General features: G+C 38.7%; 1 protein-coding gene across 1 annotated transcript; it reads left to right on the top strand.

Moving 5' to 3' along the window:
• The first annotated feature begins 9,416 nt into the window (after positions 1 to 9,416).
• LOC119653917 lies at positions 9,417 to 95,530 on the top strand. The gene is made up of 3 exons (XM_038059073.1): positions 9,417 to 9,925; positions 92,102 to 93,978; positions 94,090 to 95,530. The coding sequence occupies exons 2-3, from the start codon at positions 92,115 to 92,117 to the stop codon at positions 94,239 to 94,241; spliced, it is 2,016 nt and encodes a 671-aa protein (XP_037915001.1). The 5' UTR covers positions 9,417 to 9,925; positions 92,102 to 92,114; the 3' UTR covers positions 94,242 to 95,530.
• The last annotated feature ends 11,710 nt before the right edge of the window (positions 95,531 to 107,240 follow it).

The following is a 107,240-nucleotide window of genomic DNA, read 5'->3' as shown; positions in this document are numbered from 1 at the left end:
GTGTGGGGTATCAAATAAAAGGCCTCAATTAGTACTTTTCAATACTGGTTCCATATTTGATATTGGGTGAAACATAGGGGAGCGAGTGCTTAAAATATGACCCACAAAAAGTATAACTCGTTCTCAGAACCTATCTAACCGAAAAATCTGAAAAAAAAAACAACGTGAAAAATACATCCGGTTCCGATATCTGCGCAAATAAAGTTAAAAATAGTACATTCCCACATTTTGGAAATTTACTCAGAAGTACAAAATTTGGCATCGGTGTCAGGGATAACATAATGCACAATTTGGCCAAGTGTGAAGAAAAGCCAACTTTTTATAACTATTATTAACAAAATTATAGGGGATGAAACTTTGCCATTTTTTGTGAATTTTGTGCATTCTACAACCTGAATGACGTTATCATCACCTATCAATTCGTCAATACCACAACGAAATGAGTTCTTATGAATGGGGTTGCAAAGAATTATCTTGTTTTAGTTTTTTAGTCATTTGTATATGAATATCAATTACTCCAACCAGACATGCGTGTATATTGGTATATAGTGTATGCGAACTGTCTCTTGTGTTTAGCAAGAACTTTGTTGAGATCATCCATGTTGAGTTCCGCATGGCAATAGGTGGCATAAGGTGTTGTATTTAGGGGTACAGATGTTTTGTCATAGTTACCTTCTATTTCAGTGAGAAATTTTTGTTACTTGTCTTTATCCCATGATGTACGTTGTCAAGACTCTTCCTGAAAGTTTTTGAACCCCCTGATCTTCAACCGGCGTTACAGTGATGTTGAGTTTAAGATTTAGTGTTTCCGCAATCAGTATTTCATGTTCAGTCTCAGAATTGAGTTTTCTCAAGGTTATTCCGTTTCGAAAGGCGAGCGCTACTCCGCCATATTCATCATCTCTCAATCTGGACACTAAACATTATCCTGTTATCATATAACCTTGGAAACCGCAGAAAAGTGTATATCATCGGTTTCTTCCAGGGACATCGATGTTGTTTACATTGTAAAATCTTGCAGTCTCGTTCTTGCAGGTAATTGTGTTTTGTGCGGTATGTTGTAAGAGCCTTCCCTTGGGATTTTCCATGAATAGCACGTCGCAAGTTGAAAGTTGTAACGGGTTCCTTTTTCTTCATAGCCATATTGTACTTTTCTTGGCCCTGGGGGTGTTGCATCCGATGTCATTGTCGATCGGTTTGTACTAATTCCTGATTGTGTTGGACGCGTTATGCTGATATTTTTTATGACGGCAATCTTAATTGCTTTTCCCATCATTATGTTTCAGGCTTCCACATAATAATAATGATCGCTGACGCAGCAAGCCAATTGGATCAGGGTCCTGAAGTGTGTTAGAGCACTTTATTCAAGACCGTAACAATACACTTCAGGATTACAGTACCCTATAAGAGGCAATGTGGTCAGCTTTGCCCTCGCTCGAGATTACTAATCAGATTTGGCTCAGGTACTCATTCACAGCTGACTCGACTGGTATCTGACATCAAATCACGATACAAATCCCACTGCCACCAGTGAGAATTGAACAGCGACCTTCCGTACGACATTTTTTTGTGCAGGCTGCGTCGTCTTAATCTTCCGACGAGCCACATTTTAAGCGTTTGCTTTTGGATGCTTCACATACCTGAACAATATGTCCTAAGTGCGCACAGTTGTAAGACTGTTTTTCCGATATTTCAAAAGAATCTACTTTGAAATAGGTTTCCCAATTATAACTGACACCAGCAGCGATTCTCCCAGAAAGGTTCATTTTACAGTGCCCGTAGGTATTTTGACCTCCTTGTTTTCACTGTCAGTACTTGTGAATCTCTGGCAATAGACTACTTTTATGTTGGACTCTGAGGCTTGAATGATTCTCTCTCCCGTCAAATTAACTGATACACCTTTAATGATGGCATAGCGGCATGTTGCACTAAAGGGTATGGAGGACATAAGGCCGAGCTCTTTGGCATGTGGATCTATTATGAAAGTTGCTAACCGTTGTTACGCCGTTTTGAAAAATACCGAAACTCTCATGAAACTCTCACGTTTGATGTTGACAATGTCTTTTCTGTAGTTAAGGGTTTTTGCGTCCGTGTATGGGTCTAACAAATCCATGCGCTTCCTTTTGTACTGATTTATCTAGATCCGGTTAATTAAAACCGAATATTGTTTGTATTTGGTGTTTTTCTCGTAGAGATTCTTTTCCGGGGTCTTTGCTGTCTCCGCTGGAGAGGTGAAGGTATTTTAGCCGAGTTACCTACAGGAAAGGAAGCCTTGGCTACCTCAGACATATTTTCAGTTAGGTTGATTATCTTGACATTGAGGGGTTCACCTTGTTGTCATGCAGGGTGCTCTTTCATTTGAGCCATTTTGCGCACTCTGTTTTTAGAACGAGGAGCCGGAGACATTCGCGCATTTTAAAGCGATCTCTTTTCTCTTCTTACTATTAGTCTGTCCGTTGAAAAACTTAAAATTTTCGCTGTCGCCATGTATAGCATCCGACACGCCCGTTACTGCACTACATATTTGTGGTTTGTTCTCGGCTATCAAAAACTTGTCAGGGGGTACCGTTACATCCCGTTACATGTGCAGCTCAAGATCTCGCGTCACCTGTTCGATCTGGATGGAGGGTTGAGTTGTTCCTCCCATAATGTCAATATCGTCAGGGCAGTACTTGGGTGGACTTAAAGAGGATGATGACTCTCGCATTTACGTCTGCATCGCGAATCACTTTCTCCAGGGCCAGGTTGAAGAGGACGCATTCTCCATGCCGAATTCTCTCATGGGCGTGTACAGTTTTACCTTGACTATAGGTGGCTTTAAAGTCGATGAAGAGATAGTAAAACCGATGTCCTTATTCCAACAGTTTTTCCATCACTTGCCGCAAAGAGAAAATCTGATCTGTTGCTGATTTGTCAGGAGTGAAGGTTTTCGGTCAATAACAATGTGTTTGAATAAATTGTTCCAGATATAATAGTAGTTTTCCTCGTAATCACTGTACATGGACAATGGAATACTGCAGCTGGTAAGCCCAAAATAAAGTACCTGTTTGGACCAGAATTGAAAGAATTTATCCGTTTTATCACATATCGATCAGACCACTTCACCATATAATCAGTATAATCAAAAACAACTAACTTCCTTTTGAACATGTATAACTCTTGGAGGACCCTTAATAGTGTTTTGAGGGCAACTTAATTTGATTTATAATAAATAGGGGTGCCCGAACGGTTCAAGTGGTTAGAGCGCTGGGCTGTTGTAGCAGAAGATCGCGGCTCAAACCTGGTGGCAGAGGAATTTGTTATCGTAACTGGATGGCGAATACCAGCCGACTCAGTTGTAAATGAGTATCTGGGGTAAATCAGGGTAATAATCTCGGAGCTCAATGCTGACGACATTGCCTCCTACAGTGTACTGTAGTGTACCGTTACGGTCTTGAATGAAATGCGAATCGTTGTTGCCCCAAAGATTTGTATAATAGATAGGGAATAGCGCGAAAATCATAAAACCTCACTAAAGTTGGGAGCCAATGAGCTACTTACCTAGTAGTGCAGCCTACTTTTTCGGTCAAAATTCAGTTGCACACGCACTCTCACTTCCCCATAGCGAAGGAGTGCTAAGTGTGAGAAATAATGAAGAAAAGCTGCATAATAGAAAATGCACTCTCTAGTCAGGTTGCTACTGGGCAAGGCGAATGAAATGTTGCACTTGTCGCTAAGCCGCGAACAGTGCAGAAGTGAAAGATTTTGTTAAATAAAACGAAAGTGTCTTCATAACTTTCTCACTCCATACGTTGCCAGCGGCATGTACCTTTATATATAAATAATTTTTTTATATATTTGTCCTATCCTAGGGCATATGTCTATGTGTCATAATTAAACATTATGCTCATTCTAAACAAACTAACCCTTTACCATTTTGCGTACGCATCTAAATATTTACGCTTTATCTCGAACGCAAAATCGTATATACTGGCATATACCAGGTGTTTCAAAACGGCTGGACAAGATTAAGATATTAAGTTATTTTTTTCGGTTTCCGAATCCCGAAACTGCTAAAGGAATTTCACCTTCTGGTGCTAAAATGGTATTAGCTTAAGGGCGGAGTACACTGTAGAAGGGTCAAAATAAGGTCTATTTTCGAAAGTAAATCAAAGCTAAAATTGGCAAATTAGGTGTTTATTGATTAAATAACCTTATTGACCACATTTGTGGCTTCAATTTATAAAAAAGGCTTTCCTAACCCCTCCCGAGCTGCCTCTGCGTGGCGGACACGATTGCAGCCTTCGGTAGGTCTGAAACACAAAAACCAAAATCTTTTGCACTCAGGGCACTTGTAATTATCGCGTGAATCTCCCATTTAAGTCCCCGGCTTTAAAAAAAAATGTGAAAAACAACTATTAAAAATTTTTGATTTTGAAGTTTTAAAAAAAATATTTCTGAGTTGACAGACTAACGTCAGAGGTTCATAAGAAAATGTCATGTGTTCGCTGGTATTTTCCGCAAATCGCATTAAATTGTTTTTATTTTTACGCCCCGAGAAGCGTCTGTCGCTTCAAAAAACAGCATTTTGTAAAAAAAGCGATTTAAAAAAAGAGAATTCTGCATGAACACTTGAATAAAACGATTCTTACCAGTCTGAAACAATTCCTGGGCCGTATATTACTTCATCCTCTTCGATGGCTTCCTCCTTGGCTCTTCTTTTGTTGCAGCTTCGAATTTTGCAATCATTTTTGCACTTTTCTTTTCCATTGCACTGAAACACCTAACTCTTCCTTGATCTTCATCAGAGTGAAGTGCCCTCCATTGAACAGACAGACAGCAATATTGCAAGCAGTGTCAACTACGACTTTGCCATTGAATAGTGTCTTTGGTGCATTTTGCCAAGTCATGCCGTTGAAACTTTCATTTGCATTTTGATTAGAAGCTCCTACACATCTTGTCAGCAACTCCTCTGTTGTTAAATCCTTATAGATTGGTTCCATTGCATCTATAACTTTATAGGGAAGGACATCCTGGTGCTTGTATTCTTCATTTTTTTCCATAGCCCACTGTCAGTCACACCATGAAGTTTCACCTTGTGGGCAGTAAAAGTGCTGAGGGTTATTGTCAGTTGAGGTACGGTTTCTTCTATCTCTAACGGGTTGCTTCTAATTGTATTTCAATAATATTTGGACAACTTCTCTATCTGCGCTCCAGTCAATTGCCTTTCCTTCTCAAAGAAGGGTGAAGTTTTACTAAGTTCCTAAATCTAGAGCCCATTCTTTTGCTAACATGGTTAACATATTCTTTTTTTAACAGGATGCTCTTCTCCATATGATTTAGCCTCAGAGATTGCTTTATGATTTTTGTGTCACCATCTGCTGTATAGTCCATTGACTTTTAAAAACGTCGAGAATGCAACTTTTGCATTCAGCACACACATTCCTACAGCAGCTACAACACCAAATAAAGAAGAAAATCCTCCCTTCATCCATGATCCATCAATTGAAATTTGGCCTGAGTACAATTTTCTCGTTTTCCTTTGCAGCAGCTTTGTTCATACAATAATCTGCAACTACACTAGAAGCTTCTTGTATCTTTTTAGTTAGCTCATAGAAGTAACTTTTGACGACTGGCGTGTGCATGTCCATAATTCCACAAAACAAGGTGGCTCTAGCATGACCTATTCCAAGCAACCTCATAGCGAAACAGAGCCTTAGAAACAGTGTCTCTTTATCATAGAAGAAGATGTATGCCTGTACTAGCCAAATTAACATAGGTATTTTCAAAATCTGATGAATTACCTCTGCCCTGAAGGATACCGTACGAACCACAGTCAGGCTGACAAAAGAGAGCTGAGAGCTGAGACAACGTCTAATGAGTTACTTCTGAGCTGGATGAAACCACAAATCATTTATTAAATATATATATGTACCTAGATAAAATCCGTATTTTCTAAAACAACAACTTTTATGCCAGGTGAAGAGAAAACCTATCCAGGTTATAAAGCCAGCAAGGGTCGATGGATCTGTAAACCGTTAAAAAATAAATTTAAAGCTGGTTTTCGATAAATCTGGGTGAGAAAAGTGATGCTAGCAAGTGAGTAGTAAGTGAGTAGTAATTCCCACCTATGTGTGATACCTGTCATCAAACACAACCAACGCTCCATCACTATCAACAAAGGTTACCGAACGAGACAATAATTTCCGGATCTACATTAAACTAAGAGACGATGCAAAAAGCTTTTTGTATAGGATTTCTGGAAGCAATTCCACATTTAACTGGCGTAAGGATTATTGGAAATTAAGTAAATTGCATAAAAAAATTTAAATAGTGCCTGGAAAAACCCTTGCCCTCTTTCACCAATTGATGATGACATTGAAGAAGTATTCGATGTTGCCAGACAATTAAATTTTTAACTGGACGGGATACCGTTCAAGAAACATAAGCTTAGCAATGTCAAATTGATTTTTTAGACTTAGAGAAAAGAGAAGAGGGACTCAGTTTAATCAGAAAAGAGATTAGAGAGATTAGAGAGAAAGGGTTGCAAATTTTAGAAAAAAAAAGGATTCCTATTAAAAGATGAGGAATAAAGAAGATATTGTCGTGCTGCTCGAAAACTTAGCGTGAGTAGCAAAAATTTAACTCGACTGACGACAAAAAATAACTTGTATTTTCTATAACAATGTAAATTATTCTATTATCTTGGATTTTATTGAACATTTTTCTTCCATGTTATTGGGTTTAGACACTGGTCCCAATTAAACATCATTTGTATTTAAACGGGACTTTACACATTCACTGCGTATCACTGGTTTTAAAAGTTTTGTGCAAAACAAAACCTTATTAAAATCGATTTACTGTCTCTCTGTCTGTCCGTCACAAGTATTTTTCTCGCAGACTGTAATAGCTATTGACACCAAATTTAGTGGAAAGGTTGGAAACTGTGAACGCTCACGCATACAGTGAGTTACTTCCTTTTACGTACAATTTAAGGGGAGGTCCCCATACATGCAAAAGGGGGGTGTACATTTTTTTTTCACCAAATATGGTCATGTCGGGTAGTAAATGAAAGGTCCCGGTTAGTACTTTCCAAAGCTTGCCTTATTTTTCACATTTGTTTAAAAGGCGGGGAGTTCGTAAGGTCGGAAGTGATCATTTATTTAAAGGGGCCATTCTTAGAATCTACCGAACCGAAAAATGTGGAAAAGTTCAAGTGGCTATATACCTACCTATCAAGTTTGGTGGAGTTATAATAGGTCAAGTTGTCACTTCTTTAGAAATTCAAGGCTTTGAATGTCAATATCACCCGAAAGTGAATATTCTCACATAATATATGCGTATATTACGTGTTACATACTAATGGCACAAATTCTTTCATACCTGAAGCGTCCAGCTTCCGGTTTCCCGACTTGATTGTTTATCTTCTTATGTGATACCTCCGAGAAAAAATTATAATATGGAAATTTATCCTTTTTCGCCAATTTATTTTTAATTTACTTCAAAAGCGAAAACATTTTTTGTTTCATTGGAATAGCACATTAGGCCTTGCATTTGCTCAGAATACGATAATTACTTGTTACTTCCAGTATTTTAAATACACTTTGTTTATTAGAAATAATAATGGATCGTGGTAAAGCTTTAACCAACGAAGCACAAATAAAAATGAAAAGCTGTAGAGACTGACATTTCTTGGACTGAAATAAATATGAAATATGAATTGGAAGAAATAGAAAAGTTATTTATAATTATTTATAAAATTGTGAAAAAAAATATAAAATATGAAAATTTGAAGGATGTTTATTTCGAGAGAGTCTTGGAGTTCATATGACCCTTTTGATAAGATCAGGTCAAAAGTTGGTGACAATACAAGCAAAACAACTGTATGTACAACTGTATGAAATCACTGCTAAATCATGCTCGTAAAAAAGCTCGGTTGACTTTTAGCCGGGCTAACATATCATGGACCAAAGTGTACACCGCATTGTTTTCTCTGACAAAAACAAAAGAATTTCGAAGGACTCGACGGCTATAACTATTATTTTCATGATTTGAGGAAGGAGACTCACTGGATGGATCCTTTCCACCGTCGAGTTGGCGGCGTTCTGATTTAGGGAGCCATATCTCACTACAGCACTTGTGAGCTCCAATTTTTGAAGACAACTATAAATTCTAAATTGCATCAAGGTGATCTAGAAAAAGCCTTTCCGTTATTGTAAACTCTATTAGGATTATTACCGTGGATTTTCCCAAAACGGTTGTATGCGTTAATATATACTACACGTAGAGTCATTTATTGAGTGCAAAAATGATACTTTTTTGAATTGGCTACCATACTCACCGGACCTAAACATAATAAAAATTCTTTGCGAATGGTTGGGCAGAGTCTAGTAAACAGCTGTCTACAAAAACTGAACTAACTAAAACCATTCACCGATCGTGGGCTACCATTTCCCTTGATTACATCAGAAATTTGTATGATTCGCGGCCTAACAGGATCTATGAAATTATTTCAAAGAGAGGATGATCAAATCAAATTCATTTAAAATTTCATTTTAAACAATAATAAATTTCCTCCAATGTATAAAAATTTAACTAATGTGAGTTAAAAGAAAAGTGTGTTATTCAAGTGTAACAAAATTCATGTGCTATTTCTTTACTATTTTACTTTCTGAAACTGTCATTCAAATATTTCTGAGCGAATTCAAGTATTTTTTTTGTTTCAAATTAGAGATTCTTAATCATACTTCAAATAAAAACTACAAAATATCTATTAGCTTAATTTTTTTAAGGATACTGAGAAAAGAAATTTAATGATGAGGGTGTGCTATTCAAGTGAAAAGCAGTGTATTATCAAAAGTCGAAAAATGTTAGCATCAAATAGTTTTTTTTCAATTGCAGCAACCCTTCAATTCAAAGCCCAGTATTTATTTTCCAGATTACTATATGTTAACCATAAAGATACCGTTCGTTATTGGAATCTTTGAAATTGTTATATGCATAGTGTAAGTCCTATCATAGACATTTTTTAATTATTCCTTCAAGAAAACTATAGATTTCTACCAATACCATGGAGTTTTTAGTATTTATTTAGATCATTATTATAACATATGAATGTATTTAAAAGCCATTATATCAGCTAGATGATTTGATGGAATATAAAGGGTGCTACTAGCGACCAAGCTCTGAAAGAAAGATTTAACTAGGATATTCCAATAAAGGGACAATAATGTACTCTTTCTAGCTAGCTATCCGCATCTTAAAGCCTTCTCCTTCGGTTTTTGGTCACCAAATCCAGATTCATCATTCTCCAACTTTTGCCGCTTTTTCGGTCCCCTTAAACGCGCCAATCTCGCGCACACTATCGCAAAATGATAGTACGCTCTATGTAGCAGATATTAGATGCTAACGCACTGAAATCGTAGCCACATCGATTCTATTTCGTACGCAGCAGAAGGCCGTTTCGGTTCCGGTTAGTAGCGCCGGCTGGTTTGAGTCTCGAGTTTCTGCGTCCGGCTAATCAGAAGTGGCGCAGCGTCTTTCAGTCACTTTGAGTTGTTCATTCGAAAAGGTTCGGGTTCGAGTGGTCGGTCTACCGACTATTCAAAATTGTTCAAATTGCTGGTTTGGACTTAACTTGGAAAGGCCGCGATCGTGAATTTAAAACAAAATTGAACTCTCGGAAAAGGCGATCGCAGTACACTGAGAAGGAATTTTCCCACAACCCTACCCGGTTTGCTTATTCCGGAAGATCCTGATCCGTTTCCAAACGATTTAAGTTGAGAAAAAATTGCATCCCTAATTCTAAAGTGTTAAAGTGTAGTGTGTTCCTTAAACTGTTTGGCTCGCAATCTTTCATTCATTGCACCCTTTATCAGTTGGATTAATCTGGAGTGGATAACCCTTTTGCGGATACTGACCTTTTGCAACCACTTTGAGTAAATAGGTAAGTACGAGTCGTAGTTATTCTCCGCATTTTCTTTGCACTTACAATGCATTCTCTATTTCTTGGTTGGGTCATTATGATGATAACCCAATTAATTGACTGATAATTATTTCATTAGAAAAGTAGGCGCGCGGTTCACACAGCTTCTGTGAAAATTACGGGGTGTAGACAGAATTTGGTGGCTGTCGATTGAGGAGCAATAAGTTCTAGATAATTACTCGATAGTTTGCCGGAGAGTGTAGTATGATATTTTCGCAGAGTTTGCCATGTGGAGGAACAGACCTCGCAGCAGACACAGACTAAAAACCACATGGTGCGAGCCGCTTTAACACTTTGGAGGCCGAAAAGTTTTGCAGTTTTTTTTCATTAAACCCATGTACTTAGAAAAAAAATATAAATATGTAACACTTGCTTCGGTACCGCCTTTTGTTATAGAACAAGGAGCAACGATATTTCGAATGTTATCAATTAGGTTCATAATTATCTATGTAGTCGCAAATTAAATATATTTAGTTGCAAGTAAAAGCAATACCACTCCTCTGCCTACTATTTTTCTCGTACATGTTTGTTTTCGGAACCTATGCGTTCCTTAATCTCAAAATTAGAATGAACTTATTTCCAATTTTACTAGACGACATTCACGCTCCAGCAGTTGAGTTAAAAAATCATATTTTCTAGTTCCACTAAGCGGATTTGAATCCAAAGTTACATAGATCAGATATATCATGCAGAATCCAAACACGCTTTTTATTAAATTTTCTCAATGAACTGGACTGTACGCAATATCGATTAGTGGAGCTTACAATACGATTATAATTCAAGCGTGGCAATTTTTTTTATACTTTTGCTGTCGAAACCTGTCGAAGGTCTACACGCTCTGTAGATGACGAGGTTATTTGTTTATTTAAAACCTTTTATGTTTTTTTCACGAAATCCATGGTAGATTCATTAAAATGTTGCTCAGAATTTTACAGAGGTAATGTTTTTTCAAATCTGAGAATTAAAATTGCTGGGTTTTCCGACAACATTTCTTTTTGTGCTAACTAGCTTGTTCTAAATTTTCAGTATTGCTCCGGGGTGTTGGTAATAAGAGGAGTTACTCTATGACTCGCTTCTATAAACAATGGGAAAAATTATCCGAAGAGTTTGAACAAACGAAATAACTGAATTATAAATTTTAGTAAGTTTTTCTAAGGAACAGTTTTGAGAGTGTCTTCAATATTACGCAGTGTCTTACATTATTAATTTTTCCTGATTTTTTTAAGGTTGATGTAATTCAAATTTATTTATTTATTTATTTGCCACTGCTGCTGACACTTGAATTGCTGGTTCCCTTGCGATCTTGGGAGAAATTGAATCCTTTTTTGCTAACGCATCCGAGATTTTATTTGCCTCTACGCTACAGTGATCAGGTACCCAAAGTAGCCCCACGATATTAAATCTAGATATTGATTTCAAACGCTATATTCCTGCACTATTTTTGTGGAGACCAAGGAATTGTTTCACCCTCTCAAGGCTGCTTGACCAATTTGAATGTATATTATACCATTTCTTACTCATCCTGATATACCTTCAGATATATTCTGAAATAATCCAGCAAAGCTTATTAGAAACTAATTTAAAATCCAAAGTTTCATCACTTTATCCAGCATTTCAAGTCGAATATGCATCAATTGAAATTGATGCAATTATTTTCTATAAATATTGCTGAATCTGATCTGATTTCATGTATACAATACTGCAATTTATCCTTTCCGCTTTACACAAACTTTCAAGTATTTCGTTTCTAATCTAGCATAGAGTGATCCTGGTTTGCCTAAACCTTTCGCAAAATATATCACGTGCGGTTTCGTCCAGGGCAGAGGCAACTCATCAGACGCTGCCTCACCTCCGTCCTGGGAGCAGAGTGACCGAAGTGGTTACAAGTAGCCATGTGCTCCCTTATATTAACCGACCGATGCTAAATCAAAATTTTGTTTCTGTCTGATGAGTTGCTTCTGCTCTGGATGAAACCGCAAGTCATATATTTTGCAAGGATGAGGGTTCCGTGGACCAGAACCCAGAACGTACGTTGCTCTCCAACTGGTCCAGTTCGCCATTACGTGGATGACGAACTTAGGAATCCCTGGATTTTTAAAAAAAAACTTTACTTTACTTTGGCGGAAGTTTCAAGGATGGTCCGGCGGAGGCTCGGTTCGTCGTAGAGTGAGTGCTGACTCAGGACTCCTTCAATTTTCAAACAAAGTTATTTTTACTATGCCGGCTTAGACCTAAATCAGGCGCCTTGATTACAACACAACCACTCATGGTCCCTCTATTCTCAGTGGCTTCTGCTTTTGCCGTAATCATCAGTTATCGATTTATTATCCCACTACTTTGCTATCTTAGAATTCAGTCTTTGAAACTAGGATGAGAATCTAGCTTCAGCCACCTTTTTCTGCTTCCCAATTGAGAACCATGAAATTAAATTTCAACGGTGACGGTTTTTGATCCACGCTCGCCTGATACTTACCTAAAATTGTAATCTACGGTCCTGAATCTGCATAGCCAGTTCTCTGCAATCTAAAACGCTGAAACTTTAAGACAAAATAGAGGCGCTTTCATGCGCTGCTTTGCGTCTCGATTGAATGAAGTAATAATACTATATGGTTCCATTTTAGAAATTCGCACGAAAATCTTCCTGAAGTTCCTCCTGTACATAAATATAGTAATAACATGTCATACAATACTTCAAAATTTGGTACAATTCCTAGTATTATTAACAAAGTTATAGGGGACAAATTTCTGCTCTATGCAGATGGTTTTTTAGTAACGTCTCACAACAAAGGTTACCTCGAGCAACTTGTCCAAAAGCGGTGTGATCACCTCATGCATCAGCGCACTGCAGTGTCATCCGCTCTGCCGCTCTTTACGGGTTTGAGTGTTAGCCGACTATCAAATAGAATGAAGGGCGTCTCGTAATAATGGAAACAAACATTTTGCGTTCGATCAACGTAAAACGGTATGATTACATACTGTGAATGAGTGAGTTATGTTTTCGTCTGAGTTTACTGTGATTATCACACTAAAACAGTTGTCGGGACAACATAAGGAATAAGGAGAAGGATCTAATGTTTGTAGCTTCCAGTCTCCGACTTATTGAAATCATATGTCTAAGTAACAAACCTCGCATTATGTAGATTGTACCGGCAAATCGTTGTTTTCTATTTTCGTTGATGCTTTAAGCTGTATTCATTTTCTCATATTTGCTATAAACCGCATCATCAGATAAAGCATATTCAAAGGTTGTTAACAACGGGAAGATTATTAGAAATTCTCCCTAGTGGAAAAAAACTTCTTGAAACCATTAGTGGGATCGCCAGCCATAGTTTCTCATTGAGTAAATGTTAAAAATTTGCAAATTTGGTGGTAAATATACATATCTATAAATATATCCAAAATGTGAAGAATGTATTTAAATATTTAATGACCAACTCGGAATACCTGAGTTCACATTTCCAGTCGAAAAAATGGCAACAAACACAAAAATATTGACCTTGGCAGTTTATTCACATGTCGGAAATTCGAAAAGCATTCTCACTTCGGTAAGAGTTAAAATATTTACTATGGTAATTGCAAATGAATACTCGGTAATATTTGGGAAATATGAGCTTGAATTGACCGGAAAAAAACCCATACTTTAATTTGAAAGGGTGGATATGCCCGAAAATGTAAAATATTTTTCCCAGAATTAGAATTTGTTTTTATAGTAAATCAATTTCGCTTTCGAAGCAAGTCTAATTTCCAGAGCTCTTATCTTAGTTTACTTAATTTTCTAATGAAGAAGGGGTAAGATCACAATATATTTATTTCCAACAGTTTTGACGGTTAATTTTACCATTAGTTAGCAAATTGCCTCTCCCAGATTTTCCAGGAAGGCCAAGGTGGCTTTTTGCTCCTTTGAGGGACATTTCGATTTGATAATAGCCCTTATCATTGACGCTAGATTCAAAAATAAGCTTTTTCAAGCATACGCTCACAAAACCCCAGGAACTTCGACTAAGTATTTCCAAGATCATAGAGAATGCACTATAGAACGCCACTGCGATGATCCCAAAATAATTGAAAGCGGGGTTTTAAAATACACTCCATATCGAAACCCGTCATTATTTCGAAATTACCATAATCTGCATTCACGCCGGATGCAGAAAGCTGTGCTTACAGTAAAGGACAACTATTACCATCTTACTAGACTCTACCAACTTCATGCTCGACTGTTTAATTTCACTGCAGAAAGTGCTTTAGTGTTTTTTTTAATGGTTGTCAACCTTGTCCCTTTTCCGTTTTTTTGTTGTAGGATCCACCGTCACTTCTATTTTCCTCATTTTCCCTTGCTTGAAGTTTCCCCAACAGGCTGTGTGTCTTTGCAGTTGAACTTTGATACTCTGGTTTACCGAGGATCCATTAATCAGTTGACACTAAACGTCGACAAATGCCACTCTATGGTCTACAGTCTTAAATTTTCTTTTATTTTATTTCCCTAATGCCTTGGTGGCCAATTAGATAAATAAATATGGTATTGGAAATGCAGCCGAAAATAGTCTAGTTGCGCCAGAAATTCAGAAAACAGGCAAAAGTTGTAAAGCTTGATTTACAGAACCTCCAGCTGATAGTATTACAAGATCTACAATCACAACATCTTGAAAGTTGAATTTCTTTGATTTCCAGAGCTAGTCGCGTGGATCCTTCATGCTCATGTAGGTATAACATTCAAATGAATCACCTTATGTACAGAATTGTGCCTTTCGGTCTATTATACCATTTTATGAAATATAATAGAAGCCTCTAAAGGCTTTTCACCATTTCCTATAAAATGCTAATATATGTCCCATTCTCGGCAAAGAACATAAAAAAAATCATTATAGAAGGACGGTATCACACTGGTGTATAAGATGCAATTTAAAGTCAGCTACACGGTTCTCTCGTGAGAATACAAACCATTGGTAGTCGCGTAGAGTAATGGGATCCCTACGAAAGGGGGTTACACTTTTGTATTATGTTATATTCGGCCATTTTCTCAATTTCATGCAAACGAACTATAAAAAAATAGATCGCATCTTTTAGTGACGTGAATCTGAAAAAGCCCTGTAGTCAGTTTCTTAGTCTCTTGCCTCAGACGTACACTTTTCGCTTTCCGTTTTGCAAATCCTGTTGGATACTTTCAAATCATTCATCAAATCGTTATTATATACGAGTACGTAACCAGACGACCTTCCAGTTATTTTTCTTTCATTAAAAGCACTTTCTGGATAAAAATTTATTGTATTTGATAAAAAATTAACGAAGCGTTTCTTCGGAAATTTCAGTTGAAACAATATTTTCCAGACTAAATTAATCTACAATGAGTTAGAAACAATTAAGGGAGCTTAATAAGGCTACATATCCATCAGAATTAACACCTTTCGGACAGCTCTTACAACTGCAATGAATCACAATCTTTACTTTGGGATTAGTATCTATCAAATTCCATTTCATTGTAATATACTGATTACTAAAATCTGTTATCGGGTTCATACGAAAATTTGTTATCAAGGTTCACATAAAAACCTGTCATGATGGTTGATATATGTGTACATAATTAGAGTAGTGTGCCTACCCTACGGTATGTACTATGTGTGAAAGCAATTAGCCCCATCAGCTGCTGGCTCACAACTTTCGGGGGATGATAAATAAAGAATTCACAAACAGAATCTGGAAGCCTTATATTGTAAATTAAGAAGAAATAACAAATTGTAATGTTTTGTGATTACACTAGAAGTGATTCCAAATCAATATAAGTATTACGCAGTGCCGTTGTAATTTAATACAAATGTACTGTATTTTTTCCATTACAATGTAGGTTACTCGTATATTATGAATAAATTATATTTATATTTGTATTTTGTAGTATGTATAATAGATCGTTTATAAAGTTACTGCCATGTTGTTTTTCGATTTAATTTTTTCAGGATTTCGTATTTATTTTTAAAATGTTTTCCTTTATTGGATAAACAAGTCTTTCAAAGAGCTGAATCTGACTTATTGAAGATATATTATAATTAAAACTGAAATGAATATTGAAACTTGTTTTTTCATTCATTTTCATTTAGAATCTTTATTTTTTTCTGATATTGAATAACAACAAATGGAATACCATTTGACCTTTGTGGTTTGTTGACACTATCATTTATAAACATACCAAATCACTAAGAAACTGCCAAATTTTTCCATATTGCTGTTCCAGTGAAATCTTGGTTGAGTTTATTTCCAGAAAAAAAAATTGCTGGAGTAATGCCAAGGTCCAAAACTACACATTCAGTGGAACTAACATTATCAACATAAACGGAAATACCGCGTTTGTGTTGACATATTTCTGTCGCCAAATTTTTTGTTGGGAATTTTTCTCGAAACATGCTTAGAAATATAAGGTATTTTAAAAATGCAATACGTTAATAACAGTTGATCGATTTCATATTTATTTCATCCGATTAAGGAGGAGACTTTATTTGATGTCAGTAGCAACGTGAGCCAGTACTCTATTAAAACTATCCGTGACTAATGGCTCGAATGAATACCACTTATCAATAAGAAAGAAAATATTACATTTCAGTAATGATTGATCTTGCGTGAAACAAAACTTTATTAGAGTCGATTCAATATCGGTCTGTCTGTCGCCCAATTTACTCTGAAAGGGCTGAAACTATTTTCACGAAATCTGGTGAGAACATGTGGGCTGTGGCTGCTAAGTACTGAAGAAGCGAGTTAGTAGCACCAAAATATGTACTTATTTGCAAAAATAAAAATTTGCTTGTAAAGGAGCATCCTTTTGTGTTGGGATTAAGGGGGCAGGGGCTCCCCATACATGCGAATGGGGGATGTGATTTTTTTCACAGAATGTGGTCATGCGGGGTCTCAAATGAAAGGGCTCGATTAGTATTTTTCGCAATTATCGTATTTCTAATAGTAAATGAAAGGGAGTGAGGGGTCAAATTGTGTGCCTCAAAAAGTGTAACAGGTCTCATTCTCAGAACCTAGCCCAGCATATTACCATATTTTAGAAATTTATTTTTAATATAATACACAATTTTAGAAAATTTGAAGGAAATCCAGCGTTTATCAACAGTTCGATTTTATGTGAATTTATCGCACTCTAAAATGTGCATGACGTAACCATCATATAAAATGAACTCATATGAGCGGTGGAATTGGGGTTTGGAAATGTATTAATATTAGCATCATTAACGGCGCAACAACCGGTATCCGGTCTAGGCCTGCCTTAATAAGGAACTCCAGACACTCCGGTTTTGCGTCGAGGTCCACCAATTCGATATCCCTAAAAGCTGTCTGGCGACCTGGCCTACGCCATCGTTCCATCTCAGGCAGGGTCAGCCTCATTTTCTTTTTCTACTATAGATATTGCCCTTATAGACTTTTCTGGATCATCCTCATCCATACGGATTAAGTGACGCGCCCACCTCAACCTGTTGAGCCGGATTTTATCCACAATCAGACGGTCATGGTATAACTCATAGATGTCATCGTTATGTAGGCTTCGGTAATATATAAACATATTAAAGAATACTTTAATTTTTAGTTATGTACGAATGGAAAGGTGTGGATAGAAAACTTGTCATACAAGGCGAATACAAAGCCTTTATTTCGACTTGTTTACTACGGTACTCAGCCTAGATGTTACAAATAACTTCATGTATTCCTTCATTCCTTGAAAAAGTTGATGAACCTCCGTCTCCCATTTAACATATTTCGGTAAGGATGCTTTTCAGAGCTGCTTATGAAAGTCTCCGGATTGCTCAAGTGGTTAGAGCACTAGGTTGTCGTAGCAGAAGGTCGCGGTTCAAATTTCGTTGAGGACAGAGGGATTTGCTATCGTGACTGGATGTCGGATACCAATGTATGAGTATCTAAGATAAATCAGGGTAATAATCTCGAGCGAGCGCAATGCTGACCACATTGTCTCCCACATTGTAGTGTGGTATACCGTGCCGGTCTTGAATGAAGTACTCTAACACACTTCGGGGCCCTGATCCAATATGGATTGTTGCCCAACCGTTTATTATTATTATTATTATGAAAGTGTATACTATAATATATATGTAACATATATATATATTTCTTTATGTTCTCCAGAAATATTTAAAATTCCATCCAACCATCTAACCTGAATTTAATTAATCAAAAAAGGAGTTTTTTCCATCTTGAATAATAGATCAAGAGCTTTCTAATAACAAAAATCGAAAAATATAGTAAATTAAAATAAATGTTGCTAATTTGGGAACTTATTTGAGTTAAACAGCAGAAGACAATTTTACAATTACTAATGCATTGTGGTCATACGGTTAGAGGGTCATATAGTGTGAAGGCATTAAATTAAATTTTTGGGATAAAAGCCGTAACTTTTCAACGGCTTTGAATTTCAAAAAATGCCTTTACCTACTTCTACACCTGTTTTATAGGTGATTTATGAAAGACAAAAAAATTAATTTTTTTTCATTTGATACACCAAACGACCCCTTTAAGCATATAACAAATTACCTTTACTAAATAGTGCAAAACCTCAGAAATTGTTTTGAATTGAAATGTGTGTAGGAGCCCGAAATTTCTAACCGCTACTCTCTGTAAATTTGTAACTTAAGTTCCCCATTTTTGGACGTCTTTGACGAGAGCCTTTGACAGCGAAACCTACTCGCCCCGATTGGTTGCGCCATTTTTCTGGGTCATAGGTCTAATTTACGTGTAGTCAAAAAGCTCTTAAAATCACCATCTTTGGGTCGTTCCTTATCGATAGCAAACCCTTTGTCTAAGAACTGTCCATCAGGAAAATCAAGACAAACATTCGATTTGGATAATAATTATTTAGCCATATGTATGGTACTTGTCTTGGAATATTTTTTATTGTTTTGATTTCAATTATTCCGTTTCTGACAGGAAGGATATGTTTGCATTTACTATTGATAGTGGCGTTTCTGTGGTGATATGGAAGATATTGTTTTCATATTTTTATGGCTGCATAGGTGAAGTCCCAGTTATCATGTGACCGAAAAATTACAAATCCGTACAAATCCTCAACAGTTTTAACAGTTTCATGAATTGCCGCCATCATCCTTCTATGACCATAGTATTTTGTAGTTATTTATAATACACTCTTAGAAGACCTAAGCATTACTAAGAGTATTTTGCCAGGGAAGAGGTGGAGATGCTTAAATTTCCGAATAACGATTTGAGATTTATCATATTTTCTTTCATCTTGGGTAAGGAACTACTGCGTCGACTCGACTATGAAATTATCCGGGATGGATGTAGTTTCAAACGAGAACAGGCAACCGGGTCTGCTTTTATGGGTGGAGCTTTGAATTGAATTGAAAACCAATGAAAGATTATTAGGCAACGAAAATCAAGAAGATAATCAAAAATCGTTGATTAATAAAAGGAAAGAATGAGAGAACTTTGAATCTTTGTCAGAAGGGAATAGTCTCGAGTCTGGCCAAAAGACCTAGAGTGCAGGCCCTGGCGAACTCTTTAAAAATATTCAGATAAAAACTCTTTTCGAATATGGAGGTTCAAACAGTTTTGTCGAAGCCTAGCTGAAAAAAGTGCAAAGCGTTTAAAGGCAATGGGTGACCTGCCAAAAAGTTTGAAAACTTTTTGAGTCCGATCCCTTTTAATGAACAGTTAGAGGCATGAACTTAAAGCGAATGTGGCAGTAATAGAAAAAGTATAAATACCTCTACTCTGCAGTACATACATCCCTATTTTTCATTGGTAAACGCCATAGAAGTCCTAGTAAAACTGTTGTCCTCTAGAAAGCAAAAGCCATTTCTACCTTGACGGTTGGTATTGACCATTGTTCCTCTTGAAATGGAAGTGCAATTGTTACCCATTGTGGTAGGAATCACGTTCAGTCAACAATTTATGCCCTCTGGAGTAAACCGATTTACCTTCCTAAAAATTATCGAGACTAGACTGATCTTATGATGTTCGATGATTGGGGGGAATTCAAAGCTGGAAAATAGTGCAATTCCCTGTATCTTTCCTTCTCAGGATGAGGAATGGCAATTATATTTAGAACGCTTAAGTGGGGCTATCTATCTATTTATATGCTGATAAGCTGAACGAGTTGGTTAAATATTAGCCTCCCCACCTTATTGCCATAAGTTCGATCCGTCATCGACTTTTGCTTTTCTTTTTGTTGTTTCACTACTGTATGCTGTGTGAAAGTGATGCATAGTTTCACTGAAAATCATGAGAAGAAATAGTACTCCCAAAAGAAGTGAATAGGTAACATACATCCATTATTTATATGTGAATGAAAAAAAAACAAGAAGTGCATAGTAGAAAAATATCTAAACAACTCTATATTGTAGTTATTCGAATAATGCAAATAATGCAAGATGATTACAGAAGAGAACAATTATTTGGAATTGGAAAATTTTGTCGAGAAAATAGAGAGTATGAGGCTGGAAGGTCTAGATAATAATAATAATAATTACTGGCGGTATAATCTTGGCCGTGAACCTTATCAGGGCACTTCTTTCAAAACCGTTACAGAATACTAAGAGGTAACATGGTCAGCATTGCGGCCATCCTGGTGTGTGATATCTAGTCACGATACAAATCGCGACCTTCTACTGCACTAATTCATCCGGGCCCACAATTTGGCTAGTCCAATTACTTAGTCTTCGAATATTCCTCTTGCTGTCACCGAGTAAGCCGTTCAATGGAAGTAAGATTTCCTTCTTCTTTTCTTCTTTTTCTTTAGCGTTTGTCCCGTCCACAAGCGGGGTCAGCTCATCGTGATCGGTTGTGCAATTTTGTTCTATCAAAAGCCTGATGTGAATGCCATTGCGAGGCTTTCCCCACCCAGGGTATCAAGCCACCGTTGTTTCGGCCGGTCTTTTGGTCGCTTGACATCCACTTCGTTGTTCAGACCAATCTTGGTTAGCGCAAATTACGTGACCATACCATTGCCTCTCTCGCAATTTTTCCACGACAGTTCCATTCTATATGGATGAGTGACGTGTTTTAGAATCTCATCATTAGTTTAGTATTTTTAATTCTGGTTTAAAGAACGTATGCTTGCTGAAATCTTGTTGTCTTTAAATAATAACTTTATTAAATAATAACACATAATGGATTTTTTCTTTTATTTTATTTTCGACATTTTATTGATTCTAAAAATGGAATTAGATTAATGAATTTTGTTTTCGTGTCCCTCATTATTTCGAAATTAAAATTTTTCATTCTCGTTTTTATTTCTATGAATTCCTCGCTGAATATTGGTAAGGATATATGTAATTCCTTCCAGTGTGTTATTCTGCTGCTTCTTATTTCAGAAGTGTAAAAATTGCTTGTTTACATATATGGCATCCCAGTCATTAGTTTGGTCTAAAACTTTTTCACTCGATCTTTGAAGTGCTTGCAATAGCCGATATTAATTTGAAAATTGGGGCTATTTGGGTTAACAGTAAGAACTTTAATTATTTTTCCAACCAGTTTCAGCTTATAATGTGATTCCCAACGCTTGTCAGCTGACAGGTGATCTAATTCCTAAACAACACCAAATCAATGGACGGCTGTGTCTGGGCGATTCACCCAGAGTCTCTCTCATCTGGGTATCTGCGCCCAAGAGTATAGAGAAGAGCGTGCTGCTGTTTCGTGTTGGCACTCGGTACCTATGGGGCATCTCGAGAAATTGCCAAATAGAGAGCTTATAAGCTAGGCAGGCACGAATGCCTACAGGATGACAAGGATCTGCTCGAAGAACGGGTCAATAGACAACCGTTTATCTGGTTGTATAATACAATTACAATCCCTCATTTGCCAAGTGAGTGCTGAATCCCTTTTCGCATTACACGTATCTACCAAAGGATGTCTGGATGGCTTCGTAGTAAGAGCTGCCGCAACGGAATATCACGGTTCAAATCTTACTAGTGGCAGAAGGATTTCTATCGTGACTGGAAGCCGCGGACCAGCCGATTTAGCTGGGAATATGTATTTGAGCCAAATCAGGGTAATAATCCCGAGCAAACGTAGTGCTTACCACATTGCCTCCTAATGTCTATTACGGGTTTGCAATGAAGTGCTCTAAGACGCTTTTAGGTCTTGATCCAAATTGGATTGTGGTGGGCCATCGACTATCATTATTATATTTAGTAAAAAGCGAATACGGCTATGGTAATCAGGGGAGCATTTTTCAGACATCAAGGATTGAAAGTGAAATAAAAGTGTAATGAAAAATAAGCTTCCGAATATCTCCTTACTTATGGATAAGTTTGGAACGAATGTATTAACATTATTTCTCTTTTGCCATAATGCCTCCACTTCGTCTTGGAATTAGAATGTATCCTAGCTTTGTGCTGCAAGAAGGTGAATAGAATTTGCACACAGTATATTTGCAGTGAATCCGCCTCCAATGATCAATCTAAAATTTATGGGTAATAAATATCATGCAATCCTTTGAAAGCGATTTAGAATTAAATGTATTAATACGATATAGTGAGCTTTTAAATACTATGGTTGACTCATTCTATAATTCGATACAACTGTAGATTTATTAAATAGTAAAATCTATAGTGAACCTAATTCTAGATAAGACTAATTCTTTATTCTCAATTTAGGCCGTTTATTTTGTTCTTACCATGGTGATGCCTGAATCCACTTTACTTGAAAGGTAATCTGACTATAATCAACCAAGATGAATAAAAATAGCGTTCCAATAGCTATGACCGGCGCCAATTCATTTTTGTGAGTGCGCAAGCCCAAAATCGACACGTTTCGATTTTAAAAATAGATTCGCGCATGTTGACCATCATGGGGGGTCAACAGGTTGACATACAAATCCCCTGAGCTGCAAGAACCCAATCTTCAACCATTTGACCATGTAGCACCGCCACTAGTCTGCACCAAGAAGTAAGCGATGAACTCAGCGCTAATAACGCCGTCTTCAACTTCGTGGTTTAGCCGCGGGGTACAGTGGGGCCCAGCTGCCACCAGTAGTATAGTATGATGCCGACGTTGGCTGCCGCTGTCGATGGCGATAGCTATGTTACGTTTTCAGACGAGCCTCCAGCCGCCATTCTGATTGTCGCGTAGATATTTTATGTTTGGAGCTAGCCTTTTAATTTCGCACGTTGTCGCTAAAGTTAGCATTGAGTGCGAGTGCTAACGGCTACAGAAAAGTCTATGGAATTTAGTCTTTCTGAACAGAGTTGATTTTAGAGCGTCTACTGCGAGGCCTGAAAGTCTCAAGAGATCGTACGCTAAAGTAATCTGCGTGCTAAGTGTCGACATTACTTTATATTCATTGCGTAAACCTGGTTCACATGTCCAATTGGTTTCAACCAGTAATCCATAGCAGCTTAAAGCGCCAACAGCAGTCCAAATTCCTGACGTCAATGCATCAAATTAGTTGAAAAATTTCGATAGCTTACCTACCGATATTTCTGCGTAAGCGCAGTTACCTGCTTAATACAGGTACAGGGAAAAGCTGCTTTGCATACGATAACGTGATTGCTTCATTTTGAAAAAAGATTGACCCAGACACTTTTTAAAAGTTTATAAAATAGTAGCACTATCTACGGTATTTCCATCCAGCCACAAAGTTTCATCAAAGGCTTAGGTGTGATCAGCCCAAGGTTTAATACAAACTTTATGGTCGAAGTTGAATTGAATTGTGGCATATTCCAGGCAACGTCAAATTGAGAGATCTTCTGTGTAGAAAGAATTTTAGAACATAAGGCAACATGGATAGCCACTTATTTGATACAGGGCTTTATAGAAAATTACTGTTGCAATAGTTCAAAAACTATTTACAGTTTTAATGCCATTTTGAAGAAGGGAGGTTGTTAATTAACTGTGTAAGTTCTAGAAAACGTGAAAACCAAAAAAAAGTACAATAGTTTAGGTTTATTTGATACATTTTCAAATTAATGTTAAATACAACATGTGTGCTAATAATTATTATTTAGTTTGATATCCTGTCACTTTAATAACAGCCTGAAGCCTATTTGGCATTGATTTTGTGGAAAATCAAGATGTTTTACTCAAAAAGTGTGAAAGCTTTTGACCATGAAGATGGCTGTAATAAATATGGTAGGCTGAGAGCTGAAATTGGGAAATCTACCTAGAACATCGGCCTTGTATGCCGTAAACATGTATTGAATATGTACTTACACATCTAAATCTCCTAGTTTCGATATTACAGTAATGTTAAATTAAAAGCAGTGACCCCGAATGCGCTGCGACATTGATCCGGCCTCAACCCGGATGATTCTTTTTTTCCGACTTTTGCATCCTCTGTATAGTCTGGGACGTTCGGTTTGTTCAACCAACGTTTTTCCGGTTCTGGACGTGTAATTTCACGAAATGCAGATATCAATTGACCTCCAAGGTGTCATGTGCGGTTTTAGAAAGTCGAAGCAACAAGACAACAATTAACAATCTTAAGGCCAACGTTCCACTTTCAATTCGTGAAATAACTCTAGCAATATGTCGAAAATTCATTGAAAATTTCGCTATTTGGATTGGTGTCCGCCAGCGCATTCTGTGTTGCCCTTTGAGTAATATTCTATCCTCAGGAAAATTGCTCTCAATTATGTTTCAATCGAAAAAATAGCTTAAAAAAATGCAAATTGGTTGACTACTAACAAAAAACATGTAGGCTCATTTTTGGTTGACATGGTTGGTTTATGAGCAACTTCAGACAGTCTGTTTTTCATCAGTTTGCCAAAAGTCAATTCATTAAAAATTGACTGATGAGAAACTGACGAGTTTATGTACGTCCAATTAAATATCGGAACTACTCGGAAGTCATCTTTCGACTAAAAGGTTCATCAGTAAAAATAAAATGCTAAGATCAGGGAAACAGATAAATATAATATAGTTGGAGTTGTTCCACTAAACTAAATCCTACCTGATCTCTCTTGGTGACAGGACCCGTGACAGGCCAAACCAGAAAATGCATACAATGTCGTTACAAACATGATGATCGGATTGTGTCTGTTGGTGTTCATCAAGGAAGTGCCCTCTCACCACTCCTCTTCGTTCTTGTTATGGACACCGTCACATGGGATATGATTTTTTCCTAGCATCTGATAGCAAAAGTGACCTCGAGCAACTTGTCCAAAAATGGAAACGACTAAAAGGCAGGTGGCTTGATACGCTGGATGGAGATTTAAAAGCCTCGGGATTGCACCCAGATCAGGCATTCGATTAAACCAAATGGGGAAACCGATCACGACGAGCCGAGCTTGTAAACGGGACAAAGGCTGAAGAAAAAGAATGGGTTCATTAGTCCATCAGTCATTGCCATTAACGATCAGTTTACCATAATTTGGCCATTCTGATTAATACCAGACTTGTAAGGTTGCTCTATACAATGATGCCAATAACAAGACATAATTGCTCTTCTTTACTTTTTTTTACAAATTTCTGTTCACGTTTTTTTTGACAGCCTCCTATACTTTCTAACTGGAAAAACTTTATTCCTTCTGTGTTTTTATTGGTGAGTGAACCGCATTATTGCATATTCCATATTGGAATCTCTAGTCACGTATGTACATATGTATGTAAAATTACCATTTGTTGCCAAAACGCAAATTTTGTTGGGGTATCTACTTATCAGCTATAAAGTCGACATACTCCACCAAATTGCGCGCGAAGTAGAAAAATGTCGCCCTGCCTCCATTACTAAGCTAGCTATATTCTACCCACAAATACATGTAGACGTTGTATACACATTTCAGTGTATGCTATACGATAAGAAACAAAATCATAACTGATAATGGGACATTTGGATTTTATTATTAAACATTTTCGTTGTTATTTGCTCGTGCTAACGATACGAAAACCATACTGAAAGTATCTTTGTGACGGGCCCCAAAAAAGTCACGCGTTGTCGAAAAATTTTCCGTTCATATGCAGATCGAAATCAGCTAAATTGTATATGCATATCTGGGAATTTACCAATTATAAAGCCTTCAATTACAGATGTATTCTAATCAACGGTAAATATAATTTAATTTCTAAGAAAATTCGCATATTTCTAAATAGAAATTCGAGAAAAAAATGAGAACGCAATATAGAGAGCGGAAGGTGTGTAATTATAATTACTGGCAGCTTTCGCAAATACATTGTTTTTAACTGCCCAGGGTGTTTATGGGCTGTAGCGTTACATTTTCGAAGCCACGCTAGGATAATCCTTGTTGTTTAACAATCGCAATTTAGCGAAAGCGATTCATCGTTAGCGAAACGGCTAATTGTCGAAGGAAACATCACTACTTTCCGTAATTTAAAAAAACAACTATTCAACTATATACATTTTATTATTGATCAAAATTTTATTAGTGAAAAGAAGGGGAAAGAATAGGAAGAAGAGAAGATGAAGTTTGAAACAGCCGCTAACCTTTATTCCATAAATAACAACAAAGCATGGCAATTTCTTGGGGCGAAATAAAAAAATAAAGACAATTTTGACCTACTATAACTTTTTTAAAAATAGTAGGGTTTTCATCAAACATTCTACTTTGATCCATTATATTGTGGTCTGTATTACTACGGTGATATAGGGTACGGTACTTGCAAGTTTGGTTACTTTTATTAATAAGTTATATTAGATCAAATTTTTCTTATCTGAATTTACTGTACTCTAGTGTATCATGTATAGCTTAACATAGCAAAGTCAAAGTGTGCATAGAGGTTATTCTCGTTAGCTACAAACAATCACTCATTATCCACAATATCCACGATACAGAAACATCTATGAACTCATCATTTAAAACGTTCCTGAAGAATAATGCACAATTAAATAATATTTTTAATTCTTTCCAAATGTTATACGGAGGTCCGATCATCATCACCAATCATCATTAGGAGCCGACATTCCGTGTTTGATATAGACCTATCGCAATACCAGGTTCCAGGCATCTCCGTTGCACGCTAAGTTTGGTCAGTTTGTTATCTTCAACAAATTTTTGATATTGCCCTTATACCTTCTGTAGACCTAACGTCCAGAATCTCCTGGTTCATTAGGTTCTTTTTGATTCTAAATTTATCAATGATTGTATCTATCAGCGATAGATTTGGCCTTTATATAGGCTAGAGATTCGTCCATCGTCACGTAGAGAACGGACAATTTCTGAAGAACCTTTATCCCGATCGCGGCTGAGACCTTGCTATTACATAAGGACTGACAGGATCATGGGTTTGGAACAGTAAATTTTTCTCCTAGAGAAATGCGCAGAAGGATTTTGGTATACTAAACTCCTTATGCTGCAAATAAGCATGCGCAGGTTTCCTCCTTTATATAGCAACCAGCTATTACTTTTGACTTTAACTAGTATAATAGTTTCGGTTCTGATGCTGCTACCATAAATTTGGAATGTATTTCTGTTGATTTACAATCTCAACTATTGTGAAGCACGTTCCTACGCATTTCCAACATTTCTACGCCGTTCTAATGGAATGGTTTGTCCTGCTCTTGAAAGAAATTCTTCGGTACAAGGATTGCTTCAGAATTTTATTAAAGTAGTAGTAGGGGTATTGTTTTGCATCGGCTTCAAACCGAATACATGCAAGAGGGAGTGTAATTAATCTCATGTGGGGTATATGAACTGAGCAACAGTATTTTCTTTGTTTTCCCTATTTCATTCGTTTGATTGCCTTCTCAGCTTGGTATGGCGTCGACAAACGGAACTGTTCCAAATATCGCCAATGCTTGCGAAGCGTTGAGTAAATTGTTCTGTTGAAATTTGCTTCAGGTATTCTATAATAGCTATCTGACCATCGTGGTTCGATGGTTGGTAAGTAACACAACGTACCGTATCGGACGAACACACGAAGCGGTTTTGATATACACGTCACGCTTCGCACTTTACTTTTGAGATCATGGTAGAGCAATTTAACAGCAACCGGATCGGACGGTAATTTCAAAATTCTGATGGATTGTTTTTCTTTTTCCACTTTGGAACGGAGTTGCTTTCTTGTCAGTCAGATGGCGTTCTGTCTTCCTCAATAACACGATTGAATAATTCACTGAACCACTGTGTTGGGTCTCAACACTCCACTCTCAGAGCTCATTCGTCTTACAGCTTCCTCGATTTCAGTGGCGCCGACAGGTGGAATTGCTCCAAATGTTGGCAGTGCTTGTGGGAGTGAACTATAAACAAATTCTTCCGTCTGCTCGAAATATTCTCGCCATCTATCCGTCGCGGCTCGTCGGTCGATAAGCAAAGGACTGTTCTTGTTATTAACGCAACAGAAGTGTTCAATATGCTGTGTATATTCGTGTCCGCTTTTGGCCTATCGGTACAGATTTCTTTCGCCATCCCGAGTGTCCAGTTTATCATAAAGATCTTTGTAATGGACCGCTCGCGTTTCTTTTCACGGGCCTTCATTTGAACAGCGTCATTCCCTGGCTTGGTGACGTCAAGGGTTGCGTAGGCCGCTTTGTGGATCGTGTCTTTAACTTGGCTCCACCATTCTTCCACATTCGTAACGGTTTGTAGTCACGTAAGTGAGATCATTTTTAAGGTTTTGTGTAAAACAAATAAAAGGTCTCGGTTAATACTTTTCGAAGCCGGTCTTAGTTTTGACATTTGTTGGAAAGGTAGGGAATGCGAGGGGTTGAAATTGATCACTTCTTTCTCAGAAACTACCCAAATTTGAAAAAATCAGGAGGCTGCCACTATGTGGTGCCTGGGCTCCGAAATACCTTCCACATCGGTATCCCTTCAAGTAAAGTTAATAGTATATTACTATAATTTTTCGTAATTGGCTGCAAATCCCCCCTTAAGTTCATCCTAGCACCACGCAGTAATGTAGGCTATTATATAGAGCATGATCTTCCCAAGCTTGGTGGAAATCCCACAATTAATAGCAAAGCTATAATACGTCAAAGTTGTTACTTCTTTTAAAATTCAAGACTATGAATGTGAATCTTACCCGAATATGGATACTCTCATGTAATATATTACGTGCTACGTACTAAGGTATACACAAAACCTTTCGTACCTGAAGCGTCCAGCTTCCGTTTTCCCGACTTGTTTCTCTCTTCTCACGAAATCGCCATCGTTTAATGCACGGCGAGCCAGTGCGGTCCTGTGGTTTGATTTGCAAGACGGCAATCAACGATGGACGTTGAGAGGTACGACAGTCTTATAGGGGATGGCTTTACACCAGTGACAGTAATAAAATGTCGGCGCCCTATGAGGATATTGTCAATTTGCGTTTTACTATTCCCACTATAAAATGCCAAGGTCATGAGTGTCAACGCTCGCCACCCTCATTACGTGCTCCGTTTCCCGGATGGCAACTGCTGCCGTCTGTCTTTTCATCCCCATTAAAGTCGCCGGCGATGATGATATAGTCATATAGACTATACTAGTTTGGTGGAAGTCGCATTATTGCTGACAAAGTTATCGTGTGTCCGGATAGCTGAGTGGTTAGGACATAAGGCTGTCGTATGGAAGGTCGCGGTTCAAATCTCACTGGTGGCAGTGGAATTTGTATTGTGATTTGACGTCGGATACCAGCTTTGAATGAGTACCTGGGTCAAATCAGGGTATTAATCTCGGGCGAGCGCAATGCTGACCACATTGCCTCCTACAGGATTCTGTAAGCCTTGTACGGTTTTGGATGAGGTGCTCTAGCACACTTCAAGGCCCCGATCCAATTGGATTGTCGCGCCAACGATTATTATTATTAAAGTTATCATAAGTCAACGAATGAATGTCAATATCACACTAAAGTGAATAGTTTAACATAATATATGCATATACGTTACGAGCTAGGTACAAATGTCCACTCAAATATACTTTTATAAGAAATATGCAAAACCCTTTCATAGCTGAAGCAACCAGCTTCCGGTTTCCCGAACTTGTTAAACTGAAATGATTTTTCCGTGGCTACGAGAGATGGAAGAGTCATTCAGAAACTATGCGGTAGGGGCTTCTCAGTAAGTCCTTCGAGGAACGTCTATGAAGCTATTGATAATTCCTTTTGATTGGGAAATCCGGTGAAAAATTATACATAAATGGTATATACTCGTATGTGCATGTGGGGCCGAACTGCTAGACATTATTTTATTATTTCTTGGGCTCTTTGTAAGATGGAGTTTGGTAAATAATGTAGACAACCAGCTCTGTTATCATTATCAGTAAGAGAGACAGAAACCTTAATTTAAATCAATCATAGGGTGATATTAATGGCTATACGATAGAAAGCTTTAAAGCTGGAATATATGTATGTAAGTGGGGAAGCAGATAATATTAAAATAGGTACACTTTTGAAAATTCCTCTAGATCAGTTTTTTATAGAATCCATCTAAAGCTTCACCACCATTCGGAATTCATTATTGATTAAATGCTTCATTCGCCGATGGCTATTGTTATTGCTCCACCTAACAATTCTTCCCAACGCGCTTGACTAGCGTGGAACTTTGATTTCTTGGTACTCAATGGCTGAATGCGCAAAACGACGTGCCAAGTTAGTGGAAACGAAGCTATGATTCGCGCCATTGACGATGATGATGATGGCGCAGAACCTGCGGTTTATGTGATGAGCTGGCTGAGCCGTGTGCAGACAAGGCAGCAAGAAGGTTGATCCTCTCAAAGAATTATTTGATTTCGCGAGGTGCGGCTTGGGGCATGTTTGGCCATCATTCGATTAAAAATTATGCGATCAGTTGTGTGAATTGAATATTTAATGGAAGGAATTTTTTATTATGTTTTTATTTTTGTTCTTGTTTGCTGGATATTTGTGTAAGCTTACATATGTACGTACATATGAGAAAGACGCTATTTTTGTATATAAATACGTATCATTTTTAGCGACTCTGATTTGTCGAGAGTTGTTTTCTTCTGCTTGCCAAAGCTTACATATTTTTATAAAAAAAATCCACAAAGGTCATTCTTCTAAATGGGGCATTGGACTGACTACCTCCGAATAAAAAATGTGCAAATCGGGATAGATCTGCTTTTCGGTGTGCACGAGCATCTTGTGTTTACTGCAACGTAGAGATCAGTTTCAATGAAGAGATTTTTGCGTCAGGTTTGAAGAAATGTTTTAGATAGGTCAATGATTTCTTGTAGCTTATGAAAACTAAAGTTAGAGAAAAGTGAACAGAAGCATGAATAGGTTAATATGTTTGACCATGATTGTGGATGAACATTATCGAATCATCGGAAGAATGAGGGAATCTGGATATACAAATACAAGGCGACTATTGTACATTAATGTGTCAATTAATCTCTTTTTAGTCTTTTCTTAATTTTATTAAATTACCAAGATTGTATCTTTTGTGGATGGTTCTGTGATTAGAACGCTAAGCTGCCGTTCGGAAGGTCGGGGTTCAATGTCATTGGTGGCAGTGGGATTTCTATCGTCAGTGGATGTCGGATACCAGTCGACTCAGCTGTGATCAAATCAGAGTAATAATCACGGGCTTAAAGCTGCCGGCACTGCCCCCTACAGGGTACTGTAATCCTGTAGTGAATAAAGTGCTCTAACACACTTCAAGGCCCAGATCCAATTCGATTGTCGCGTCAACGATTATTGTTATATTAAGATTGCATTTTGCATAAATACGCACAAATGGTATTTGCTGCTTGTTCAGTAAATTCCTCAATGAAGCCAAATATAGTCGCATAATATATAACCGCACGACTTTTAATGAATTTGTCCATTTCCGAAATTGTAGGTAGTTTATCGAAGTAAACAATTTAATTATGCATCGCAAGTCAGACTATTGATACTTGCATGCTGCAGTTATAAAGTTGAAAATATGATTCGATGTTCTGAACAGTGTCGGGAAACGTTGCATTTACAATATATTCGAACGGATGTTGCCAATTCGATCAATTGACAACAGTTATTTGTACTCAATTATATCTAAATAGTCACTTTTTAGTAGGCCACAATGTTGTCAAAAAGACAATATTTTATATCGATTCGCTGCGGTATGAAAATCTCACCAACTCCCAGGACTTTTTATCCGTCTCGTATTATAAACTATATTCCTAAATACACCGATCAGATTTTCCCACAGAACGGTTCCGCTGGGTTTTCCATAAAAATTTGCTGCTATTTACACTCTTGTGCATGTACATTGGCTGCAATTAAAATTTACGATGTTGTTGCATGCGAACACGACATCCCAAAAAGGATAAAAAGACGCCGCCACGAAGATTTTATGTTGTCCCGTGCAAGAAACAGTCAACAGTCGCAACAACAACTCGGAGGAATTCGCTGAAGAGTTCCTGAGTGCACAGTTGATGTACTTCTTATGCTATATATGTGCATTAAATGTTCGCCTGTTGCTGTTGCTACTATGGTTGCAATCCATCTATCCCAGTACTTTTCCACAATGTGACTTTTTCCAACTTGGATGGTTGTTGTTGGTGGATGATAATTTTATTTTTGGTCGGAAGGGAACAGGACCGATTGCTCGTACGCGACATCATCCATGTACTCCGCTGAAGTCAGCGCAGAAAATCACTAAGCGGGGTTGTCGGTTACGATCGAATAAGCAGCTTTTCAATAAACTAAAGATTATTTGTCGGCGTTTAGAAAATGTGGATGACATTCAAGAAAACGTATTATGCATAGGTTAGCAATGATAGCTTACAGGTCAATATACTATCGATCCTGGCACCTGGATTGGTCGGAATCGTCTGGATGCAATTCAAATCGCTCAATCCTCTGATAATGCAGCCTTGGCTAACGTAAAAATTTCACATTCCGACACCGTACTGCATAACAATACATCTATGAAAAATCGAGAGACGACGTTATGTAACAAACTGAATTAAGCGTGAATGTTATTGACTTCAGTTTGTTAGTGACGAGGGCATAGTGGGAAATAATGACGGTATAGATTAGCTCTCGGATGACTGCTCCTAACCACTATATTTAAATGGCACCCAACGTGGGGTCCGAGATTCGGAAAATCATATTCTTCTAAGTTAATTGGGTTTCAAAAGCGATTTGGCAACGAATTCCTAATTTTATCAGAGTTTCGATAGTCAGGCCTATCCCTTGGAGGAACCCAGAGGCAACGGCTTGAATGGGAAGTACTAAAATCACTTAGGCATGAACGAATTCCTAGCTGAGGAAAGTCAACCATGTCAATTACAAAGGTTGTTATAATCGATTCGAGGATCCTCAAAACACGCATTTTAAATACATCAACCGTTTTTCGTTGTGTCGAAAATGCTTTATTAAGAAATTTATTCCTTATCTCCATCACTCAATATCTCAAATATTAAGTTGAGATGGGGTGGCCCCGCTGACATTTTCTGGCTATTTCTGAAAACACTTCTGAGAAAAATGGTTTCAAATTCAAAATTGACCATTAACCTTCGGCTTTCTTAACAATGAAAGTCCTATCAAGGTTTACATTGTGATCTTTAGCAATTGTATGTATTGCTTCCACCGAAGAATACATTTTTGACTTATTAATGGCTAATTGTTGAGACTCAACTCGTCGTTCTGGAACATTTTCCTGATCAGTTCTAACATTTTGAAAATGCTCTTCTTTTTTTCTGTGGAAATTATGAAGAAAAGCTGAATGATTTGGTCTGTTTACACCAAAGGTAGGTAGTGCTTGCACAAATTTACCATTTTCTTGATTTCTTTGGTAAGCTTAATATTTTTAGTAGCCACAATTAAAGAGTTGTCACTTTGCCAAATGAAGAACATATCTTATCATCCCCTTACTGCACTATAATCCTGTATTGCACCGCTACGGTGTTCTAACACACTTCAAGACCCTGATTGAATTGGATTGTTGCGCCAACGATTATTATTATTTTTCTACTCTTACATAAGTATATTGTCTGAGTGCAAGTTTACTTCACCAAAATTTCTGCTTACCCAACTTTTCGACTGTCGTCTGTCATTGCTCTTTTTCTTGTTATATAATGTTGTGCCTGAAGTTTTGTTAATGTTTACATTAGCAGTAGTTGCTTCGTCTTATGCCATTAATCATTGCCTCTTTTGTATACCTTCAGTGCTGTAGTTCGTTGAACTGAGGCTATCCATTAAGGAGGTCATCCCGCGTCTCGGATCCGCGGAATCGAATCTTTTTTGCCATCAATTGTATCTAGATATAGTGTAGAATATATGGGCAAAGTTGTTTTTCGATATTCGGTTCTTCACAAAAAATTTCTAAAAGAAGCCAAAAAACGGCCTTCTTACGGGATGACGCCCTTAAGTTTGTAAGCATGCGTAAGATGGTATTCGCCACCTCTACAAGGAGTCTTCCTTTACTTTGTGTGATGTCCCATAAATGAACTATAGCGGGAAAAGCGGCTGCTTGTCTGCTTTTCTTTGCTGCTTGCCTTCACCTTGGTTTTGACTTGACACCTAGATGCTGATCTGGAGATTTACCTCTGCCAGTGTATTCTTTTTGTTCGGAGTAGTAGTAGACTTCCTTACATTTATATTTGTAGAACTTCGTCCTAGTTAACGTTTCAGTATACAGGATTCAAGATTGATTGTTAGGTTGTTCTTGACGTGATCTGCAATGTCCTGTTAACATCGGCTACCATCGTTCTATCCTCGAGATAGCTTTTTAATATCTTCGCAAAATACTAAGGCACTCTGAACCAGTTAGATTGAGCAACAATACTGTCACACTATTTAACGCCATTAAATGCATTTAAAACGTCCAGTGTTGCATGAAGCACTAGATGGGATAAATGATTCAACCAGCCAATTTTTACACTTTGTTTGCTTTAATCCTCATGGCCTACAACACCAAGATTTGTGGGTGGGTACTAGCGATAGTTTTTGGCATTTCCAATGGGATTCTATCAAGTTGTGTGACTTTGTTTGTTTAGGAATTTTGCCTTTTTTGTGTTTAAGAATGCTTACAGCTTATTGAAATTCTTCTTGAGAGAGCGGCTATGGTGGCTCGTTTCGATGGCGAGCCGTTGTCCTCACCTGAAGTTTCCTGGGTTGAAAAGGGAGTGACGAAGAAACCCTTTTGACTTATTTCCACTATAAACTGAGAGTACTTTAATTTGTGTTGTGTTTTGTTAATTAGGTGTCTTATATGAAAATCGATATGATGTTTCCCTACAAACTTTTTCTATATTTAATCACTAAAGTGCATTTTGAGGGCGTGTTTTTAAATTTTAACTGAAGTGAGCGTGTTGCTTTTTTAATTTTATCTGATATTTTTTTCCCCTGCTTCATTCAATTTCCGTCAAAATCGTTCTTTTTAACCTGGCCTCGACTTTGGAAATGTTTTGTTGCTCTCCAGGCTTTCTTCTTTATCGATTCGCCCCTTTCACAAGTTTGATTTCAGCTCACGTTTAATGTTCGTATTTGATGAAACAGCGGAGGCATTAGCAAAAAGATAGATGAGGAATAGTATATAGTATTCCCATGCTTTGTTAACAAGCAAAGTTAAATCATGAAATACGGATTTCTAATTCAAAAAGTTTGCGATAATTTTTATGTGGTTATTATCAAGATTGTTGGTGCATTCAACTTCACTTGTCTATAATCCTCCTTACCTTTGCATTGTACGTGCTAGATAACAAATTTATTTCCTAAAGCGACTATTTGCTCACATAACATATCATTTACGATTCCGCCATAATTTCCCTACCATGAAAGTAGTATTAAAAGTAATAGATTCATATTTAGATGGGACATTATTTGGGTTTCCAAAATTTCCTACTGTACATTTGATTCCCACGTACTCGAGGAGGGCGATCAGACCCGAGTCTGCAAGGGACCCATCTGAAGTGGCTCTGCCACGAAGCCTCACCTCACCTATCTGGTATCATGGGAACCGGGATGGCCCTCTGAGTGCATATGCGCCAGGAGAATTCCTGGAGGATGTGTTCTCGGCCCGGTTATTTGCGGTTGGCCCCCTAGTGGGAGTTTCATGGTGGTTGTGGTTATGCCCACATCGCGGGCAGAGCTCCTCGGAGCTCAAGCGTGGAGTTGCGCTGTACAACTCGGGTGCCGTACTCCTTAGTTGCGGCAGAGGTGTTAGATAGGCCTCGCATCCACTGGCATGAATACTGAGCCTGCACTCAGTATAAACCAGGACCGCTGTGCTTGCATGGCGGGGTCTGATTGTGGTCCCAAAATCAATCCGTGTCCGAAGTGGACCGTGGGATTATGCCTTCACGGCAAGTACTCACGTTAAATCCCGCCAGGACTTTCATGTACGTTTGATTCATTTGAATGGCGGGGTAAAACGCCACTCCGGGATAAACTATTTTTTTGCAACAATGATGGATTATACATACTAATAATATTCAGGTAATACATATTCACAAACATGTTTTGGCTGTTCATTGATATTATTTTTATGGAAGTTATCCTAGTAACAGTAGTAAATGAGGGTGGGGTTTGTAGTTTTTCAGTTTTAGATTTGGCACTTGGCGTTGGGAGTTCTCTGTCTATTTTTCTCCTGGTTCCATAGTTATTTTTTGCTGTTTTGATAGCGTTTACATATCACTGATAACTGCGTTCTCCTCGATTAATAATTTTAAACTCAGCAACACTGTTGTGGCCCAGTGAAAAAATGTGCCTTTCGTGAGCCAAACACCCAAGTCTATTCTAAGAAACTGCGCACGTTCACGTGGTTCACATCGTGTAGGCCTATATGGGCAAGCATGTCGTATGCTCTTATCTTCACATTATACAGCACACCCTGGCTGCATTCCTGAGCACCCAGTACTTTTCCACTGGTTCGCGATGGTGAATGGACGCTGCATGCAATGCAAGAACAAGTGGAACCTGACAACTTCTTTCCCTCTGGCCATGTTGCTGCAGCGAGATGTTGCTGTTTCTGTTGCAGTTGCATTGCTCAGTGCAACGCTATATGTATTGTGCTAACCATCGCCGTGGGAAATACGCACCTCATTCATGCGACCATGTGCGGGGTATGAATAACACATAGAAGCGTGTCTTGCGAAAGCCACATGTGGCATCAAATTGCCAAAACAAATACAAGGTAAATTACACAGCATTTATTGAGCTTACGGGAACATTCAAGCGCATGGAAAATAGGAGCAATTGTGGCGGTTTTTGCATTACTCTGGTGGGTTGCACATGCCGTTGGGTTGAACTTCCTTCCTTCATAAAAAATATTTATTTTATGACAACAATACAGTGATGTTCTAGGAATTTCATTTCTGAAGGATCCTTTCCCACTCTTTATATTCCACTTCTCCAATTCAGTTGACTTGACCGTAACTCACGAAGGATAACTCGTTTCCACTTTTTCTGAATGACCTTCATCGATTGCACTTAAAACATGGCATACAAATTGAGATGCGAGAGTCTTCAGCAAAATGTGGAGCTCCTCCAGGCCTTTCCCCAAATTCTCGAGGTCGACCCTTAAGCCGTTGTAGACTATGTCTCAATCAACACTGAGTAGTTGAGCATTCCAATGAGGTAACATTCTAATGTTTACAAACAATTTGGGTCATTATACGAATGTTCGACTACGTGCGTAAGTACATAATTATATATGTATCTGCGTATCTGCTGCCAGTTCGTTAGCTGTTTCTTTTTTATTTTCATGAGCGCCTAGCGCACTTATTTTCTATTTTCACAACACTACATTATACCCAAATAAACTTGATCCCGGCCTCTTTATGCCTCGGTTCAACGAATATTTCTATCCTCCCCTCATCAGAAGATTTCAGATGTCTGCCAAAAAGTGAACTTTTTTTAAAATATTCCACATTTTGGCTGCAACATGTGGCGTCGAGCCAAAAATCAAAGTTGCATAAAGTTTTGCATAATTGTGTATTTCTATGCGCACTTCGAGGTGAATGAACTGAACACACAGATACATTTTGAAGTAGATATATTTTCAGCAGACTGTTTAAACCTGCCGTGGTTAAACGCAGAATAAGCAATAAGAGAAACGTCTCAAATTAAAAATAACATTACCTAGGGTAACTTTGTTAGAAAGTTTTCGCTCATAATAATATGTATGAATGTACGTTTGTAAGAGATTCGATTTTAATAATTTGGAAGCAGCACGAGTGGATTATTTCGAAAATAAACTCATTAGCGTGAACTATATTAGATTTTAACGCTCTCAAAAAGCATCCATAAATTAAAGTTATATCGAGCGTTAAAATTATGACCAGTTATTATACTCAAATTTTCACTGGTTAAGTAAACAGTTATAATATTTCTGCTCCTGCTTGATAAACTGATAAGACAGTGGAAATATGTACACCATATTGGGCAGACATTACACTGACCATTATGGCCAATAGAAAGGGTTACCGTCGATTTATTTACTCATACAGTTGGTCCTTACATTAGATTCTTTCAAGGATCGCATGTACTACGTTTCTCATGTAATCTAAGCGCATTAATGAGGGATAGTTGTCCACGTCCTGTTCCTAATGCTCAGGTTCAGATATTTCCTTTCCTTTCGTAATGCTATAGACTCCCACTGCCTCTTTAATTTTTACCACCAAAACTGAGGTTTATTTGGAGCAAGACCACTCGAACTTGCAGTCAGTTGGTTCCTCACATATTTGGGGAAAACAATTTTGCATGAATTTCTGAACAAATTATGGGACACGGGCAGACAAATAGTCAGACAGGCATGTGGACAATAAACTAATCTTAGTAATATTTGGTTTCACACGCAACTTTAAAAAAAAACACTATTTGCAGTTCCTCATCTTCTTACAGGCAAATTGCGAAATGGCAACAATCAAGGTTTCTCAATAGATTTTCATATTTTACGTTAAACAAGGTCTACATTTTAATTCCTGACTATGTTATACAATGAAATACTATATCACAAGATACAGAATTTTTGGGCGTCCAAGATCTATGTAGCATGCAGTACATTAGAGGAAGAGTTCAGGCTCCTCAGAAAGTCATGAGGACTGGAGCATATTGTGAGAAACTGGTAAGGATTGTGTTCAGGTGCGGATAAAGTTTTATGGCTCATATAGGGGGTCGCAGAGTGAAAATCATGCCGGCTCCTGCAACATCGCAAACGCTACTTAATTGTGTGTTAATGTTTCTCTATTGGGAGGGAAAGGTGAAACTGGTTCCCGAAGTAGATTATTTGCGAGATAAAAGATAAGAAATTGTGCTTTGAAGCGATTAAATGCTCCTTGTCTATCAAGCCAAATAAATCTATTTTTATATTCTGTAGAGCCAACTGCTTTGCAATACTAAGTGGGATAAACAAACAAAAATGGACTTTTTTTCCTCCATCATCACTTTTAGTAAATGAGGGTACCTTTGTGTTTATATTGCTTCTCTAAAATAGAAAAGTGGTATGGATCCTCATCTTCCACTATGAAGTACATAGTCCGAATTGCATCTCTGATACTTTCCTGTGTACCGGTACCTTTCAATGACGTCGATGTCAGTTAGCTTGCCTCCACCACTAAAGGTCTTGCCATCCAAAAGGTTTGCATGTTTGCAACTTTTTTATGGTTATATCATCACTACATGGTTTGCTCTCAATAACCTTAAGGAGTCCCATCTCCCAAGTAATGTGTATATTTAAAATGAAGCGGATATTGTAGTTATGTATTCCTTCATGCTGCTCTTATTAGTTACCAGGAAAGCTTGCTTAGGCTGCCTGACGCGTTGAAATAAATTGCAATCTTTTGGAAGAATTCCTATGTCCACTACCCACGCAGCAGGTATTCTGCTACCATTTAATATTTCTTTGTCCTAAACTCCTGAATTGCGAAATAATAATAATAATCGTTGGCGCAACAAACCAATCGGATCAGGGCCTTGAAGTGTTTTAGAGCACTTCATTCAAGAGCGTAACGGTACACTACAGGATTATAGTACCCTATAGGAGGCAATGTGGTCAGCATTGCGCTCGTAACTGTAATGCCCGAAAAGGGCGATAACTTTATTGTGAGTTATGCAATGCAAATCATTATGCCGTTATGGCTGGCAAGAGTAAAAGTATAAACTGTTCGAAACCTTATGGAGACAGTTGAAGCACGTTGCCAAAAACCGACAGCGATGCTGGGTGGGTGTGGTTGACGCGTCATGCCCCGCACTGGGGCTTATCGCAACCATTAATATTAATTTTCTACTGCGTTATTTACAAAAACTACTGTAGGCTTCCTTCCTGCTATCGCTAATGCATATACGGGCAATTTTCTAAAAAAGAAAATATATTATATTTGAAGTGTTATTTGACCATCTGATGTGAGTGAAAGTGCTTTACGGATGAGGCTATATTATGTCACGGAATAAATTATCTGGTCCTAGGCTCTTACCCATGTGTCACATAGCAGAAAGTTCTTTTGGAATTTTTGGAAGTTTCGCTATTTATTCATGATTAATTTTAGCAGCCTACTCTATCGACCCTTTTTGAAATGAGGTTCTAAATTCATTTATCACAATTTGCTATATTACCCAAAGATGCAATGCGAGTTTCTTTGTTGAAGAGAAGACAGGGGTTTATTTACAATTAGTACTTTTTGAACTATGGTTTGGCTTAGATTCTAAAAATTATTGACCTAACCAAGTACTTTTTCCTTTGATTTTTCCACCACCACATACCTAAGCATTTTAGGCAAAAATACTGTTCAAGTCTAAATTCGGCCGAGCAAGTTAATTCGTTCAAATATTGACTCTCCTGAGTACGAACCCATCCGACGATGGATTGGACCAGTTAAATAGAAACTCCCTCCTACTTTTTCTGGTACTTAATTTCCTCTTCTTGAAGTAAGCACATAGTTCTCTGGAAAGTGCAGTAGTGGTCTTTCTAGGCACAATTATCACTGCCAGAAAAGAGGGATTCATAGACCCAAGCAAAAGGGGAAGAAAACTTTTTAATTGGTCCGGTCTATCAATAAGTAGTTGAGGAGTCAAAAAATTTCCTTCAGCCAAGTTTAAGTTTAAACAAAGCTGAACATGAACTATATTTATAAATTTCTAAGTTAGGTATTTCAACGGTTTCTTTGATTGCATGACTATTAGAGGCACCTATTTGCAGTTTTTCTGTCTTGTGCATTGAATACAAGCTGTAGATGTCCCTGTAGAGAAAGGTGGTGTTGTGCCAAGCAAATCGCTAGTCGCTTTCATCACTTATTTTGCCAAAAATATACTGCCCACTGAGAAACGGAAAAACGAACTGAAGTGGTTTTTTATATATATATTTATCATAGGAGAATAAAGAATAGATGGGAAAGGGTACAGTTGTTTCAGAGATCCATAAGGTTAGCAAACTCATTGAGAAAAATGAGACAAGTTCAAGCAAAACTAGCTAAAGCGTTCCAAAGGGTAATCAATTCACTTAACTGATACTTTTTTATTAACTAATACTTATATAGCAAAATGAACACTACCCACTATTTTCTAGAAAATATTAACCGCTTAGGGCTGGTCCTCATATATGCAAAAGGAGGGTGTACAATTTTCACTACTTGTAGTTATGTTGGGTATCAAAAGAAAGGTCTCGATTAGTCCTTTTCGAAGCCAGTGTTAGTTTTGACATTTGCTGGAAAAGCGGGGATTGATGATTTCTTTAATGGACCCATTCTTAGAAACTATTCAACCGAAAGAAGCTACCTCTATACGGTACCCAGGCCTCAAAATACTCTGCATATGGATATCTAAATTAAGTTAATAAGAGTATATTTCTATGTTTTTGGGAAATTCAACCTGAAACCCCCTTAAATCTACCCTAGAGATATAAAAATTGCAATAATATAGCATGAAGCGTAGTACCCCAAGTTTGATCAAAATCGCACGTTTACTGATAAAGTTACAATGGTTCAAAATTGTCTTTCCGTGTAAATTTACTCCAACCCAAAATACTAAATATCAATATCACACTAAAGTGAATAATTTGCCATCCTTAATATATATATACATTTTCTTTTCCACAGAATATGGTCATGTCGGGTATCAAATGAAAGGCCTTAATTGGCACTTTTCCAAAATGACCTTCTTTCTTATATTTAGTGAAACATAGGGGAGTGAGGACTCAAAAAGTGGAACAGGCTTCATTTTTAGAACCCATCCAACTGGAAAATCGGAGAAAAATCACAATGAAAAATCTATATAAACTATAGCTCATTGCCTTGCGATATCTGCTCGAATAAAATTGATAATAGCATATTACATACATATTTTCGAAATTTACCCGAAACCCCGCCTTAAATTCATTCTAGAAGTACAAAATTTAACATAAGTGATATTATTATACATAATTATGAAATTTGAAGGCAATCCAACTATTATTAACAAACTTATAGAAGGTTTAAGTTTTATATTTGACTTGAAACTATTGCAGTGTAAGACGTGCATCATATAAAGTGAACACATGTGAACGGCGGAGTTGGATATATCAAGGAATTTTTTTGAATTTTTAGCTATGTATGAATGGAAAAACTTGCATAGGAAATTTTTCACACAATCCGAAGCTGCAGCTGCAGCTGCATCTTCGGATTTATAATATAATATTATATTATATATAATATAATATTTATACATATATATTCGGATTTATAATATAATATTTATACAATTTCTTCTATGATAATATAACCAAAATGTTACCTTTAAGTAACTGGGTATAAATGCTTTTTTTCGTTAACGGACAGTTATTTTTTTATTCTGCATATTTCGATATTTCGTGAGGCAAATGCCCTGTTCTTAAGTGTGTTGACTAGCTAGCTATGCTTTTAAATGTAAAAAATGTACTTCCCAAATCGAGTAAACCAGTTCCAGAGACTTCAAATAATGTAATTAACTTTGCTTTTGGAAACTCAGTTTATAAGGAAATGCATTCTTGATTGATGGTGTACTTTTTGCTACCCTGATGATCCTCATGCATTGTATTACTTTTGTGATTCTTATTTTTCGACCTTCAAAGTGCTAAAGTTTTAATATCATATTGGTGTTTACTTATCTGGCATTAATTTATTGGTATTTATCTGAAGATTGAAATCATTCACATATTTCTGACTCAGACTTAAATCTTAGTGTGAAATTTGCTTAATTATTACTTCTCTATTAAAAATATATATTGCACTGCTGCAAACACTTTATTCCATAACTAAGCTGCAGCAATGAGTTGATTTAGCTCACAAAAAGTTTTATGAATATTTAATAAAAAATTCAGATTTAATGTCCTCTAAATGATAAAGTACAAAGAAAGCATCCTGATTTAAACGGAAGTGTTGCGAACAAATACTTGCTTTCCCCTTCATTAAATTATAAATCAAATTCCCAATTTGGTAGGATAACGTCTGTAATTATAAACTATTCAATCTTGTGTCAAATCACCACAAAGTCAACATTAATTTTCTGATGTCAACATGTCGAAGTGCATTCTTAAACAGTCAACTTGTTGGTGATCACCTGCCAGTTTCATTCTCAAATAATGTCTTTATTATGATCAGCGAATCAATTCGTGATGAGTTTCTGCTTCAGCAAAGTTCACGTAATCATTTCTGTGTTTTCCTCTAGATAAACTAAGGCCGCATTCATTTCTGTAATTAACAAGAAAGTTGTTAACTTTGAAGCAGCTGATACGCTTGCTACGGTTATCCGATTTGCGCTTTGCTTTGTGGCACATTTCTGTTGGACTTTTCTCCTTGATGGTAAAGTAAACTGTTTGTGACTTGCTTACTAGTAACATGACACTGAAAATTTCCGATTATGGTGAATCTATTAAGTGGTTACTAGTAATATGAAGAGAGTTCCGGTGAATCGAGCCTTACATTGATACATTGATTAAGGCTTTATGGTTATTATAATTTGTAATTGATAATCGACAGAGTTAGATAAAACTGGTCCGTAACTATGGTCAATCGGAGTGAAGTTTTTCTCTTTAATTTGCTAGTGACATTCCAAATAGGAGCTTTGAAATATATCAAACAAACGTTCGAATGATGCCTCTATGGAACAACGATTCAATGATATCTGTCTGGCATATGCAAGTTACTCGATCACAATTGAATCAATCGTAATGCTAAAATTGAGCCTCCAAATATATGCAGACACCTTGATATTAATGTGAAGGAACTTCCGAATACTCCTTGTACAATTTTGAGTTGATTTTAATTGAAAGTCTTCGATATGAACTGGGAAACAGAGCAATACGTAGTGCGTTTATAGAAAAATCAGATATAAAATAGAAGGAGGCATTCGTATGGATTGCATAAATGTAGTCCAGCATAAATGTTTCAATAATTATAATCATAAATTAAACTTAACTCGGATACGTGATGGGATGATCTTTGTTTTAATGATCACGATCAGACCACATGAAACCTACAACAAAATTGTCTGTACGTCTTTGCAAGTCAATTTTTGGATGAGTGAAATAGAAAGCCGCCAGCATTGAAAGTTGCACAAGTCCCAAGTTTTATAGACGTGGAGTTTTGTCGTCCTCTAATAAGTTCGTGGCCTAAGGTACTGAATGAATGAAAAGCATGGTTTTATATTTTTTATTTTTCAATATAATTCTTTTCAAGTGAAATACACTTTTTACATTGTAAACATAACAGATAACATAACAGATTTCTGTTCAAAATGGTTTTCTAAGGCTGCCTTCCTCTCACTGTGGACCGAAAATCCTCGCTTTTGCAAATCGGGAGTCATACCACATGCCTGACCCAGTGAACTAGCTTCCATTGTAGTCTCTTTAGCTAAGTAATCAATTAACAAAAGTTCTTTGCTATCCCAGAAGTCATCATCTTAAACGCCGACTTCTCCGTTTTGAATTTCTGTGGTGGCTTTTCTCCCCTTTTCATCTACTGGATCGACTCTTGCTTGAACTCCGAATTATACTGACGAGCCCTGGTTTCACCAACTGTCACAATGCTAATTACATCCAAAACACTCTGATCAAACCCACAATCAGTTCCAATTTGTTGTTTGCGAATCTTCATCAATTTGTTTACCACTGTATATAAAGGTGTAGTATCCTTAGAGCTGATGAGTTCGTTTCAGCATATTTCCTTTCCTAACAAGTAACTTAATGTTCCAAATGATGAGGTCACACCCGTCCTGGATTGCGATGAATTCCCGAGAAATACAAAATGTTGACCTTCTATAGTTTTGTTAATTATGGTTGCATTTCCTTAAAATTATGTTTTATATCATTACTTTTAATGGTATCAAATTTTGTACTTCTAGGATGAACTTAAGGGGGGTTTCGGGTAAATTTCTAAAATATGGAAATATACTATTATTAACTTTATTCGAGCAGATATCGGATTGGGATGCATTTTAAGGTCTAGATTTTGTGTAGGCCCACCCAATGTTTTCAGATTTTTCGGTTGGATAGATTTTGAGAACGGCGCCTGTTACACTTTTCGAGGCATACAAAGTTTCGTTCACGGCAATTACCCATTAAAAAAATCTGGAAATTATTGTAATTATGACTCTATGCATCATCTAGGCCTCAAAGTAACCCCCATATCATCTGCCCAAATAAAGTTAATAATATTAAACTACTATATTTTGAAAATGTATTAGAAATTCTTCTCGTGCTAGAGTCGTACCATTTTTGGAGTAATACAGGTTACAGTAAAAGACGAGCCGACCCCGCTTGTGAACGGGAGGCAAAGGCAGAAGAAAAAGAAGAAGTAACAGATTAATAGCAGATCAAAATTGGCTCTTTTGTGTAAATTTGCTACGTTCCAAAACACCATATTTATGTCAGTATCACAATATTGTTCGTACACCGAACCGCCACATCTATATTTCCTTACATAAAAAATCCACAAATATTATAAATATGTACATATACCTGAAGAGAGGGCTTCTGGATTTCGATTCTGTGTAGTTTCGCTCTTCGTGGAAAAAATTTTGGATGTTTCCCATAAATTTACTGCGCTAATTCAAGTAAGATTTCTTGAAAACAGAAGCCATTCAAAATAATCGAATAATGTAAAGACTATTAAAATGTTGAGGAGAAACAACTGACCAGCTGAGCTCGTATCATACCAATGATTCCTCTGTGTTATTATATGCAAGCAAAATGTCGACAATTCTATTACACGCGTGTATTATTCGAATGTTCTAACTACAAAAACTGCTTTTTAAATGATAAGTGAATTATAAGCTGGAAAAATGTCAAATGTCTCGAGAGAATTGGTAACGGAGTGCACCAGTCACACAAGTTTAGTTGCAAAAGGTGCGAGCCCAGAGGTACTATCTGGTCAGTCCTATATTACAGTAGTATTATTACCACTGGAGAGGGTTTACCTGTTCACTTAAGTTCTCAAAACTGCCAAATAAGAGCAACTGCTGAACGTGAGACCTTTTCGTCTAACAATAATCTCCCCATATACCAATGCAATCTACTTTACCGTACATTTGGTTTATTGTCTTGGAAAAGTCTAAACTCCTACTGAATGAAATGTCAACCCTAAATAAAACACATTTCCATATTTTACAATGAAGTCCGTTATTCTATGTTACATTTCCTCTAGGAGCTAGGTTAGTATGGCACTATTTTTCATCTAGGGGCTCAGATCTACCATAGATATGTTGTTTGTAGTTATGTTATGCAGTATATTCTCATCCTCATGCATTTCGACAATCAGTTTTCTAATTTTTCTATCCATTAGAAAAACCTAGAACGGCGACCTTCCACTTGTTTGTTTTCTCCAATACCTAATCTGATATCTAATCCCATCTAGAGGGTTTTTTTGAAGGTTTTTTTGGAGTACCTCGTTCCGCAACTTTAGGGCCAAGTTAATTATTTAGTTTCGCCCGATTCTCATCTACTTCCTCTGTTTATCTGATTCGCATTTAGATGTGAGATAGAGGAAGTCGTGAAAGTCTAACATGAGTTGTTGCCATTTTCATGCATTGCATAACCTCGTCCCCGGCTTATAATTCATGCCAAACCCACGTTCGATATAATAGTAATGCAATAATAAGAAATCAGTTTGAGAAAGCACTTTAATTCTGATCTAATGCCATGAGTCACATGCATTTCCATAATTTCGCTATTGTACAGTCAAATCCACCCACCGTCGTTAATCCACAATAGTTTGTTACTTAATAGGACGGTGGCATGGGGTAAGAGTATTTGAAGATCGTTGCTCGTGTTTGCTGAATTGAATTATTCGCATTCGAATGCAGTATTTTTCTGCAGAAAAGAAATTTCTCTGAAGGCCATAATAAGCAGTGTCTGGAACTGTTAAAACTGTCTTAAACGATCATGTGATTTCGTTGAATGGTAAGGTAAGACATTCGCTGGCTAACCACGTTACGGTGTTGAGCGGTGTTGTCGAGCTTTGCTTGGCTGGAAATATCCAAATTGCCAATCTTTCTGGATACGTAATTAATTGGATTGGTCTGCTGAATTATTCATTAGACCTTCAAGCTCTACGAAGAATTTGAATCCTGTCTCTCGAAAATAGACCCCGCTACAAGTTTTCGGTTGGCGGCTTGTTTCTGTTCACGGGGCCGGCTCTTTTGGTCTAAGTTTCACTAAAGATGCTCAAGTCATTTTCTTTCGAATTTAAAAGTGTCGGACCAATGCTTATCTTGCGCGGAAAGTTTTGTCACTACTACCACCAGGCAGGTAACACAGACTCCATAGCAATGCTACCGGCAAAGGCTTACCTGCTAGCTTTTCGTTTCTCTCCTCTCCCAGATTATTTAAAAACCGAATTGCAAACTTTGCAATGCAAACGAGTCTGGTTCGATCACCTTTTTCAGTGTCAAACTGAACATGGGGAAAAACCTTTAATGGTGCCGACAATCAAGTTACTACTTCGCCATGCGCCATGACATTGGTATGGTGCAGCATAATGGGCATACCATTTGGTCGCATGGCGTCTTATGGTGGATTTGGTCAAAGGTTAATTATACAATATTTGCATGTGATCAGAGACCCTACTTGTTGGTAAGAACATTGCAGTAAGAAGTACTTTGAGTAAGTACACAACTCACTTTTAATGGCCGAAGAGTCCGGCGGGAGTTGAAAGACTTGCATGCAGCAGGCGAGGAATGCAGTTCGATATGCATTGGAATTTTTCTCAAAATTAATATTCATTAGTGCCAGTAGTATTTTCGCATTATAGATTTGCATACCAAGAAATATTATAGAAATTAAATCTGCTGAACTGCATAACCGGTGACATGAGGGGGGGAGCATTGGAATTGATTGATTTTTGGAGCAGCTATCAAAAGGATGTCGATAGTGCCATGAACTTTATGAAACTTTCTTTTCCATGGTCTTAATGGAGTGTTCTAATAATGTTATTTGCTTATTATGAATAGAGAATATATTAGTATGCTTGTAAATAATACCTTAACACGTGCCTGTGGCAATGTACCAATAAACTTTCTTCATCCAGAACGTAGCTATACATAGTCCAAATTTCGTGAAATAGAAAATATCGCCAATTTTAAACTCACTAACCATTTTATCGTCTTCTCTTTGCAGGTGTGTATCCACAAACTCTACATGCATAGTTAACCATGAGTTTCCATCGACAAACCAAGCCAGAATATACATAAAAAGTGGTAATTTGGATTTTTTAAAAAAACTCGCCCAGATTGTCATTAGTTCTAGAGCAAAAAATTAGCGGCAACAATTTGAATTACGATATAATCTTTATCTTATATGTAAAGTTAATTGGATTGATATTGTTTTAAATGAGGGTTTCTATCTCGTTTGCGAATGATCATTATTTTTTATTTAGGATATAAGTTTCAAAGTTTAATGGTTTGGATTTCCGGAGTGAATCAATGGTTAACACAACACAACTTTTTGAAATCTTGGGTTGACTAGATTTTCGCAGTTATTACAGGATTTCACGGCTGTTACAGGATTTCATGACTGTTTATGCGTATAAACACATATGTATATACAAAAATTTTGCTAATTTGCTGGCGAATGTGATAATCTAAAAATTCCACTTCTGCTTTCTTACTTCGTTAGTTTAGTGTGTCTAGTTGGGGGAACTTTGTTTTTGTAAGTCTTCCAGAGACAAAGAATGTGAAAGTGTAGTAATTAACAGTGTCCCGTTAAAAATCTTACTTCTCATGCCCCCCTTTCCACTCTAACCCCGGTTTTTTTCACAAAGATTTTTGCCTGCCGGCATGAATTCCCTTTCCTCCGTTCGGTGCGTTGCTATTTCACCCATTAGAGTAGACGTGGATTACCCCTGCCTGACTGTCCAAACAGATTCGAAGGGAGCTTCTGCTGCCAATAAAATGACATACACTATCGGACAAAATAAAGTGCAAAGCAAAGCAAGAAGTATGCTCGCCAGGCAAACTCAAAAACCGAAGCATTTCCTTTTCAAAGTCGAACTCTTCTTTATTTCATAACAGTATATAATTAATAAAAACGATATTATTCAATCTTCAAAGTTTTATAAAAAAAACAATAAATGGTGTGGACCCTGTATTTCAACGTGGACAAACTAAAGTGCAAATTAAGAAAGAATTTTAAGAATTACTTCAAACAAAAAAAGTGTCAAAAAACGTCATAGTAAATATCTGGTATGTGCTGGCTTATTTTTTTCACCTCTGCTAGTCTTTTTGAAATACTGCTAATTAAATTTTTTAAGGGTATCTCTAGGTTGTTTTATCCACTCTTCTTGCATGTTTCTTTAGAAGCAGTCACTCAATCAGATTCAAATCTCGCGATTGAGCCGACCACTTGATTTGTTCAATACCGCTTTCGATAAAAAACTGTTTTGAAATTTCACTCGTGTGCTTCGGACCATTATCTTGTTGGTTTTTGGTAAGGTATTGCGGATGTGTGGCGGTTAAATCATATAGGATAGTATGAGAAAAATACGGGCTCCCAGCATCCCTGTTGATATCAAGGAAATTAGAAAAAATGTCGACTATAAAATAAACATTTATAAAACTTTGGAACTAAGTTCCTTTATATATTATGTTGAACGCAAATATTTATTTTGACTAATCGGGGTTAGCTAGATTCGCCCCAGTATACATTATGACGGTTTAACGGCAAGCGAGTTAGGGGTTAAAAATTTCACACATTTGAATCTACCAAATTTTTTCTAAAGCAAAAGAAAAGATCAATCGCAAACGCTTATCTTTCGCGGAATACTCCAGTACATTGTTGGAATGAAACATCGATATTTACAGTCAATAAGTCATTTTTGCTTAACAAAAACTTCCGCACGACGCTCAGGGATATTTGGACCGGTTTTTTGTAAGGATTACTACAATACAAAAAAACGGTCAAACATTGTTAGGATCATTTTATTTATTATCTTTTCAGTTTAAGAGACGATTAAATACCCTTCATGTTCCATAAACAATTTGCGAGAATTCCAAGAGTCCCATGATGCTGGCCACTGAGTCGAGAGTTATATTAAGTTTGCAATCAAGGATGTCTCCCTCGTTCTTATTAGGGGATACTTAATTTTACGGACGGTATAATTTAGCTGGAAAAAAACGAAATAGTAAATGATGAATTATTATATTTTTATTATTTACCATCGTAAATAAACAGTAGCACTGATGTCAACCTGTATTTTTTCGAGAGGCATTATGTGTAAATTATTACTCAATTAGCAGTGTCACACGGAATGGTTGTTGGAAGTACCTGGTTTGCGCAGAAAGCGATCCACAAACATATGTAGACCTCTCCAGACGGGACTACTTTCAACCAAATTGACCACGTGTTGATCGAACGCCACCACCTCTCAGCTTTGATGAATGCCAGAACATATAAGGGGACCAATATAGACTCGGATCGCTATCACGTTAGTATGGCGCTTCGAACTTGAATAACAACACCACCCAAAATTCCCTCTGACAATCACGTGAGAGTTAATACTGAAGCCATCCAAGACACAGCCCTCCGCAACACCTATAAGAGGGAAATGGATGCCTCAATAACCGTAGTCAACAGAGATCCTGGAGATGAAGAATCAACAAATGATCTTCACAATCACCCGAAGAACGTTATCATAAATACGGCCACAGTCGCAAAAAGAGTTGGAACCGTGGTTTGACGATGAATGTAAGCTAGCAACGGAATACCTACCTAGTAATGTTGCATTCTCAAAGGAGTCGGGACTTATCACAAACTCCGGTGAGCGGAGAAGCAACTTCACAGACGGAAAAGGAAGCCTGGGGGAACTAACAGGTCTGTGAACTAGAAAAGCGCAGGGAGCAACCGCACCAGGCGCGGAAGTTTTACCAACAAGTCAGCAGGATGAAGCCTTATACACCTCGATGTTCATCCTGCCGAGAGGGCAAATTGATTTCCGACAGAATGGGAATATTGGAGCGATGGGTTGAGTACTTTGATGAACTACTGAAAAATCAGAACATTGGCGAGTTGGAGGTGCCGCCACCTGAAGACGACGGACAAATACTGCCCTGACCAAGTATAGAAGAAACAGTCCGTGCAATTCATCGGCTTAAAAATCATAAGTCGCCAGGAGCCGATGGAATTACAGCCGAATTGGTTAAATATGGAGCCGACCAATTACACCAAGTGGTTCATCAAGTTGTGCTCAAGGTGTGGGACAGCGAATTAATGCCTGACGACTGGTAAAGAGGCATTATCTGTCTCATACATAAAAAGGGAGATATCAAACAGTGCAGCAATTATAGAGGTATCACGTTGCTGAGTACCATCTATAAGATATTCTCCGGTATCGTGCTAGGTCAGATAGCCCTACATGCTCATCATCATCATTGGCCCATACGAAAGAGGTTTCACTGTAGGCAATTTAGCAACAGATCAGATTTTCTCTGCGCAGCAAGCGATGGAAAAACGGTTGGAATATGAACATCAGTTGCACCATCTTTTCATCGACTTTGCATTGCCAGGGTAAAATAAAAGTAGTAGGATCACTTTCAAGACTATTCGACGTCAATAACGGTCCGCGACAAGGGGATGCCCTACTATGCGTCCTCTTTAATCTGGCCCTGAAGAATGTGATCCGTAATGCTGAGGTAAATGCAAGAGGTACGATCCTCTTTAAGTCCACCCAACTGCTGGCTTATGCTGACGATATCGACATCATGGGAAGAACGACCCGAGACGTACAAAGTGCCTCCATCCAGATCGAGCAGGTGGCGCCAGATCTTGGGCTGCACATCAATGAAGGCAAGATAAAATATATGGTGGCAACGTCAGCACGGAAAATCAACCAGCCAACAACATCAAACCGCACTGGTCAAACGGGAAGAGCACACTACAACTTTGAGACCGTGTATATTTTTTCCTATATAAGGTCGAAAATCACAACCAGTAATAGCTACGAGGATGAAATTCGCGCACGGTTGTTGGTAGCCAACACAGCCTATTTCAGCTTATAAAAACTGTTTCGCTCGAAACCTCCCACCATAGGGTCAGAGCTCTTACTGTACAAGACTATGATCTTGCCAGTCCTCATGTATTCCTCGGAGACTTTGGTTCTTAGCAAGAAAAATTGCGAATTCTTGGCTGCGTTTGAAAGAAGAATGCTCTGAAGAATTTTTGACCCCCTACATGAGGATGGACGATTCCGTAGCCTACATAACGACGAAATCTATGAGCGATACCATGACCGTCAGGTTGGGGATAAAATCCGGCTCAATAGGTTACGGTGGGCGGGTCACTTAATCCGTATGGACGAGGATCATCCAGCCCGGAAAGTCTATTAGGGCAAAATCTATGGTAGAAAAAGAAGACGAGACAGACCCTGCCTGAGATGGAACGATGGTGTAGGTCAGGACGCCAGAAAGCTTTTAGGGATATCGAATTGGTGGACTTCTGGAGTTCCTTATTAAGGCAGGCCTACACCGGATACCGGTTGTTGTGCCATTGATGATGATGATTATGTGCAAATGGATACCAAAAATCCACTACACTTAACTATAGGTATATACAACTATGTACCGACGAAAAGTTGCTAGGATTCTCGCTGCTGTGTGACGGTTCAATATATCATATCTGTATGTAAAAAGCTATGTTGATACTCTCACGATTGAATTTCAAATCTAACGTTTCTATGGTGGAGGAACTGAACACTTTGTTCTGTATTGAATGCGCAGCAAGTAAACCGTTCGGAAGATTTCCCTTCTAAAGTATGACGAACGCTAGTTTCATAACAATGGAAGTAGATAGCACCCTTATCTGAGTGAGGCATCACGCAACACTTTCAATTTCATCACGATATTTCTGCCTTGCGCATGTCGCTACAGAACTTTATAAAGCTTATCTTTTTTGTCAGAATACTGTGTACATAGCTACTCGGTCATGCTTGGCATTTCTTAGATAAAGATTCACACTTTAATCATGTGCAGCATGTGACTACGATAAATATTGGTTCTACTCTGGTTAAAGCAGATATCGCTACTTACCTCCCATATAGGTCATCTTTGTGTCATATTGTTTATCGGAATAAACGGCACAAAAGTGCGCTAAACATAATACACTAATACGTCCTAATTTGCGTAAACTCCAGCGGAGATTGTAGTTTGAAATATGGCACAATTGCCTGTACGGGTTTTCATATCAATGGACTATAGCAGTGGAAGAAGGAGCTGCACATTTCAGCTTTTTCTTCGTATAAAAATACTAAACAAAGAATTGCCAACAAAACATTTTATTTTTAACTTTTCGGACAGATTCATTAATAAATTGAGATTTTTAAAATGCGTGAAATTTTATCTTACTAAATTGTGGGCGGGTGAAATAAAGAGAAATATAAAAATATTCTGCATTTGCCGGAAGCAAGGTGAACTTTTCTTCGCTCCCGTCGAATTAAATACGATGTTGGTTGCATGTTCGCCATTTTCATGTTTCGAGTATTTTTTGTTATTTTCCCTAATGTGTTGGACTGTGGCAGATGCTTTACTCCAAAAATAACAAATTTAATATGAGATCGAGAGCAAATTATTTGTACGGCTTCGCAATCGAACTAGAGATATGTCGTCAGATATTCCATTCTTTGTGGAGTGGAGCGGCAAGTGTTTTTTTCTAATTTTCCTAACGAGTTGAGGGGGGCGGGTGCGGAAATAGGAAAAGCGTGATTCCTTCTGAAATTAGTTTCAGATGACGCATGGTCTGTGGAATTGTCAGCACCTTGTGATATATTATGCTCTCATTCAAGAGACAAAGATAGTGGTAGCTAGTATTTGCCATTTACAGGTATGGAAAATGTGCAGCTCTTCTACCGTATGGCGGTGATCAGAAGAGAAGTTTTTCTTATGTATTTTATAGGGTTATACCTTTAGAGAATATCTTTCTTTCATTTTCACCGTTACGACGTTTTCCACTTGACACTTATTGGAGAACAAAATGTGGAATGAAATATGAGTAGAGAGTTCTAGTGTATCTAGCCAGTGTTGTTTCGGTCGGCCTTTTGGGTCGTTTAGTACATCTTCATCAGCCCGAATTTTATGATCATACCCTGGTAAACGCTTTTCTCGCAATTTGTTAACGAAGTCCTCATTTCGGACGTCATTATAGCGTATTGTGCCACTGATCTAAAACAACGTCGGGCTTTGTCTCAAGGCGCTCGTTAATGTGTCGATCGCAAAGGGCAAAATTGTGGGATCTTACTTCACCCTCATTACTGATGCATAAAATAATTTCGTAATGCAGTTTATCTTCCGCTAAGCCAATCGTCCAATACTTGGCATATCGTTATCACTGATGCCTGTTTCATTGGGGTCATCGATAAAAACGCTATTTTATTTCGGTTCAGTCGCAGATCGTACTGTATTAGACGATGATTCCACTTTTTGACGAGTTGCTTAAGATTAGCTTTGTTGTGAAACGCCAGAAAAATATAATCTATTATGAGCGGGGACTTTGGATGTCCCACATCACCGTGTTTATTAAAAAAGACGGGTGAGAGGTTGCTGCCTTAATGTATACTAACCATTCGAGCATCCTGCTTCTTCGCCTCCATGTTGGACCAGTTGTGCTTTCTTCTTAATCAAACGGTCTTCTATCCTTTTCATTATTGCAGCTAGGAAACTCACTGAGCCAAAGTGTTTGGTCTCGCTTCGCTTCAGAGCTTATTTGTAATGTCGTTTGGTCCTGTTTTTTTCCCCGATTTCATTCTTTACATTACCTTTTCAACTCCTGTCGCACAGACTGTAATGGTGGATTAGAAAATTATTTTGTTGAAGTTTGTTTGAAATATTCCTGCTATCTGACCATCGAAGCTTGTCGGTCGGTAAACAAAGTACCATCCTAGTTATTACAACAAAAGTGTTCTTTATCCTGTGTGCCTTGGTGCCCGCTTTGGACAAGTCGCTACAGATCTTGTCTTATTTAGTATTCAGTTTATTGTTAAGATCTTTCTCTTGGGCAACACGGCAAACAATCCCCTATCGAATTCTTGTAAATTTACCTAGTAGTCTGCGTTATATCGACGAGAAATTCATGATAAAGGCGTTTATTCTCATGGACCTCCACTAGGATATCGTCATTCCAAGTATTCCAGGCATCTCAATTGATGAACCGTATGCTTTGTGGATTTTGTTTTTAGCTCGATTCCACGTTTCTTTCATGTCTGGTTGGCAGTCACGTAAGTGAGACGATTTCTTGTCTCTTCTCACAAAGGATACCCTTTAATTCGCGGTGGGCCTGTGCGCACTTCACACTGTTTTAACGGTGGCTTGACTTCAAAGTGAGATAAGAATTGTAGAGCTCCCACTCTCCCTTGGCACCTTGGGCCTATAATTTGATGGGATGCCTCTAATGTATGTGCTCTGGTGGAAGTTAGAAAAAATGGAAAGTAGAGGGTCCTCATTTCATTCTTTTCGTCTTGAATTTATGTTGAACCATTTCAAGAAAAACTTATGAATACAATTGTTACGTTGAAAGTTTGGCTTGTAGTTCTTCAATTTAAGCCTTACTAGCTATTTAAATATTCGCGAAATTGACTAGTACTGAAACTTCTGTTGATTTATTAAATTATTTAGGAAACAGAAAAGGCATTCAATTTTTTGATAATAGACTCGGTACGTTTAACCCAACTTCCGCGTAAGGTTTACTACTAACTGCATGTAACTTAGGCATGACACTATTTTTCATAGTTTGAGGAATTTAATGTAAGTTAGAAATTGCTCCTATAAATATAGGATTCCAAAGAAGTTCACCTGTTTTGAATGTGACAACTGAAGGAGCATTTGTTCTCTGTCGTCACAAAGATAATAATTAAAATAATCTTGGGACGCGTCAAAAAACATCTTGGGAACATCGAAGTCGTCGATCAGTTTATACTATATATATTACTGGATGTCGTTCGATGCATTAGCAGCGCTAGATCCGCTTTCGCTGCTCTATCTAAAACCTGGAATTGCAGGGAACTCAACATGAGGATCAAGTTTGGACTGTTTTGCGCTAATATTCTTTCTGTGTTGCTATATGGGAGTAGCGCGTTGAAAGTGATCACACGCAAAGTCAAACCCTCGTGAACACCTGCCTAGGATGTATTATTGAAGTACGCCCGCCTGACACTCTTTCGAATAAAGAACGCGACCACCCGGCGCATAGGCAGGTCAAAAATGAGGACTATCTGTTTCGTCCAGGGTGGAGTCAACTTAGGCGTTACCTAATCTCTATCCATCTCTGAAAACAAACGCATTGGTTTTAATCCTGAATATGATTCGCTATTGCCAAGAGTGATATGAGACTGTGTCTGATATGTCGCATTTGCTCTGTACGAAATTGTTATGCCCTACTTCTAAGAAGTTAGTTTACGTCTTTAGTGTTAGACAATTGTAATCCATTATTGGAAACAAGGATAAAATTAAAATTGTTTCAGTTAGACTTATTTTTTTTTGGAAAGGTGGAAATGTCCAAAAAACTAAACCCTGTGACCCTTGGCAACCCTGAGAGTCTGTCATTTTTATCAACTCAAACCGCCACTGGCCAATGTGCGGTTGAGATTCCCCCATCCAGCGCGGAAAAAATAACAGTGCCATCCGCAAATGTCGCTATTTGGGTTTCATCACTGCAATGTCATTTGTGCATAACGGAAACAGTGTTAAGCCCAAACACTGCCCTGGAGAAAACCAGCTGCAATTTTTCTTCAATTCAGAGTATGTCCCTTGGTGTTTTACTCTGAAAAGACGCTTGGATACATAAGATTTTAGGATCTCAAGAATTGTTCTGGGAGTTTCCTATGCCCCTTATTCAGCAGACCTTGATGTCACAGTTTATGAAGCGCCTGGGATATCAAGAAAAATGGCTGGGAAAATCTGGTTTTTCCGTTGCATTCAATCAACTCTGTGATCTTTCCCACCTTTTGAATTGTGGGATGGTTATCACGGAAGCCAAATTGGTAAGCTAGGTTTCTTACGGAGAAGGATTTCAAATAACTTGGCGGTAATTGGGAGTAGCTCCTTCCGTGAATTGGGATCATTATAACTTTTACTACTTTCTATTGCTGATTTGAACCCTGCATTGATTAATTGTAGAAACTTACCTAGATCCTTTTATAGCATTTCTTCCAGTATTCTCCCCGGTTAGGCTTGGAGACGCTTGTGCATCTGGGGTTTGGAAGGCACATTCTAGGTGCTCCTTCACAGAACCATTTCTGTTTTCCTGATTCCTCGAGATTCCCTCCGTTCCATAGAAATCATTGACATCTGGCATTTTTGTCATCTCAGTGGAAGTTACATTTTTCTTCTCGTCCCGCTGCAAATAATGTTCTGCCTCCGAATGTTGTTAGCCTGGGTACTCTTCTTTGTATTCTTTGTGTTAAAGTCACCCCTAAAATGAAGGAGCTTTAAAAAAGCCTGAGGAGCCGAGCGAAGTCTTCTTTTCCTACACTGAATCGGAGTGGACATTATATTGTCATCTTTGTTAAATAGTTGTCTAAAAGTATCTTCCATTTTCATTCCTCCTTTAAGCTAGAGTAAGAATAAAAATCTTTGTTAAAGAAAATAACAAACAATTTTCTTTACCAACGATTTTCCTACCCTAGCTTGCTGGTTGTCACCGATTTTAGCGTTGTTGCATAAGATAACGTCTTGGGACCTCTATGTTCTCAGTATGAAGTAAGATTTCCAACCAGTATAGGTGCCATTGGGTTTGTCATTATGTTTTGTATCTTTATTTTATACTTTTTGATTTTATTAAAAATTTGTTTGTTAACTATCTACTGTTCAGCTTTTCAAGTCTTTTAATTAAAATGTTAAGTCTGTCTAGAGCTCAGGTTTTTCTTTCGGGAGTTGTTATCCGCGGTACCGATATTCCTTTACGTCTTAGCTTTTGTAATTTTTTCGCTACTTCACAGCCTCTGAAATTTGTCGGGTGTAATCCTGAATAGTGGAAATCCTCACTTGTAGAATATTGTTTCTCCCTTTTTGTTAGAATTTTTTTCTTTTTTCAGTATAGGATCTTAACACCTTTCTCTTTAGGAGTTTTACAATGTCGTCTTTTTGGGGGTGCCGACAGTAGGTTTTTAACTATCAGCGGATAGGATAATTGGCGGAGTAAATTTCACTTTCAGTTTCGCTTTATCGATTTTTACGGGACTTTGCTTAGTAGTTTCTAATGACGATTCCGCCTAGCTTTTCTTAGATGCTCTTCTTGTTTGCAAGATTCAGGCACTTTCTCCAACCAATTCTCACCTGGATAGCCTTTTGGCTCATTTAGTCGTGTGAAAAGCTCTCTTCAGAATTTCGTTTCTTTCCTTTTTTTTAGTTTGGGTGCTAAGTGAAAAAAAGTAAGTTTTTCTATCCTGTTAAGCTTTTCTGGAAGTTACTCATTTTAATTTTTCTGGGATATTTTTGCTATATTAATTATTGGTTTTATAGCTTGGGCTAGCGTTTTTGATTGATGATGGTGGTCTCAGATGGAATAAGAGGTCCTCCCCACAAACCATAGGATAAGTTTTCTAGCACAACTGGTCTGTCAGCTGGGGTATTTAATTCATTGTTTTGTTTCATTGCATGTGGGTGAGTACCTCTTGTCAGGTTCAGTGGTCTTTGTCTGTGCTGGGACGCCGCTCATGTTAGTTCACTACATGATGGTTGTCAAGTGGTAGCGGGACCACTGGGATGTGTCAATCGACTCGGTTCAAGTATGGACGAGAGTTGTTACTGGCCTTTGCCGAGTTAAAGGTGGCTGGGAGCTTATGGTTGAATCTGTTCACCCCAAGAAACAGCAGAAATATTTTGGTGACGCCAGGTTTTCACACGCTGGTGAACCAATAAACAATGAATCAATTTTCTAACAGGCCAATAACCTTAAACCTATTGCAAAAACAGTTAAAAATTGAGTTGTAAACTAAAAATTTTACCCTCGCTCTTGTGGTCAATCGGCTTGAATTCCATTGCTAATTTGTCGAAGAAAATCGGCAAAAGGTTACTACTGGTAAAAAATATCGGTAATGACCGGATCTTTGGGTGGTTTTGATTCGACGGACTCTGTAGATATTATCTAATATTTTCCCTGAATTTTTCGTTTAAAAGAATGATAACTGAGTGCTGATTGTTAAAGTGAGGATATCTGTACGGCTAATGTGATTATCATCGAAGTCTACTCAGTGTACAACAATTATGCAAGATAATAGTAAGCCACAACTTATTTATGTAAATTCGTATGATGGTATATGAAATGTCTTTCATTTTACGTTTTCACTACGATAAGTGCGATCGTGTCGTTTTGGCAAAAATACAGACACAATTCTGTAAAAAATTACTGAACTATGAATTAAGTGGAACACTACCCATCGGGAACTTTAGATTAATAATACACACTTTTCTAATAGAATGGTCAACATGTTTTTCTCGCATGTATATTTTCTCATGCTATTAGCATCTTATCAATAACATCTAAATTTTTCCCAAGTAGTCACATGACACATAATGGCAATGCCCAATAACTCTCTTTCATTTCCAATGACTAAACCGAATTTCTGGCAACAGATAAAGTTAGTTTCTAAAGAAATCACCTCAAATCAAGTCTCGTATTTGATGATCATATGACATAAATTGACTTTCTGAATAGAAATGAATGAAACTGGTTGCCGCCAACCTGAACAATTATTTACAGTATCAGTTAGTGGTATAGTTTGTCGATAAAATACGGTCCGAAATTAAAAGTTTTTGTCTCCAAGGTCATGATATAAACGGAATACATATTAAACAGGCATATTCCGAGTCGTACAAGAAAACTCGAGAAAATGTATTAAAAGAAGGCGTGTGAAACCAGTTTTTTATATGGTATGCTAAGAAAGCTGAACAAAAAAATAATTTAAATATATACATTACATATTCATTGTACCGGAAGACTCCATTGTCTGGCGATCTGCCCGAAATATCAATTCGACTGCATTCGTATGGACCGTATGCTAGTCTAGATATCCATGTGGAGAAACCCGATTAACTCCTACTAGAAGCTAGTCGAGTTTAAGGTAAGCGAACACAAAAGCTAATGCCCACTGAAAATTGCAACATTTAAACCCAAATTCTGAAATTTAATGGAAACAGGCTGTGGATGACGGAATTTTTCGGGACTTGTTTATGATATCTATGTCAAAAATGGCTCGAGGTCGTAAAGTTCTCATTTCTGCCAGATAATCCATTCACGATCTGACAGTAAGAATTTTTTTGGAAATCTCGATAGTAATGCGGAGCTTCAGGTTGACTCAAGAATAAGATACCCCGGGTAGGATTGCATCAGCAAAGATTTGTTGTGACCTTTGGTGGTACGTTTGTCATTGACGTTCTTACTGCGAACTCTCAAAAGTTGGGCGATACTGTCGCGTCATCCAAACGACCTTTTCTTCCTTTTACGTCATTCAAAACTCTTTTACGTCATCCAAAATATTCTTTATTAATATTTTGTAGACAGGACGATTTTTTTAAGTATCCAAAAGTAACACCAGTTCAGTATTGCCATAAACATGTTTGCAATATAGCCTTTGCTATGTATCACTGCAGCTACTATGCTACAAAATCAATATTCTGACTGTTTCTACCTATCTTGTTGGTTATCCTACTTGCTGCATTTGCCTGAGTTTCACTTTCGCTTACATGGTATTTTGTCCTGCACCCCGCTATCTATCCCATTCAAGGTTCTTGCATGCGTGGTTCCCCGAAGTATTCATTCCCAATCACGTGAAGTGTTACTGAAGAGTCTCGTTTACCAATGGCAATAAAAATCGTTACACGTAAAGCGCGGAATGACTGTCTGTCTTTATTCATTCTGCACTTGAGTGGCTTGAATTAATTTTCATGAATAAATATCAAAATAATCCCAACTTTATTTAATATACAACATGCTAACTTACATTAGCCCTTGGCCCAAAAATGTCTTATAATAAGTCGGCCATTAAAATGAAGTGAGAGAAATATTATAAGGTAAACAATGAGCATGGAGTGATTCACTATAATGATATCTGACTTGCCTTTTATTAGTTTGGGATACCGGATATTACCGAATTTGAATCAAAGTACAGATGTCGATCAATTTATGTTATTACTGATAACACTCGTGAATGGGAGTGTACTCGTGGAATTATTCGCCCACAACGAATATTAAGTAGCATTAGGTAAAAATGCGACGAAAACGAAAAAAAATATTTCATTCATTGTACATTCATAGTCGAGGATGTTTTATTCAGTGAACCTAATGTAACGGAAGTGATAAGATAGTAAGAACACAGTTTGCTAAAAAACCATTACAATGTGCAGAGCGAATTCTTTTGCGACTTAACATTTCTGGGGGTTTTCCAGTCATGATTGAAAGGCTTGGATTTTTTTGCATCTTATCAGTTCTAAGTCTAGAAGATTTAATTACTGTTTTTTTTCGAAATAGCCAATCGATAAGGTTTGCATCCTTGCGGGATATATGAATGAAATGCCGCTTCTAAACGCAAATTGGAATAAGGTAATTGCATTCATAGCAATTTAGTCCGCTCTCTTTTTTCAAATTTCCTTTCGATATGTCCAACCGTTGGTGAATAAATTGCATATAGACTTCTTCATTTGGGAAATTGGCCAAATTCGAACTGTTTGAATTATGGCCATAATTTGGCGCTTATGCTGATGGGCCTACATACGAGTAGGTAATTTTCGCAACTTTTCTAGTTGTAAGAGTTGCTAGCTTTTGGGCACATTATAGTACCAAAAGTATGTTATTATGGGGGCGTTGATAGAACTGCGTTTTCTCTCTAATTTTACTATTGACTTCATCTCCTCTTTCATAATAAAGTATGCATTATGAAAGAAGAGGTTCGAAAGGCGAACTAAATTAGCATTCTTAGTAAAACAAAATTTATTCTAAGAGAACATTTTTTATTTTTGAAACTAAATTTTTGAAGATTTGTTGAAGCATCTTATATAACTTACATATGGCAATTACATATATGTACTCTATGTAGAAATAAAATATGGGAAAGCAACGGTTCTAAGATTTAAATATCTCGAATCAATTCTACCAGCCAATGGTGAACTGCTTTATCAAATTGCTTCACGAATTAGCGCAACCTGGATGAAGTGGCATTCCACAGCAGGCGTTCTTTGTAATCGGCGTATCAACGAACGTCTCAAATCCACAATACACTTGTTGGCCGACTATAAAAGACAATGAAGGGCGCCTCGCGGTAATTGGGACGGAAATGTTGTGTTATATATATGGTATCACTTGTGAAAAGTAGCAATAGCATATACATGTATATATATATTTAGATATGTAGTCAAGTCTAATTGAGAATTTCCCAAACTAATTTCAGAAATTTGAAAACTGACTTCAGACTTTTCCAAGTCAATTTTAGAATTTTCCATTTAAAATTCCGACTTCTGTAACAACCTTTTACCACTGAATCAGGATGGAGTTGGGGTTCTGTGGAAAAAATCTGAGCAGCTCAACAATTTTCGATCATTATTTGTTTTAATGGACCATTTGATCTGAGAAAAATATAATTCCCTCAGGTTGCTATTTTGTTCATGATATCTAGATGTAAAGTCCTGCACTGACTGCAATTAATTCCGCTGACTTCTGTAGAATCTCATTAATATTCACTGACAACCGAGAAGATTTCCTAAGTATTAAGAAATTTAAATTCTGACGTTGCTATTAATTTCAGACACTTACCTGACCCGACTCCCCTAGAGGACGTTATTGGCATTATATTTTCAATTCATTAAAGCAAATAATGATATAAAATTTTCAAAGAATTCCAGCTCCATCTTCATCCGGCGGTAAAAAGCTGGTATAAAATTTTATACAGTAAAATCGTGACAATTGGTATCGTCAAGTGACTCACGATTTAGTACGAAATATCGGGATTACCCATTATCGGGAGTGCAAAATAAAGGAAATTAATTCTAGGGATCGGCGGATTTGTACGGATTAGCCGAAAATACGAATTATCGATGTACAATCATCGGGATTCCACTGTAGTAAAATATTGGAAAAATACTGAATTGGAAGATTCTGAATTTCTGAAATTAGTTTGGAAAATTTTGAATGCATGGTATCCAATGCTCTTCCCAGCGTTCTAGCCTCCCTTTGGTTTATCTGAGGTAAGTCAACTAACGCCTGAATTTCCTTTTCTATTAAGGCCCGACGATTACTGTACCTTCGGTCAAGAAGAACCCATGCTTGTTGGTAATTCTCTCCGTATATCCCTAAATGGTCGATTACACGTTTTGCATCGCCTCTTAACTTGCTCTGAAGCATCATTAAGCGCTCCGCAAAACCGATTTCAGAACCATCGTATACAGAGTTAAATAGGCTTTTGAATGGTTCGTATTGACTGATGTCCCCACTGAATATTGGAATATCTGGGATGGGTGGGGCGGGTCTAAAACGATATCCTGAGTTCCAAGGGGAAAAATGGCTCGAAGGACCAAAATGGTTTGGCCGGGTTTGGCTGGGATCCAAGAAGGATTCTGAGCGGTTTGGTCCAGGAGTCCGCAAATATTCTGGGCGGGGCTGACTAGGGTCTAATAAATAGTCCGGTCGTAGATGGGTGGGGAAGGGCCCAAGATTAGATGTACGCGGTTCGTCTCTCCACGTTGGATAATTTTGTCTATCCTTATCACAGGCCCCCCATGCCCCTCCAAATGCAACTTCACACCTGCTTGAACTCCTGGGCAGATCCCTAGCTGTCGCTTCACCTTGGAGTCTGTCGTTGACGTCTATGCCCAAGTCTCGTTCTAATAACCCTGTTTCAACTTGTCTTGGGACGGCCCCCCTACTCGAACTTCCTTCACCGGGATCTACATAATTTTGAGTCACTGGCGGGAGTTTAGGGACTTGCTCCCTAACTGGTCCCAAAGTTAACGGGTCGACCTCTGTTTGTCTCTCCTCAGGGATAAGAGAGGGATGAACTCTCTCAACGAACTCCTTTGTTTTCAAATAAACTGATTGCATGAGTCCCAGCTTATTCTCTCGAAAATATATTAAATCTGCCGAGGGATTCAATAATAGAAGCCGTTTATGTTCTGCAATGAACTCTAAATAGATCTGCCGGACCTCACTCCACGCGGTTTCAAAGCGTTCCTTAGTTCGCTTTTCCTGCTGCAGTTTGCATAGCGTCTCGCGAACCTCTTCAACTTTCAAAACCCGCTTTTGCTGAGCTTCAATGATCTCCTGGATCTCCATTTTTGGTTCTATTTCAACTGGTTGTCACTTAATTGAATTAAATATTTCCGTTTGGTACGGACAGTGTATATGAACGACACACAAAATACGTGGGAGGCGCAACACTATAAGGATCTTTCCTTTGGTCTGAACGCGCCCACGTAACAACAACAATAATAAAAATACACACCAACGATGTTAGAGTGTCGTTTGAGAAACGTGGGAGGCGCAACACTATAAGGACTTTGCCTTGGGTTTGAACGCGCCCACGGATCAACAACACCACAAAAATTCACACCAACGATGATAGAGTGTCGTTAGAGAAACGTGGGAGGCGCAACACTAAAAGGACTTTGCCTTGGGTTTGAACGCGCCCACGGATCAACAACACCACAAAAATTCACACCAACGATGATAGAATGTCGTTAGAGAAACGTGGGAGGCGCAACACTAAAAGGACTTTGCCTTGGGTTTGAACGCGCCCACGGATCAACAACACTACAAAAAATCACACCAACGTTGATAGAGTGTCGTTAGAGAAACGTGGGAGGCGCAACACTATAAGGACTTTGCCTTGGGTTTGAACGCGCCCACGAATCAACAACACTACAAAAATTCACACTAACGATGATAGAGTGTCGTTCGAGAAACGTGGGAGGCGCAACACTATAAGGACTTTGCCTTGGGTTGAACGCGCCCACGAATCAACAACACTACAAAAATTCACACTAACGATGATAGAGTGTCGTTAGAGAAACGTGGGAGGCGCAACGCTATAAGGAACTTTGCCTTGGGTTTGAACGCGCCCACGGATCAACAACACCACAAAAATTCACACCAACGATGATAGAATGTCGTTAGAGAAACGTGGGAGGCGCAACGCTATAAGGAACTTTGCCTTGGGTTTGAACGCGCCCACGGATCAACAACACAAAAAACAATGCACACCAACGTTGACGTTCAAGTAGTGTTTTATGTTGTGTAAACGAAACACAATCACTATAATTTCCCGCACTTTATATATATTTTTTCACAAGAGAAATTATTTTTATAATAGTAATTTTTATTTAAAAACTTACTTTGGATCGTAATCCGGCTCGACGGACCAGCTTTTTCAGCATTCTCCTAAACGGCCTCTTCCAGTGAACTACCCGTTGAACAGCGCCTCGGGGCAATGGAGACGAAGTGATTGCATTGGTTTAATGACATAAAACGCTATGATCACATGCAAAATAAGGTGGAAGAGAATTGGTGCCTCTGAGCATTCAGATAGTAGTGGCTTATTGTTCTCGACTCTCCGTCTAACGGAACATCTCAGATCCCAGATCTATTTATCATAGTATGTCTGTTAGTGGATGTGATACTACCCGCTGCGACTGGAGCAAATCAGCACTAAAAATCTGATGTTTCATGCGCTCATATGCGAGACACTCCCAAAGGAAATGCTCTAGTAATTCCGCTTCCTCATTGTAGGATAGACAGGTGTCTACTTGTAGAATTCCCATTTTGAACAGCTGAACATAGTCTTCTTGCTTGTATAAATGTGTGTTTTTGGCATCTAAGGCATCTGAGATGAGGGGGATGGGATGCAGTTGGTCTGTCGGTTTTGACTGATCAGGCGACCAATGATGGAATGAAAAATGATTCGGCCATTCAGCCAGATATGATTTCGGAACTTCGAAAGTTTTTCCACTGTCTCGTGGAAGGTGCCCTTCGGTGGCTCTGCGGTTTTCTCTATAGGCGCAAGGACGTTTACGGAGCTGATGTTTAGAAATTTGCCTCGCCAGCGCAGATTTCACCGGTGTTCGCTTGTTTTGACAACCGATCCAACTTTGAAAACATCATTTACCGCAACGTAGGTATTATATGTGGGATAGTCGCTTTTCTGCAGGAGTATTGTTGTAGTCCGGCACATTTCTTGTAGTATATTAATATCAGCTGCTGCTCCTCACATAGAGCGCATGTTTGGGTCCAGGTTAAAGTGCTTTTAGTTTTTTCGTGGCGTCAGTCCAACAGTATTCCCCAACCTGAAGAATCACATGCCACAATTTTCCCTGATTTTAGCAGCCGGAGATTCACCTTCAGTCACTTCTATCTGCAGTCTGCCATTAAGAAAGAGCTCTTAGCAACTACCATCTGGAAGAGTAGGTAAAACTTGGTAACAGAGCTGTTAATTCAGCAGACATTTACCAGATTTTGCGCTCTAATGTGGTTATCAATCCGCGCTTTCTGGTTGGAAATATAAACAATACACGGATTGTACCAAAAAACTCTCTAGTGACATAAGATCATGAGTTGTATCGTATGAATATGAATATTTTAAGCGACGTGGAGTTTAGAAGGAAATTACAATTAACAATCGGAAGAGACTCTTTCTTTACTTTGTTGAATTTTTGGCCTACTACATAGTGAAAGCCATCATGCGTATTGGTATATGTATGTATGTACATTATAAACTTAGCATTAACGCTGACTTGGAGTCTGACAATCAACGGGAAAGGACAACCTTTTTAAGGATAAACATCCGCAACGGATCGCTGATCACGGACCACTGCTACTGCAATTCAGTGTTACCCTCTTTCGCAGTTTTCTTTTGCTCTTCAAATTCAAAGCAGACATATAATTAGTTGTCTCCTTTGAAGTTGAAGAGCAAAACATAAACATATAAAAAGAGAAATCCAAGCGGTAATTGTGAGGAAGATATCAACGAGCACATCACATCTGCACACAAGATGCTAACCAGTGGTCCTCCAACCGACCTAAGTTTGTTTGATCGATTTCTCATTAAAACCTGTTCTATGATTTAGCGGTCAACTGCCATCGTTATTATAATCATACTCTGGAGGCGACCAACTACACCAAGTGGTTCATCGACTGATGCTCAAGGTGTGGGACAGCGAATCAATGCCTTACGACTGGCAACGAGGCATTATCTGTCCCGTACATAAAAAGGGGGATATCGCGAAGTGCAGCAATTATAGAGGTTTCTCGTTGCTGTGTACCATCTATAAGATATTCTCCGCTATGCTGCTAGGCTGGATAGCCACAGTCCAGAACATCATTGGCCCATACGAAAGAGGCTTCACTCCAGGCAATTCAGCAACAGATCAGATTTTCTCTGTGCATCAGTTGCACCACCTTTTCATCGACTTTAACGCCGGCTATGACAGCATAGCCAGGGTGAAACTGTACACGGTCATGAGAGAATTCGGTATCCCAATGAAATTAATAAGACTGACTAGGCTAACCCTGACCAATGCGCGAGGCCAGATAAAAGCTGCAGGATCACTCTCGAGACCATTCAACATCAACAACGGTCTAAGATAAGATGATGCCCTATCATGCGTCCTCGAATTGAACTGGTCAAACGAGAACAGTAAAGATAGGAGACTACAACATTCAGATCGTTGATAATTTCTCCTATCTAAGGTCGAAAATCGCAACCGATAATAGCTATGACGGGGGAATCCATGTACGGTTGTTGGCTGTCAACAGAGCCTATTTCAGTTTACAAAATCTGTTTCGTACGAAACGTTTCACCATAGGGTCAAAGCTAACACTTCAAGGAGAGAATCATCCAACGAATTTTTGGGCCCCTACATGAGGATGGACGATTCCGTAGCCTATATAATGACGAAATCTGTGAGCGATTGGATAAAATCCGGCTCAATAGGTTATGATGGGCGGGTCACTTAATCGGTATGGATGAGGATGATCCAGCCCGGAAAGTAGAAATGCTGATAGAAAAAGAAGATGAGGCAGACCCTGCCTGAGATGGAGCGATGGCATAGGTCAGGACGCGAGACAGCTTTTAGGAATATTGAGTTGGTGGACCTCGGGGCAAAATCGTCTCCAGTTCCTTATTAAGGCAGGCCTAAACCGGATACCGGTTGTTGCGCCGTTGATGATGATGATGATACGACGAATTCTGTAGAAAAATCGAGTGAGTTGATCACAATAGACCCGATGTAGTTTTGCTTTACAAGGAGGAACGATTGTGTTTCATCATCGATATAACCGTACCGTAGTAGCAAAGTAATAACAAACTAGTTTGGAAGCTGAAATGTGGACCCTTCGGCCTTTTGGTGGACAATATGACGAAGGCATTGGCCTTCCATAAGCCAATGCCTTCTTCAAGTAGTCTTAGGTACTCAGCGACGGCGTTAGTCCGAACATCCGTCATCCTTGTGTTATAATCCAAAGATTCGGGTTCAGTGACCTAATAGCTTTGACTTTCAATTTGTACTGTTTTAGTTCCCGTTTGTCTTTGCAGTTGTGAACTGTCGATAATTGGGGATGTTTCCATAAATTTTCGCATGGTTGCATACATTTTGCAATGAAATGCATTATCGCTGTGATACGGGTTTTGGAGGTTGCCTTCAGCCCATCCGGTGATTGAACCGCCGGATCAGATAAAGGCTGATTATTGCTTCCATTAGTAAAAATCTAAGCCTAAAAGTCTAAATGTTTATCAACAACAACCATGTTAACCGAACTTATGAACAGGTGATTAATCGAATTTTTAAAATTTCGAAGGAGTAGATTTCCTCTGGATTCTCTTTCTCGATACCATTCTAGTGTTTCATCTGAAAACAGATCTGTTTGCCGAATTCTGCAAATGCATGTCTGTATGCACATACCCGCGAAAAATCTAATGGAAGTCTAAATATTGCCTTATATATAGCATCAACTCAATATTATGTTAGAAATGTTTATCAGCTGCATTTGTTGCAGATAAGCAACCATTCAATAACCCAATTAACCAATGCCAAGGCTAGCAAATGACGTAAAGAATGTTTTTATTCCAATATCAAGTTTCCAAAAATAACACACTAAATATGGTTTGAGGTGAAACGTGTTGGTATTTGTTTAGTGGTGACAAAAAAAAGTGTATTTTTTAGTGATAATATTCACATAAAGCATGCCGAATAAATGTAGGTATATGCGTTTGGTCGCAAAGTAGGGAAAAAAATTTCTGCTTCGATAAAAATTAATTTATTACTAGAATTGCAAAAAATTTGAAGGGTCCAGATATTAATCTTTGTTTTTTTTGGCTCATCAGAAAAAAAATTCTGTTTGTCTGTAATTAACTGATATGAAGAAAGCTATATAAAAATGTATATATATTTTATACGCATGTGGATTGGCGGTAGAAGGATATTAAAATAAGTTGGAATACCGGAAGCTCGCGCTTCGGGTATAGAAGTTTTGTGTTCATCTTATGTAAGAAACTTCAACGCACATTTTTCTATCCGTATATAGCTACAAATCCAACATAATCCTTCAAATTTTTCCAAACTACGAGATATGCGTACATATTACAGCCATAGATATTAGCCTCACCTCAAACAAACAAACTGCCTATTTCCGAATACTGTACACATATATGCACGTATGTAAATTGATTGTACCCATATTTCCAATTTACTTCGTGCACAAAAGCATACATGTACATATATAGTACATATATAGTACGTATATTACATACGGCTGGTTTAATGTGCAAATCGTGGTTTGTAGCATTATCATACGTTATTATTATTATTCTGTTAAGGGAAAGTCGCACCGCGTCCTTGAAGAACTATTGTGACCCTTTTACTGGTTATAGTGTACTTATTGATCATAGTATCTCAAGCAGGCCTATAACCGTAGTATGTTACCTACTTCTAGATCTTTCAGCCTTGCATCTGGTAGTAAGTGTTCTCCCAGATGCCTCGACCTACTTTGCACAAGTGCCGGACACTGTCCCAGGACGTGTATAGAGGTTTCGTCCTCCTCTTCACAAAACCTGCAGGCAGTGTCCGTAGATATCCCTAGCTTCTCTAGGTGATAGTTCAGCCGACAATGACCAGTGAGAATTCCCACTTTGATTTGGAGGTTCTTTTTGGTGAGGTTTAAGCAATCCTTTGTGCGCATGGGTTCGTATCCCTCAATAAGCACACTGGACTGCTCCATCCCTGGTAGGCCCGTCCAGTATAATTCCCTCAACCGTTCCTCTTCATTTCTTAGATTCATAGCCATGAAACCGTTTCCGATTCCACAGAAGGGTTTTGGCCCGTGTAAAGGCGTCCCTGATCCCTTCTTGGCTAGTTCGTCCGGTGCCTCGTTGCCTTCCAACCCAGCATGGTCTGGAACCCAAAGTATCCAGACCTTGTTGGACGAGCCGAGTGTATTCAGTCTCTCAAGGCATTCCCTAAGTGCCTTGATCGCTGCTTGACTATCGGTGAGAATAGCTATGTTCTGCCCCCTGTAGTTCCTTTGCAGATTAAAGGAATCACATTTGTCTATGGTGTATATTTCCGCTTGGAATATGCTAGTGTACCTGCCCATTGGCTCAAAGTACATTTTCCTTGGACCAATGACATCGGGACCCGCTCCCTCTGCTATGAGGGATCCGTCAGTGTACCAAGTAATCAGTTGCTGGTTTAAGCCGTATGTCGCAGCCACGTTCTCTTATCGAAGTGAAACATCGTTGTCATGTTATCCCTTAGTATCAGTAATTCGGGATACCGCCTAGAAAGGATATCAATCTTCCTTCGATTTAGGCAGCTCCCCGTCTCACTCATACTACCGGCCATCCTGAATATTGATCTTCTTGCCTGCATCTGTATGTGCAGAAGGACCTCCAGGGATGCCGTTGGGCATGTCCTATCTGAATTAGACAGCAAACTTCATTAGCACGCATATAGTATGTACCTACATACACACATATCTCTTTTGAGTCATTGATATTCATAAATAAATGACTAAAATACTAAAACAAAATAATTCTTTGCGACCCCATTCAAATGAACTCACTTCGTTGTCATATTGACGAATCGATATGTAATGATGACGTCATACACATTGTAGACTGCACGGAATTCATGAAAAATAGCAAAGTTTCACCCCCTATAAGTTTGTTAATAATAGTTGGATTTCGTTCAAACTTGACCAAATTTTGCGCTATGGTATTTCTTCCAGCCATGCAAAATTTTGTGTTCCTAGGATGTACATAAGGGGGCTTGCCGGGTAAATTACTAAAATGTGCAAATATACTCTTATGACCTTAATTTGTGCAGATATCGGAATGGGATGTATTTTGCGGCCTAGATTTCGTAGAGATGCACTACTGTGATTTTTTTCGGATTTTTCGTTTAGATGGGTTCTGAAACGAGACCTATTATACTTTTTGGTGGTCATATTTTGAGCCCTCACTCCCCTATGTGTCACTCAATTTCAAATATGGGACCAGTTTCGGAAAGTACTATTTGAGCTTTTTCATTTGATATCCCATATGATCACATTTTATAAAAAAAAAGTTGCACTCTCCATTCACATATATGGGGAGCTCCACCGCCCCTACTCTAAACTTAACACAAAATGGCGCCACATGCTGGATGTAAAGGGAAAAATAGATCACACGCTCTTACCAGTTTTCGTGACAATCGGTCTAGCCGTTTCCGAATAAATCGGGTGTGCCAGACAGACAGACAAACACCGACTCGATTCTAATAAGGTTTTGTGTTTACTCACTTATCCGAATTTATTGGTTTGTATCAATCATCAAATCTTTAGCGTTGATTACAAGGAGTTGATGTTGTCAAGAATTGAAACACCATTTTTCAATCAACATCCCATAGGTTTGGTAGAATTGATCTTAGTAGCGGTCTATACCAATAGTCTGGCAACAAATCCAATATAGATCACGTTCCCAAAATACAGGCAGGCACAGAGTAACAACAAAGTTTTGCTACTTACTGCAATTACAAATTATTACCCCCTTAGGGATAAAATGTCAGTACCATATCCAATTGAAAATCGGGTATAATAACCTATATGCGCTACGAATTACATATAAACGGAACCATTGTGTACCCAAATAGTCTTACACAAAACATCAACAAACCCTTTCATACCTGAAGCGCCGAGTTTCCGGTTTCCGACTTGTTAATTTTTAGTCACATTAGTTGAAAAGCTGTTATTTTGGAATTTATATCTCCAGCCTTTATTCTAACTGCAAGTCATAAGGGTCACGGTAAACGTCATAGGCCCTTTTGGGAGCCAAATTGGACATTATCTACTTCTAATTACCACGTAAATGCTTTTGTTTATTCAGTTCGGAAACTGCTGAAACGAATTCAATCGAGGAGAGATTTGGAAAGGTTGCTGGGGTAGATACTATAAGATTGATTGAGGAAAATTGCCAAACTTTCAACGATTATTGCATACGAGCATCTTTTTAGTTTTCGATGGATACTTGAAACTAACTTATTGATATGTATTTCTACCTTTAATAGTTGAAAGTGTAAAACATCCATAAATTGGTTTGTTAGCTTCTTATAATATTGATATATGCCGTTTGCAAATATAATTTGAACAAATGGAGAGAAGCCTAGCGTTTCAGCTATGTAAGCAATTGGGCATTTGTTATGTATGATTATTTAGATAAACGATGGTTCTATCTGTATGTAGGGGTAATGTTTATATTAAAACCACACAAAACGGACAATTCTGTTTTACCATAACTTGATTAATAATGGCAGGATTTCCACCAAACTTACCAGTATTGTTCTCCCTATTTGAGTCTAGGTTATTGCAGCATTTTATGAAGGATGAATATATAGGGACAGCTTCATATATTTTTTTTAAATTTGCTGGTTGGTTAGTTTCTGAGAATGAGGCTGAGATTCATAATACACATACTCTCCTTTAATCAATTCTAAAACTTTGACGAGTATCATTTAGTACTAATCGACACGTTGCGTTTTACAAGCCATCCAAAGAGCATGGGAAAGGTAGGTTGAGTTGTTGGCAATTATCAAATCAGTAATTTGATCATACTTATAGGGCCCTCATATCCATTGCCTACATTTTAAGGTGTTCTGGACAGCGCTTCATCAATGCAAGTGCATACTTGGCAGTCCAACAGGTCTAAGGTCTAAGTGTAGGAATAGAAATCAGTCCACCCCCAGCAATGGATGCATAGAACTTTCTCTCCAGGTGGGTGCAGTGCAGCAATTATGGAAATTTTTCGTCCACATTTTTTCAAACCTTCTAATCAAACCGTGGAAATGTTCCTCGATGCCTAGTGCGGCAGCAAATAGAAATTATCCACTTATCACACATACAATAAACCTTTCCTTAAAAAAATGCATTGCGAATCGTGCTTTGCACTTTTTGAGCATCCATCTTATTCTCCATATCTATCCCCCAGTGGTTTGCCTCGGGCAAAGATATTTGGAGGAAATAGAAAGGCTTTTTGATGGACACAGAATGTGAAAGATGAGCCACATTTTATAGATCGCTCTTGGGAGACTATGTAGGCAAATTAGATATTTAATTTCACTGTTATAAATGTCATAATAATAATAACCGTTGGCACAGCAATCCATATTGGATCAGGGCCTTGAAGTGTGTTAGAGCACTTCATTCAAGACCGTAACGGTACGCTACAGAACACTGTAGGATGCAATGTGGTCACCATTACGCTCGCCCGAGATTACTACCCTGATTTGACTCAGGTACTCATTCACAGGTGAGTGCTCTAACCACTCAGCTATCCGGACAAATGTCATATAATCACGTTTGTCGTAACTTATATAAAACAAGTCGGAATACTGGGAGCTGAACGTTTAGGGTATAAAGATTTTGTGTTCACTTTGTGTGAGAAATTTTCTATGCACGTTTTCTCAGTCGTACTAAGCTAAAAATTGAAAATATTCATTGATATATACCTTATGATGATGACATCGTACACGATTTAGAATGCGACAAATTCACGTGAAATACAAAATGTTGACCTTCTGTAACTTTGTTAATAATAGTTGTATTTCCTTCAAATTTTCCAAAATTGCATATTATTGATTGTAGCAGTACCAACCAACCATTTTGTACCGCTCAGATGAACATCAGGGTTTTTTAAATGTGGTAATATACAATTGTTAACTTTCTTTGAGCAGGTATCAAAATGGGATGTATTTTAAGGCCTAGATTTTGTATAGGTGCACCATTGTGTTTTTTTTCACATTTTTGGTTGGATGGGTTCTGAGAACGGGATCTGTTACACTTTTCGGGGCATACATTTTGATCCCTCACTTCCCTACGTTTTATGCAATATCAGAAATAATTTCAGTTTCTAAAAGTATCCCTTATATTCTGTGAAATAAACATTTTACACTCTCTTGTTGCATACCCGCTATTTGCTTGCACAAAATTTTGTGATAGGTTCAGCCGTTTCCGAATAAATAGGATGTGACACACAGACAGACAGGCATCGAATCGATTCTAATAACCTTTGGTTTCACACAAAACCTAAAAAATATTGACTTCCACTGGTCGTTCTAAACTTTATTTTGATAGAAATATAAGAGCTGTTGAATTCCATTGATGAATTCTGATGGCTTACAATGCAATTTATAGACTTGATTATTATAGATAAGGATGTCAACTCTTCTCCTCTCTTCGAGGTTATTAACTAATATTGTCTAGGACTGGCCCTAATTGGAGCTACAATGCGTGTTATAGTGGATACAAAGTTTTGCAGCGAAAAGTTCTGGTTAGACTGTTATGTACTTACGGTACATATTTTCGTGGACAAAATCCAGGTACTCAGAGCCTAACAGATAACTAAAGTGGAAAGTGGATTGTAAAAGAATTCTGTTCTTCTCAATACAAGTGAATTCCGATATGCTGCCTGTTGTTGGTCCATTTAGTCTCTTATTCGGCGAGTTTATTTTAGGACTGATCTGTTGAAGTAGACTGGATAGTTGACTGTTAAGAGAATAGTTACGAAGGATATTTCAAGGAAATTTTTTTTTTTAAAAAGGGGGTAGTCCATACTCATTTAAAAAGGCAAGTTTACTTTTATTTATATTTATCTGGAGGCGACAGCAAACAGAATCTTTGCAAATGGTTCCTGAAAGTTGCGATTTATGTTGAATGCCATACCAACACGTATGTTTTTACCCTTTTCAGCGTTAATTACCAGCTACAATGCCCCGCCCCAAAATTATTTGCTATTAAATTGTGCAATATTGCCTCTTGAACCGTGAAATTAACTTTCTTGTTTTGTCTGAATGCGGTTTTTTCGTTGTTTGTTGCTATAATTTTTTTAATTAACCGTTAATGTATCTTCGAAATTAAATTGAATTCAGTGTAATAAAGCTTCTCAGTTGATAAAATATTGCACATAAACAGCCGCGTTGATCGATACACGTGTGTAATTCATGTGTTTTGTATACAAACCTGTGCTTCTTTATTTCTGGAATATTCGCTCAAGTTAATCAAACATACATACCTAGCGAATATAAATAACTTATTCTCCAGAAATGTTTTAACCGGTTTTTTGCAGACATGACTACCTTTAACTACAACTGTTGGTATGCAGCTAGTGAATAGCAAAAGTATTATCTTTTGGACAAGATTTTGATGCGAAAGTTGAAAAAAATTAGAAAATCCGGTATCAGGTTTTGATGCCAAACATCTGAAGTTCTTTTGAAGACATCCACTTGGGTTTTGTATAGTTTCGTTTGTATACTTTCTAGTTTTTCTTTCTACACAAAGACACATTTTTTTTAGTTTATTGTTATTTTGGCGACGGATTGGTTACGCGTTCACTTCTTGAACTCGCGCCCTGGAATCGAATACCGTGTGTTACGGAGGCTTGGGCTTTTCTTTGCACTCGCGGCTGCCTGTAGGTTCACCCTGTACAGCGCTAAATTTGAAGATTGATGAAAACTATATGGGAGAAATTACGGCTAAGCAGAAAGACTGTTTGGATGCTCAATGGCGGAGTTAAGGACTCCAGACTCCGTCTGGAATAGTCGTTGCGTTAGCTTGAATCTAGTCATCATCATCATCAACGGCGCAACAGCCGGTATCCGGTCTAGGCCTACCCTAATAAGAAACTCCAGACATCTCGGTTTTACGCCGGGGTCCACAAATTCGGTATCCCTAAAAGCTGTCTCGCGTCCTGACCTACGTCATCGCTCCATCTCAGACAGGGTCTGCCTCGTCTTCTTTTTCTACCTAGATATTGCCCTTATAGACTTTCCGAGCTGGATTATCCTCATCCATACGGATTAAGCGACCCGCCCACCGTAACCTATTGAGCCAGATTTTATCCACAACCTGACGGTCACGGTATCGCTCATAGATTTCGTCATTGTGTAGGCTACGGAATCGTCCATCCTCATGTAGGGGGGCCAAAAATTCTTCGGAGGATTCTTCTCTCGAACGCGGCCAAGAATTCGCAATTCTTTTTGCTAAGAACCCAAGTCTCCGAGGAATACATGAGGACAGGTAAGATCATTGTCTTGTACAGTAAGAGCTTTGACCCCATGGTGAGACGTTTTGAGCGGAACAGTTTTTGTAAGCTGAAATAGGCTCTGTTGGCAGACAACAACCGTGCGTGGATTTCATCATCGTAGCTGTTATCGGTTGTGATTTTCGACCTTAGATAGTAGAAATTATCAACGGTCTCAAAGTTGTATTCTCCTATCTTTATTCTTCCCGTCCGGTTTGATGTTGTTGGTTGGTTGGTTTATTTGTTCGTTATCGCTTTCGAGAACCTGTTCCATTGGTTGACAGTACATTGCATAACTTACTCCTTGAAAGGATTTGTAGTAAACAGTTTTTTTTTCATAAAAAAATTTGTAAAAAAAAACTGATGATTATGAATTAGTCTTATTATTACACCCGTCTACCTTTGTGAACAGCCGTTGTGCGTGCTTTTATAACATCATGAAGAGAAAAGGCGGAATTTAGTTCAATTTGCACAGGTGCGCGTTTATTTTTTCCAATGATCAGGTGGTAACAGAAAGGGGAGTACTTAAAAAAATAAGTTAAAATTGTCAGTTTTAAATCGGTCTGTTACAGTTGCGACTTTTGATAAGGAAATTGTCAGAGCATACTCCTTTAGGAGTTCTGACAGAGAATATGTCGAGACAGAATGAGGCGAGACGAAAGTTGGATATATCTTTTCTCATTCAGTAGAACTTGCCTTATATCTATTATGGTTATTATGGTTAAAAACCATTTAAGTTTGATAGTGCTCGCGGATTCGGCGATCGTGAAGAAAATGGCATTTCAAGTTCTGTTTTGTTTTCTGAAATTGTTTTATTTGCAAAACGATTGTATTGAGGAGCACAAACTTAGACATTTTAAACAGGATGCAGCAATCTTTGCCGATGTACGCGAAAAAACTCTTGAATAGTGATTGGCTGCTTGAAGGCTAACTTCCTCTGACACCAAGCAAAGTTTTTCTTCCGATCGTTAAACACTTTTCACAAGATGTATAGAATTGGTTGTGCTCTGATCGACAGTTTGCGGTTTTTTCAGGGCAGTGTGTACTCTTCAGACCCTGCATCACTTCTGCCTTGGGATCAACGTGACTGAAGTGATTACCAGGTCTTGTTTGGCCTCCTTGGGCCTAATTGGTCCGATCAGTCTTCAAGTGAATGGCGGACTCAGGAGTCCCTCAATTCTTAAACGAAAAATTTAGATCTGCCTCTGTCGACTTAGGCCCGAATTTGACTAGGCGGCTGTTTTTGTCATATAAAATTCGTGATTCTAACTTATACGAGGGCGGGGTTATAAGGAAAAGAGTTTTTTTGAGTTTTTTTCTTCATTTGATTTTTCGAATGTAGTGTTTTGTGTAAAACGGAACCTTATTAAAATCGGTTTACTGTCTGTTCGTCTGTCTGTCTGTCTTCCATACGCATTTTTCTCGGAAACGGTTATAGCGATTGACACCAAATTTGGTGAAAAGGTGGAAACTGTGAACGCTCAGCATGCAGTGAGTTACATCATTCTACATCGAATTCAAGGAGAGGTCCCCATACATTTAAAGGTTTTGATTTTTTTTCACCAAATATAGTCATGTTGGCTATCAAATGAAAGGTCTCAGTTAGTACTTTTCAAAGTCGGTTTTAGTTTTTACATTTGTTGCAAAGGTGGGGAATACCGGGGTCGAAAATGATCCTTTCTTTCACGGACCCATTCTCAGAAACTACCCAACCCTACTATATGATGCTATGAAATACCCTCCATACCGATATCTGTTCAAATTAAGTTAATAATAGTATTTTACTATAAATTTTAGTAATTGACTGTGAAACTTCCTTAAGTTCATCCTATAATCATCAATATAGGCTATAATATAGAGCATGATCCTACTAAGTTTGGTGTAAATCGCACTATTATTAGCCAAGTTATAGTAGGCCAATTGTCGCTCTTGTTCAAGACTTTGAATGTCAGTATCACGCGAAAGTGTATATTCTCACATAACATATGAATATATTACGGGCTAGATTTTAGTGGAATAAATGTTCAGTCAAATGTTTTTATAAAAGAAATGCACAAAACCTTTCATACTTGAAGTGTTCAGCTTCCGGTTTCCCGGCTTGTTAAAGTTCATCAAAGTACACATTCGCAGCATTGATAGTTTCCTCGATGTCTCCAAATTTTTTACTTCCAATCCATTTTTTGTGGTTAGGAAATAAATGATAGTCGCTAAATGTAGTGAATATGCTGGATGGGAGAACAATTTGAAGTTCAGCTTGGTAAATTTAGCTGTTGCGTGTCATGGTGAAACAAGATTTTGCGGTCGTTTTTTTGTACTGCATGCTTCAAACTTTGCAATAACTCTGCGTAGTATTTACCAGTGACGGTTTTACGCTTCTGATGGTAATCAATTGAGATAATTTCCTTTGTATCCATAGTCTTATTCGCCGAAAAAATATTTCATTTATCATAATTTAATTTTTTCTTTGATTTGAACAGTGGGCCTTTCAAAAAAGTATTTGATGATAGCACGGTTCTCTGTTTCCTCCACTTAGACATTTACAACCGAGGCGTCTTCTTCAATAAGCTCCTTAACCTGTGTTAATCAACCTAAAAGCAGGTGTGCAAGCTAAAAAAACAATACATTTGTATGTGCATTTTCTACTGTTATTATTAATTTTATTTTAAACAGAAAAATACCGATAAAAAAATGAGCCTTTTGCGCAGCCAAAAGAAAATTTGGACACTTCAAATTTGCCGTAAAGAGAACAAATTTATGATAACAGTTGATTAGATTAACATCCATAAACTTTTAAGAATGCAAGAGGTCTTCTTTTCATTGATCTACAAGACTTTCGGCGACTTCTTCAGGAATAGACTTTTAGATATGCTTTATGTGATTCTTCAAGTTGCTTTGGCTTTTCATCTCTCTTTCGGGTAGCTCCTTTTCAACGTGTGCTCAAAAGTGTTCTACCAGATTTAAATCCAAGCTCCGACGAAGCTGAGCCCTTTTGACATTATAGAGGATCCATTTCTTAACGAGTCTGGTTGTTTTTTTTCGTTCATTGTAGTTTTCTAACACTATATCAGATGACAAGCCCAATGCAGCAACTGCAATCTATTTTAGTGACGTTTTCTTAGATTAATATGCAGTAATTCTGGTCCTTTTGACGCCATAGCACATGAAGATGCGCCCACATGAAAATGCTGCCACCACCGTGCTTAACTGTTATTAAGAACTTCTAAAGCAGTGACCACCTTTTTCCAAACCAATTGCAGGCCATTGGAACCAAAAATGTTGAGTTTAGACTCGTTAGTCATAAAAAATAACGGTTTTTCAAAGCCCTTCTGTCTTATTAACAAGGTCCTGAGCATATTCAACTCAATTTTTCAATATGTATTGGGAAAACGATAGATTCTTCTTTGGGATATAGGCCCATAGAGGGATTATTATGAGAAGAAAATTGTGAACGGTGTTAGAAAAACCTGTTACTATATCTTTGTGCCAAAATTCTTGGAGTAGATATTGCGATTGTCTTGGAGTTGTCTTTTATGTTTCGCAAAATCTGTCGTTTTGTTTGCTCTGATTAGATTTTCACGGTTTGACCACCACCTGTTTTGTGAGAAACGGATCCACTTTCTTAAAAAAATTTTATTGCGTGATGAACAGTAAATGCTGGTTTTTTTGCTCTTTAGATATTTTCTTAATACTTTTATAATATTTAATGATGAGCTCATTGGAGTCGCAGAACAGCTGCTCATTATTCATTTTCGGCCCTTTAACGCGCGATACTAGCAACAAATTAATCGTTGCTCTATACGTCTGGGAGCCCAGAAGTTCTAAAAACAACAAGAAATATAACGGTATCTCCTTTTGAGCAGCAATATATACGATATACACTTCAAGTTGTCATAACTTTCAGTGTCCAAGTTTTTCGGCTGCGATAAACGCTGACTTTTTGTTTTTCTCTAATGTTTCTGTGAAAGGTAGAATTAAAAAAATAATAATTACGGTAGAAAATAAGGTTTCTTCTTTCATAACTCATTTACAAACATTATATGGTTTTCGAGATATTTGACCTCAAATTGTACTGCAATAACTATCCAGTTTTTTAATTGGATGACTGTATATATGAAAGGTAATTTTCTGTCAGAAAAAAATACCACGATTTTTCACTAAAGACTGGAAAACGCGCCATTTGTGTAAATAATCAACCCTCAAAAAGGCATGACGCATAAAATGGGGTCCTCAGTCACCACCTCTCGGTCTACACTGGATGGCAACTTTCCACTTATTTGACAAAAGTGTTTGCTTTCATTTATCTGTGAGCAGTGCTTTTATCTCACTACAAAATAATATTTTGGTTGTTTCCGTTTCTTAAAAATGGTTTAAGAGTATCACGATCCCCGAAAGTAAATTGGAAAGAAGCAAGAACGGGCAGGTTTCCAATGCCAAAGCTTAACTCTAACTTCTATTTGCATTTGTTTGTACATATATATGTGTGGTAAATAAGGCGAGTATGTAAATATATTAATGCTGCATCTACTCAGCATACAACGCCCAGTCATTAACCAAACCCCAAATTGCACCATAAAACCAGAAAGTAGAAGAAAAGAAAACAAAACCAAAACTAAAAGTCGTTAAACTTGAACTAGAGCTGCCAAAACGAGAGGTCAAATTCTACTTTTTTTATTAAAAACATTTACCAAATCTGTACAAGCTGCCAAAAAAATCTATGAAACTAGTTGTATCTCACATTTTAATTCGAGATTTTTGTTTTGAAGGAAGGAAAACGTTTAGTAAGTGAATCAGCGGAAATTTATTTTGCAAAGTGAATATGCAGATATTTGAATGATGTAATGGTCGACTATGTTAGGTAATGGGCAGTTGCGGAGGTGCCTTGGTCCCAGAGAAAGCGTCATAACTGTCACCATTCAAGAATGTGTCTAAATAAGCTATGGTCAGTTTATTGCTCGCTTCATATGTCACTACATTTTAATTTATAGAGTTTGAAGTTAAAAAGATATTATGCTTTATATTTTTTCTAAATTTTCTTTTTGTTTCTATATAACATTTATTGTTTAATACAAAATTGCTTTTAGTTTTTTGGTCGAATTGGTGGAATAATCCAATTGGACATTTGCCGGTGGACTAAATTCTCCATCTTCTTGTCCAGAAGTTGAAACGAGAAGTGATTAGTGATTAACTGCTTATTGCAGAAAATTTATTTATTTTGTTATAGTGGAGTAAAATGCACTTGGGCACTTGGTTCATTAGAGTCCCCAAGGTTGACTGCAATTTTTGCTGTGAAGGATTATTGTCGGATGCCTTAAGGGGGTTAAGCCAAATTTTCATTGGGTATCGATAGAACGCGTCCAAATACAAACTCAGACGAACTACATAGTACGCACATTGTGCCTGTTGTCGCGGTATAGTAGGCGGGATGTAGTCTAGAGATGCACAAAATAACCACTTGATAGGTGGTGTGAAATCACATCCCTTTTAGAGAAAAATGATACATGTTACAAAGCAATACATATTACAAATTTTTATCCCAACACTAATAGTTTCACAAGCGAGTCAATAGCTGCCTTCGTAACGTTTTTCACTGAATATAGTCAGTAAATGTCTTGATTAGTACTTTTTGAAGCCAGCCTTAGTTTTGACATTTGTTGGAAAGGCGGGGAGTGCGGGAGGTCGAAAGTGATGACTTCTTTAGCGGACTCATTCTCAGAAACTAGACAACCGATAAATCTCAAAAAAATCACGAAGTTGCCTCTGTATGGTGTTCAGGCCTCAAAATACTCTCCACATCGATATCTGTTCAAATTAACTTAATAATAGTAGTTTACTATATTTTTGGGGAGATCGACTAAAAAGCCCCCTTAAGTTTATCCTAGAGTTAAACAAATTTGCAATAAAATAGATTATGTTATGAAGTATGTGGTCCCCCTAATTTGATCAAAATTATGCGATTACTAACGAAAACTTTACCGTGTAAATTTACTGCAATGCAAAGTACTAAATATCAATATCACAATAAAGTGAGTAGTCTGACATACTAAATGTATCTCTTTTACGGGCTACGTACAAATAGAGATAGTTATACTCACACAAGAAATAAACAAAGCCTTTTATACCTGAAACGCCGAGCGTCGGGTTTTGGACTTGTTTTATTTTAACTGTTTGATACTTCTCCCATTTTAATGCTTTTATGGAGATGATATCGGATTGGTGAATCGCACAATGACAGACTGACTATTGCGGTTTGCTTCCGCATCCTAGAAGTTAATACCCGAATATTGGACATTCCAACACCACAATGTCTCCTAAGATGGTAAAAGAGTGGTTAGTGCTATGTAGGATTTGCACTCATAAATAGCCGACTCTACTGTCAAGCTTGATTTTAATGGATCATCTGTGAGAGGCCTTGAAGAAATCGGTATCTGGCAAAACCTAAAAACAAAAGTTCAGATAAGTTGTCAGGGGAGGGGAATTTGTAAGGGATTAGCAGAAAATAGCATGAACAAAGAAATCTGGTTTTACCATCAAAAAAGTGATCAACTTTTATTATTTTCCCAACGTTTTGCGCGAAATACATTCTTTATAGGTCCCATTTTTACACTCATTTAGAATCTTTATTACATCGGAAGTTAGTTATGAAATTAATTTGTCTATATGTGCTCACTTACACAATTCATTTGGCTTAAATTTGGATAGACATATTTGTTGTAAACACTTTTATGAACTAAGTTTTGGAATAGTGTTACTTTGCCTGGATTTTGGTGTCGCAACTTCACCCCGTATATTCAGAAAATAAATTTCGAGGAAAGTTCATACTGATTAATTTAACTTGGATTAAAGTCAATGGAGTATGTAATTTATACTTTTGTATAGGAGCAATAATATATTAATAGAGATTAAGACCTAATTTACTGGGTAACGGCGTATAAGTAGCATTAATTTCTGAGGTAATCCATAGTTTTTTTCGATTCGATAACTGGTCTACCAAGCTTTTATTTTTTTTTATTATGACGTCCATTGTTAAAATACGTTAAAGTTAAATATTTTGAAAGAAAGGATGTTAAAACTTTTGTTTGGAGTCTCAACATAATTTTCCAAGAAATTTAATCGATATTTCTTTTCTTTTCAGGTAAGCATAATACGGTTCTACTGCGGAAGAAAGGGTCATACACAGGTAACATAGCATAATGGGGAGCACCTGCTGTTTCTAATTTAATGGTCAAATTAAGAATCGCAAAAAGACTTTTAGCAAAAAGGTAAAGGTATTTTGCGGCCTGGACACCGTATAGGTGCAGCTTCCGTGTTTTTCCAGATTTTGACCTTCTATGACTTAGTTACCAATAGAAGGGTTTCCATCAAATTCTCCAGGATGATCTCTATACTGTGATCTATATATCGGTATGGGGGTTATTTTGAGGCCTCGGTGTCCCCAAACTTTTTATGTTTGAAGTGTCGACTTTCTGGTTTCAGATTTCTTTATATTTTTTTCGAGGCTTTCGAGTTGGCAATGTCAGGAAACTAAACTTAGTTCACAGATAAAGCGTGATTTTCAAACAATAGTTTGTTTCGAGTAGCTTCCTCCCTTTTTGGACTGTTTTCAAATCAGCGTTACACGCTGCTAACGCCCAAATGAATGGTTTTTTTGGTTTGAATGTCTAGCTTATACTAGCAATTCGCTATCAATGTAGTGCCGATTGGCCCTTAGAAAGCGTTATGTAGTTAGCAAGTATATGGCTTGTTATTATCTTTATGAAGCTTTTGAGCAAAATAGTAGAAGATTGGTTTCAATTGTTAGGCTCCCTAATTTAAGCTATTAAATATTTTCATTTTATCCTTTTCTTTGTTATCGTCTAATAGTCTGTGCTAATATATTCAGTTATTGCGTCATTGAAGCAGCAACAGATAAAGTTGATCCACTTCTTTGAGATCTACAGGAAGAATTTCTCTTTACCGCCTCCTACTTGAAACTTTTAAAAAGTCAGACAAGAAATCAGACCGTATGACCATGCAGAATAATTGGGCTCGATGCCAATCATGCTACAGGTGGTGAAAGTAAAACTGAACCATTTCACTTTCAAAATGTGGATTTCATATTTTAGAATTGGTTATAGTATCGGCAATTTCTACGGAGTAGTCCTACTCGGAATGGATAGTAAACGTAACGGAAAAATTTGAGTGGCCTTTTCATCCATTATTCTTTGTTTCGGGGTAGAATTTTGTGGCCGTACTTTCTCTTCACATGATGTTATTTGCTCTCAGTCCTCTAGATAAAGCGCTTTCTTTGAATAAAATCAAAATATGTCTTTGTGATTATTTATAGCAAGTTTTTCATTTAGCAACCAAATATTTCTAGAGCATTTATTTTGAAAAGATAGGTGAAAGCCACCGCCAAGGACATTTTTTGCAAAATACATATATAATACCATTTATCTTAAAGCCGTTTGAGTTAGCACGCGAAAAGTAGGTTTTTACATATATCATTTGCAACTAGTCACATTTGATAATGTTTCTTTGAAGACTTGGTTTTAGTATGTCTCAGGCAAGATTGTTTTGGTTAACAGAGTCTCTTTCTCTTTCATTAATAGCAGGGTTGCAAGCAGAGAAATAGTTAGATATCATGTACTATTTTCGAAATGGAATTAGTTTCTAGGGGAGAAATCAATTTTTTGCACTTTGTGAATGCGGGAGTATAAACTTCTGCTCTTTAAACCAGTTTTGTTTGAAGGATCAATTGAGCTTCTCAGGGATAAAACTCCGCTGTAGTCATGATAATTCTAAATAATTCCGAGATAAGAATGAAACGTTTAGGTGAAAATAGTCTAGCTTTCTTTTAAGAACTTTTCCTTAACCTGCAGAGTAGAGTAGAGTAAACTTAACAGCGCCAAAAGCCGGCTCTCGTTCCACCATTATAAATCTCTCGAACCACCTCTTTGACGGAGATTGGAATGATCCCACTCCACCAGTTTTGTCGTATATATTCTTTTGTTGAATTAAAAGATCGTATTTTCCACCTGTAGCAAGGTTGTCATGCTTTCGTGGCGCTGGACAAGTTTACGAATTGGATTTCCTGCAAACACTTCTCGGTCTGACCCACGGACTATGTGGCATCCCCCACGGACTATATCACACGCAAGCTGAACTTCACGAGAAACTTTGCTGTGGACCTTCCAACCAAGGCAAAGTGGAGGATCAGCGGCATGTTGACTATGACACAGTATTCTTTACGGACGGATCAAACATGGCCTATGGAGTCGGCGCAGGGGTTTTCTCGAATACACACGGTGTATCCAAGTCGTATGGTCTCCCAGGTTTCGCCAGTGTATTCCAGGCGGAAGTACTGGCAATTTTGGAAGTCTGTTGATGGCTGGAGAGTGATTCGAGCCCCAAGCGTAACATAGCCATTCTGACCGACAGCCAAGCGGCCCTCAAGGCCTTGTACTCAACGACGACATCTTCCCGGCTGGTGGGGCAGTGCAGAGACGCGCCCAACCGTCTGGGCGGCATGCTCAAGGTCACTCTCCTCTGGGTTCCCGGGCATAGGAACATAGAGGGAATGAGCGGGTTGACGGATTGGCCATTCAAGGGTCTGCTCTTGGCAGTCCCTCGACAAACACAGTCGGTGTTCCGCTGGCGGCTGTCGGGGGCCGAGTCTACCCGCACTGCTTAGCAGCCGCGGGCCTGAGATGTCGAAGGCTTACAAGCTGTGCCAAGTCAAGGAGGAGTTGGTCCGCTTATAACATAGCCCGATCACTAGAGCTCCTGTCCCAGATGCGTGCAAATGCATTCAATATTACGGCGGTCTGCACGGGGCACTGGCCCATAGGGGACCATGCCGCTAGGCTCGGCATACCCTACAACTCGCATTGCCGAAGCTGCGGAGAAGGAAGGGAAACCCTCATGCACTTTCTCTGCGATTGCCCAGCTCTGGCTAGAGTCAGGATGTGGACACTGGGTAAACCATTCTTTGGGAACCTCAGAGAGATTTCTAGCTGAGGGTTTGAGAGCTGCTTTTCTTCGTGAATGCTACGGGCTGGCTCTGAAGATCCGAGCCGGCTGGACTCTGCCTCCCTGCTCCCATAACAACAGTCACGGTCTTAGGAGTTTGTGGCATCAAAACGGCGCACCAAAACGGAGCGGCCACTGATACCTACCCTACCTACACCTGGCCCTTTTTCAAGTGCTAACCCGTTGGTGAAGATTGATATGCACGTAAAGGAACCGTGATCTTTTGGCAATAAGGACAGATTGGATTGATTTAAGGATCGATCTGGAAATCATGATCCATAGACATCAGGGGCGTATAGGGATTCCAAATGGATGCGTGGCCCTACAATTGTTCGTACCAATGACAGTAAGCCAGTATGCCGTCAGCTGTTTTCCATTTCAGTTTCAAGTAAATCAATCGAACCTGCATCAGTGGCAACATCCTGCTGCTCTTAGCAAAGTTTAACTTTTAAGGGGGGTTTGAACAGCCATATAACATCAAAGCAATCTGGAGAACTTCGCATATTGTTCCCAAATATAGTATTTCCCCAGAGTTGAAATGCAATCCATAATACTTCACTGTTTTTGTGCCCACAAAGTGAATATATATAGAATATAGTCGATCTATTTACCGCGGATGTAGTCCGATCTTTCCAGCACTCAATGAAAGTTCGTTTTGCAGGCAATACTTGTGGATCATATGTAGAACTTGCCGAAAATTACTACATCCAGGTAGTCCGCGAATATTTTCGCAAAGACTCGTTCGTCACTTGGAAGTCACAGCAAGGTGTCTATTAATAAGTGTAATAGACAGTGAGAGAGAATGTTTAATACATCTTACGTCTGTCAACTCCTTTCGAGATAAATGTTTATTTTTCTTTACTTTTGCATGTAAAATACCCCATCTGATAACAGTGGCAGGGTATCGCATGTAAGCATGACTGTAAATGACATTGCTAGCTGTCCTTTTTTATGCTGTTTGGATTCACGCGTTAGGATCGCGGTTTCGGTTTAACCATTGCTGCATATATTTCACTACCTTTAGTACAATCCGGGGTGGCCTGAAATTGTTTTGTCGGAGCCGATTTAGGCTTGAGAGCGTGTAAATAAGGTTTCGGGCTCAATAGGCAGCGTCAATTGAAGCTTTGTATTATTAGTACTGTAGACTGAGCCTGCTTCTGTTAACTCGTTAAAGATTTGGTTTCCGTGGAATAGCGGAGAATCTGATTCTCCATTAATGAGCTTAGGCCTGCCTCTTTCTGGGTGGGGTCGTCATGACCGAAGTTTGATTTTTGTATATGCTTTCATTTTCATAATTGGTTGCCGTAGCTTTATTTTTGTCGAATAAAGTACGTCGGTTTCAAGAGAGGCCTTTTTGTCAAGACATGGCCAGTTGAAACTTGATAATTGTTCCTGATGCAAGATTACCGCTCTGCAGTTTATAAGGAATTGTTGCGCATCCTTGATTTCTCCTAGTATGGGTGATAGGCCTATCTAGGACTTAGGGGCTGTCATCAATTACACCACCACTTCATTAAATATATCTGTTCGCATCCAGTACTTTTATATTTGACTATCCACTAGGATCATTTAGTAGCTGGAAAAGAAGGCTTAATGAATCTCTCCAACATTTCCTTTTCCATATATGGATCTGAGTTAGTTTCTCAAAGTGAGTATTCTTAACAAATTAGATATGGAAGTAATTTATCGTTTGTGATGAATATTTAATTATCTTGGTCAATAGATACAACAGAAACAATATTTACACAGTTGTAGCAGTCCAACAAGGTCACATGACAACTAAATCTAATAGAGAAGCGGGAACATACGGTATTTTAGTACCTATATAAACTCTAAATAAAAACTTTAAGAAAATTATGGAGTATCTAATTTTATTAGCTCAGTTCTAATTCATCGATTTTATGCCAAATATTGTCTATTGTATATTGTTACTAAAATCAAAACGTTAAAAGAAATAATTTTGTAATGAAGTTATTGGCTTTGTCACAATGTCTTTGTCTGAACGTCTCTGTTTTTCTGTTTTTCCCCGAGGGTCTATGGAAAACTTGCTCTTTAAGACGGTTTTTGAAACAGGCTATTGTAAACTAATTTGCAATCCTAGGTCATATAAGTACAGTGGCAATAATCAATAGGTCATCGTATTTCTGCTTAATAGTCGTGGAAATACCGATAACCTTAAGCATCACTTCTGTAAAATAAAGTGCCATGCCGCTATCTCGGGTATAACTTTTAAGCATGTTACCGGAGAGAAGGTTCGACGAGCCGTAGATAGTTCGAAGGATCAGTGATCTGGGTCGGGTGCATAGTTTCTAGTATAAGAACCTCAATGTTAGTCGGCCGAAAGAATTTCCACCCTTTTTCACACGCGGGGATTCTTCCTAAAAAAAATATAGTTCAGACGAAAGATAAATCGTATCGCATAGATCCGAAACTAGTAAAGTTTTTAGCGACAGTCATGGAAGGGAGATATAACACCTTCTCAGTGCTTTCATTTGTGGGTAATAACACCTCAGAGAATATCTATGTACGAAGAAGCAGTTTTCAAAAAGTCCCCTTTGGTTTTGTATGGTACTGAAATTGAATCCACAAAAGTCATCACGCCGGACATAGCATTGTTGACCTTCAGATCCAAGCTATGATATACCGAGGTAGACTATAAGTACATAGGTATTCAGCAAGAAACAAATGCTTGAGTTGGTGATTTGAAGGATGCTCTGCTATCCGAGTTCCTGCGACATATGAAGTTGGTGCAATCATTCATCTTTCGGTGAAGAACAAAGTAATATTCTAGCATTACCCAATTCTGTCGTGGAACGTATGAACTTGTCATTACACCAAGGCCAAGTCAACTCGCTGTGTAAGAAGCAGGCGAGTCCTTTGCACGTGGCTAATTGCGAGGCTGGTTGCGAGCAGACTCCACTCAACTTGAAGGACGGATCTTTCAATTCTCTAAGTGGGCTAAAGTCGGACCAGGAAGGAGGATCGATGATTGGAAGCTGAAAGCATTGCGCGGGAAACCTGTGAATTACTTATCGCCACTGTTTGCTGATCTCCATTTGTCGAACAGATGGCTTCGCGTATATTATTGATGTTGCGACCCCTCACAATAGCATTGGCTTGGAAAATCATTTCGAGAGATTAGATGGTGTTTATATAATATTGTCATTGTTACATATATTGTATCTAAGTCAGTCATGACTTCCCTGAGGCTCTTGTGCCGTCTGCTTTAAATCGTTCTGCAATAGAATAGATGTTGTGAGGGTTCTCTGCAGATCTTTCCATTAATGTACCATTTTAAGGTACGAACGCCGGAATCTAAATGGTTTATTGTGGTAACTCGGAAGTAAAAAAAGTGAAAAATATGCAACTTATCAGTGATGAGAATATACACTTTCTCCAGAAAAATACGCAATTACTGGTGAAATAATCAATTATCTGATGTATTCCTGGGCCAGAGGAGCAGCTCGGAGAGTAGTACATAATAGGAGCGAGATTCAGATGAGATATATCATTGACGGTAGGACGGGTGCAATGACTAAGGGATGGCAAGAATTGGCGGAAATCTCCAACAGGATTACTATTCGAAAAGTGTCAAAACTCCACAGTATAGCATATACGATCCTTTAACTAGCTATGAAGTCTAAGCCGGACATATCATTTAGGGTTGGACGATCCTACTTATGTACTTAAAAGATAAAGGTTCCTGGTGATGGTGACCGGTGGTAGGCTAACGGAAGAATCCGTCGTGAACTCCCTGCAACATGGAGCAGAATGCAGAATGGTGTATTCCTGCATAGTTTGAATCAAACTGTGTGACAGTTCCAAGAAGCCAATCATGAGAGTGTGTAGTAGAGGTGTAAGGTGTAAGTAGAGGTGATGACAACGGCCAGGCTAAACTTAACACAGAACCTGAAACACGCTTCCGTTAAGACATCTAATAGCCACATGGTCCTGATAAGGATGATTCTAAATATAGGAAGCGCGTGAATCATTTGTGGTCTGCTTATAGCGATTTTTTAAGGTCCATATTACTCTACGTGGTTTCAGTTTGGACTGCCCTAAAAGTGTATCGCTTTTAGCGCTATCACCAATGTCGTGTGGCACGCCCGTGTGGAAAAAATGGCGATTTAGAATGCAATCATCTGCACGGTACCATCATGGTGTAATGTTTTGCGTTATGGGGAAACTCCTTCGTCTCCACGTGGTGGGCTGACTCCAAAGCATGCAAAGACTCAACAGTCGGATGGCAAGGCTATGGCACCAGTATTTTGGGATGCGCATGGTATAATATTCTTCAACTAACTCGAGAAGGAAAGAATCATCAAACGCGACTATTACATCGCGTTATTGAACCTTTTGAAGGATGTAATCGTGAAAAACAGCACCGGGCCACAAATCAATGAAAACGATGGTAAAATTGTATGAATTGGGCTTCTAATTGGTCCCTAATCCACCGTTTTCTCTCGATCTGGTACCCAGCGATTTTTTCATGTTCTCAGACCTCAAGAGAATGCTTGCTGGAAAGAAATTTAGTACCGATGAAGAGGTTATTTAGGCGAACTCTCTAGGTTGTAGAAGATCAGTTGTAGCGCAGATTTATATTCCATATTTAGCGCCCTTGTGCTAACTGGGACGATCATTTAGGCTATTTTCTTTCCTGGTAGATAAATGTTTGTAAATTAACTTACCTAAACAAGTTTCGGGTTGAACTTAGTTGCTTTGTGTTCGTCCACTAAAGTTATCTATCTGGCTCAGAACCCAGTCAGTTGCTGTTTGCAAGCAGCTGCCAAACCACGATATTCTTATATAAATATATACGATTGCCATTAATCTCTATGAGGGGCATAGCACGTCCGTTACATCCGCATTTCATTATTGTCAGTCGCTGACATTTTGATTAAGCTCCTATCAAACTGTTCAAGAAGCGCAGAGCAAACATTTACGTGGAACAGCCGGATCCTGCTGTCTAGATTTTGATCAGAAAACTTTCAATTACAATACTTTGTCATTTACTAAGTCTCAACTGAACTAAAATCGATACAATAACTCTAAGCTACTTTATGTGTTTCCATATTCTTAAGAATATATCCACACGACTACCGGCTTTTTCGGAAGCGGATAGGTTAGCAAACAGTAAGAGAAATGGGATAAGTTTTGAATTTACTTTAAAAAAATCGAGAAGGGAATTGTAACAAGTCCTTTCAAAACAAAGTTTCTTTAATAACATTTGGGATAATTTAGAATAATAATCATTGGTCAGTTTTCTTTGGGCATTATATTTATTATTTAGTTTTTACTTTCATCTAATCATAGCTCTAAATACGACTATTTTTTCGATTTTTAGATAAAAGAAAACAATGCCTCCGCAAACAACATCGGATACTCTCAACACACCACCCCATCAAAATGGGAAACAAGAAGTCACAAAGTTTGAAACGGAAAAAAGCAAAGAAGATCCAGCTGAAGAGTTAGCAGATACTGCGGCCATTATAGTGCCCCCAGACGGTGGATGGGGATGGGTTGTGATGGTTGCATCGTTTTTCTGCTGCACAATTCTTGACGGTATCGTATTCAGTTCAGGTTTGTTCCAACCTGCCATGGCGGAAGATTTCGGAGTATCAAAAGGATATATTGCTTTGGTCAGTTCACTGCTCAGCGGCTTTTATCTGATTGCCGGTCCATTTGCCAGCGCTTTAGCGAATCGTTACGGATTCAGGCCGGTTACAATTGTAGGAAGTATAATTGGAGGTGTGGCATTTGCTTTGTCGTACTACGCGACGAGTGTGGAGTTCCTTTTCATAACGTATGGGTTGATTGGTGGCATAGGATTTTGCCTCGTATATATTCCAGCTGTTATCACGATTGGATATTATTTCGAAAAATGGCGCGCTTTAGCGACTGGTATCGCTCTAAGTGGGTCAGGAGTGGGTACTTTCATTTTTGCGCCACTCAGCAACTATTTAATTGAGCAAGTGGGATGGAGGTATTCGTTGGTGATCCAAGGAGGAATTGTACTGTTTTGCATTGTCTGCGGAGCTGCGTTTCGTCCAATTAAGCCAATTCGTGTGCCAATTAATGAGGTCGAGAATGAAAGCAATAATGCACTTATTGAGAAAAGGTTGCCCAGCAGTCAAACAAAACCACTGCCCGAAGGAAGGTTTGCATACTCAGTGCCAAACAGTGCTCACAATACATATATGGGAGCCCCACCGAATCTCCACTATCCAACTGCGGCCGAAGTTTTTAAGGGTAGTGCAGCCAATTTGGAGCGCCGTTTATCAGCTGCATCGGGTGGTCATATCACGCCGGGTGGAAAAGATCACCATAAAGGCCAACGTAAATCGCAACCAACCACCCCAAGTGGCGAATTGGCTCAACCAACTTTCAATCTACACAAGGAACTCACAACTGTAGGAGAAAACGAGGAAGAAGCTGAAAGCCAGAACTTGTTAGAAGAATCGGAAGTTAAACCAGTCGTAGTTACTGCTAGGCGTCATACAATCTCGGGTCGTCGGCCAAACGAACTTCGTCGTTCTAGTGTTAAAACTGAAACTGAAAACCCTGATCGTCCAATGTATCGTGATGATATTTTCTTCACAGGCTCATTAGTTCGAATTCCACAATATACTTCACAAACATCATTGGGTTATCATATGTCAGTTACACGTTTGGCAACCAAACAGGATATCAAGGAAGAAAGGGACCATACTTGCAAACTCTGTCCTGAGGCTGTACGTCGGACACTATCAACTATGTTGGACGTGAGCCTGTTGAAGTCACCTTCCTTCATGCTTCTCTCAACCAGTGGTTTCTTGACAATGATGGGCTTCTTCATCCCCTTTATTTTCATTACTCCGCGTGCTGAGGCAGCCGGAATGGATAAGGGCACTGCTTTGTTTGTGGTATCGGCTATTGGAATCGTGAACACGGTTGCTAGGATCGTTTGTGGTCTATTGACTTCTTTCAAAGGGATAAATGCTCTGCACTTGAACAATGTCGCTATAACGGCGGGAGGAATAGCAACAATTTTCAGTGGCTACATCATCAACAGCACGACACAGTACTTATATGCAGTTGTCTTTGGAATATGCATTGCCTGCTTCTCCGGGCTGAGGTCAATTATCGCCGTGGAATTGATGGGTTTGGAGAAATTGACAAATGCTTTCGGTTTCTTGATGTTGTTCCAAGGTCTCGCAGCAGCGATTGGGGCACCAATTGCAGGTTGGTATTGCATTTTAATGTTGTTTCTTACAGGACATGACACAAGCCCCAATGTGACTAATTTCAATATCCCCATTTTCGTAGTTATTAACTTGTGTTTTATCTTTTTAGGTGTATTTTACGATCTTACGGGGGACTACGATTACGCGTTTTATCTGGCGGGAATCTTAATAACGGTTTCGGCGTTCTTATGTTATCCATTGAACTGGGTAAGTCGTTGGGAGAAGGAGCGTGCCGCCCGTAAGGCAGGATCATCTGTGTAAACAAAACTTCGGCTCGGCTTCACAAACTTATCATAAGGAGAATTTAGGAAAATTGCTAGGTCAAGTAACTATAATTAAATCCCGATAGGATGCATTTCATCATATTTCTCGCGTAGTAGCCAATGAATTTAATAAATCAAATGGAAAGTTCCTTCAATTAAGAAAGAAACGTTTACAAAACTTTTGGAAAATTTTTTAACGAAAATTTATAATATTTTTGAAACAATTTAGTTAAGTTACATTTTTATTATTTAATAACATACAGAATTTATACTATAATGCTATGCCTCTCTGTCGGCTCGGTAACACGCCTGAGATTTATTTCTTATGTATAGCAGGAAGTTTAGACAATTTTGTGAGCTACTGTTGAGGTAGGTTGCGAAAATGTGTGTGTCTATGCTAGGAATGGGTAGTTGTCTTGGCTAATAATCCCAGGAAAATTTCCCAGGTTTCGAGGGTGGCAAAGCTTTTAAAATGTACTTTTACACTTTTAGAGAAAAACTATCGTACAGAGGATTGGTGCTAAATACAAAACAATAAATCATACACTAGGGTAATAGTTTACGATTAGGCTTAAGACATTTGAACGTAATAAATGTAAAGTGCCAAAATATTTAATTGTAGGCTACCGTTAGTTTGATTAAAATGCAAAAAGATAACTTGTGAATATATTATACAACTTCGTTACTACACTAAGTAAGTTCTAATTTAGATGAATGCATGTGTGTAGATGGAATTTCGGAGACAAGCGGCAACAGTTATGTTCTTCACGGCTCTCGGGTCGATTGAATGTGTTCGTGTACCATTTCGAAGGGTCATAATCAGAATTTACAATATTTTTATTTGTTTCCTTAATCAAATCACTGGTATGATGTGTAATATGAACATGTATAGAAAGTAGCATCGCCCAGTTCATATATTCATTCTGGTCTAAGTAATACTATATCTTCTTTTTTTCGGGTGCTCAAATGCTGGAAAATTTGAGACACCTTAGTCGTATCTTTTAATTGCATCACATAGGTAGATACTATGTAATATAAACACCAGACATAGATTTAGATTGTAAGAAGAATTTAGGTTAAATCTGTGATATCAGCATTATAGGATTTATATTTTGTTGATATTGTGTTTATCTTTGACTTTTATTACATTATTTTTTTATAAAAAATTGTGAAAATTATATTGTTGCAATATTTATATGTACTTGTTTTATCTTTGAAACATATGTAGAAAGAATTGCAACGTTGCTTTGTTTGAAAATAAATAAAAAGCCGTTTCGAAAACCACAAGTAGATTGTTTCATTCTTGAGATAATTTGTTGCTAAAGTGAGCTGGTTGTAGAAGGCTATTATGCTCATGTATCCACTTTTAAAGTTTTGTGTGAAACAAAGCCTTATTAGAATCGAGTCGATGTCTGTCTGTCTGTCTACCTGCCTGTTTTTTTGGCTTGGGAAATCCATCATAAATACGCATCTGGAACCCAGGACGCGCATGCCGGACTCTTACCGACTAAAACCTCACATATTTCTCCACACTCTCCCCGCGGGACCACCGTTTTAATATTGCTTCGGGAGCCTGTTCAGTTGTTAGCTGTTCACTCTAAATGAGCTGCTACCGCTTTGCGAGACGTTAATTGCAGTAGCTTCCCTTCTATGTCTCCGCTGCGCTTCTGCTGCTTTTAGCTGCTGGTGGATCCTTTTTACCATTGCAACTACCGCGTCCCATGCTGTATTCATTGCGACATGTGCCTTATCAGATTTCTTTCTCCTTGAGCTTTCAAATCTTGGGAAGGCGACGTTCTACATTTTCAGCTGCACCTCCATACATAGGATAATCGGGCGATTCATCTAGACCGAACCTATAGAGGTAATTCCTGTATCCTCTGTGTCCGGTTAAGAACTGAGTCAGATCGTAACTCGTCTCATTGTGGTTCCACAGAGTCCACACACTTATGTCTGGGATAAGCCTGTGTGTCCAGCCGCCGGTCTCTGTTTGGTCCCATGCTGTAACCATGTTTAGGCTCACATCCTGATTCTCGTACAGGCGACTTGTCTCATCGGTTAAAATATCTACCGGGTCATCCCCGCAATCACCTATGTCGCCTCATAAGACGTTGTTCGGTAGGCGCAACATGTTTGAAGAGCGCTTAACGAATATGTAGCTTGAAGCTATTTACGATTTTCTCCGATTTTTATCGCTTACGCCCACACTGTTGTCGCGTATAAAAGTACAGAGCTGACCACTCACGATAAGAGTAATCGTCGATTGTGTTTCGGGCCGCCTACATTTGGAAGCATCCTTGCCAGTGTGGAACTGATAGTCGCCACTATCTGCCCGGTAAGTTTTAAGAGGGGTTTAAAGCTCAGTTTGGAGTCGAATGTTACTTCCAGGTATTTTTGCGATGGCTGAGAGCTAACAACATGCACCCCGATGCAAACTTCAACAGTTTGCAGTTTACTCCGCTTTGTAAAGGGCACCAACTCCTTCTTGTGTGCGGCAAGCTCCAGCCCGTGGTCTTTGAGTCAAGACTAGCCGTATAGCCTCGTTCGAATATATCTGTATTTCGTCGGGGTGATTAGATGTTATGACCACTCCAACGTCATTTGCGAATCTGGTGACAACGGCTTGTTTAGTCACTGGAAACTGCAAAACGTGATAATACATTAAGTTCCATAGCAGAGAGTCCAGAACAGATCTCTGCGGAAATCCTGCCGTCATTCCATACATCTTCGACCCTTCGTCCGTATCATACAGTAGTTTCCGATATCGGAAGTAATTGAAGATTATATTTACTATATATTGGGTTGGGGAAAAAGAAATGTCGTATTTTGTCAATAGATGGCGACATCTATTTTGTGTTGTACTTATCGCATTGGGTCATACTGTACGTGATTTGAAGACGGCAATCTGCGCGACAAGTGTCTCTTTGACAGTGTTGTGATCGCATGTTGCAGTATCAAGTTACAGCGTATCAAAGGAGGAGTTCACCAAGCAAGAATTTCGTCATATTTTACGTTTTTACTATTTGAGAGGTAAAAATGCAACGAGGGCGGCAAATAGAAGACAATATATAACCTTTTATCTGTCTGTCTGTCTTTTTGTCACACCCAATTTATTCGGCTGGACCAACTGTCACGAAAATTTGTGGCAACGTGTGGTCTGTTGTTCCCCGTACATACTACAAGTAGCCCCCTAATATATGTGAATGGAAGGTGCAGGGTTTTTTTTTTCACACAATGTGGCCATATGGAGTATCAAATGGAAGGGCTTAATTAGTACTACGCAACTGGTCCTATATTTTATATCGGGTGAAACGTAGGAGAGTGAGGGTTCAAAATATGATCCATAAAAAGTGTAACAGGTCCCGTTCTCAGAACCTATCCAACTAAAAAATCGAAAAAAAAATCACAGTGGTGTATCTAAACGAATTCTAGGCATCAGAATACATCCCATTCAGATATCTGGACAAATAAAATTAATAATAGTATATTACAATATTTTAGAAATTTACCCGGAACCCCCTTAAGTTCATGTTAGAAGTACAGAATTTGGCGCAAGCATAAGGGATAATATAGGCCACAACTTTGCTTGAAGGAAATTCAACTATTATTAACAAACTTATAGAAAGTGAAACTTTACATTTTGTGTGAATTTCGTACATTCGGAAACGTGTCCGACGTCATCATGACATATCACTTCATCAATGCCACAGCAAACTGAGATCACGTGGATGGGAGGTCGCAGGGAAACATTTCGTTTTAGTTTTTTAATCATTTATATATTAATATCAATTCCTTAGCTTTGAGGTAATGCCTAATTCAGATAAATATATTTGTACATTGAACAAGCGGTATTCAATATACGTACTTTATATGTACATATGCGTACTTTTATGCACAAAGTAAATCGGAAATGTGTATCCGATCAATTTACATACGTGCATATATAAGTAGGCAATAGGCAATGTTTGTGAGCTTAATATCTACGTCTGTAATATATACGTCTTACTTATAGTTTGAAAAAAAGGTTCTAGGGTTTTAGCCATATACGAATGGAAAAATGTGCCTGCAAGTTATTACTAAGATGAACACAAAACCTTTATCCGCGAAACGCCAGTTTCCGGTATTCCGACTTGTTTATTTTTATTTTTTGCTCTACATATGATCTTGTGTTTTGTAATATTCCTAAATTTTTCATAATTAAGCCATTATCATCTTAACATGTCATTTGAAAGCTAACATAATGAGGCAATTTTGCAGGTTTGTAAATTTAAAGTACCGTTGCAATGATGTTAATTGGTACCATCAATTTAGATGAAAAATCTATTTTTGAACAGTTATAGTGATGATTACCTTTGCAGTTGAAAAAATATTCGTTTATAAGAAATTTTAAGTAGTTTCCGATAATGGTATCAGATCTGCGATTAAATGATTGAAAGACTGGGCAATTGTTAGTTTTTTGGGAAGGTCAAGACATCATTCACGAAAACCGCTATAACTTTATAACGATAACGGATAGAGACATACAAACTGCCTTCATCCAGATCGAGCAGGTGGCGCGAGATTTTGGGCTGCACATCAATAAAGGCGTCAGCATAAAAAACCAACGAACCAACAAATCAAATCGCACTGGTCAAACGGGGAGAATAAAGATAGGAGACTACAACCTTAAGATCGTTGATAGTTTCTCCTATCCAGCCAACAGCAGCCAACAGAGTCTAGTTCAGCTTACAAAAATTGTTTGGCTCGAAACGTCTCACCATAGGGTCAAAGCCTTTACTGCACAAGACAATGATCCTGCCAGTCCTCATGTATTCCTCGGAGACGTGGGTTCTTAGCAAGAAGAATTCCGAAATCTTGGTCGCGTTAGAGAGAAGAATCACCCCACATGAGGATGGACGATTCCGTAGCCTACATAACGACGAAATTTATGAGCGATACGATGACCATGTTTGTGGTAAAATCCGGCTAAATAGGTTACGGTGGGCGGGTCACTTAATCCGTATGGATGAGCATGATCCAGCCCGGAAAGTCTATATGGGCAATATCTATTGTAGGAAAAGAAGACGTGACACACACTGCCTGAGATAGAGCGATGGCGTAGGTTAGGACGCCAGACAGCTTTTAGGAATATCGAATTGGTGGACCTCGGCGCAAAACCGGAATGTCTGGAATTCCGAAAGACCGGATACCGGTTGTTGTGCCGTTGAAGATGATGGTAACGGATAGAGTGCCAAACAAGTGGTATTATCTGTTATTGTAACTACCATAAAAGGGCACCCTGTATTGTATTGTATTGTATGTATTAATCACGTAAGTATTAATCACGTTTTTCAAATTTGTAAATCCTTCGGGTCTCAGCGTGGTGTTGCGTTTCAACACGGGTGCCGTACTCCTTAATTCGGTAAAGATTTAGGTATGTCTTGCATCCACCAGTATGAATGCTAAGCCATGCACTTGGTATAGACTGGTACCGTTTTTGCTTGTCTCAGCCGGGCTCTGATTGTGGTCACAAAATCAATTCTCAGGGACTTAACATCCGAAATGAGGATATTCGCGATTGATATGGGGTTGCACCGGTCTTGGAAAAACTACGAGAGAGGCGTCTTCGATGGTATGGTCACGTAATTCGAGCTAACGAGAAAAATTGGTCTGAAGTAAACGATAGTAAACGACTAAAAGGCCGGCCGAAACAACGGTAGCTTGATACGCTAGATGGGGATTTAAAAGCCTTGAGATTGCATCCAGATCAGGCATTTGATAAAATAAAATGGCGAAACCGATCACGACGAGCCGACCCCGCTTGTCAACGGGACAAAGGCTGAAGAAAAACAAGGAGCAACGCACAAGAATCCAGAAAAACATTAAATGATCTTAGTAAAAATTTGAAGGGTTTCAAAATATTGACAAATTAATGGATGCGGAAATGAATGAAATCTATACTAATTAGCCAATTCATTAATTAAAGAGCAACATTTGATTAACAATTCATAACTTTTAATAACAAATTCGTTTTAAACTGAAGTATAATTTTTTTTTTATTTTTATCCCCAAAATTTGAAACTTCATACTGTAAAAAAATTACTAAGCTAACCTCGCCAGTCACTTGAAAAGTTTTGCTCATTTAATGTAGTTTTCAAAACTATCCAACACCTGCCAGGTATTCATTAACGAAAAGACGGCACCACCATTTTACTGAACAAAGGAGTCATTGTTGTAATAATCAATTTGGTAGTAATGATAAAATGATTCCCTAAGATCGATTACGACTTCATGAAATTTTAAAAAATAAAATAAAATAAACCATGTTTAAAATACAGTTTCTATTTAACCTAACAGAAATTAAGCAATATCTTCGAATTGCAGACCCAGGATCTTCTTAAAAACGAAGTCTTTGTTCATCTTGCATTTCCTACACCATGCAGATCTGAGCCGCGTTAGTTATTGGCTGACGTAATTAATGGATATTATTTATTAGTTTCACATAAGCCTTTTCTTTTATGCAACCCCAGTAAAAATCTAGGAGATGCAAGTCTGGAGATCTGGGAGGCTAAAACTTGAACCAAGTCAACCAATCTATCTCTGGGGTATCTTTGATCTAAATGGGCATAACTGGCCGGGCGGCCATATTGGAACCACATGGATCGAGGTGTGACCAAAGAAACATCTTTTAACAGTGCTGATAGATTATTCTGTTAAAAATGTAAGCTTGCAGTTCAGATTTCCTGATAATTCGAAGGGACCGATTTCATGTCCGTTCACGGTCCACATGCTAACTTTCAATCGGTATTAGAACCTTTCTTCTCGGATAGATCGCGGATTTTTCAATGCACAACTATGCAAATTGTGCATGTTCATAAAGCCACCCTTTATATATGTACTCTTCCGACCATAGTACCTTGTCCCAAAAGGTCGCGCCTTCCCTATTTTTTGTAACATTCTGCAGCAAAACCCCATAATCCCGAGGCAGTAGGGCTTGAACACGTTGTACATGATATGGGTGATACTGATGTCGTCTAGTGATCATATTTATCGTCGTTGTCGGTATCCCTGTTCATCTTGCGGTTGCTCGTGCTGAAGTAGTCTGGTATTATCCAGTCTCTCTTAAAACTTACTCATCATAATCCATACGGGCTCTTTCTTCTCGAGCGGGAGCGTGACTATTTTTCTCAATCAAACTAATGCCAGTATCTCTGCCATGTAAATAGTCTTACAAAAAGCAAAAAGGGCAGTAGATTATTCGACAATTGCTTACTGCAAAGTTTTCGCGCTTCTAACGAATTCCATTAAATTGCCAATATCTGGAAGCCCTTCAAATTTTTATTAAGATCATTGAATGTTTTTGCAGATTTTTGTAAGTTGCCCTATCAGCCCCTTATATATTGTTATTGACTGTATACCCTGACCCTGACCCTGTATAAATGTTTATGCGATTCAAGCATAATGTTCGAATGTATACGGAAGATTGATGCCTGAGCTTTTCATACGCAATTATTATGGATTTTTGTCATTCTAGCAAACGCAACAATTACATAAAAGTCGAGTTGAGAGTAGGCATAGGGCGCCTCTTAATGTAAAAGCTAAGCAGATAGGTCATCAATTGGTTTCAGGACAATTTAGACCACAGTCTTTCGAACTAGAGCTCTGCTGCCTTCATGTCTAAAGCTTGGAATATAAAAAGAATTACATAAATACGCTTGAGCATAACCACAACCATGAAACTCCCATTAGGAGGCCTACCGCAAATAACCGAGCTGTACTCACATACAACGGGAGTTCACCCGAAGTATGAGAGTCCAGGAGCTATCCCGGTTCCCATGGTACCAGTATACCCCTGGTAAGGTTTCGTGGGACTTGGCTATAAACTTGTCACTCGGAAAATCGGGGCTCTGCGGAAGCCCTGCATATTGAGCACCGACCAGATGGTCCGCATTGTACAGGCATTGTTCCCCAGACACCCTGTACGGGTTGATGTAAATAGCGCGGAAAGCGTCGTGGATTGCCCCCGTTTCACAATGGGAGAACTCGAAGAAACGGTTCTCACTATGAAAAACAGGAATGCGCCAGGTCCTGATGGCATCCCGGCGGAAGTTTACAAACTGGTGTTCCGCCAACGGCCAGAATTGCTGCTTGAAGTGTTCAACGTGTGCTTGAAGGAGGGCATTTTTCCTTGTCGCTGAAAAGTGGCCAGACTCGCGTTGATCAGTAAGGGTAAAGGAGACCCGGAGCTCCCATCTGCATACCGACCGCTGTGTATGCTTGACACGGCCGGAAAAGTGCTCGAGAAGCTCATCAGGGGTAGACTCGCTGAAGCGATCCGTGCTGCCGGGGACTTATCCGCAAGGCAGTTCGGGTTTAGAACAGGGAAATCTACAGTAGATGCTGTTATGGAGGGCGTAGATGCGTTTAATCGAGCCGGGGCACACAGCCGCCGATCTCGACGGATAGTGCTTCTCATAACGCTTGATGTGAGAAATGCCTTCAATTCCGTAAGATGGACAGATATGCTAGGCACACTAGAGAACTCCTTTCACGTGCCAAGCTATCTCTTGCGGATATTGAGGGATTATCTGAAAGACCGCTCCCTGCTCTATGAGACGCTAGAGGGCCAGAGGAGGATGGAAATCACGTCGGGAGTAGCGCAGGGATCCATCCTAGGGCCGGACCTCTGGAACGTTTCCTACGATAGTCTGCTGAGACTCGATATGTCCGAAGAGTCGCGCCTGGTCGATTATGCAGACGCCGTTGCGGCACTTGTTGCCGGACGCACTGTTGAACAGGCGCAAAGCAGACTTGGCATATTGATGCGACGGGTAAGCGGATAGATGACTACTCACGGTTTCAACCTTGTGTCCCATATCGATCGGCGAGTTGACTATAGAGTCAAAACCAGCGATTAAATACCTTGGTTTAATGCTCGACTCGAAGATGAGCTTCGAGCAAATCAAAGCAGCCGCGGACAGGGCCGCAGTAGGAGTCGCGGCCTTGAGTCGACTAATGGCGAATGTCGGCGGCCCTATATCAACTATGAGACGTCTCCTCATGGGAGCAACGCAGTCCGTCCTTCTCTATGGTGCGAAGGTATGGGCTGATGCCCTTGACAAGGAGGTTCATCGTAAACACCTCGCTCAAGTGCAGAGGCGGGGAGCTTTGCGAGTGGCGTCTGCTTATCGCACCGTCTCCGAACCGGCTGTGATGGTGATTGCGGGAGTGATCCCCGTTGCCCTCCTTGCCAAGGAGCGCAAAGCTATCTATCGCCGTAAGGGCGAAAACTTAAGAGAAGTGGTTGCCCGTAAAGAACGTCAACGCACCCTTAGCGAGTGGCAACTTTTTTGGCAAAATGAGCCAAGGGACAAATGGACTGCGCGGCTCATTGACAAATTAGACCCATGGTTGACCAGAAAGCACGGTGAGATTGATTACTTCCTTACCCAACTTCTAAGTGGGCATGGAGGTTTCCAGTCTTATCTGCGCGATCTCCTGATTGTGTGTTCTGCAATAGAGTGGCGGATGACGCTGAACACACCTTTTTCTCTTGCGAGAGAGATGCTGAAAAGCGCTGGCAGCTGGAATCGTATTGCGCATTATGTTCGGGCTCTTCTTACTACGAAGAAGATTGAACTCGACTGGCGGAGGGATCGGACGGTAAGGGATTCCCTGAACTAGCAATAACTCCCTTCCTCCCCTCCCCTCCCGTTGGTGAAAGGAATTCCTTGACTTGAAGGCTCCCAAAGCCGGGAGAGCGGGAGGACTACCCCGAAGTAATATGTCAAACGGTTCCAGGCTAGTTCTCTGATCACAGGGAGGTGTTTAGTTGGTAGTCCGCCAGCGTGCTGTTGCGGGAGTCCAACACTCTGTGCGTAAACGTAAAAAAACGTAAAAAAAAAGGTTTCGTGACCAATTCGCCGCTTCAGATGAGTCCCCGTGCAGACTCCGGTCTGATCGCCCTGATTAGGCCTTTGGAGCATTCGCCTACTGCATCACGGCCGGAAAACCAAAGTGAGTACAGCATCTCCCGGTGCCACCACTATGAAGGTTCTTCTCGGCTACTTGGTTTTGGTTTGGCCGACAGGGTTGCCGACCCGTCTTCCTCACTGCCACCTCTGAGCACCTCTTTTCGAATGTGATCAAAATGTGTCACACCACTCATCTAACGCAACATTTTCGTCTCTATTACCGCAAGACGCCGTTCATTGCCTTTTATGGTCGGGCAACTCTCAGAACTATAGAGAGCGACAGGACGGATGACATTGCGGTAAATTTTCAACTTGAAACGTTCGTTGATATGTCAATACGGGAAATTTATTTGTTCACTATGCCGGCTTCCTTCGTGATAGTATCTCTTTTATGATCACGTACGAACAGTGCCTCAATTTTTCGGGGGGAATTTCTATATCGTATTCAAATTTTCTCGCTATTGAAAGAATTGTGCGACCGTTGTTGATGTCGAATAGTCTTGAGCGTGATCCTGCTGCTTTTATCTGGCCTCGCACATTGGTCAGTGTCAGCCCAGTCAGTGTTATCAATTTCATCGGGGTACCGAATTCTGTAATAGCCGTGTACAGTTTTACGCTGCCTATGTTATCATAGGTGGCTTTCAAGTCGATGTAGATATTCCAACAATTTTTCCACCGCTTGCCGCAGAGAGAAAACCTGATCTGTTGCTGATTTGCCTGGAGTAAAGTCTCTTTGGTATGGGCCAATGATGTTCTGGGCGTATGGGGCTATCCGGCCTAGCAACATAGCGGAGAATATCTTATAGATAGTACCCAGCAACGTGATACCTCTACAATTGCTGCACTGTGTGATATCTCCCTTTTTATATATGAGACAGAGAATGCCTCTTTGCCAATTGTCAGGCATTAATTCGCTGTCCCACACCTTGAGCACAACTTGATGAACCACTTGTTGTAATTGGTCGTCTTCATATTTAATCAATTCGGCTTCAATTCCATCGGCTCCTGGCGGCTTATGATTTTTAAGCCGATGAATTGCACGGACGGTTTCTTCTATACTTGGTGGTCGCAGTATTTGTCCGTTGTTTTCAGTTGGCGGGACTTCCAACTCGCCGATATTTTGGTTGTTGAGTAGTTCATCAAAATACTCTACCTATCGCTCCAGTATGCCCATTTTCTTGGAAATCAGATTTCCCTCATTGTCTCGGCAGGATGAATATCGAGGTGTGCTTCATCCTGCTGACTTGTTGGTAAAACTTGCGCGCATTGTACGATTGCTTCCTGTACTTTTCGAGTTCACAGACTTGTCGATTCTCTCAGGCTTCCTCTTTTCCGTCTGTGAAGTCGCTTCTCCGCTCGCCGGGGTTCGTGATAAATCTTACTTACTTATCTATGATACTTAGCTGTTAAAATCCCCAAGGATGATTTCGGGGGTCCGCTCAACTGCCTCGTAGAAGATATCCTTCTCCGACTCTGCAGTTTCTTCTGTAGGGGCATGAACGTTTATGAGGCTTATATTTCTAAACTTGCCTCGCAAGCGCAGAGTTCATAGCCTTTCGCTTATATTTTCAAAGCCAATAACAGCAGGTTTCATTTTTTGGCTGACTTAGAAACCTACTCCGAGCACATGGTTTACTGGATGGCCACTATAATATATGGTGTAGCGGCTCTTCTTCATTCATTGGGACAGGGTATCGGGTAGTTGCTTGGCAGCTTCATCTTTGTAAAGGGGGCGCATGTTCCATGAAAAAATGCGCAAATCGTTATTCCTTTATCGTTACCTGATTCGTCGTTGTGTTATCCGTCCAGTCCGAGGCTCCTCTTGTGGCTAGTAACAATACACCATAACAAGTTGTTTTATGTGTAGGGTTGTCAGCCCTACTCAACCCCCAACCTGGAGGACCAGTTGGTACAATTTGTCCCGTTTTTAGGCGCGGGAGACTCGCCTCCATCCCGCTCCGTCTGCAGCTTTCGTTAAGAAAGAGCTCCCAGTGGCCAGCGGTGTTGGTTCAGCAGACGTTTCCCAGGTTTTATACCACCCTTTGACCACCAGATAAATAATAAACTAAGAAACTGTCGTTCAGTGATAAATTCATAATAAATTGGAAAAATTACTTTGAGCACGTTTTTTCTTCGCCCTAAAAATTCACCTATTCACGGCCAAAATAACAGCTTTTTTTTTAAAATATGCCATCAAATTACATATAAACATACAATAGAAGGATTAAAAATGTATTCGTTGCTAAATGAAAAACATCTCTAAAACTTTGAGCACGTTTTTCCAGCACTGTAAATATGTAATTCCAAACCTATAGTGTGGACGCACCATTGTGATTATTTTGCAGAGTTTTTGGCTGGATATGTTCTGAAAACGAGATTTGTTACTTTTGAGCTCTCACTCCTCTATGTTTGACCTGTTATCAACACTGTCATCAGTTTCGAAAAGTGCTAATTGAGACCTTTCAATGTGTGGGGTAGACGGCCATATTCTGCGACAACAAATATACACCCCCTTTCCCAAGTATAGGGATCTCCTCCTTAAACCCAGCGTAAAATGATGCCACTGTTTATTATAAAGGGATTCGCAGACCACACGTTCTCACCAAATTTCATGACATTTAGATTAGTGGTTTCCGAGTAAATCAGGTGTGACAGATAGACAGACGGACGGAGACAGCGAATCGATTCTAGTAAGGTTTTGTTTTACAAATCCCATTTTGGGCCGCACTAATTTTGGACGCCGCTTTGCCGATTTATTCCAGTTTAGGGACGGTTTCGATGCTGTGGAGTATATCCGCATACGACATTTTACTGTTCGTTTTTATAAAAATAATGTTGGGCCTCAGTTTTTTTGCTTTTTTCGCCATTTGTTCTTGGCCAATTTTGGCTGTTTTACCTAACTGTATTCTGTGATCTCGGCTTAGATAATTTATTTTAATTTTACTATTTTTTTATTTATTCTTTATTCGAGATATTTTTGGTATTTTTGAAGTTTTTACCATCCATGGTATTCGGGTCTCTCAAAGTCGTTATCGATGCTGCGG

Source organism: Hermetia illucens, chromosome 4, assembly GCF_905115235.1.
Source record: "Hermetia illucens chromosome 4, iHerIll2.2.curated.20191125, whole genome shotgun sequence".
In the NCBI taxonomy this organism is placed as follows: Eukaryota; Metazoa; Arthropoda; class Insecta; order Diptera; family Stratiomyidae; genus Hermetia; species Hermetia illucens.
Note: the sequence above shows the minus strand (reverse complement) of the source record. Positions and strands in the feature narration are given on the sequence as shown.

What these genes read in the sequence shown, in the direction of transcription:
- LOC119653917 (XM_038059073.1), top strand. Translation starts at nt 92,115, where the DNA reads ATGCCTCCGCAAACAACATCGGATACTCTCAACACACCACCCCATCAA. An exon ending in GATTGGGGCACCAATTGCAG is followed by an intron (nt 93,979 to 94,089) that starts GTTGGTATTGCA and finishes TTATCTTTTTAG; the next exon opens with GTGTATTTTACGATCTTACG.